Source organism: Megalops cyprinoides, chromosome 10, assembly GCF_013368585.1.
Source record: "Megalops cyprinoides isolate fMegCyp1 chromosome 10, fMegCyp1.pri, whole genome shotgun sequence".
NCBI classification, from domain to species: domain Eukaryota; kingdom Metazoa; phylum Chordata; class Actinopteri; order Elopiformes; family Megalopidae; genus Megalops; species Megalops cyprinoides.
Window position 1 is genome coordinate 20,938,496 of NC_050592.1, and position 144,179 is coordinate 21,082,674.

The 144,179-nt window shown below is 41.2% G+C and overlaps 3 protein-coding genes across 11 annotated transcripts in view; 1 reads left to right on the forward strand and 2 right to left on the reverse strand.

Annotated features, from left to right (window-relative positions):
- The window catches only part of ulk4 (unc-51 like kinase 4), a 96,505-nt gene extending 77,795 nt beyond the window's left edge, over positions 1–18,710 (reverse strand). Inside the window, exons 1-17 of the mRNA XM_036539547.1 lie at positions 18,650–18,710; positions 17,703–17,869; positions 17,242–17,341; positions 16,770–16,909; positions 15,833–16,013; positions 15,501–15,602; positions 15,270–15,353; positions 14,901–14,976; positions 14,272–14,367; positions 12,849–12,994; positions 12,260–12,329; positions 11,736–11,802; positions 10,278–10,382; positions 7,508–7,568; positions 6,621–6,826; positions 4,933–4,979; positions 4,107–4,185 (exon numbers count right to left, since the gene is read on the reverse strand). Of these exons, the coding sequence (XP_036395440.1) occupies positions 4,107–4,185; positions 4,933–4,979; positions 6,621–6,826; positions 7,508–7,568; positions 10,278–10,382; positions 11,736–11,802; positions 12,260–12,329; positions 12,849–12,994; positions 14,272–14,367; positions 14,901–14,976; positions 15,270–15,353; positions 15,501–15,602; positions 15,833–16,013; positions 16,770–16,909; positions 17,242–17,341; positions 17,703–17,840 (1,698 nt within the window). The 5' untranslated portion in view covers positions 17,841–17,869; positions 18,650–18,710. The remainder of the gene's footprint in view (positions 1–4,106; positions 4,186–4,932; positions 4,980–6,620; positions 6,827–7,507; positions 7,569–10,277; positions 10,383–11,735; positions 11,803–12,259; positions 12,330–12,848; positions 12,995–14,271; positions 14,368–14,900; positions 14,977–15,269; positions 15,354–15,500; positions 15,603–15,832; positions 16,014–16,769; positions 16,910–17,241; positions 17,342–17,702; positions 17,870–18,649) is intronic.
- Positions 18,711–38,608: 19,898 nt separating this feature from the next.
- trak1a (trafficking protein, kinesin binding 1a) lies at positions 38,609–77,602 on the forward strand. Of its 9 annotated transcripts, none has more exons than XM_036538348.1 (17): positions 45,339–45,441; positions 49,030–49,224; positions 60,375–60,451; positions 61,256–61,372; positions 61,637–61,737; positions 62,996–63,104; positions 63,768–63,846; positions 64,379–64,509; positions 65,258–65,332; positions 65,836–65,973; positions 66,271–66,347; positions 67,232–67,471; positions 67,954–68,264; positions 71,289–71,633; positions 73,792–73,894; positions 74,083–74,173; positions 75,687–75,764. In XM_036538348.1, the coding sequence occupies exons 1-16, from the start codon at positions 45,438–45,440 to the stop codon at positions 74,153–74,155; spliced, it is 2,175 nt and encodes a 724-aa protein (XP_036394241.1). In that variant the 5' UTR covers positions 45,339–45,437; the 3' UTR covers positions 74,156–74,173; positions 75,687–75,764. The 9 variants fall into 9 exon arrangements, with proteins under 9 accessions (XP_036394239.1, XP_036394241.1, XP_036394242.1 ...); XM_036538349.1 differs by having other exon boundaries at positions 74,083–74,158; positions 75,687–75,755; XM_036538346.1 differs by lacking the exons at positions 45,339–45,441; positions 74,083–74,173 and adding an exon at positions 38,609–38,794 and having other exon boundaries at positions 75,687–77,602.
- A 6,136-nt stretch (positions 77,603–83,738) lies between these two features.
- On the reverse strand, positions 83,739–91,446 carry ccka (cholecystokinin a). The gene is made up of 3 exons (XM_036539030.1): positions 91,380–91,446; positions 89,822–90,076; positions 83,739–85,859 (listed from the first exon to the last, which is right to left on the reverse strand). The coding sequence occupies exons 2-3, from the start codon at positions 90,072–90,074 to the stop codon at positions 85,729–85,731; spliced, it is 384 nt and encodes a 127-aa protein (XP_036394923.1). The 5' UTR covers positions 90,075–90,076; positions 91,380–91,446; the 3' UTR covers positions 83,739–85,728.
- Between the last annotated feature and the right edge of the window lie 52,733 nt (positions 91,447–144,179).

Genomic DNA, 144,179 nt, shown 5'->3' on the forward strand with positions numbered 1-144,179 from the left:
CCACTATTTGCGCATGGAACAGAAAATACGGGGAAACCAAGCCATGAACTCCTATTAGTTTGCATATTGTTTACCCAAAGCATGACTTTTGGTGTTCACCTTAAAATTATTACGTCTGTGTAATAAGAAAAAGCATTTTCATTCCATTGAATTCTATTAAATGCGCCACATTTATTTGCAAAATGTTTCAGCATTGTATCTCTCCTATAAACAAAAAAATCTATGGAAATTGAATATGCCCACACTGCTTTGATGCTTTTATATGTATTGTTTTTTTTTTTTTTTCATTCTGAATCCAGCTTTGAGAACCTTGAGTTCAATAATTTAACAAATATTACATACCTAAGTGATAGTCATATCTAACATAGACACAAATATCACTAAGGTAACCATGTACAGTTGATTAAAAGCAGTGAGTTAACAAAATGTACTTAGTGTGATTTATGATTTTTTTCTCTGAATATATTTTATGCACTACCTCAGCTAATTTTCATATTTCTCAAGATCCAAGGAAAATTCTGACTGAGCATCTGAAAGTGGTGGCAGTGAGAACCTGACGCCCCAGCAAGGACACTCTGGGATGCCCAGGCATTGAGACTCTAGGTGGCATAGCACTCAGCCTGTGGAAGCCATAGCACTGCAGACAGGAATGAGAGGAGCTCATTCAGCTCAGCACATTCTCTGGCTCTGTGAAGTCCGCCATTTTGTCTTATTTACCACAAAATAAGAAAAGACCTCCTTTTTCCGAATATTACCAATATATCTCAGTTGACCTGTAATGATTTGTTTATGCTTCCCCGATCATATTCGGGATCCCTACCCTCCCCAGAAACTGACTATAGCTGCTTCATATCTGTGTTTTGAAATCCACATATTAAAAAAAATTCATGCCATGAAGGACAAAAAATGCTATATTTATGTAAGAGTACTACAAGGAAAGTAGATTTCAGGTTTACCAACTCTGTTTTAGTCAACTGTAAAATTGAACATGTTTTCATTTTGACCCCAGAAACTGGGGGCTTTAAGTACAGAATCATGTGTAGAACAGTAACATTGCCAAGTTAAGTAACAATTGTGGGATTCACTTTATTATTTCTTTACTAAATAAAATATGAATGAAAATGCTGCACTGCCATGCACAATGGGCTGATCGAACAGACCAGAAAAAGCCCACATTATGGTGTTCTGTTTAGCCATCCTATGACCCTGAGAGAGACAGCTCTGAAATCAATGTACCAAATTCTAAATACTTAAACAGATATATGATCGATCTAGTGACACACCTAGTTTTACTTTAATGCTTACATTTAGCTAGTCCAACAGCTTTTTTTCTTGTACTATGGAGGTTCAGGTATTTTGTTGCATGTGCCCTATACATTCAACTTCACAAAGATTACTGTTGTTCATGTAAAACTGTAGTACACCAAATATACCTTATCCTTTGCTGGGCCCACATAGAGTGATTGTCCCATCAGTGGTTAGCAGCTGTAACGTCATTGTAACCTCTGTCGAGCTTCACTTCAACCAAGGTCAGACAAAAGAGAACACATGATTTAGGGCAGCCATTTATAACTTCTCTTCATCAGAAGGAATGGTGAAAAGGTGAGCTTGGGGAACTTGGAAGAGAATGTATCCTGAACATATTGCTTTTATTGCACACACCAAGCACAGAAAAAAGACCAACATTTACAGTAGATAAAGTCGTGCAGAAGACCACATTCACAGCCGAACCCAGGAAAGGTAATAGAGTATGTCTACATATGCCCAAGGATAATCAAGTAATAAAAATAATCAATTAATAAAATTTAAAAATTTAAAATTTAAGCATAAAATTTAAGTGTATAATTAAACTTATAACTGCAAAGTTCATCTACTTCTTTTATTCCAAGTTTTTACCAGCCACTCTAAATGTCCTATTCCAAGCTAAGGTTGCGTTATTGGTGCTATCTCAGCTTTAATGCTGCTAGGTAAGGCTATCAAGTGACAGCTATTGTGGGTTTCCCCGCTTATGCTCTGACTGTCAGACTTTTTCCTCTATTTTTATAGTTGCTTCCTCTTAATTAGTAATATTGTGAATGTATCCCTCAACAGCATATTGAAGATCCTGTTGTTGAATTCTGGTTGATATCAGCTGAATTTGAGTCCAAAAACGATCCATTACCTCTTGAGATAATTTGCTAAATTCGTTAATTTGCCGTATGTTAAGAGATGAATATTCGGTAAAGCCTAACTGACCTAGCAACAGTGTCCAACAGGAGCAAAGCTTCACAAATAATCAATTATGTGTGCACATATACACTATATGACAAAAGTATTTGGCCACACCTGTTTTTCAGGGTTTGGGCTAGGTTTGGGCTTTCTCCAGTGAAGGTCAATCTTAATGCTTCAGCATACCAAGACATTTTGGACAATGTTATGCTTCCAACAGTTTGGGGAAGGCCCTTTTCTATTCCAACATGACTGTGCCCCAGTGCACAAAGCAAGGACTATAAAGACATGGTTTGATGAGTTCGGTGTGGAAGAACTTGACTGGCCCACACAGAGCCCTGACCTCAACCCCATCGAGCACCTTTGGGATGAACTGGAAAGGAGATTGCGAGCCAGGCCTTCTCGTCCAACATCAGTGCCTGACCTCATAAATGCTCTACAGAATGAATCGGCACAAATTCCTACAAAAACACTCCAAAATCTTGTGGAAAGTCTTCCAAGAAGAGTGGAAGCTGTTATAGCTACAAAAGGGGGACCAACTCCATATTAAAGTATATGTATTTGAATGCAATGTCATTACAATGTATTGGTCAGGTGTCCGAACACTTTTGTCCATATAGTGTATGTATATGTATATGTAGCTATACGATATTAGCCATGTTAGAAACTGTTATTCCATCATGTGTTTATAACTATACTCCTTACTATGTCCATACCTAAAAATGTAGCTAGCTATGTATCTAGCAGGCATTGGGCCCATACCATTGCTGTTATGTATACAATGAATATATAAGCACTACTTGTTGACAACAAATTAGCTGGTGACAAAGTTTATCAGCAGCAGGAGAATTTTAGCGGACAAGTGAAATGTATTCTTGTCAGCAGTGGCAAAACTTTGGCAGTGATCAGATGAATATCTTAGTAAGGCTGCTATTCCACAAACTTCACAGATGCAACTGGAGGAAAGTGAGGTCTGACATTGAATCAGCCCTTTGCTTGGAAAATAGATTTGCACTTAATCTTGCAAGTGTTTGTTTTAGCTAAGCTTATATTTAACTAAATCCTCATATGACCCAGCTACTTTTCAATGCTGAAGGTGACTAACTACAGCTCCCACCTACTCTGTAGTGGTTTTATCCATCGAGAAATAAATCCACCTGCTTTTAGCAACATTCTTAAGTGTCTGATGATATGTGAGACATGTTGGGTAATGTGATAGAGGTCAAATGAGTTTCCAAAGAATGTGAAACCAATGAACTGCAGACTTGACAGTACACTGAAGACAGTGCAAGAATGCCGCCTGTTGTTCACTTGGCCAAATTCTATCTATAGCTCTGAGAAATGCAGGCCTCCACTGACATCTGGTGGGATTAGTTTGTGCAACAGAACAGTGTTACTGCATCTGCTGCAACATCTGTTTCTCTACATAGATACATTGAGTTTTTGGTAATCTTCATTCCATTCAAATGTTGATTGCACAGCCATTGGTGCATCATGATTCAAAAACACAATTGTCAAGTTCTCAAACGATGCAATGATGCACCACACCTACTACACATCTTCAGTAGTATGACAGGTATGTTGCCCATCTCAGATGTTCAGTATACTGGGTCAGAGGTTAATACCCATCAATGAAAGACTTCTTTTTACATATAAAACAAAGTAACTGCTCATTACATGGACTCTACCAATCCACAATAACCATGTGAGGACTGATGTGTGACTATTACTGTAAGAATGGTCATGCGTCACTCAGTCAGGGGAAACACGTAAGTGTTGACTGAGAATGATCACATCTTCTGGCTGTGAAGCCCTTTAAATCCATGAATAGGGACAGAAGGTGCCACATTCATTATCGATAACAGTAGGATCTCTGTGACCACATGTGTGGCACTCACCTCTGCCACTGGCGTTTCATCCTTTAGCTCCACACAGTGTGAGGCCAATAGCCCCAGAACACGCATCACCTTCGTCCTCCTGAAAGATGGACATCAGCTTCACAGTCCCACTCTTTTACTCCCTTTCTCTTTGGAAATTATCATTATTATATTTTTTGTTGGTCAGTCTGTGTCTGATATATATTCTCTCATTTGCTTTCATTTCTAGCAAAACCTTCTGCATTATTTTATTTAAATCATTTAAATATTTGCATTTTATTTATTTAGCTTGTTGTGATCTGCAAAATTCTATCTCTGTTGTGAGGGGCACCGTATCTAAAAGTGATTGATTGATACACTGATGAAATCACAGGACATAAACTGACATATTAATACTATTACCTCCTCTGTACCAAAGAGCATTTTTCACAAAATATTAGAGAGTTGATATTTGTTTGTCCATATAACTAGGTCACATATGACTTGCACTATGCAAATACTGTTAATAAAAGACAGACATCACAACCAAAAGGCACACCTCACAAAAAGGGAATTAACAGTTTGACTCCATTTTATCTAATATCCCTGGACATCTATTATAGTGTCAAGAAAAAGTGAAAGTGCAAAAATTAACTGTTGAGATATTAACAAGTTTACTTAACAGTTTCTCTTTGAATTGTCTCAAGTGCTTCCATGCATTTTCTGAGAGACAAATGGACACAGCACCTTAGAGCTGTCAACAGATACAAACAAAAACAGTAGGGCATGCTGGCTGTTCTATGCACAGCCACACTGAATGCAGAGGACAGGGAGGCTTGTTTGAAAGCCGGAATCTGAAGATACTCACACATCCCAATTAGGAGCTGTGCGGAGGTGCTGGGTCAACAACGGCAGCTATTCAAGGAGAGAGACAGAGAGGGAGAGGGAGGGGTAGAGAGGGAGAGAGGAAGTGAAGGGAGCATGTGTGTGAGACAGGGAGAGAGGGTGTGCGAAAGCGAGAGGGAGACAGGGAGAAAACAAAAAGGAGACAAATGGGGAAAGTCAGTGGAGTTTAACTTCAGCACAGGGTACATAGGTCACAAACACGTGTTTATCAGTTACATTAACCAATACGGAAAATTTAATAAGAGGAACTTGGTAAGAAATTCTTCATTAAAATCTTTGTTTCTGGTAACTTATTGTTCATTTAAATGCCCAATGCTGATCACTGAGAGCACGGAAATATAAAGTATACCACTCTCAAATCTCGGTGTGCAGGGGAAGATATTTCAGTCAATAAAAATTACATCTACTGAACATATAGTATAACACATACATCAGCTGTCAGTCTCTGATACAAATTTATTTGCAACTGTAGTTGTTCTATTAACTGTTTTTCTATTTAATGTACTTAGTTTGCCCTCTAGTGGTTACATACTGTAAATATGAACAAAAATTCAAAGTTACTCTAGTGCAGTGTTTCTCAGTCCTACTCCTGGAGGCTCACTGTCCTGCATATCTTCTATCTATCCTTGCTCCAAACACACCTGATTAGTGTGATTAACATGCTCTTGATTAAATCAGGTGTGCTCATCTAATCTAATCTAATCGCCACTGATGAGTTCAGGTAGGTAGAGCAGGGAAAGATGGAACACGTGTGGAGCAGGGGGCCCCCAGGAGCAGGATTGAGAATCAGTGCTCTAGTAGACCCAAGAAGGTCTTGTGGTAAATGGTTTAATGGATGGTCTAATTCCAAATGCAGAGTAAATGTGCTGGGAAGTTCATTCATAATTAACTTTCATGAGGATATGCGAGTCCTGCATGATGTTGGTTTGCCTGGTGAGTTCTAAGAGAGGTTAAAACAGTCACACGATTCAGTTTAACCTTTTGTCACATACAACTAATATTACCAAAAGTACAAGGCAGTGATGTGTTTTGTGCTCACAGATTTCAATCCAAAAAAGTAAAGGAATTTCCAAAATAGAATGTTACTGTCTTGAAAGGTCAGATGTCAATATTTCAAAAGCAGATATGTAAATAATTTTTTCTAGCACCACTTCATGACAAAATGTGTTATGACACAAAACAAAAAAAAAATGTATAGTTCGTTCATACATCAGAATTCCCATGCCACTTGCTCTCGTTAGCCTGGCTATCAAGAAAATATAGCAAAGGAAAGCGATTTACTGAGTCAATAAGGAGAAAGTCTGACTTAAAAGGAACTGCAACAGAAATTTCCAGAACCCACCTCACAGACTATTATTTCATTTCCTTCAGAAATATTTTCACTCTTTTGAAAAGCATAGGCTAAAACGGGGAGGGAGAATAGTACAGAGATTTTTATGGTACCTTTCAACAGGAACCAAACTGTGGGCCTCTGTGACCCACACTGCACTATGCAGAATGAGAACAGCTGCTTGGGCTGCATTAACATTACGAGGGAGCAAGACCCAGCAGATTCTTAAATTAGCCCGAAGGCTCCAGTCCTGTGAAACACAACTGACCCCCTCCCCCGAACCAAAACACCAGGCATGCTGGGAACGCAGTGATCCTCACCAGTGGGGAATTGATGAGCCGGGTGGCTGTGTCCTTGTGTGCGGCGATGGTGCACAGATAGCAGAGCAAGTTGAGCTTGGAGCGCGCCGCCCCACCCGGCCTCTCATTCGCCCTCTCGCCCAGCCGATCACCCGACTCCAGCACAGAGCACAGCTGCTGCACAAAGGCGCTCCAGTCTTTCAGACTCAGAGAGGACAGTTTATCAGCTGTGAATGGAGAGGGTGGACAGTCTGTCAGCTGTCAACTGTGTGTGTGTATGTGTGTGTGTGGTTGTCTATGGGTACGCTTTTTTTGTTGGGAGGAGCGCTCCACACCTGTCCTTTTCAGAATGGCTGATAAACTCAGGGAACTTAGAATTCTTGCCACATTCGGGATTGTAAAGTACATGATTCATTTTCATAAAGAAAAAATTGCTTGTGGAAAAAAAAGTCATTTGTAAGGCACTTTTCCCTGCACTGATGAAAAATGATAAGTGTTTTTTACAGTCTATACACAAGCAGCGGCCTGAATGTAGGACACAAATAAGGACGTGAGAAATGATGATGGATGTTGATGAAGTCGGGGCGAACACTGCCAGTCAGAAGAAGTTCAGTATCTGTGACATCAATGGTACACAGGATGTAGATGAATTTCGTTAGCTAAATAGACTATGGGAAGACCATCTGCCACAGCTGTGACAGGGCAGGGCTATTTGATGAGTTAAACCTTCACATTAGTCACATTGTGTAAATGCTCACCACATCTTTAAGGGACTGAAAGAAATTTCAGTTTTGAATGCTGAAACAATCAATAAAGTGAAAAAGTGGAGAGCACATAATCTCCAATGGGAAGGCTGGCATTTCAGAGAACAACTTCCTTGGACTGGGACTTGTGTTCTTGCATCTCACCTGAATGTGCAGGGACAGCCAATGTTTTAGCATCAAATCTTACTGGAGCAGGTTTCGTGATCTGACAATAACACAACATTTAACATAAAATCACACATACAATTACCACAAAAGAACTATTTAAAAATACTGCCACTTCTGTAATTCAACAGAACTAGGCTCACAAGAACCTCACAAAACACATAGACTGTGGAAAAAGATTTTTCTGAAATGTTCTACATGCTATTCCTACAGATTACTGACTCTAAACTTTGCAATGCTGCCGTGATCAGTGGATATAATCCCTCCCATACAACAATATATATTGCTGTACAACATAAACTGTGTTGAAATAAGAGTCTGCCCTGTAATAGACCGCTAAGTGCAGTGTACAAACCTGTCACAAGTTAACACAGGCATCTCTGTAATCATGAGTATCTTGATATCAAATTGACTGGATGACATGTCAAAAATAATTTCATAGTTTCTACTAGTGCTGGGAGAGAGGGACTTTACGGATCCCACAACAAGCGGGGGGGGGGGTTAATCATGTGCAATTGGAAGGGACCAGAGAGAGTTGAAAAATAACCTCCTACTGGTGCTTTAATCTCAATTATATCTTCAATTACCACAAGTAAATGTATGCTGACACTTTATCATATATATACTCTACTCAACAGCTGGGAAAACAATATGACAACTTAAAATGTTCTCCAAGAAGAAAAATATTGATATCTGATAATGAGCCATATTTTCAAACTACACTAACTTATAAAAAGCTTATATAGCAAACCTACAGAAGTGCAAGTGGCAATGATGCTATACTTTTTTTGTTAGTCTCAATTTGTCAGTGATCATTTAATCATTGACAGCTGGTCTACGCTTTCTTCTTTTATTATGCGAATATCTGTCCTTATGAAGGAAGACTTCTCTCAGCACCAACAGACAAATAATGTTTAGTCTTTCATACAAATTCCATCAGTTTTCCTTTGCATGGGGTTTGTATTGGGTTAGTTGTAATTTACATGAAAGGTGGGAATAGAATCTAATGTAAGGGTTTCTATATCTAAAAAAAAAAATCCTGTCAGCCTTAAGAATCACGTGAGCTCAGCTCCAGAGTTGCTCAGTGGTTAAAGCACTTGCCTTGAGTGCAAGCTGAGCCCGACAGCCCAGCATCAACCCCACTAGCCAAAGATGACTGGGAGCCGACAATAGTGGAAGAAATTGGCTTCATTCCCCCGAGATAAGGGTGAGTATGTCAGCAGGGTTTGCTTAATTCACTGCTTATCTCTCAGATATCCTGTGATTGGCCAGGTCCCTGCCCGTTATGTAAATGATGTTAGCGGAGTGGTGCATTTCCTTCAATGAGTACCCACTCCACTGTAGTACATTGCGTGACCTGCAGTGCAGGAAATATCTGTTGGCTGCTAGCCATGCTAGTGTATGGGAGGATTGTATTTGTCTTGCCTCAGTGCACCTGCGTGAAGTGCAGAGGTTGGAGCAGTGAGATGAACTTACAACGGTATGCAAAAGGCGATTCCACAATAGGATTCCATAAAAAAGGAAATGTGTGAGCTAGCTGAATGAAATGCATTTTCTTCTTCAACCAACTGAGACTAGTATGCAGTGAGTTTTTCTGGCCAACTAAGTTTGCACAAATTGTCCTGTGCGGTGCTAAGTACTCATTTATTACTTCTTCGATTTTATTGTAGGTTTCACAAACTCTGACTTTTCAACTCTCAAACCATTGGATCCGGTCAATCAGACCGAGCCTGGTTAAGGCAGTTGTATTTATTGAAATTCCATCTGCACCTCCAGAAAGTTTGTGTAAAAAAAGATGCATTCAGAACGGTAGGATACAGCTGAAGAACCCCCAAGTACCCCATCAAATTTTACAAGGCTCCGGTGGCAGCTTTATCAGTAGAGAACAACATTTCTTTGGAATTGTGTCTCTCTCTAAGATGTGCTATATACCAGAGTTTCTTAATTGGACAACTTTTGAAAACCCTTTTTATGGTCCCATCAAGCTTGTCAGCTTTTAAACAATATTTGGCCATATACTGCTGACAAGGGTCACAATGTAGGCATTGCAAGTCACTGAATGCCTTGATCATGTAGCTTGCATCAGAAACAAATCTGGTCATGTTTTTAACATTCACTTCAGATGCATTTAAACATTTTATGATGCCTGCTGCCACCATGCAGTTATTTGCCGAGTATAAATAGACTATATCTGCCAGACCAACTCTCATCATACTGATCTTCTACATCTGTAGACTCAATTTGAACTTCTCTTTAATGATGTTTTATGCAAATCAACTATATGCAGTAACTACTGCCTTCAAAGTTGACTAGAAGTTGGTATTATCACATTGTTGATCACATGCTTGTTCAGAACTGCACACGTTTGCTTTGTCAGCATTTTCAAGGTAGTATTTGCACTGATAAATGTTGTGATTATACATGCTTGTCTATTGTTGTCTTTTGTATGTGGTCTAATGACAAACTGCAGGCTCTGCAAAACACATAATATCACTTTGTTAAAGTAATTCTTGATGCAGTTTGTGCACCATGTGTCATTTTGTTGACACCTCTATTAAACTGTGTTACATTATTGCTGTGGACAGCAAGGCCTGTTGACTCATTAATCCAAGTCAGTGATTGACAGCACTTGGTAGCTCCACCCATTATGGGGTTCATGAAGCCTCACTGTCCCAGCACTACTACTGATTCCCTGATTAAAAAGAGCTCCACAAAGTGTCACAGCCACACATGGAGAGTGCTTTCTCACCTTGGGGTTGTCAATGATTGGAGTCACAATCAAGTCACTGTCAGTGTAGACCAGCTCCTTGACACAGGCAGTTACATCCCATGGGCCACCAATATAAACGTTCCCCTAGGAGATGGAGGCACTTTACCAATTCAGCATCGCCTATGAAATCTGATGATCAGTATTTACACCACTGACACACTGTATGTCAGCACTGTATGTCACCTTATGGAGATGAAGAGATGACAAACTACACAGGGCTAAATTACACATTACATAATTTACATAATATAAATAAGAACAGATGAGAAAGAATTATTTGCTTGCATCTTTTAAATATATATCTAGTGATCAATAACAAAATGTACATTTCAATACTCTCCACTGCATAAATTAAAATTTAAATTGGCTGCTCACATTCCTATTCCCTCATCATAATGCATTTAACTTTTCATTGATCAGCAGTTCTGAAAGCAGCTTTGACTTTCTAATAGACCACATTAGTGTGAGGGCAAGTGTGAATCCTGTAAGCGCCCTCTTAGGTTCTCTTAACTGTGACATTATAGTAGAAGTGATGGAAAAACATCCAGTTAGCTTATGGTGACATTTTCAGACCATCTGTCTCCAAAACAGGTAAGAATAACAGGCAACTTCAATATGCAATCTCACCTCCAAGAGGTTTAGAGAGATCACCAACTTCCCTGCATAAAACTGAATAATTCATCACATTCTGTAATGCAATGTGTTTTATACACAAGCACATGCCGTCAACTCTTTGAAGCAGGAATGTAAACGATATTGTAGAGGCACTGCTTAAGAATGTTCAAAAATGCATTCCGTTTCCAACGAGAGATATTCAGACCTGTAGTTAGGCACCCATCACTATTCTCCTCAATCTGAAGGTTTCACTTAGTTTTAACTTAACTAACTCAACACAAAAATGCAAATCAATATCAGAAACCTTGTACTTAAATTTCATTGAGAATAAAGCATGTAGAGTTTCTGAACAGTTAAATTCTCCTGGTACCACTCATAAAATTTACACCTGCCCCCCGAAAACACTGCAACGATTACCTACGCATTCATACTACAGCTATGCATTCTACAAATAATGACACAACCACTACTCACAAGCCATTTACCTGCATTCTGTGGTGGAATATAGAATGCAACACCTTATATTCTTTAATATGCTGAGCAAAAATAATTTCTTTCCAATGTATTTAGATCATGAAGATCAATTTGGGTGCAATGCTCTTCCCATGCAGCAGAGGGTGCCAGTCTCAAACACTTCATGCAATTCTAACATAAGAAAGGGATTGTGTTTCTAAGTGTTCCCTTAGCAACGCTGATCTCCAATCAGCGCTCAGCAAATCACCGCTTACAGAAGAAAGGAGCAAATCAGCACCTATAAAGAAGGCAGTGTTTTGGAATTAGGCTGAGTTCCTTGACAATCAACTAGTAATGTGTAGTGCTCACCTGGGCTCGAGGTGCCTTCGGTATTGTGTCTCTTGCAGCAGTGCTGGTTCTTGGAGTTGGACGGGAGCTGTTTTTTGAAAACAACACAAAGGAAAAGAAAGGTCACACTTCATTAATGATAAAGACTATGCCAAAGCCTTCATACTATCTCTATATAAATTTCATAAGACACACGGGAGCTCTGTAAATGCAGACCAATTGAGTCTAAATCAATGTTTCCTTGATGAAATGTATGTCCAACCCTGACCAGTTATCTTCACTACAGTGTTGTGGAGGAACTTCAAATTAGTGTGTTGCCCCTGGACAACATACCAATCAGCTAATTACTGGATAGTTACTCCATTTGTCTACTGTAAGTCAAACATTTGTCTGTGATTCTTTGATTTGTCTTTGTGGTGTGAGTAGACTATCATCAAGAAGGCCATTTCTCCAGTTAAAATATCAATATTACTTTTAAAAGTACTGAACATTACTAATGCTTAAATAAGGGGAGACAGAGACACTGGAATGGACAGCCCTCGTACCTGAGGAGAAAGATGGACTCTCTGGCTTCACTGTCAGATGCGCTCTTTGGTCTAATTTCAGCCACACTGTCTGTGTGATAGAAGCAGAAATACTTCACAAAAACAACACCAGTCACCAGCGCCATTAACACTGTCTGCTAAGCACATGGCCTCTGACACAATTCAGACCAAAACTTTCACAATGAGGGGAAAAAAAGGATGTAATAACTCCATGGCTACGCTTCAGAAAGTGGAATTAGGACAGTGTGAAACTGACAGTTTCAAACTTCACAACACAAGCGTGGACTGTGGTAAAATCACTCTTGAAACAGATTTGTGTGAACACTTGGAGCAGACCATTCATTTAAAGTGTTTGAGTATACTGGACTGTATTGGCCTTCATAAACAGGCCTTTGGAGCCCAGCATATTTTAGAAATGCTTATCCAGCAAAAGGATTGATACTTCAGGAGGAAGACTGTTAAATGGGGGCTATGTATCAGTACTGCTTCACTCACACACACACACACACACGCACACACACACACACACACGCACAAGCCTGTGACGTGTCCATCCGGCATGCCCGTTGCCCTCCTGGAAAAGCATTACCTAATCTGAAAGACTTGTTGAGAGCTTGGCTGCTGTCCCTGGCTGACCCCACCCCTTCTCTCGCCTCTGCTGGTCCCTGCGAGGTCACTGTGGCCGGGTTGCCTGGTGATGCCTGGCTGGAGGGGCAAACCCCACCCTGCTCCACACTGCTGAAACAGATATACAGTCACACAACAGAACCAACAGCCTGTGAATGCACGTAGTCATATCTTCAAGCAGAACATCACACAAATAAAGCAGCAGCAGGCATCTATTATCATGACACAGGAAAGAGAACTCTCACATCATACCTGTCAGGAGAGTAACACATAATGGCCTTATTGTTACCCTCTGACTCAGCTTACAGCAGGTCTGACTGTATACAATTCACATAAAGGAGCAGCTCTAGAGCACCAACCAAATAAGGGCTGAGGGGATGAGTGACAGCTGTGAAGCAGATGTGGGGGGAGCCAAGCTTCTAAAGTCTTTCTGTGACTCAAGATTTTCTGTCACTTGAAGCTTCATAATGTCTCTGGCTCTTACAGTAAAAGAATGGGCTATTGTACAGCATGTGGTAAAATATTTACTGATGAAGGTGGATTTGCTATGAGTGCCTGTTATCTCTCTGCTGTTTGTGGTCACAGAAATGTTCACAGCCGGGAGAAAAAGGAGGAGGCATCGAATGTATACTGGTGTTGTGTTTGCAATGTGGGTGAGACAATTGATCCAGACCATTAAACATGTAGTGATCACTGTCAGTAAGATGTTGAACACATAACTGTTTTTTTGCAGTGTTCATATCTCCTCACATTCTGCCACAAAACTGTGTCTACATTACCAACATCTTCAGCAGAAGTTGACTGTATCTATAATAATGTACACTATATATACTTGCTGTATCTAAAACTTCTCATTCAATATAAACAATACAATAATAACTGCAATGAATCTGACAACAAATAGATTTAGACAACCAAGGCAACCAAAAAAAAAATATATATATGAACAGGCAGGACACCAAGAGAATCTATCACTGCATTAAGTTTGGTGTAGAAGGAGCCAAGGGTATCTGACTCCACAACAAGCCCTGGTAAGCTGTTACATGAATTAATAACTGTGCAGGAAGACATAGTGTCTAGTGTCACTGGGAAAGCTACTTTGAATTAATTTTCACCTGTACCTACTGGATTCACTCAGAACCTTCCTCAAAACAGCTTCCACGGCTAACCTTATTGATCCACTCTGACTGAGGGACTGAATGTCTCCTTCTGTGTGTAACATTCTTTGGATGCGGAGATGACTTTTGCACATACTACAATTGGTGGAAGCGGTGGCCATTCCTGTGGGACAGCATGAGCTTTAACAGAAACCTGCTGGGATATTAGAGTGAGATGCCTACAGGAAGTGGTGACAGAGGCTGACAGGAAGGAGGCTGGGACCTTACCTGGAGCTGTCTGACGCCCCCTCATCCTCGCTGGTCTGCTCCTCGCAAAATGCTCCTCTCCAGAAGGGGTGAGTAAGTAACTGATCCCAGTTCAGCCTGTGAGAAAGGGAAGACATCAGTGTGAAGCTCCAAAGCCACTACTCTATAGTCAGAGGTGAGGAACACTTTGGCAACCTCACACACAGTGTGGCAACTATGCTGTGGTCTTTAAAAAGTGCAACCAGGTAAAAGTGGTTTCACCTACTTTTTGCAGCATTACTGTTTGAATACAATGCAGTTGCAAAAATGTTGCTGCGTGTCTATTTACTGCAGTAAAATTAGTAAGTATCAGTAGTAAAAGAGTACATTCCCATGGTTACCGATGGAGAGAAATGCAAAATTATTACATTTATTCTTTTCATTTCTACCAATATCTATGTAACATTACGAATAAGTCATGTGGTGATGCTTACCACAAGAAATACAGGGTGTTGGTGTCAGATATATCAAATATTAACCCCTGCTGGTCCTGTCCATTACTTTAACACCTATCACACGACACACATAATTAAACTAAATACTAAAACTATATTAAGACTCAGATGTTCTCTGAATAATTGAATAGTTTGCTCATATGAACATGGCCTTGCCTCTTGTCTGGGTCCTTCTGAAGCAGACTCCTCAGTAGGCTCTCAAACTCTGGAGAAGGTTTGCAACCAGCAGTGCCTTCAAAAACACAAGAAATGAGGACTGACTCACAAAAAATCACAACTTCAGCTGCCTGTCTGAGTTCAGAATAGAAAGAACAAAATCAATTCATCTGTGTTGCTCATCGAAGCAAATGTGACTGCATGACTAATGCACTTCCACAGAAAGATATGTTTTTTGAATGAAATAATTCCCTACTCTACTTTCTGTAACTCATTATCAGGGCAGTAATAATGAAGCAGAATAAATTAAATGTTTTCCTTCCATGACAACATGCTTTTTCAGTCATATCAAAGTTATCACTGTGTTACCCTTTTGCCTTGGAGAGGGCAGGTCTTCATGTAGAATGAGCTCAATCAGGTCTGATAAACTGTGTGAGTTAAATGGTGGCTTTCCTGACAAATGAAAACAACATACAGTCACAATATTACCTTTTCCTTACACAGCAGTGAGCAATGGATTATGACATTGAGTCAAATACCCTTTTACAGATCAAAGCAGTGTTTAGGTTCATAAAAGGCACATAAAAACTGAGCACAAACCTGTGAACATCTCATATAATATACAGCCCAGGGCCCAGATATCGCTGGCAACACTCGATTCCTCTCCTCGAACTACTTCTGGTGCAGAATACATTGGAGACCCTACAGGTAAGCAGTCAAATGCAGACATCAGCTGTATGCCCAGCTTTGCATCAGTACCCTGCCTCCCTCAAGTTGACTATCCTGTGTCATTACAGGATGGCACAGTGCGTACGGAGCCTTGTAACTGGCAGGCTGCAAGTTCGGGTGAGGGTGGGGCACTGCCATTGTACCGGTCAGGAAGGAAACTGAACTGAATTTCCACAGCTAATATCCATCAAAAGGGCCCTCACCTTGGATTCGGTTCTTGATATTTTTTCTGGGTGTGGTTTCTCCGCCCTCCCCTCCTCCTCCTCCTCCACCCCCTCCTTCCTCTGACAGCACATACTGGAAGAACTCCTCCAGGTTTTCTCCCTCTGCTTTGGACAGGCAGAAGTTGGAATACTTCAGAGTGCCAGGGCCATCCAGCAAGATCTATGAAAAAACACAAACACAGGATCTCTTGCGTGTTTCTCCAACCGTCCTCTTTTCCCTCTTCATTTGCGATGATATAAGCATCTCAAACCGTCTTCACATTTAAGAACCACTTTCAGAGAATTTCAGCACAGTGAAAATCTGTTAAACCAAGTTCAATTAAAAGGCAAATACAGAAGGGCACAAAGTTGCATTCCTGAAGAAGCAATACTAATTACAATGTATTTGCACATATATATTACATTATAGTATTACATATTAATATGTGACAAATAAATTAAAAAATTCTATATAATATAGATATACTTTATATATATATATAATTGTCTATAATCTAAATAAAGGACAGCAGTAAACAGAATAGGATAAACACTTAAAATGAAACCCTTGATAAAAGCTATTTTTCTCAAAGCACCAAGAAGCATCATGAACCAGAAAGAATAAATGGTGTTGGTAAGACATAGAATGGCACAAAACGTCAACATGCTCTACCCAGAAGGGAAAAACTGGTATGAGGTCAGTGGGATTCTACCACATTTACAGATTCATGGCATCTTGCAAGTGTGAACTAGTAGCATGCAATGAGAATTGGAAATCTGCTTTATTTTCCCAAATCATCGGGACGTGGGTGTGTCAAAAGTAACTGGATTTCCAACTGCCTATGATGTGTTCAATCTGCAAACACATGCAAGCCCTGTGGTGTTGAACCTGTCCCCACTGTTGACTGGCACTGCAAGCTCCTTACAGGCACTGTACCTTGGCAGGAGTGATGTCACTGCAGATGATGCCAGAACCATGGATGTGCTTCAGACCTTTGACAAGATCCATGGCAAAACCCCTCACGACATCCTCAGACAGACACTCATCCTGAGAGATGACTGCCTCTAAACTGCCCCCTGAAATAGGATTAAAAGGGAGTATAATAATGAATCAAAGAGGAAAATGGAGTCCCACACAGAGTCACAAATGAGAGGGGAGTCTGAGTTAATGAGAAGAAGGGAGGTGCAAATAACAAGCCACAGAAGAAAAGAGAGTTTCAGACACACCGTCACATGAGCAGGGAGTCAAACAGTCACAAATGAGAGGCAAGTCTCAAAAGAATCACAGACAAGAAGGAAACCTAAAATATAATTTAAAAAGAGCAGTATCTCAAACAGGCATCACAGATGGGGAGGCGGGCTTACAAAAAGGAGTCACACACCTCTAAGTACATATCTCCACAACTCACCTGTACACAGTTCCACCACCAGCCACAGATGGTTGCTGGTCTCATACCATTCATGGAAAGAAACCACGTTTTCATGTTTGATGCTGTGGGTCAGTCGCACCTGCCAAGACAACGTCACCACAACATGTATTATCTGTGTATATCTCGTGTCTCACCTACAACGAGAACCCTCTAAATGTCTGTGAGCTGTGAGCATTTAGTCTTGAATTTGGCTTTTATTCTACACAAAATGTGTTTCAGCAGCAGGTTATGCGAATCACCTCTTAAGCATGCATTGCAGCTGCCCAGCAAGTTTAAAGTCTTGATGTCACACAGTTGTTATACCCATGAGCATGGTACTTAACCAAACACGTAGTAAGCATCTAGCTATGTAAATTGCTTGCGTGCAAAAAGTTTACTATGTGAGTACTCCTGCAATCTGGTGAGCAAGTAAACGGCGGTCTTTACAGCCTGGCACTCACATGGTTGGTGATCTCAGCCCTCTTTGACTTGTCACAGCAGATGATGGCCACAAAGTGAATGCTTCCTTTCCTCCTCCCCTTATACACAACCGACTTGCTTCCTCTTCCAATCTCTTCGTAGAGAATGAAGTTTTCCATCTTTCCGCACGGTGCTCAAATGCGGCAGTCTGTTTGAATCAGAGGACTTAACGTCAAACTTTTATGCAGATAGCAATGATGTCAAAGTCAATGGATGTGAATGCTGACTTCTCAAGTCTTAACCCTGAACTCACGCAGGTAGGCAGTTATAAGGATGAGTGACGTGGTGTTTATATCTCGTCAAATAATTTATTAGTAGTGTTTACATCCAAAGTTATGTCATCATCATCCGAGTAAGATAATTTTGCTAGCGAGTTCACCTGTAATTCTGGAATTACCCCGCAATCAGGTCTGGGTCAAATAAATTTGTTCTTTTTTTGGTTTGGTTGAAATTCACTAACCTAGTTGGCTAAAATGCACTGTAACGTTAGACGGTGAGCAACTGGATTTGCTAATAGCTCGCTAATGTTTGCTAACTTGCTAACCAGCAGGAAAGTAGGTAACTTAGCTAGCAAAGTCGCTAACAGTCATGCTGCTAGCTCTAACGCCTTGATCACATTTTGCAGTAACGTGGAGCTAGCTACCAAGACAGTCTTGCCATTTAGGAAAGTTGAATGCTATGTGGAGTTTTTACTATAGTAAGCTAAATTGCCAAATTACTATTCAAACACCGTAAACTTGTTTGCTAAGTTACCTCTCAAATCTCTACGCAGCAAGCTGGCTGGCTAGAACTTACTTAATGTTGAAACAACTAATAACCCACACACGACCACAAAAAAATGGTTTAAAAGAGATATTTGACAGAAAGGACAGATTTCAGACAGAAAATAAATGCACTCAACCACTGAAATTTCGTCCGTTACCGTTACCTTCAAATTTCATTTGTTTCGAACTGCCACAGTCCGCGCAGTTTACAACCGGAAACAGCTAACGTTGCAGAGCATAGTATTGAACCGTGAAGGGGAGACACTTGAGAAAAAGTTAGATTGTATAAACGAAATAAAGATTTAAAATTCCCATAATAAATTAGATTACATTATAATATATTTTAAAACAAAATAATTATATCATAGTCATATGTTTATGTGTTAAAACTTTTTTAAAAATGGTGTCTACAGTTGTTTTAGTTTATTTCCCACCTCCAATTGCGCCTTTCCTTGGTTTCTAGGATACGACAAGGACGCGGTGATCGGGAGACTAGAGAGGCTGACTGAGCGATGATTAGGCTATGCTGTTGGACCAAGATCTCATGCGGAGTAAGCCTGGTGTTGGAAATGCCATAAAACAAAACCTCTACCTGCCTAACTATTGTACAAAGTTTGAATTCTGTTTCAGGTTGAGATCCAGGCGAATGGTTAATGTTGGCTACGATGTTGTAATTCATATTTTTGCAAAAACAAGTGCTTTAGATTTATGTCGACGTTGGCTGTATGTCAAAAAAAGTTCAGTCAAAATTCGAAATATTGTATCTCTCTTACAGTAGTCTCACACGTGGCATTGCTGTGCCAGTATGTACGAGTAAATGGGCTATCGGTGTCAGACGGGACGTATCATATAGATTCAGAATGTTCATTATTTCGATATTACCAAAATGTGGAGATGTCGAGAAACACCAATGATTTAGGCATTTTAGGCTGAGATATTAATGTGCAGATACTCACGAAAGTGAAAACGAAAGTTTAAATCCCTGTTACCCACGAGAAGGCATTGTGAATTTAGCTAGCCTATCTGATAACAATGTGTTCTTTGGGTTACAAAATTGAAAATGGATGATTATTTAATGGAAAATTTACCAGAACTAACAATACTAAAGTATTATAGACTCCAATAAAGACCAAAGTATAATCGGATACTTTGTTCTCTTTCAGCCTCTGCCACGATCAAAGAAGCTACTGCAGATTGCAGCATGTACAGTATATCACTGTTGTAGTGATACACACGGCATGTGTATCACTGATGTTGAAGGCTACCGTTGTCGTTAAGAAAGTGGTAAATACTAAACTGGCAATATGTGTTTTTGAAATTTATCATATATTATTGATACTGTAATTGTCTTGTGTACTTTTTTATAGTTCTGTGATGTCATGTTTTGCTAATCTCTTCCCAACGGAAACCAGGGACACTGTGAGTTATTGTAAGCAGTGTGAATTAAATTGAAAATGATACGCAGTGTAGCTACATTGTAACTTCTTTAACTAATTAAACCCATTATATTCGCTCCAAAGTATGTTATGACTCCGATTTTATCCAAACTCCAAACTCAGCGTTAAGCAAGTAATTATTTGTTAAAAACGGGTGCCCCATGACATCCCAGAGAAAAAGCACACACGGGTGGCAGTGTAGCATAGTGGTTAAGGAGCAGGACTCGTAACCGAAAGGTTGCTGGTTCGATCCCCACTGGGACACTGCTGCTGTACCCTTGGGCAAGGTACTTAACCCACAATTACCTCAGTAAAAATATCCAGCTGTATAAATGGATAACGTTGTAAAGAACTGTAACCTATGTAAGTCGCTTTGGATAAAAGCGTCTGCTAAATGAATAAATGTAAATTATGGTATATCTTGATATTGATTTTTAGATTGATTACTAGGTGCTGTATTTTGACTTTGAACAGTAAGTGCTGTATCCCATCATAAAGCATTTCCTCAGGAATCCTGATTTAGGTCCCCTCAATTGATTTATGAGCAAGTTTTGTTTGGCAAGTTTTCCTATTATTTTCCTGTCTAGTAGCATTTGTGGCACTGGCGAAAGTGCTTAAATACAACCTCAAACACGTTTAAAAAGCAAGTTCAAAAGTTGATTAACTGTTTGCAGTTACGATGATTATGGTTATGATTCCTTTTTTTTCTTTCGTCTTATATTATTAGTTATATTTTATATTATTTTATTATTCCTTGTAGTGGTAGCGGGTTGTGATTATGTTATTACACACCACTTGAATGGCCGCGTCCTTTCTGAAGGACAATTAAAGTGATGGCCAGACGACTTTGCAATCAGCGTACACAAAAGTTTCCCTAAACTTTTACTACATTTTAACTCTTATTGAGTGTTGCAACATCAGTGTGAAGTAAGAGCTCATTTCGATAGGCTTTCCCAACTGGACTGTCGGCATGATGCAAAATATTAGCAAACCAGCTATTGTCCTAAAGTGGAGGTTAACCACAGGCAGATCATACTTGCCACTCCTAGCTAGTAGCTAGCAAGCACACTCAAACAGCGATGGAGAGTGACGTCACGGGCAGAGCAGTCAGTGCGATCTGAGCGGAACGGAACGGGAGCGGACTATGGCGAGGAGCGTGGAGTAAGGGCAGATACCGGCTTCATCACAGAACCACTCCAACCTCTAGCATCTGAATTCAGCACTGTTTTAGAAACATGTTAAATTGTTTCAACCTCGCAAACAGAAAACGATCTGCTTCGGCGTGCACAAGGAGATAAGAGGACAGAAAACGCGGATGTTGCGAGGAACTGGCTTGCTAGCTGGGAGAAAGATTACTAAGCTAACCGCTTAGCTCATATCGTTGATAAATATATTGAGAAACATTAAGATATGTAGCGACCAACGAATCTTGATTCCGCGGTTTTGATCCAGATTATTCTGAAACTTGCAACTGGTCGTTGTGGAACGGGTTACATATTTTTGTTGAAAACACTCGCGAAAGTGTTACGATTTAGTCTAACGTTTTATGGTGCTTGGCATCGCACTGTGAAATGTTGGAATAAGTTAGGCAGGGTACTCTACAACGGAATACAAATACATCAGGCCAGTAAACGAGGAGCATCGAAAAGAATACTGTATTTTGTTTGCTACATTAAACCAGTTTCCCCTTCGATACACTGGACGTGTACGATAGCTGGATTTTGGGTATTTCATCTTGCTATCATTTCTCGCGTGGTAAGTGAACTGATATTTATGTGTATTCGTTTACTTTTTTCATACAATAACTCTGATGGGTAAGGCTTTCACAGAACAAGAGGGGGCATTTTCAGTGCTTCGTTTGACTTGCTGTGACCTAAATGATGGTGTTGTTTATTCGCATTAAAACAGCTGGATATTAGATAACTAAACATTATTTTTATTCGGCCATTGCGGATCTGTGTGGATCCAGTCAGTGAAGTCTGCATGCTCTCGCTTCAGCACGGTGACAGAACGTTATGTGACACACAAGAGGGCTGTAACATCACATCGTTCTCGGCACGAACATTTGACGCTTTAGATCTGAAAGTGGTGTAAATCCAGATAAATACATCTTATTTAAAGTCAAGTGGTTTAATTCGTAAGGCTCCGTCTAATAAGCACATTGAATAAACCGATTAAACGAGATCCGATTACATTTACCGTTTTCTTCCTGAAGCACCGTTCAGCGGTGTTTATTGTGTCATTCATACAGTCTGACATCGACGAAATTGCTAATTTATTTTTTTCTGGAGTAGCTAAACATACAAAACATCGATAGTATAATGTATGGTGCGTGCAGTTGAGACATTTCACCACCAGATGGTAGGGGAAAAATTACCTTTCTACTGTAAATTGCTTCATGGCAGTATCATTTTAGAAATATGAAGGTAAGGTTTCTGTCACTATGGTTTATGCAGAAAAAAAGTGACATTGTGTTAGTGTTTACCCAAAACAGAAGCTGTTAATACCTTTGCCCCATACAGACATGCTTGTTATCTTGGAGGGACATTCAGTTGCATATGCAATGTGACTGACCAGGCAGTCAGCTGGACCTCTGAAAAATGGTGTAGCCTAGGGCAATATTCCCACTAAACATAATGGAAGTGGGACCGTGCTCATATGCAATACATGGTTTACAAGTGCTTTTAGGTTTCTAGTGAGGTGAGTCACATGTCACCATTAGTCAGACAGCACTTGTTTTTATTGATCTGGGGGCTGGTATTTCCCAGTGTATTTCACCTGTATGTTGCCGGAGCTGTTGTCAGAAATTCTTGCAGAATTCACTGATACAGTTTGACATTGGTGAAATTTCATTTGTTTTTTTTTCAAAGTAATGAAGCAACCAAGGACATAGATAGTGGAGTTTATTGTGCAAATTGTGCTCTGTTGTGTTTTAAGCTAGGCTAAGCACCAGCCCCATGTGGATCTTTCAGTGTTTTAAGCACATGTATGCATGTGTGCACACACACTATAAATGAAAACAAACACACATGTGCATACAGAAACATGCACATCGAATCAAATATTGATGTATGTATGTGTTCATACAATCACATTTGTGCTTGTACAGGAATAAAGACACAGACTACAAATGTGAAAATCTAGTCATGTGAGCAATTTCTCAGAGTTGTTTGTCAGTGTTACCCATATTATGCATATAGCTTTATGACAGGGATATGTTAGGACTTTTTGCCAACCATGGATTATTGTGTTAATCTTAAATCATTCAGTAAACAGATTAAGTTATGTGCAGGTGAAGCTGTACAGGTTTATTTTGTGTTTCAAGGATGCATGGTGAAATCTCATCCATTTGTTTAAAGTTAGGTTGTGCAGATGTTCTCCTCTTAGTAGCACAGCACATTTGGAGCAGAGCTGAATTAGGAGAGTGACAGTGGGGTCAGTGCTGATGTTAGGAGTGGTAGTTGGATCAATGCTGATGTTGGGAGAGTGATGGTGGGGTCAGTGCTGTTCCTCCTGTGCCCTGATTCTCAGAGTCAGACTGTCCTTGTCCACCCTGTGGTAGCAACAACAGTAGGGAAGCAATGGTCAGTTTCTTCATGCATTCCTTATGCTGATATTTACAACCATCAGGACAACCAGCAAAGAACTTTTACTTTGTTGCACACACAATACAATACACTCATGCATACAGTACCACAAATATCAACTTGATTCTTCTTGCATCCAGTGCACAGGTTATAGTAGTTAATTATTTATGATGACCAATTTGACGTAGTTTATTGAATATGTAGAGTGTACATTAAATTTTTTGATATGCAAGTACCGTTGACCAATCACTTCAAGTGTCACGATTCCAGAAATGGTCACTTGTAAGCCCAACCCTAGTGGTCACTGCTGATGGGAGGGTATTGAGAAAATCAGAGTGGGTCAGTGTTGATGTTGGGAAATTGATGGTGGTGAGTCTGTGATTATTTTGGAATAGTTTGCAGGGTCAGTGGTTTTGTAAATGGAGTGAAGGGAGGTCAGTGGTTATGTTGGCGTAGTCTGGAGGAGTTAGAGACCGGAGGAGGCATTCCCCAGTGGTCACTCTTCAGGGTTCAGTACATCAGCTCAGGACAGCCATGCGTGATGTGTAATCCCGGTGTTTTAACAGACTGCATTCGAGCCCAGGAATATTTCTATCCCAGCACACACAGCATTATGTAATGCAGTCCTCTGGCAGAGCATTAAGTGGAAGCTGACATGTTGTTCCAAGCCCACCGCTTTTGTTTCAGATGCTGTGTGACTGAGTCAGCCAGCTCGGTAGGGTCTTGCTAGCAGATGGAGCGTGCTCTCTGATTCCTCTCCCAACCTTGGGGAAAAATGTCTGCTTCCCTCCGCATGTATCGTTCCTCCTACCTCACACTTCACGTGTGTGTGTGTGTGTGTGTGTGTGTGTGTGTGTGTGCGTGTGCGCGCATGCCTCTCTACCCGCCTGGTCTGGGAGCTTATCTCCATCTCACTCCCTCTCTTCCATTCCTGTGGGTTTTCGTGTGAATAAATAGCAGTGAATAAATATTGCTGTAAATAGGTGGTTTGTGATGTTGTGTCTATATGCCCAGTCCAATCCTCCTAATGCAGTTGTGATTGATTTGTTTGGCCTGCCCTGGTCCTCCGTGAGGAGTAGACATTATTAATGGACTGATTTAAGTGGCTGTTTAATGTATCTGGTCTGTCCAGATGGAACAGACTGCATAAAGGCTTTAGTTACAGGACAGTCTTAATCGTGGTCTACAAATGAAGTGAGGATAGAGTACAGCATCCAGCTTCCTTGTTGTTTCATTTAAAGATGTCATTGTGTGTAACTTGGGACAGGAGAGTTTGAAACAGAGACAGTGCACAAGTGTAGCGTATTAAACTGAGCTCAGGCTCACAAGCTGTTATTCATTTAAAAAATGCTTCTTAATCATTTCATTTTAGCATATATTAATTACAGTGCACATATTTACATTGCAGCCTTCTGTTGGAATTTTCACAAGGTGAAATCTAACATATATTTTGCTGTCATTTTTAAACTAATGATTAGGCTATATAAGCGGCAAAAACACCTGTGTGTGAGTTATTTACATTAAATGTTAGTCCATACAAACAAGAAAGTCAAATTTGCAGGTTTTTCTCTCTGTCACTGAGACAGACTTCCCCTAGAGTTCTGCATTTAGTCATGAGTTCCCTCTTCATTGACTGACTCACTTAATTCCGACCCATGCTGGCCCTCAATGCCCTCAGCATTGCCTTAATATGCAGAATGGAACCTAGAAGGTGTCTTCTCTTCATTTTCTGGATTTGTTCTCTCTCTGTGTGAGACCCATTCCTGCAGAATGATTCACCAGCATAAAAAATGATGATGTATTTAGAGTGCAAATGTTGCCTTACTTTCAGGGCTTTTTCAAGGTGTGTGTGTGTGTGTGTGTTTAACTTCTCACATACACAGTTTGAGAACTCTTGGAGCATGAATGAAAGTAACGCATAGTACATGACAGAGTGGAGCACTGAGAGTTTTCTGTCCTTGCTATTTTTTTTCTCACTGTCACTGACTCAAACACATCCCCGGCCTTGGCCATAAAAAGGAGAGACAGATTTACTCACAGAGCCACAGTGAGAATAGCTGAAAGGAAACTCTAAACTGAACGCAAGTTTATTTCAAGAGACCATTTCCTCTTCCCCTTTTTGTGATCAGCTTGTTGTTTTTCATACTTACAATGGGAATGGATTAATGTAATAATTTAGAGGAGTGAATAACAATTTAGAACTAATTACACAATAGCTGCGCTTTTAGACACAAAAGTCTTCTGCATGTTGAGTTTCCAAAATGAAGATTAGCATCTGTCGTGAGGTTGTTTGCTGTTGTTGTCACTGTTGTTGTTAAGGTAACAGACAGTGTGAGCACGTAATCATGACAGGCAAAATTCCAGTACGAAACCCTCTGCCACATTGATCCTGTGTAAGGTTAGTTGTACTATTGCCTCTTCTGATGTTGTAATATGAAGATTCCATTTGATCTAAATGCTTTCCAGTTTTCTTGAACCTTCAGAACAGAATTGAATCAAATACACAATGTTGAGGGGAGAGTGCTTTGTGGTGAAACGGCAGAGTTTAGCTGTTTTCACAGCTGAAACTGTGACCAGAGTGTAAGGAAGTGAGTGTTAATTTGTATTGTGTGAAAATCGAGGCATCAGTATCAGGCTCTGTACAAATGTGAAAACATTCATTTCCATGGAGTGTTTTATGCAAGAGGACATCAAACTCAGTGTATGCCTACCTCAGCTAGAAAGTGCTTGCCATTCCCATGCTGGGCATAGCCCGTCTACACCTTTTCACTCGGTTGCATTTTGCTTGTGTAATGCACAGTACTCAAGCGTCTATATCATTATCTTGGCAGGAAGCAAGTTCTCAGATAATTCCAATATCTGGATTCCTTATTATGTCTTGACAGATGGCAGATGGGGGAAGTGTTCATTAACTATGTTTTAGTTCGGCATACTGTAGTACTGCTGATGTGGCAGGCCTGCTGTAGTGCAGTGACGGAGTCATTGGTGAGCAGATGGGATGGCCTTCGTCTGTGTCTTTCCTCGCTTGCTATGGCTTGGAGGGCTGCTATAGGTTCTACAGCCTCGCAGACCTTTGAGAGAACCTCCACTGTGTTTCTCAAAACAAACACACTCAAGACAGCATACAGCTTGGAGAACACAGAACATAAAACAAACATCAGATTGCGTAGAGATACTGTAGATTTTCACAGTTTAGTGAATTTGTATGCTTCAGAGCACTTTTCTTGTCACATCTGTCTTCATGGCTGCGGCTGTATTGTCCGCGGGTGATGGTGTCCTGCTGAAGTGATGGAGTCTGCTGTGCAAAGAGAAATACTTGCACAGGAGGATAGAGGAAGGTTTGGAGTGATGTATGGGGGAGGTGCAGATGGAGAAAACAAAGTCAGCGCAGGTCAGTTGTCTTCTTGACTGATACCGAACTCAAAAGTTAAAACATTTAGTTTTCTGTACATACAGGAAATTCATTTGATTGTTTAGGTATTTTGATGAGTTACAAAATAAATCCGTGGTAGATATTTCAGTGGAGGGTTAAGTGTCATCATGATTTGTATCCCAGCCTTGCACAATGCTGATGTTAATCCTCTGGTTTTGAAACAGTCTGCTTTTTTCTTGTTCTGTCATGGGGTGAAGACAATGTCTGTTTTGTTTGATGTTGTTCTCTGAACATGGCCACACAAATGATACATACGGACTGTATCAGGTGACACTAACAGGCCCAACTTTGCGTCAAGCTCCTGTTTCAGAGACATCAGCAGATTAGGTCCCAGACCCCCCTTAAAAGTGTGACTCCTCCTGCCACTTAAGTCCTCCCAGCCCTGCCCTCTGACCTTTGCTGTGTGAACAAAGCTTTTGTTTCTCAGCTTCCCACTGCATCTGTCCCTTTTCCCCTGCGTTTGTGGACCAGCAGCTGCAGATACTGCTTTGTAACTGTGGCTTACAGATGACCCAGCAATGTTACTCATCCCTCTGGACCCCTAGATGTTGGGAAAGTGAGGAGTGTATGTGAAAAGTCAGTGGTAATTTGTTGAGGTGAATTTTGTTGATGCCTTTCACACTTGAAGAGGAGGGGTTGAACACATCATTGAGTGAACACCATGCAGAAGCTAGAGACATAGGGAAGGAAGACAAAGCTGTGATTCAGACCTACAGCTTGAAATTTTTTATTGTGAGATCTGTCAGACCCCTTCAGCCTGCAATACCCCCTCACCCCTTCCCCCTGCCCACAAATAGTGAGCCTTTGTATGTTGCTTAATACTGAGGAAGAGCAGTTCTTGCTTGGGGCCCACTGGGATTGGGGGAAAGGGACTGAGTTACTCTCCCTGGGCCTCTTGCTCTTCTTAAGGGTTGGGGGGTGGGGGAGGGGGTGGGGGGGCAGTGCTTTGCAGTTGGAGACATGCCATGCTGGACAATGGAAAGTGACTACAGCTCCTGAGGGAAGAAAAGGGACTTGGAAAAGTACTGGAGAAAAATAGCTGGGAAAAGTTCACATGACCCAAGGAAGAGCTGTCATGTAAACATTGAGAGATCATCTCCTCCCAGCAGTTTCTGTTCTCATGGGAGAGAGTGAGAAATGTTAGAATATAAGTGTCATTTTATGTGGATTGGACTTCTGATTAAGTATACTGACTTTGTAATGGGCTGTTGATTATATCTGTGGGCTATGGACTGGGTTGTTGCTTTAGTGTATGTATGCCCTTGGTTATTGAAAGGTGCATTGTCTGTAGGGTGAAGGGAAGGATGTTTGTCAGTGAACATCACTGAGGATTTGTGATGTTGCCACATAAGCCCTTTGTCAACACCTGCAAATCATTTTCTGTCTTACACTGAAAAGATCCAATGGCCATCTTTGTTGGGCATGAAAGCTAGCTAGTTTGCTAAGTACTTAAGTGAACACCTTACCAAAAGATACATAACAATGCGAATAAAGTAGTGTCATCTCAGCAAGTCCCAGTGGTAATTTATTCATGTATTATGTAACAGAGCTAGTCTCCCGGCTATGAAGACAGTCACAGCATGACCTCTGAGCTTGCTAGCTCTCTGAGAAGACCCAAAATTGTCTGGGTTTTCTAACTAGCTTGTTAGAAAATAAGGTTTACAATGGATTGTTCTGGCTTTTAGCTAGCTGTCTTATTCTCTTTTCAGTCAAATAGCTATATTGCTGTCTACAAAGCTAGCTATATTGACAATAGCATGGGAAGATGTATTGTATCCCTGTGATGATATATGAAGATCTGCCATTTATAGACTGATTACCCTCATTGACAGACAATGTCACTTTTGAGCTCTGAAAGCATTTTTGTGATGATAACAATGCAACACAAAGAAAGCAAGGACTAGTCGCATAATACTTTGATGCAAATTGTATATCATTTAATGTGTTGAGGGAATGGAAGTGATTGTAAGGGCTTGCCAAAGGTGTAACAAGCAGTAATTCTTGTTACACCTGATATAGCTAAAACAACCAGCTTAGCCTGACACCGGTGCTCATTCAGCTTGGATGGATACACTTCTGATCTCTGTTCTCCTCTCTTGTGCTAGAAGTTGCTCTAGATAAGGGCCTCTGCTACATGGTTGTAATGTAATGTAATTCATTTCCATTTTTCATAGGTAGAGATTGGTCTGTCTGCTATATTTGTTTTTTAAGCCAGGGTTTTTCTGTCATATGAGGCATATATGTATTGACATTATGCACAGTACTGATGATTCAGATTGTCTGGTTGACAGTTAGAGAGAATCGTAAAAGCCACAGTAAAAGGTCCTGTCCACCCCCACATTGAAACATTACAGTGCGCAAGTGTTGTTTTCATCAAACACAGCGGCCCTCTGTTTCCCAAAACACAAGCTGCAGCTCAGGGGGCTGGTTTGGCCAAAAACATGCTCTCTTCTGACACGTTGGAAAAACACTGCTCAGCTTTTATTGGAATCACAGACACTGTCACATGGCTAAGATGTCACAGAAGTGCATTGGCTGTATGGCCTGTGAAGGACAGAGGGACGGAGGGAACAGGGCATGAACGGAGCCCTACCTTCAGCTCCATTCACAGTACTGATTAACTGCTGGTTCATGAACAAAGTTGCCTTGATAAATGCTGTTTGACTTCAATGCTCTTTCAGGGGGCAAAAAGTTAAATGTCCAGTGAGTTTAATGTAGTTTAAAATCCCTTATGTTGAGTGTAGAAAGCGGTCAACAGAATTTCAGCTAGTTGATTTTATTTACTGTGCATTTTGAGACATTCTCAGCAAAGATTTGTTGCTTGAATCCAGGCGCATATATAGTGTCCCTAAGGGCTCAGGGAAGAAGGAGAGGGTGCAATGGCAGTGCTGGTTTCACAGCCTGGCTGCTTCTCTGGGGGCCGTCTAGGTCTGTAGTCTTAAGTCCCTACTGACTAGGCCCACAGGCTGCTGTGTGGCAGTGTCCATGTGTCTGCTGGGGATGGAGGATGCTGAATGATGGTGACACATATGTGGGTCTAGATGACAGACTGCCTGTGTGAGCACAGCTCTGAGGTTTACAGTCTGTGTTGTGTCTGTCAGACCTCTATGCAGTCGGCCTGTCTCCAGATCAGCGGCAGCTCTCTGTTTTTATCTGAACATAAACTTGTCACTGAGAATCACAACGCTGTTCCCGTCACTTTCAAAAAGAATAGTAACTGTAATAATTGTTGTTTTATTGTAAGTAATAAATTGCATTTATGTAGGACCTTTAATCTCTTTCAGAGTTGTCAAAGTATTTTACAATGTGAGGTGGGAGGGAGGTTGTCACAACCTCTACCAATGTACAGCACCCATATGGACAACTTTGTGCTAGCCCACTTACCACGAATTAGCTGAGCTGGAAGGAACAGAAATTATTTCCTCAGTTTAGCTGAGGAATGGTTAGAAGGCCAGATTGGGACCTTGCCCAGCGCATTACAGCCACTCCCAGTGAGAATAGCTCATGTTTTATACAGCCTACTGCTGGAGCTACTGGAACTGTGGTCATCAAAAGCAAAGATTGTGGAGACAAACTGAGAGAAAGCTTAGCTATAAATTTAGCTTCACTTATGTTTTCTTCTGTGTTGAATAACTCAGGAGGACAGCTTTTCAGGTAGCCTTTATTTCTTGCTTTGTAAATCCATGGCTGATTTTAGGGACAACCACAGACCTGCTATCACAGCCTTTCACAGGCCAGAGTTAATCTGCCCTCGTCACTGTCCACTGCATTGGGTTTGTTGATTTTGGGGGGAATCAGTTGCGGGTGAAGGTGAGTACAGATTGCAAAAAGTCACTGTCAGGAGCAACTGAAACAGCTGACCATTGAAGGAATCTGAATGTTGTTTACATTGCTTTATTCTACCTGATATGGGTTGTGTACTTTGTCTTCAAGCCAACCATTCTTAGAAGGCAGGTGGCAGCAGGCACAGTAGGTTCAACAACTGAGGCTTATCTGATGGCTTTACTGTGCATTCAGACATGGGTGCGATTGCGTCACAATTGTCTGTAATTTACCACTGTTTTACACTCTGATTGATTCATGGATTCCAAGATATCTGTGTAAAGCAAAGACGGTTACAGTCACTGCTAGGAATGCATTATCTGTACTCAATGGAAATTGAACAGCTTGCTGTTATTTATTTGAAAGACATGGAAGGTGCCAGTTGATGGTACGCTAACTGATTTCTATTATCTGCTGTGTGTTGGGAATGCCATTTCCATCCCAGTTGAATAAGTGAGAGACAGGAAAAAAATAACCATTCTGGGAAGAAAGGGAATTGCTGAAAATGTAGTTACGCATTGGGCCCGCTGCAACATACCAGCACAGCAGAGAAGCCTGGCCTTTGCTGATCCATCTCCCAGACTTAGCCTTTAGTTTACCTCAAGACTTTTATCATCAAGGAGCTTCACTCGAGCAAACTGCAACTTCAGGAGAAAAACTGCATATAACTGTTCTTAGGCTGTACTGGATCCATTCTCATATTTTATTAATATTGCGTTCTGTTTTTCATGCTCCAGTTCTCCGTCAGGGAAGCAAGCGTCTCAGACAGTGTGTGGTCCAGGGCTGCAAGCTGGTTCAGCTCTCAGTGTGTCTGAGGAGCAGGTTTCTGGTGAGTTTTATTATCTGGACTCATGGCATCATCTTAGGGTCTATAGCTTTAGGTACATCTCTGATACCCCTGTTATTCATCACTGAAATTCTTTGATAATATTAGTTGTTTTATTGTCCTGTAACACATGGTTCATTGTTACCTCAGAAAGATTCTTATCTGAAAGTACTAAAAATAGGTGGGCTAGATCTATGTGGTATACTGTGCAGTAAATTGTAAACTGGGCTTTCTTCTAAGGAAGTTAATTGCAGTGGAACACATAAGTTGAGATGTGTAAGTCTGTTTGCTAAACGGTCTCTGGCTGATAAAGACTATGCATTTCTTTTCTTTCTGTCTCAATCCACGATGCCCGTAAGGCTAGCCATGGGTGTAATGTCATTTCCTGTATATTCGGAAAGAACAAGTGACCTCTCAGTTAAGACTGGAGAAATTTAAAACATCAAATGTTATATATGAAATATGTAAAAATAATAATGACAATTGATTTCACATATTTTGGTTTGTAACAGATAACAAATATGTAATCCAGAAATTAGTGCCTTCTGGACTTATGTGTGTGTGAGGTGGTTACAATTAGAATTTTGACTTTTAGCATAATCTTCACATTTCTAGTCCTGTCAGCTTTCTGTTCTTGAAAGGAGTTAAAGAGGGCAGTCTTAAATTAGGCTGGGGGTGAGTGGACCTAAATGGTCAAATTTGGCCTGTACCTCCTGAGTGGATGTGCTTCCATTTACACATGTTGAAACAAATTATGTCTCCCACATGTGAAACTTCATTTTTAGAGCAACTAACACTGTTGTGGTTGTCACACTGTTGTGGTTGTCACCTTGCATGAACCAGTGGTAGCCACACACACGCACGCACGCACACACACACACACACACACACACACACACACACACACACACACAGAGCAGGGCAGAAAGGGAACCCACCTTTATTTTATGATTTTAATGATGATGCTGAAGCTGCTTTTGATGTGATTTCATCTGTTTTGCATGGTTAGCAAGAATGCAAATTTCTGAAAGGGTCACCTATCAGCAGCCGACTCTGACTTGGCTGTATTGCATGAGGCTGCATAGTATTACCATTGTACACACGCTTTAGTATTTTACAGTCACTCTAAGGTAACTGAAAAAGTAGTGCAGCTGTTTAGAGATCCCTCATTTATGATCTAGGATTATTACACTGACCTGTTTTGTCTGGACCCCACATTCTACCTTTAATGGATTCACTTCCAACCTTTAACAGAGTAAAGACCCTTCTGTTATTTATGGCCATATGCGCTCTTACTCATTTTGAAATATCAGTTCTGGGGTCAGTGGGTTAAAACAGTTAAAGGTGGATTAAAGTGAAGCAGACATAATCCCATTCACTATACTGTGTAACCTAAAGGATTTGGATCCTTTTCATTTGTGTTTTTCTGTCTCACACTGGTCTCAGGTCAGTGTCCCGAGGTGGCATTTTATTAGTGTGAGGCTTTGTGTTGCCGCAGATGCAAACGTGCCAGCATGTTCTCATTCAGAGTAGGTTTGCAACACAGCTCACTAAAGGACTTCTGGGAGAGAGGAAAACAGAAGTTACAGATTGCGAACTAATGACTGAATCTCAAAACTGCACTATAGATGACTTATGGATGATGTACACCATTATGTCTCATCATATCAATACAACAACTGTTCTTTGGGAAAAAAAACACAGAAAATTATTTATAGGCCCTATGACATTAAAAAAATCAAAACTGAATTTGAAATGCAGTGCTTTTAAGTCATGTTGAGAATTCAGAGTGAGGAAGGCAGGGGTTGTTCTTAAAGTAGCCTGTATTTCTTATGTTGTTGCTATATTTATTTATGTTACAAATCCTATTTAGGTTTCAAGTACTTTTGCTGTTTGGCTTCTCAGAAGGTATTTCATCTTTCATCAAGTCCTTTTCCCTCCATCTGGGAGTTGTTTCCTATATAAGCACCATGGGTCATCTCCAGGTCCATTTCGAAATCATACCGATGCTGTATGTGTATTTCTGAGTTTGTATGGCTCTATGTTTACTCCCTCCTCATTCCATGCTTATTTTAAGTGTCTGCGTGTCATGTGATGGCAGTCGTTGAGATCATTTTTCCACCGGTCGGAGAGCACATCACTACGCTGGAGTTAGCAGGCACCGGACCTGGAGCAGACCCAGCATGCACGACGTGGTGCGGGACACGGTCCTGGAACCAAGCCAGGGTTCCCAGGGGAACGTTCCTGGATTTCAGGGGGCTTGTGACCAGCCCACTCTTAAATTTCACCCCTGTTCTGTGTAGGGTCAGGTGCCTTTCACTGAGCTCAGGGTGGTGGGGGTCAGTCTCACAGGCAGGGCTGAGTTCACCAGTTAGCTCTTCAGAACTCCTCAGGCTACAAAGTTATAATCACCTTCTCCTCTTACCAGGTCTGCTGTCAGGCAGCTTTTTTTTCTTCTTTTGCATGAGGTCGTGTGGGAACCTGATTGGGCCACAGGTCTCTCCTGTTTGGACCGCACCTCACTCCTTATTTCACCATGGGTCTTTGTTTTTGGGACCACAGCCCAGTGCTGATTTCAATGACAGTTTCTTCCTTGATTTGACCATATCCCTTTTGCAACACCTGCAGTAGATAGAGGACTGACTCACAGTGCCCTTAAAGGAAGTGAGGTCAATGACATTATGCCTTTGTGTAGTGGTCTCATCCTTCTGCTTTTTGTTTTTGGCCAGCAGCAAAAAAGACATCTGTGTGCACAGTGTGTGATTTCTTTTACATTATTTATTTGCTAAGCAGATGTCCTTATTAGAGAGCTTACTTATTTACACAAGCAATTTAAATTATAAACAGAATACAATGGCAGGGCCTCTCACAGGTTTCAAACATGCTGTCCTCTTGTCACAAGACAAGTTTCATCAACATTATGCTGTGGTAACATTTGATAACGTCACTGGTCGGAGGGTAATCAGTGTGAGAGCTAATGGGTGTGGTACAATGGGCAGAAACCACTGGGCTGGAAAAAAGTTACTCACCAGGAAATGTCTCCTTCTGGCACTCAGCACTTTTGTATTGGCTAAAAAAAGCATGTTCTTACTCTCTGATTTCTGAGGCTTTATATAAAAACATGAACATGTATAATTAATTTTTCTTAAGCATTTGCAATGATCACTTTTTTGTCGTCCCCATTTTTCCACCAGTATGCAATTTCATATGTCATAAAGTTATGAGGGAATATTTTCATAGGAAACATACCCACATGAGAAAATATTTACATGCTATACTGAGGTAATTCATACAGACATGAAGGTTTTCCACAGTTAGCCTATTGAGGACCACAGTGGGCCGCTCCTACACTTATAATATGGGCTGTTCATTTGTTTGTGGGGTGGGGGTGGAGCTGGGTTTTATTATAAAAAAGTAATCGCCTGTGAGAATCTGAAAAGTGAGAGCAGAGCGATACATAAAGGCTGTGCCATTGAGCCGCCAATAAACGCTAACAAACAGCGTTCCCCCACATCACAGCTCATGCAGGCTGCCTGCTATTGTTCTGAGGGATGCTTTCTCCCCCCGTGGGCTGTTTTGATATGAGTCATTCATACCGGAACCATCCTCACGTGTGCGCGTGGCTGTAGTGGGCGCGTGCTGTCTTTTTCCCCAGGCTGCGGAAACCCGCGGGGTAGTGAGGCGTTGAGTTTGCGCATGGCTTCCCCCACGTGTGGGCTCTCAGGGAGCCATGTAGCCCACAATGCACTGCTGCGGCAGACAAGAGGAGAAACCGTGCCACAGAGAAGGGCACCAGTGTTGGCATAGCAGGCTCATACTGATGGCGTGTAATATGCTTGGAGGAAAAGACTATTTATGGCATCACTGATATTTTTTTAAATGGCTGGAAGGAGTTTATGAAAGGCTTATGTAAGAGGGAGGCAGATAGATATAGGACAGAGGAGACCAAGCATGAGGCTGAGGAAGTATGTGTGTGTGTGTATATATGTGTGTATGCTCTGTGTATCTGTTAGGGATGTAACGATACACAGAGCATACACACAAAAACTCACGGTATGATAATACCACAATAATAATTATACTCCCCATCATGATAATGTGACAAGATTGCTGCCTGCCCCGGCGATCCCTACACCAGGTTACGTATGACAAAAGCATGCCCACCCGGAACCCATACAGATTGCATTTCAGTGCCTGCAGTTCGAAAAAAATTGCCTTAACTTGAGAGTCTCTTAGAGCGATCTGGGCGAAATCGCCCGAAAGTGGCAGTACTCCACGGAACACGACTTGACACTGTTTGGACTATGATATTCAGAGGCAGGACAAACTGTCTAGAACAGTCACAGCTAGCGTAACACTGTGGTAGAATGTGATAGAAAAATTCCCTCTCTTTTGGTGGTGCATCGCCCGACTGCCCTAAGGAACAAATCGCCCCTGCTACAATTGCAAAACAAAAACAATACAATTTTCGACAAGGAGAGATAGAACACAGCTATACGAGTGAAGTAACCATGTAATATCGTGGTAGATTTCGTCAGAGTCCCACGACAGTATCGAGACATTTTTTTTTATCGCGATATTGCGAAATTCGATATATCGTTACTTGCCTAGTGTATGTGTTTGTAGTTCTTTGTGTATGTCTGGGACTGTGTTGTTGTCTGTGTCCTGAGTCCATTTTTGTGTGTGTGGCTGTGCGTATTTCACCGGCGTCTGTCTGTGTCTTACGTGTGTGTCTGTGTGTAGCAGTTGGGTCCCACTCGCTCTGGACCCCCTCAGCAGACAGGAACTGATGGATACTCTGATCGGCGTGTGCACGTGGAGCCACGCTGAGGGCTTCAGTGTCATACCACAGAGACTCATTCGGTAATACAAGTCCTCCCGCTGGGAGTGCAGCTACACCACAGCCTTGTTCAACTGTCCCGGCATCGTGCCAGGGGACAGCCACAGACACACGCGGGGCACACCAAGAGGAGGGTTCCTGCACAGCCTCTGAACAAGGTCAAAAGGTTGGCCTCACCTCCAAGGTCACTTCCAGGCCTGCGTCTATATTTAAGTGGCATTCTGGCAGGCAGAGTGACCAGCTCTCCTGTAATTAAATCCCTCACAGAGAGGAGACCAGCGGGTAATGAAACCTGATTTGATTTGTGCGCGTGCACTCTTTGATCCGTCGCGGCGGCTTTTAGCACCAAGTACCATCAGAAGCACAGTGGCAGGTGGAAATGGACAAATAATACTGACGCCCTAACTCTCTGTGCAGTCTGTGATTACTATGTCTTAATGTTATGCATGTAACATTTGGTTGTAGATTTTAAAGAGGATTAGTTGCCCAGAGGTTGTCACAGTTAGGAGTCTGATACACAAAACTGGGGAATAGATGGGAAATGGATGGGAAAGAGCATAAAATAATTTACAGTTCTTAAGTTCTCAAACCTGCCTTAATTTCAGTTGTCCTTTCATTGCCATTCAGTACTAACTTTTTCCTCTGCAGAAGTGAGAAAGTGCCAAATGTACAGTTTGAGTTCATGACTTTCAATCATTTTTATTTAGGAGCAGAGACAGTCAGGGGAAGCCAACCCTTTCCAAATATATATTCTGTGAGTAAAATTGTTCCTCATAATCTGTCACATCCATCAGTATATCCTGCTGTTTCCACAAAAAAAATCAGCTGTACAGTGACCTTAGGTTACCCTCTCTCATAGGGATCCTTTTAAGCTCTGGTGCACCTGTGTCTGTAGATTTGGCACCCTGATCATCTTTCTCTGGCAGGGTTACAGATGGAGGTCACCCACTTCCTCAATGACCATAACAGGGCTTATTAAAACGCAATGATAATTTCATCTGTCAGGTCTCCACACTCGTTCCTGTCTTTAAGTGGAGAGAGTGTGGACATCAGTGATGAGTTGAAGCTGTTTGTTGGTTCATCTGGAAATTAAAAGGTCACTGTGAAAGAGGCAGAGGCTGATGTTATGTGCTTGTCTAATATTCATGTGGTCTAATTAACGCACACATATACATGCACTTACTCACATACGCACGCAGTGGGTTGGGTTTCCAGTGTCTGCGTAATATCATTCTTATATTGGCTGCACACATTTGAACAGAGTTCAAGTTTAATGTGCTTTGCATTTCTCAGTGAGTCTAGGCAGGTGTCACATGGTATCTATGGTGATTTTCCACGCTGTGCTATATCGCAGACATACTCAGAGTAGTGCTGGGGGGGGGTCAGGATCATCCAGTGAGGCAAAGCAGGGGTTGAGGTTGGGAGGTGTGTGCAGAAAAACACGTATTGCATGCCTCACAGACATTCAAATTAATCAGTGTAAATACTGCACTGGCTATTTCTGACCTGGAAATGAAGGGGCAAGTAATACAGAAGTGTATGCTACAATATGTGCCTGCATTTAGTGGAATTGGAATTGACTATGTAAGTATTTTCAAAATGCATCATATTTTAACATGAATGACATAAAACAGCAGGTTTGGAAATTCCCATTAACTTGCATTTGAACTAGATGTGAAGTAATACATTATTGGTAACAGGGAGGAGGGTCATATTACCTCTTTTTTTGTCCGAGTTGGGTCCCCCACAGAAAGTGCGCATTGTCACGTGACATGCTGTAGACTGGGCGAATGGAAGAATAGCAGCTCTGCTGTTGGCAGTGTAACATAGTGATAAAGAGCAGGACTCATAACCGAAAGGTTGCCGGTTCAATTCCCCCCTGGGGGCATTGCTGTTGTACCCTTGGGTAAGGTACTTAAGCCAGAATTGCCTCAGTAAATATCGAGCTGTGTAAGTGGGTAAAATGTAAAAAACTGTAACCTATGTAACTCGCTCTGGATAAGAGCGTCTGCTATAAGCCAGTAATGTAATGTAATGTAGTGTCTCTGCTCAGGTCTTTACTGGTGTTCTGCTCCTCCAGGTGCATAGAGGAGGCTGGACGGTCTGCCCGCCCGCCCGACCTCGTGGCCAGTGCTGGTCCTGCCCATGGCCCGTGGTGCCCTCCTGTGAAAAGCAGCCAAGCTGGACGCCGCAGCTCCGCACCACAGCACCTCCGCCTCCGCCCCGCCCCCCGCGGAACCCTGCAGCCTACAGCCAGCATCCGCTGTTGCCCCCGGCACCAATGAGGAGCAGTACGTGAGTGAGGCGGTCAGCCTGGAGGACGTGCCCGATGACATCATCTACAGAGATGTCGGGACCATCACCGGTTCGTGACTCATTCATGTGTCTTTGAATAATGTTTACTTAACTCGTAGCAGGAGGATCATGTGTTTAAAGACTGTTCTTATATCTCTGCCATATATCGTGACATCCAGGCTTCTAGGCTCTAGACTCAGTAACAGAAGGGTTATGAGCTTTAGACCCAATGACAGGAGAGCTATGTTTTCTACATTAACAGTGAGTTTCCTGTATGCTCAGGGAGTTACCTGTGTGCTCAGTGACCTGACAATTATGACCTCTAGTCTCGAGTGACAGGAGGATTATTGGCTGTACTCGGTGACAGTGATTGTTGGTTGGGTTAAGGGGTAGACACTCGACCGCAGTACCTCTTGACTTTCTATTAACCATTGAAAATCTGCCTTGTCAGATATAGTGTCCTTCACTGTAGTGAAGGATTACAATAATATATATTTTGTACAAAGTAAATGTATGGGCAGCTTAGTGGATTAGATATATCTGAATTGGGGAGCTACACATTCTGTGTTTTAGTTCCCAGATCCATCGGACTTTGATGATACTCTCAGAGCACAGCCATGTGGAATGCACCATCATTAGAGGATTTAATATAATCGGTAATACGCTATTCTTAAAATGTGCTGGTTGTACAGGGCTAATCCTGCCCACTAATTAAATTTGTGAATGGGTACTTTAATTTGTAAATTTGAACATTAATGTTAGTAAGATGAATGCTCCAAATAAGTTAGCTGGGGAGAAGCATCAGCCAGGAGTTGTTATGATCCACCGTGCTAATGCACTCCATTAAGCAGAAGCATTGCAGAGCCACTGGACTCTCATTGGTTTTGTTTATGGCACCCTTAAAATCTTTACTGGTACTGAATATTTGACAACCTTGACATTTACGAGACCACTCATTCACAAACGCTAATTCAGAGTGAAGTGTTAACAGTAAGGCACTGTTCAGATTACAAGTCTTTAGTAACATCCCGTTGAGATGTATTTGGAAGTACCACCAAATACATCAGACTGGAGATAGCAGAACTGGTTGTGTGGTTTTGGGATGTATGAGTATGAATTTAATATGAGGGATGTGAACATGAAATTCCAAAGGTGTGATCAACATATTTTATAATGGTCTGACTGATATATTAACAGAAATGTAGGATAATACACCACTGGACTTCTGTCCACATAGCTCCTAACCCTAAAAGAGCAACTGAGTGTGCTCATATTACTGTTAATTCTGAATGCTGTATACTTGTAAACAAGTCATTAATCAATTATTAGGAGTGAGTGAATGTAAATGTATCATTCTATGTTATTAATTGTCAGCTGTTTGGAATATTGCCCACATTTGGCCGCTCTTGCGCTCACGACTGTAACCACTGCCACACTGGTCAGTAATGAAACGCAGTCCCTCTTTGTGTCACAGATCTGTCTGAGCTGAGTTCAGGAGCCATACTTACTGTTACTGATGCATGCAGTTCATTATAGTCGCTCTTATCAGATCAAATCTAAATCTCCCGCTAAATGGATAATGTATTCAAGACCAGACATTTTTAGATTGAGCTACAAAAACAGTCTGGAATGAAAGCCTTGTTATGAAGGGCCGCTTGATTGTGCTCAGGAGGTTTGAATGGGCTTTTTTTGCCTCTGTTCCTCTGCTATGGCTGGGTTCTGAGAAAAAGGCTGACTCTTTTATCACACTCCCCCCATGACAAGATTTTCCAAGGCAGTGCTGGTGACAAGTTAAAAATAAATCCAGGGTGGAAGGCAGTGAGGAGTCTGTGCATTAGCGCTGTTTAAACTGCTTTGGGAGAAAAATATTACCACGCAGTCCAAAGGCACAGGGGATATACGGGGCTGGACCATGCACCAGAACCATTATTCTGGCCCAGACCATGCACCAGTGCAGTTTTTGTGGGCCGGACCATGCACCAGTACCATTACTCTGGGACAGAGTGTGAACTAACACCATTGGTATGTTTACAGGGCAGCCAGGGTGCAGGATCTGAATGCCTCCACTTTGAGTAATAGCCTGTATTAATCTTTTTTTGGATACATGTAGACCACAATGAATTCCTTAGCCAACACCATTAAGGCACATTGTTATATAAATATATAAATAAGTGAATGTTGCTTAAGTTGAAGATAAAGACCTTTGTCGTTAGATTGAATTGAATAGACTGTCCCGACCAATAGAGAACCAGAGTGCTCTGACCTTGATCCTGTACTCTGTAAGGCTTTTGGGGAATGGAACCTACGCCCCTCTGGTTTTGACTGCTCTGTTCAGGGTTAGTGATGCAAGAGCACACAGGTGCTGTGGACAAGGTGACAGGTGCTGTGTGAGGGGCTTGTCAGGTGTGTTTTTCCTTGCTAACAGGAAGAAACCATATAGCATAATTCCTTTCAGCTGGAGAGTGGAGTGGTGAAAGCTAATAGCATTGGAAATTTATTGCGCAGTGTGATTGGTAGTAATCAAGCTCGACAGGTATGGGCCGGTTTGTGGCTCTGGGAGACTCATCAATCTTCTTTTAAAAGGCCTTAGAGACACATGATGGATTGCAAGCTGTGTATGTGAGTGTGTGTGTGTGCACGTACAGTATGTGTGCATGTGCCGGTGTGAGGGGGTGTCTGTTTATGCATCTGTATGTATGACTGTTTTGCCTGTTGAAGCCCTAAGGACTTTGTGAGTCCTTTCTCACTTGCTGCTGTAGAGGCCTGGTAATGCACTACAACTTCCTCCTAAACGATGGCTCAAGGGCATTCAAGGACTGAGGAAGGATCTGACGTGAGCCAGGGTTGCCCCCTGGTGGGGAACTACCACCTCACAGGGGAGCAGTTGTAAATTTGTTCTGCTTATAGAGAGGTTTTTCCAGCTCACTACACCACACAATAACAGCGTAGTGTGTTCCATGATTACCTCATCTCTCTCCCTGAAAAAAGGTCATGGCTGTTGGGAAAAGAATAAATATTAATCACCTCTGTGGTTAACCCCCTTATACTACTGATCACAGATTTTTATATGTCATACCCTGTGTTTTTCTCAGATCCTCTGCGGGTACAGCCTCTTTGTTACAGGTCTCACGTGTGTTGGCTTGTTAGTTGGATGTAGACCTGATCCTGTATGCTGTGTCTGAGGGTCTTTGATGGATTATACATGGTACACACAGCAATCATTGGGGACTTTTGAGCCTGCTGTCAGAAGCAACCATTTGAAGTGGTTTTCATGGTTGTAACAAAATACTGGGGAAAACTCATTTAGATTTTGAAGACCTTGTGTGGTTTCATGAGGTTCCTTTAAGCCATGGAGCACTTATATTTCTCTATGAAGGTTGTGTAAAAGGTGGCAGTACATGGATATGTGACTCCATCTAGTGTATTTGACAGAGAACTACAACAATGTTATGAAAGCGCCAGCTATGATATTATGAAATGTCTCCACAATGTAATGAGTTAAATGGTTGTGTAACCACAACCAAATTTGTGTTCACTGTTTTAGTGGGGATATTTTTCAGTTTATACAAACAAAATATTTTCCTTTCAAAACCAATTCAGACATACAGAATGCTTATGAACTAATCTGTGGTAACATTCAATCACATTCCTAAAATGGTCAAGATCAGACTGTCTGTAGTATTTGAAGTTAGTTATTACTCGCAAGATTACATGAAGTGCTACCACATCTAATGTTGAGTTCATAAAAATGCTAAGTATTTCTAACTTCTTTACTAATTGAGAAAGGCCATTACATTGTTTTACAGGCAATATTTTGATTTGCTGTATGCCAGTGAAAACTGAAACTCTGCTTGTGACTTTAGATGACCTTATGGTTTGTTTATGAGTCTGTCAGCCAATCAGAGTCAACACACTTCCATGTGTGATTTTCTTGTGCATGTTCAGGCTTTCACATTAAATATTAACCTCCTCAATGTGAAATAAACTTGTAGTTCATTCACCTCGGTGAAAGTGGCTCTGTGAACTGGACTTTGTTGTGTGTTGTAACATGTGATTGAGCTGTCACTGCTTGTCCCAGGTAAGATCTTTACCTTTCTAAAAGGACTAGTTGTGTAGTTCTTCTGTTTTTTGTACTTTTGCTTGTGGGAGGTAGCGGTGGGGGTGGGTAGTAACGCTTGCTTGTCTGTTTCTCATTTGTCTGTAGCTTAAAGGCAGGTTTTTTTGCAACCAAATGACATGCTGTGTCTCCTTCAATAAGTGTGAAATCTTTGAGCTATTGGTTGAATTAACATTCGAACATAACATTGGCATCTTCCCTCTGAAACACTATCTCTTTGCCAGTGCTTCATGTTGTTGTTGCTGTGGTGAGGTGTCAGTTCAGTTCTTCATGTTGTCATTGGCATCTGTAAAATTCCAACTTCTGTGCTTTCAGTTGAGGAGTGTTGAGCTGAGGTGTGCTTTTCCTGGGTATAGCCAGCATGCGCTCATAGCTGAGACGGATTTTCGGAGTGACCCATTCGTTGCTTGCTGATTTCCTGATCGCTCCCCACTGGTGGCCAGGTGGCTATATCCTGCTGGTCTCAGTGGCAGCTTGCTGCTCCTCTAACAGATGCTCACTGGTCGCCTGCTGTAAGCATGATGGCTGCCCAGGGCTACAGGAAGATCAAACAGAGAGAGACCCCAGACCCCATCTCCACTGGCTGTCACTGAGGGGCTGTCCACTCTTCCCAATAACAAGAAGGGCCTGCAGACACCATGTGGAGGAAATGACGACACATTCACAGATCTGTTACTGAAAGAGAAGTATTGTTATATTGCGCCTTGTTTACAGGGGAGAGTAGAGTTATGTTGCGTCATGTCCATTCAGAAAAGTCCTGTCTCCAGAGTTCCACTTTAAAATCAATTCTACAGATCTTTCTGGAAAGTTAGTTGGATGGTATATAGCTATGGCTCTCATAAACACATCTAGGGAAAGTGCTCATATAATATTTTTGTTTTTTGGCTTGCTGCCCTGGCATGTGTTTCAACATATAGATGGACCCCCCATTTATCCATTCTAAGTAATTCCTTTATGAATGGCCTCAGTTCTTCATCTAGAGAGCAACACCCCTCCCCACGCTGAACCTCCCTCAAAACTGCACGGTATAGTGGTGTATTGTTGTCATGGGAGCGATGTGCGGTCAGTGAGTCATTCGGTTGTTCACTGCCTTTAGCCGTGAAGGAGTCTCACTCACATCCTCAACTATTCACAAGGTTCTGCAAGCGCCCTGGTGTGGATCAGGATGGAAAGTTCAGGCGGGTCTTGGTTGCCGTGGCATTTGGGAGATGTTGTGTCCACAAGGCCTCAGGAAGAGCACAGAAAAAAGAGCTGAGGGGAGAGGCAGAGAGGCTGCAGGACAGGCAGTGGCCTGGATCTGAACCGTGAGGACCCACATCATCCAAATCATCTGCCCAGCCTCCCAGCATCACACCCCGCGGGCTTTCAGTGTGATGTCGCCTTTTGTGAATGGGAGTGCGTGGGCAGGTGGAAGGCGTGGCTTTTTCAGAGAGAGGCGAGAGAACCGAGTTCGTATTTCGGCAGAGCAGCTGTCTCCAGCCAGCTGATCCTGCCCTGGCTGGAATGTGCAGCGAATGGGGGTTTTGTCCCGTCCCTCCCTCCCTCACTTTGTTGACGTGCGGAATAGCATGTTTGCATATCTGAGATGAGCAGCATTTGTCAGAGCCTTATTGGCTTTACTCATTTATTCTCCATCTGACATATTTATTTAACATGTTTCAACCAGTAGGGCAAATTGAAAGTGATTTACTCCAACACGGTTGTCCAACAACAAGACAGAAGCACAGCAAGCTCGGTACAGGCATTTTTGAGGCACGATGACATCACTGCCAACTGAACTTGGAAATGGATGAGGTTCTGTCTGTACTGTAATCAACAGCCAATGTGGACCTATAACCAGGAAATGAGATCGAAACTTTTAAATTCCTAAAATACAAGGTAGTCATGCTATACTGCCATTGTGGTTCAGATATTGTGCTATTGATATAAAAATGATGACTACAGATATATGTAAGCTAGCCATGCGAAACAGGCATTGTTTTAATTCAAGCAAAAAACTGAAAAGCTGAAAAATGACATCCTTCTGTCCAAGCGCAGGCATCGGCGAAGTGAACACGGGCTGTGATTGCACAGACGTGCTGCGTCCCTGTGGAACTTGATGACCCCGCCCCCTCCCCCTCTCGTGCCCCTGGCCCCGGCTCCTCCCCTTCTCTGCTCCCAGCCTGTGTTTCACAGAACAATAAGCGGCCCAGCACCGGCAGTCTGGCAGCCCGGCAGTAATGAGTCTATGTTTAGTCAGGAAGCTGCCACCCATGTGACTGTCAGAGCTGGCATGTAACAGAAGTGCCGCGTGGTATGGCCGTGGTCTCTGTTGCGTCCCAGTCTCTCTCTCTCGCTCGCGCTCCCTCTCGCTCTCACTCTCTCTCTCGCTCGCGCTCCCTCTCGCTCTCACTCTCTCTCTCGCTTGCTCTCTCTATCACTCTCACTCTCTCTCTCGCTTGCTCTCTCTCTCTCTCGCTCGCGCTCCCTCTCGCTCTCACTCTCTCTCTCGCTCGCGCTCCCTCTCGCTCTCTCTCTCTCCGTCGTGCCCCTTCCTTGAGTTTGGTGGAAAATGTAACTGCCGGTGAGCTGTGGTAGGACCCTGGGCAGCAACACCATGAGTGAGTACTGAACACTGTGCCTTTGTGCTGGACATTACCACTTTGTGCTTGGTACTAATTTGTGGGGGTTCCTGTACACTCTGTAGCTAGACAGCAGTTTGTTCTGTCCCACATTTCCTTGCATGGTAGTCGGTACTGGAAGGCTGTTTAACTTTAAAGGTGCTGCTTTCTGTGTCATGTAACATATTTTGGAAGAGTATACAGCAGGCTTTAGTAAACTTCTCCAGTAAAGTTTGGAGCGCTTTTGGCTTTCAAAAGCATCTTTTCAGTCTGCGTCTGCTGAACTATTTGGGAATGGTGACGGTGTCCTTAACAGAAGACATAAAGTATTAAAATTAAAATGTTAAAAAACAATGTGTACTAACTGACTGCTATACTGTGTTTTAGCATTTGACATGGTAATCTACACCATAGCAGGACTGTGTGCTATGTTAAGCAGTTTATGTTTATGTGTGTGTATATGGTATGTCGACCTGTGTGTGTGTGAGTGTGTGGGTGTGTCTGTGTATATACCCATATTCTTCATTATTAAGTATGGCGGTTCCCTTTTCTTCAAGGTTGAATTTGATCTGGGGTAGCCACTGTGGGGGTGGGGGCTGTATTTTGTGTATGAATACCACTAAGGTAGAGGAGAGAGGAAGGACAGAGGGGGGGTCATGGCCAGCAATGCCCCTCACAAATGCATCTATAAATACAGTCTGCAGATAATCAGCACTTAACACTCAGCCACCATCACTCAACGTTCATGCATGCACAGCTTGCCAAGAGACAAAATGAGCAAAGTCTGACGTACTGTCATTGTTACTGTTTTTGCTCAGCATATGTCTAACATGCACATGAATAATGATAATAATAGTAAAGAAATCAAAACTATGAAATCACACAAATGGAATTATGCAGTGACCAAAAAAGTGTTAACCAAATCTTATATTTTGGATTCTTCAAGTAGCCAAAAATATTTTTGAAAATTAAAATGTTTGTTCTGGAAAGAAATTCATACATAAGCATCAACTTCACTATTCATATTTGTCTAAGAAACACATTTCAAGCATTTAAGTAGAAGTCTTTAGATCAAAATGTCTTTAAGATAATGTGAAACATGCATTCAATCATTTGTGTCCAAACTTTTGACTGGTACTGTATATACATGAATGATGATTTTCCTATTGCTTTGGCAAAATCGTATGCTTCCCGCTATGCCAGTAAGTAGACTAGAGGGACAGGTGTGTGCTGTGCTTGGTGTCATTCTGTAGATGATTTTAAAATTATTTTAATTGGCTCTCATTAAATGCTTATTAGGGCTATTTTCCTTATAATGTTTTAGATGTCAGGGAGTGCTGTGTAGGGTATTGGTCAGGGTGTTTGTAACCAGGACTTTGGGGATTTCAGTCCTAGATACTGCTGTTACACAGGCACCATTGTTCAACATTTCATATTTCTTGTCCAGTGTCCAGTTAATTAAAAGCTGCAGCTCACTGTAGTCCACAAAACAGTGAGAGACTGAGGAGAAAAAGTAATAGTTTAATTATCTTGTTTTTTTCATCCACTCAGGATATATAGAACAGTACATATAGTACAGAACATATAATAGGAATAAAGTTCATGCAAGACATGAATGAAATCACAGACGTAGGAGTAAAGTTCATACAAGACATGAATGAAATCACAGATGTTAAACATTTGTATGGGGTAGACACAAGGAAAAATGGGCTTTAAAAGACAACTAAAAATACAGGAAGAGTGTGATAGAAATGTGAGGATGATTTTGGTGAAATGGTCTCAGCTGGGATTGTAAATGTCCACACTTTCGCAGTCTCTGATGGTGTTGGGAAATCTGCTCTGGATATAGAGCTAAGCTGAGAGTACCGTCTCCGATAGTCAGTAGTACGGTGTAGTGGTAAGGAGCAGGGCTTGTAATCCGAAGGTTACTTTGTTAAATTTGCTACTGCAGTGCTGCTGTTATACCCTTGGGCAAGGTACCTAGTAAATATTTAGCTTTATAAATGGATAACGTCTAGCATATAGCATGTTGTAATGAGACACACAAGTGGAGGTTCATGAGCTTGAAGTAGGGAGGCTAAAATGTACCTTTAATCTGCAGACTGTCGTGAACCTCTATGCAGCAGTTTTTGTTTTTCCCTGAGGAAGGTGCATCTGTCACTGAGAGAGCAAAAGCACATATTGAGGGATTATGTGTTTTGCTGTGTTTTGATAGCTCTGTTCACTCTTTTTCTCCTCCAAACATTAGTGAAATCCAGCTGGAAGAGAAATCTGCTGAGGCATGTATTTCACAGGGCTGGCTTTGGCAAACACAGCTGAATGGTGAGAGAGAGGGGCTGGCATTTCAGCACAACTGTTGGTGATGTGCTTAGAAATCCTTAACACAATGAATCAGCCAGTGACCTGACTCTAAAGGCTGGAAGTCTGAAGTAATGCCAGAAGTCAAGAGCTAAAACCGTCATGTGCTGTTTTATGTATCTGTTGGAAATGAGAGCTATTTATACTGGGATAATAAAATCACAACCTGTCCTCTGTCTGTGCTAGAGACCAGTGTAGAGTTAGAGACAAGAGACCAGAGTCTGGGGTATTTCATGCACTTGGACAGGTTTTCTGAATCTGCTCTATTGTGGAACACTTATGAACAGAATTTACCTCCTCTGCCAAGCCAGCTCTGTCTAGAACAGGTGGGGAAAAATTAATATATCTGATGCAGTGGTGTGGTATGCTGCCTATACTGTGACAATGGGTGTGATATTTCAAGTTACCGCTAGGGGCCACCAGGGTGTTAGACTTTTAGCCTATTGCAGTTATCAGAATAAAATAACAAATACATTGCCTTTGTGATCTGATGGGGAAAAAGATGTGGACAAAAAGCACAACAAACCAAATACACTTTTCTTCTTTTCAGTGTATTGTCAGTCAGGTTCAGATGTTCATTTGGATAGTCTTACGACAACTGTATGGATGGAGGAGAAATAAATGAACAGTGTACTGTGTGTGTGGATTTGTGTGGATAGAGATGCAGGTGGTTGTGTAATGGAAATAAATAATTAACAAAAGGGGTTATTCTGCTATTTCTGTTGCACATTACTAGAATGCCCATAAGTGCTGTTTTTGTGAAGAGCTGAGTCATGGCTGTGATTTATGAGTGAGTCTATCCTGCTGTCCTCTGTGATCAGTTTGGAAACTGAGATTATCAGCCATTTCCTGTGATCTTATGGCTCCTCATAACTGTCATTCTTTAGCAAGTCAGTGAACTCAGTGCTCACACATTTACAGCCCACCTCACGTGTGTGAAAACAGATGTCACATCTGCTTGCAGATTAGTGTAACAGTACTGACCTCTCCCTACAAATGTTTATAATGGTACTGATCTCTCCCTGCATAGTAACAGTAATGATCTCTCTTGCCCTGTGTAACATTACTGATATCTCTCTCCATGCAGTTATGTATAAGACTACTGATTGCTCTCTCCCCGCATATAAATGTAACAATATTGATATCTCTCTCCCTTCTGATATGTACAGTTACTGATTACTCTCTCCCTGCATATGAATGTAAACGGTACTGATCTCTGTCTGTCTGCAGATGTGTGCAACAGTACTGATCTCCCAGAGGTGGAAATCATCAGTCTTTTGGAAGAGCAGCTGCCCCACTACAGGCTGAGAGCGGACACCATATACGGGTATGACCACGACGATTGGCTGCACACACCACTCATCTCGCCGGACGCCAACATCGACCTCACCACTGAGCAGATCGAGGAGACCTTGAAGTATTTCCGTAAGTCCCTTTTTCTCTCACTCTCTCTCTCTCTGGTTTTGTTTTGTGGCTGGTGTAAAGCTGTGTTCTCCATTCTCCATACACAAAGAATCATTCCTTCCCTTATATTAATGGTCAGGATCCACTCTTATCACTTTCCTTCAGATGTGAGCACACTTATAGTCTCCAAACACAGAGAATCTCTCCTGCAGATGTTAACACAGTTATAGTCTCCAAACACAGAGAATCTCTCCTGCAGATGTGAACACAAGTCATAGTCTCTAAACACATGGAGGTGGGTGTTAGCCAGTGGGTTATTTTAGGTCGCTGGGGAGGGTTGCTACAACAAACATACCCACTGGGCCAGTAGGATGCCAGACGCTCTCAGATCCCTCCCCCAGGCAGAGGAGACAGGGTCGTGACGGCTTTGAGCTGCTGCTGATGCGTTTAGCCCGGCAGGTAATCAGCGCTCTGATGTTTGCTTGGTGTTGATCTGGGTGTCAAGCTCTGTTCCTGGAGGCCTGGTGTGTGTCTATGCTGAGTTCTGTTCCAAACAATTACCATGCCTTCTTCCGTCCAGTTAGTTAATAACTTGAATGACTACATGTTTTGAAATCTTTCACTACAGTAGAGTGAAAGATTTCTTGAGCAGGAAGTTAGTAACACAACAGGAAAAAAATCATGTGATTGATGTTGATTGAGGGATGTGGACCACGTGGATGTCCTGATTACTCATAACTGACGCTTTAATCATTTTTCTGACGCATCCAGTCTGGAGCTGAGCTATATGCCGGTTTTGACCTTGGCCATGATTTTGAGCCAGTTCATAGTTCAGTACCAGCCAATGCTTCCAAGTAGCATGGGTAAGCAAAAAAATCCTGATGATTTTCAGATGTATTAAAACTGAGTGTTCATCAGTCCCACTTTTCTAATGTGTCTCGCTGATCTCAGTAACCTTCTCTCACTCTGGAAGCCTTTTAAACTTGAGGGTGAATATTTTCAACTTAAGTGAACATTTTTGTCTTGGTGCATATTAGAAAAGCACACTTTTGTTAATAGAGTGTGTGAGGTCTAGTCTCTAACTCTAACTCTACTCAGTCTCCACAACTGAGTAAATCTTTCTCTCCCTCCCTCCCTCTTGAAATTGAAAAAACTTGTCCCCTAAACCCTTTTAAACTATTTTTCTGCCAGTAGGTTATTGGAGCAGGCTGGGGTGATTATTTTTAGCTTTGGAAAGTGGTGTGTGGTGGTGACTTTCATTTCAATGCAGAGCGTTTGCAGGGTGGACACCCAGCCCTTTGGGGGTGTGTTTCAGCCCTCTACAGCCTTAGATTCCATTCATATGAAGAGAGATACATCTGCATCTTCATGCAGTGTAATCTGAAACTTTCATATGCTTAGTCACCTATGCTCTACTGTCCAGCATGAGGATTTGTCTTGTTGTAATATAGACCATGCATCTGGAACTGTCTGATCCACCTAAACCACAGATACCAGTTTTTGATCGATTCCTTGAGTGATTTTGTTGTCAGTAGAGCCATTAACACAGCTACAGGGATGATGTAGGATCATGTTCTCCTACACTGCATTGTTGTGAAGTAATGACCTTAGTGATTAAATGTTTTGTCACAAATTGGCAACATCTCATCTGTTCTCATTATAGGCTGGTTGTCAGTGCTCTGTATTCAGTTAGTTCTTAATTCCCTGCTTTAGTATTGAAACATAAACTTAGAATGGTTGCTTCGTTGCCATCTCTTATTTTCTCTTTTTTGTTCTCTCTATTAATTTCTCTCCATCTCTTTATTTCTCTCAGTCTCTTTTATCTGCCTGTCTGTAGTTCTTCCTTACATTTCATCTCCCTCCCCTCTTTCTGTCTCTTTCTCGATCTCTCTTTGAGTCTCTGTTATTGAGAGAGGGATTCATTGCAAAATGTTCAAAATTAATTCAAAGATGTTAACCAACCCCTGCTGTGTTCGTGTGATGTCATCAGACGGGGCTAGAGACATACCACTGTTGTGATGTCATGAGGCGGGCCAGGAGAGATGCCGCTGCTGTAAATGTCAGTGAAGGTCAGAGAGCTGTGCAGCTGCCAGGAGGCAGGACCTGTGTGATGTCATCAGACGGAACAGGAGGGGTGTGCAACAGTTACTAGAGAGGGTAGAAGGGATACTGTATGATATGTTGCAAGACCAAATTCACACTCTCTCTCTCTCTCTCTCTCTCTCTCTCTCTCTCTCTCTCTCTCTCTCACACACACACACACACACACACACACACACACACACACACACACAACCACTCTCACAGTCATAATCCCTGTGCTAATAAGCAAACACTCAACAGTGGCTCCGTTTTTTTTCTTCTGAAATTTTCCCTCTTGAGTTAATAGTCTGCTGTAGATTCCTAGGTTTACAGTTCAGTTGGTACTATAAGCTTGATATGAATAAAAGTAAAAAAAAACTTTGCATGAGGTTAGTTCAAACAGAAAGTCAGAGCTCCACCAAAATGTCTTATGTAACAAGTAATTTGAGCAAGTAATACTGTCAGATACTCGCTTGGTGTCAGCCAGGGAGATAAATACTGGGAGTGAGAGTTCATTTGTTGTTTCTGCTTTGATGGTTCACCTTTATTTATTCCATTTCCTGAAACTCTGAGGTAGTTTTTTTTTCTAATTCCACCAGAAATATGACAGTGGGTGTCAAAGGTTTAATGTGACATTATCTAAAAAAGAAAAGACTAATTCTTTAAAGTGGTAACTTCTCAAGTAGTTTGAAACATGATGTTGTTCATTTAGTTCTCTCTACATTGGACACCATTTTGTGGTTCAGCTCATTAATTACTGCAAACTTCTTGCCCCTTTAACTATCAACATTTTTACCATCCATTTTTACCACCTCTCATGTCTATCAGAACACTGCCATCAAATTCATCTTTTATGCTCTTGTTTACTGTATCAGACTGATCTACTGAAATAGAGCTTAAAAGAATTATTTCATGATTTGATCATTCATCTGTACCACTCCTTTCAAGACTCTTGATTTCTGTAGCTCTCCTCACACTGTTTTATTCCTTGGTATTAGATTGACACTGGCCCATTTTCAGGCCAGGTTGGCAGAGAGGGGATTAGCATTACTCAGCTACCCTTCTTGGTCCTCCAGTTGCGTTTGGAAAGGGAAAATGCATCACCACAAATAATGCCTTTAAATCCAAATGTGAATCACCTGTGGGCATCTTCTACATAAGTTAGGCTTAATCAGCCACACTGCCTCTGCTGTAATGTAATGTAACGTAATCTCTCTCTGTCAGAAATAAACAAAGGTGAGTGAAAGTTAAAGGGAGTGGCCAGCATTCAGAGCTGGAGTCAGAGCCAGTCTCCATGGCAACAGGATATAGAGAATGATGTACCGGGTCCTCGGAATGAGCTGTTGGGGGGGAGGGAGGGGTGGTGGGCTGGTGATGTAAGCCCAGTTGAGGATGTGCTTTCCTGACGTAGCCTGTAATGATTGGCGGACTCTCCCCTAACTCCCGCCCCCCGGATGGTTCAACCTTGAATCAGCAGCTCTGCATCCAGGAGTCTGAAATCTCTTACACTGCGTCCTGTTCGTCGGCGTCTTTGGCTGCTTTTCCCGGCACTCCCCCCCACCCCCTTCCTCTCCGCTGCCCCCTCGGGTTTCTGGCATGTGACATGCTTTCTGGATCTCTCCTGGGGCGGATGCGCTGCGTGCTGGCAGCCGGGTGAGGCAGGATGGTGACCGCGGCGGAGTGGGACGCGCACCTCGCCTCTGAAGGACTCTGATGATGCAGAGATTCGTGGAGGCAGATTACTACGAGCTGGACTGGTACTATGAGGAGTGCACCGACGGTACTGACCCCGGATCAGCCCTGCTGCTGCAGAATGCTGCTGCTTGCTATTACTCACAGAGAGAGACAGAGACAGAGAGGCGGAGGGAGAGAGAGGGGGAGTGAGTGCTGGTGATGCAGTGATCATATCCGTGTGTGTCTGTGGGCATGTTCGAGCGAGTGTTTGTGCGTGCTTGCGCGTGCGTGTGTGTAATTTGTCCAGTTCCTTTTGCAGTGTGTTGCATCAGTCACGAGAGAGAACGGACTAAGGTAGTAAGCCATGCCTTCCAAACCTCAGTTGTGAGTACCCCAGTATACAGTGTGGTAGTTTTTCTGCATTGAAAGCAAGCTATTGAAAGCAGTTGTGGGGATATATGAAGTAATTTTGATTGTTTGATTGACTGACAAGATCACACCGAAATTGTTCATACTAAGGGTCAATTCTCCATAAAATGGTTTAAAGACAAAACTCTTGAAGCACTTAAGTTAAGCTGACTGAAAACATGTATTTATTACTAGATTGGTTGGAGAAAGATACCATGATGGAGTGGATAGGCCAAATCATATAACAGTCAGGGGCAGCTCTATGCTGCTGGAGTTGTCCTGTTTCATGTGGATAGCCTGAGAGCTGCTGGTGCAGTGTGCTGTGGTATTCCTCTGGGTTGGTGACTGAAGCTAATATGGAGCTGGCTTTGCTCCATGTTATTGTACACTTCCAGGCAGTTAGGATGGAGACTGGATTTTATAACTCTTCCTCTGGATGCTGTCTGAGTCTTAAATGCAGTGGTGAGACTGAATGACTGGATGATTTGAAAAAAATCCTTTCAGAATCAAATGAAAAAGAGGCACGGCACAGGTGAGTTCCCACAGAGTGTGGAGAAGGATCCTGATCTGAACAAAGGTCTGTGAGGGTCTCCACTGACAGGCAGTGATGAATGGGCACTGGCTCTTGCTTTAGCGGGCAGAGGGTTTGGTTACAGGGTGTTACTCAGGTCTCAGTGTGGAGGCCATCATAACAGTTTCATAATGCTTCAGGCCCTGAGTCATCTTATCTGTCTGTTACCTCACATGCTTCACTCTGTTGCTTGCATAACCCCATACAATGGTTGAAATTTTGATTGTTTCATAATTTTGAAGTCTTTCGCAGTTTGACTTTGAACGAGATGAAATTACCATTAAATTCCATAATAAAGTGACTTTTTTGTGCTTTTAAAATTAGAACAGGAAGAGACTGTAGTTGGTTAATGAATGAAAACACAGATAAGGCTGCTCCTTTTAATATTTTCCTAATACTGTGTCAGAGTTTCTGCTCTGATGCTCCGTTCTCACGTGGCCAATACAACAGTCCCCAAACAGCCTGTGGCCTGTCTGATTGAAGAAGAAAGGACAGAACCGGGCCAAGTGTGGGCTCCAAGGTATGCAGAGAGAGGTACAGAAAAGGGAGTTAGAACACAGTTACAGGTGGTCTGGAGGCAAGAGGTGCAGAGATTAAGGCACAGGGCGAGGCGTGTGGTGGTGGAAACAGACGAGAGTACTACACAGTAAGGGTTACACAAGGAAATAAAGGGAGGCAGGTATGGAAATAGAGGTGCAGGGTTTGAGGGCTGCAGGTGTAGAAGGCTGAGTGAATGGCAGGCAGGACTCAGGACTGTCTCATTGCCATCGGGCCCTGCCCCTGATCACATGACCTGGCTGTGCTGAAGTGTATGTTGCTGTTGAGGGTGTTGGCCGGAATATTGATTTCCCCCACATAGGGTTGGGGGAGTGGCACTGGCAGACTGTTCATTCTCCCCCACTCTCTTCTCCTCTCACACAAAGGGCTTAAGGGGGGGTCATTACCAACTCTCACAAAAGCTTCTCAGATTGGGGGGGGGGGTAGCTACTGTTCCTCTTGTATGGCCCCCCTGTTCTTGCTTTCTGTTGGTCGTTACTGTGGTGACTCTGTAGGAATGCAGGTTCTTTCTTCTGCTTGCACACTAAATCAAACCGCAAAGTTCAGGACAGGACAAACACAGAACAACGAAAAAGTAAAGCCTAAGACTGCAGCTATAAACCTTCCCACCTCTGTGCCTTTAAAAGATGCCGTTATGAGGAGAATCTTTTCTCGGTTGTTTGGCTCGTGATCTGTCCTGGGTTAATTTTCCGGTTCTTTTCTTGTGTAGATGTTTTTTTTTGCCATTTTATTTCCTCCTTTACTCTCCAGGGGAGCAGAATCAAGTTTCTTAGCAACACAGCAAACACAAGATACCAGAGACAGAAAAAAACAGTTGTTTTGTGTTCAAGTTTAACACAAAGACTCTTAAATATCATCCAAAATAATGATCTGCTTACACAATCTTGAAAACCAATGTCCACATTAAATATTACATACTGCAGGTGATTCACATGTTTGTTTTTGTGGCCATACCCCACCATCTATCCATTCACAGAACGCAGGCTTCCAGGATACAAATGGATGTAAAAATCTAGTACTGTATAGTGTAAAGCAGTTTCCAGTACATAGAGTACCAGTCAAAAGTTTGGGCACCACATATATTCTTTATTTCCACTATTTTCCACATTTTAATAATAAAGTAAATAATAGTAAAGGCATCAAAACTATGAAATAACACAAATATATAACACATTATCTTAATCAGGTGTTTAACTGGTACTGTAGATAGAATGTACTGCATGTGCATTTTTACATATAGCCCAGTGTGCATTCTATGTACTACATTATGATTCATTAAAACTTCCATGCCTTTTATTTTGCAGACTTTTGTTCTTAATTTGCATAATCATACCCTATTTTGTGTTGACTGCTGTGTAATCTCTCACAATAGAAATATGACCATTTTTCCTGTTTGGAAAAGTTTTATTTGGCTTGTGCTTTGCATAAATTTGCAATGAAAGCGAATCAACTCACCTGTGCATATCTGCGGTCACGCCCTTGGAACAGGTGTATGTCTGCCTTGTATTGTTTCCATGGTGCGTCTTGTGGGAGCTACCATTGAACACCCAAAAAGGGGGGGTGAGAGCAGATAGACCTACAAGATAAACATAAACGTGTTTGTTGTGTAATTCAAGACGCTTGTTACAGCATGAGGTGTATAGTCACATCAATCCTTTGTGTTTTTGTGTCAAATTTGCGTGCAATTTGTGTAAAAATCAGCCAGCTGTAAATATTGGATTAAACTCCTCTGACGCCTCCCCCTTCCGCCCCCCCCCCCCCCCCCCCCCCCCCCCGCTACTGTGGTGTTTTGGTGGTTGAGCGCAGACAACAGCACACGGCTCAGAGACAGCGTGAGGGTGTGTCTGGCGAAGCTGGCTCTCAGGCAGGCAACAGGAGCTGAACTCCAGCTCAGACATGGCTGTGGAGCCGAGGCCGTCTGGTTGCGCGTTGAGACACTAGCCCTCGGGGAATATGTCACTGCGGCCCCTCGGATCGGCGGAGGAGAGCTTCGAGTACAGCTACTCCCCCGACCCCGCTGAGGGGCCACTTCCTCTCCTGCAGGACGATAAGGAGGAGGAGGACGATGATGATGACGGTGTTGATTATACTGAAACAGCTCTGGCACTGGAAGAAGGTACACTGTTTTTGGGTGCTTTTCTTGAGTCTTTTTTGCTAAGATGAAGTTTGTTCAAGTACTGTGGCCCCCTGCTGTGGTTCAGGATCGGGGCCAAGGTGCTGGGTGTTTTTGCTGGATTTGTGTCTTTGAGTTTGGCTACGGTGTCAATGTCTGCACAAACACAGTGTAAGCCTGAACTCTTCTTATATTATTGTTTATTCTTATATTGTTATTTCAGTGCTACCTGCACTAAATGCTTCTGTTGCTTTCTCTTACTTTGAATAGGTTCAAATCAATTTACAATACTAAAATTCACCATGGAGGAAACTTAAAATCATGCTGAATTTGAGTGTGAGAAAGGAAAGGCACTCAGCTCTCAGAGATCTAGGACTCACCCTACATAGAAACCAATGGTCCACCTGTGTATTAGGAGATTAAGTTCAGTTGGCTCCCGTTGCTTGGGACTAATTGATGTTTCTCTTAGTTTGTATGTTCATTGCATTTTTGCCGACCGCCCAGGTGAGAGGGGAGGGGCAGGAGATTGCTGCTGGTGCCACTGCCTCCTGTGTTTTGTTTTGCTGAGACCAGAACATCACCCCAGCTGGTAGAGCCTAATGAGGCAGGGAGGTCTCGGAATGCCGTCTGTGTTGAGGGTAAATAAGGAGGAACAACTTGGGTCCGATACCGCTAACAACCAACTGTTATCACTACAGGCCGTGGCATGCTCCAGCTGATCGAACTGCATATCAGTGTTTATCTCCATATACTGTACAGCCAGGGCTACTGGGGGCATTGAATCTAACTGCTACAACGCTTCATCCTTAGGCTAAATTTAAGCGCATGAAAGATATATATATATATTTTTTATTCTCACCCATTTTCATGAGCATTGTGGTCATTGAAATTTAATACTTGCTTAAATTTTGTGAAGGAGGAGCCTTCACCTGTCCCCAAAACCTGCTGAAATTTGTTAGTAATGTGGTGTTAGTCATGTGTTGTAATCTTTTAGTATTGAGAATTGTTGGTTTGTTTTAAGGATCCTTAATTTTCCCAGTGTGCTATATTTGCAGTAGGCAGATCTCATGTCTTCAGCTACCTTCCAAACAGGTTCATTTAATTGTCTGTGATTGTGATTGTAATTGTCATTGCCTTGTGTGTGAACCAGCAAATGATTGAGAAGCCACACCTGCCACATTAAAAGCGTATTAAATACAGGTGTATGACTGGAGAGCAGGTGAGCTCAGTACTCATAGCAGTTTGTGTGTGTGTGTGTGTGTGTGTGTGTGTGTGTGTGTGTGTGTGTGTGTGTGTGTGTGTGGGGGGGGGGGGGGGGTGTGTGGGGGGGGGTGTGTGTGGGGGGGGGGGTGTGGGGGGGGGGGGGGGGGTGTGTGTGGGGGGGGGGGGGGTGTGTGTGGGGGGGGGGGGGGGTGTGTGGGGGGGGGGGGGGTGTGTGGGGGTGGGGGGGTGTGTGTGTGGGGGGGGGTGTGTGGGGGTGGGGGTGGGGGTGGGGGTGGGGTGGTGGTGGCTGGTTCCTTTGTGGGTTTTTGAAATGGATAGTTTTATGTATGTTTTTAGTCCTTTTTATGTAAAGCATTGGCCAGCTTCTCCACAAATTTATTATTCAAAGTAAAGGTCTAAACACTGGTGGGTGGATTGAATGCCCAACATATTATCTGTAATAAGAATTCAGATCCGATCCATTAGGTTTTCAGATGCCCTCATTTGCCATACACTATCAACAGCACACAAAAGAAAATAAAGTTGATTATTACTCTTGATAATTTATGAAAAATTTTGTTTTAATGCAAATAAAACTGGGAAATTTTTCTCACAACCTTCAAACACCCTCTGTGTGCATTATGTGTATAGTGACCAGAATAGCACAGTGCATTGATTTTTTTTTTTTAATTTTTTTTACTCTTTTTGTTTTTACTTGGGGGGGGGTGATCTCTGAAGGGTGTACTCTTAGTGTGTTTTTAGTGAGATGGATTGTAAATGTCAGGTCAGCAGGGCCTTCCTACATATAGCGTAAGTTGTGTTATGGGTGTAGTCTGATTGTAATGACCAAGACCCTCCTCTACCTGGGCTCTCAAGGCAGTAGGATCCAGGAAAGCAATAACAAGAGAGTTCTGGGAAATGTAGTGATTGGCTGTTGAGCTCCCTCTTGTCACAGTGGGGACTGACATGCAATGGGTGTTCAGTGTTACGGTTTCTATGGTTTTACTGGCAGAGAGACCACGCTCTAGCTAATGATGGCCTACACCACTTACCTTTTTGGAAGTCTGATGTATGGACTCAGGTTTGCATCGTAACCAGTGCTGCTGATGTCTTCCTATTGTTGTTTTCACAGTGTTCACATACTGTATATTGCCTGGTAACCAATTTACATGGAAACTGTACAATGCAGTATGTTCAAGTTACAAACACACTGGAAACACTGCTGTAGGTTTGAGGGAAACCAATATATAACCTAATTAATGTGATACTGTAAATATATATATTACCTTATCCCATTTGAATCATTTTAATGTCAGACATAACTATCTAATAGTTTTGCATTTAGCATATGCATTTTGCATATTTCAACCATAGGTGAAATATGTCATGATTGCTTTAAATCTGCATTCTGAACGGTTGCAGGCGGTAAAGCAGTTAATGTCATTACCAAAATGGGTGTCATGTTCATTCAGGACAAACTGCTATCTGTCAGCTGTTCTCTCTGATATCGGAGTAGTGAACATTAGACTAATTAACTCATGGGCTAGATCCTATTTAATGTTACCAACATCAAACCGGGACATTGCGAGGGTGTTCCTGTAGATCTTTTAACTGTGAGATTAGCACAGTGCCTGAGCTGTGTTTATGCAGCAGTGTGAACAATGATCCCACACACAGTATCAGCAACTGGCATAGTCCGTAGCTGTAGAACCCCCTGCCCTACCCATGTGATTAATCATACTGGTGCTGATAAAGTTACAAGGAAATTTCATGTGTGGTTTTATGAGATTGATGATTGTGGTTAAGGGTTACAAAACATTTTTTGAATATAGTATATTGATGTCTATTTGCTGTCCAAAACACTGTACGCCTTTTCACGTTGAGTAGATTCTCAGGTTCTAAGCACCTTTTTGACTTGATTATTGGAATGAAAAAAGGCTTTGAAGACTGTTTTTAAGCATTGTGGGGAAAAAAGCAAGGGGAAAAATGTATAAAATTCTGTAGGTAAGATTTACTGTAGAAATGCTGTTGTGAAAAAAACATTCTCAGAAGGGTATCAAAAAACAAGTAAAAGGTCATCAAGGGACAGCATGGCAGTCAGTGATGTGTGACTTTCTCTACACAAATTAATGTTATTTTCACCATAATGTTCTTTTCACCTCATTTGACTGAGCAGGCCAAGTATTTGATTCATTATATCATATTTTCTTTTGATGCAGTCAGGAAATAGTCTGCCTTCACTCAGGGATCTGGAGCAGTTGGTATCTTGGCTCTGCTAATGTAGGGTGACTCAGATGGGCAGGCTTTGGGTGTGTCACCTTGGTAACAAGTGCCATAAGTCCATCTGATAAGACACACACAATGCTGATGTCAGCAGGTCCGTAGCTTGTAGGTGGCACAGTGATAATGTTGGAATTCCAAACATTTCTCCTCTGATCTGTTCCAGTACGGGGCAAGGATGGCTTCTCTGCCTCACTGTCACCTGTGTTACACATGAAAAATAAGTCTTGAAAATGGAAATGAAAATAAGTCTTCCCTTTCAACTTTCTTGTCTCTCTGCAGTTCTATGTGCTGAACGAGTGGGCCAGATGACTAAGACTTACAATGACATAGATGCTGTAACACGACTGCTGGAAGAGGTAAGATTGTGTTGCATTGTGTGGTGGTTAATATTAACTGATCTGTCCCTGATTTATTCAACAGTAAACCCAGGATACAGTGCAGTCCAGAGTAGTGGCATGAGGAAGCACACCAAAAGTTTGCCTCTTAGAAAAGACTCAATCTCACCAATGGAAAGAACCCGGCAGCAGCCCAATAAAAGGGAAGCTGTAACGTTGCCATGGCACTGTGTGTCACTCCCTGTTCCAGCAGCTAAGCACAGTGTGTTTCCACACTCAGCACCTTACCTCAGTTCATTTTAGTATTTATTTTAGCCTCCCACTACATATGCATAGCAAATGAGAGCTGTAAGGTAAAGTACTGATAATGCGCTCAGAGGATAGCTACAGTTGTTCACAGTGCAGTCGTTGTCCTTTTCTTGGGTGACATGGGTAATATTTGCATGGTGTCCAGGCCTGTTAGGAAAACCTGTGGCTAACTGTTCTGTGAAGCTTCTCTTTTGCGACAGGAATTTGAGTATCACTCCTATTTCTGCTCTCTGCAGAGCGTGGGCGTGTATTGCAGTCACCAAACCATGATACCATGTTAATTTATTCTAATTGCACCGTGCTGTGTGGAGAAAATGTACCTGTGTGGTTATTTTCATGAAAATGTAATTTTACACTTCAGTCAGCGTGTTATACTGTAGGACAATAACAAGACATCCTCCTGGTGGGTCAGTCAACCTTAGCCACATGCTATGTGGGGGGAAAAAAAAAATCATTAGTGTCTGGTCGCTGACCCTCCCCTTGCCTGCCCCTCCTTTTCTGTGTCTTCCCTTGCAGAAAGAGCGCGACTTGGAGCTGGCTGCCCGTATTGGCCAATCACTCTTGAAGAAAAACAAAACTCTCAGCGAGCGAAATGAATTTCTGGAGGAGCAGGTGGAGCACATTCGAGAAGAGGTGAGAGGTGACAAGCTCTGAATGATTGTGGTGAGGATGAGGAGGCTATGCATGACTGGGAGCCTGAGCTTGTGACTGTGTGATGTCAGCAGGAAGTGGATGTGGACTCTGTTATGTCAGGGAGGAGGTGAGGGTGACTGTGTTGTGCTATTACAGTTTACGTGGACGTGACACTTACTATGTCAGCAGGGAAGTTGGTGTGGTTTTGTGTAATTAGGAGGAAGATGGGTGTGACTGTATTGGCGTTTTTTTTTCTGTCTGAAGGTCTCTCAGCTGCGGCATGAGCTGTCTATGAAAGATGAGCTGCTCCAGTTCTACACCAGTGCAGCGGAGGAGAGCGAGGGAGAGTCCGCTACTTCCACCCCGTGAGTCTAATATTTCCCAACATGTTTGTCCACCTAACCATTACCTCTCTCTGCCTAATCATTGCCTCTCCCATCCTACCCCAATCTCTCCACTCCCACCTCCCCATTCCAGCAGTATCTACTTTCCAATTGACAGAGACTGTGTCTCCTCCTGGTCATTATATGTTTGCTTGGCAGACACCTTTATCTAGGACAGCTTGGAGAGCTTACAATATATTTATTCAGTTGGATATTTGTCAAGTAATTCAGGTTAAGTGCTTGGCTGAACACTTGGGATTCAATCCCATGCAGGTCTCGTGAAAACCCCCACAGCACTTAGCTTAGCCCGGTCAAGTTCAGCTCTCGCTACAGAAACCTGTTAACGTCGCAGGGCAGACAGTCCCTGAGCTCATTACTTTGAGTGGTACGGCGAACCACAGCTGAGCAGATGGGAGTGTCTGTTCCCAGGGGGTTATTAGAGGTTATAACAGAGGGCTGAGCTTCCCAAGCTGGTGCTCCTCCTGTCCTGTCTGGGCTGACTCTCATTCAGAAAGCATCACCTTACACCCCCAGTTTTCTGTTACCTACTGTACTCTTAGAACACATTCTTCAGCCAATCTGATACTGGGGTTTTCAGTGCTTTGGTTCCTCATGTTCTAGGGTTTTATTTTTTTTGGACCTGCTGCATAGCGCAGGTCTCAGAAAGAGCTTTGTATTCCATTAGGAAGGTCTGATTTTTGCATCTTGTTCAGTGCTCCTCCCTGTGTGACTCAGTTTGTCACTGTCTGTTCACTATCACGCGGAGCCGCGTAAAAACTATTTGGAATATAAACAGGCCTGGCATACCTGTTGTTCAGGTGCTCGGATAAACGTTGGTATGGTATTGGGAAAACAAGGTGCAGCACCAGCCTTTTTTCTGCTAGATGGTAGATGATAATTTTTATTACATCCCAAGTTAAGCATTGATTAAGGATATCGCTCTGTTCTCAATTAGTTCTGCATCTGATCTAATACCCAGAATTCTGTTTGTACCTGTAGCATTGCGGGTTCACACCTTCCTTGGAAAGAAATCATCAGCACTTACGGAATAATCCTCAAAGATATGTTTTGACATGCAATTCTGGTATGGGCAGGCATTGTGTAAAAAGTCAGCATATCAAATGCACTGCAGCAGGCAAACTTTGGTGTTAGAGCTGAGCGAGGTTGTGTTGTCTACATGGTGGCAGTGCCAGGTTACTCAATCTGTTGCACCCCCCCCCCCCCCCCCCCCCCCCTCCAGCATTCGACGGAATGAATCAACATCCTCTGTGCCAAGCTACTTTCCTCTGGACTCCCTGCAGAAGAAGCTCAAAGACCTGGAGGAGGAGAACACTGTCCTGAGATCAGAGGTAATGGCCTGTCTGTTCTCTAAGCCAGACACTGCAATGGTGATTCAGACCCAATCCAAGTACAGCAGTAATAACAGTTAAATAGAGTGTACTCCTTTCAGGGTTAGAATCATGGGCAGTGCTTTTAGAAATGGTTGATGCACCCACTGGCCTATGTTTGTGGTACAGACTTTAATGACACCCTCCTAGACACTTTACGGTCACCCTGAGTCGTGGGGTGTAATTCGACACAGCGATGAGAAAGAAGTTTGGCTGGTAAGGAGAAGGAGATAAATTGATGTGTTGCCATGTTGTAGCTCATGCCTCCCAAAGGGGGGGGGATTTATCCTATAACAGCTCTGCGGATGTGCCTGTGATTAACACACTGCAAGATCCAGTGCTGCAGCCAGGCCACAGAGCCAGCTGGTGTGGGAACACCATGTCATATTCAGTGGGCAGCAATGCGTACACATACGGGACCTCTGGCCAAATCCGTAAAACCTTTTGCCTCTGTCAAATAGCAAACAAGTGTCGCTGCACAGGACTGTTCTGCAGGCAGTGTAAATGCCCAGTAAAGATAAGGTAACAATACAAATTTACATGTACCTAGGATAAAAGTGCAGCTGATAACACTAATGCTGTGAGCATGGTAACGCGATTCTGTTTTCTGTTTGTTTCCATCAGGCCTGTCACCTGGAGACGGAGACCATCTCCTATGAGGAGAAGGAGCAGCAGTTGGTGAACGACTGTGTGAAAGAGCTCCGTGAGTAGATCCACTGCGTGCAAGAGATCAGATGGGATCCACTCTGTGAGAAGGGGGGCGTGGTAGTCGTACCTCTGTTTGGCAGAGTTCTTTGAGTAGATCTACTGTAAGAGAGAGAAGTGAAGACATCTGTTTGGGAGGGTATTCAGGAAGATTTATAAAAGAATATATTATGAGAGTGGTCTACGAGTAGATGCGCTGTGCGAAGAATATGTGAGCAGATCCACTTGTGAATAGATTTACTGTAAAAGAAATAGAGTAGACTTACATTTTTTTCATATAGTGTCAATGTAAACAGTTTTCAGTGCCATGGACAATTTGACAGACCATATAATTATTTGGTTTTTTAAAATCAGGTTAAAAATACACCTCAACTGCATGTTTGGACTTCGTGTTAAAAGTGATCAACTTTTGAGAGGCTCTTAGATCAGTTCCTTCTAATATGCTGCAATATCGGAGCTGCAGAGACCACACTCTGGAGCCGGTTGCTATGGTGACCTTCTGTGCCCCTTTCCCTGTCCTGTGCGTCCAGGAGATGCCAACCTGCAGATCTCGTCCATCGCAGAGGAGTTGGCAAAGAAGACCGAAGATGCTTCCCGCCAGCAGGAGGAGATCACCCACCTCCTGTCCCAGATCGTGGACCTCCAGAAGAAGTCAAAATCAGTGAGCACCCATCAGAATTTTCTCCACCATAGATCCCATTATACCCCTTTTCCACTGCAGAGGTGGAACCAAACTGCCTCACTATACCCCTTTTTCCACTGTACAACTGGAACCAGCTTAACACTTTATACCCCTTTTCCACTCTAGAGCTAGAACCAGGGTTGGTTGCTTAGTTCAGATCATTGTTGTGATTCCATTAGGTTTTTCTTTTGTTGGTAAGATGCATAACTGTGGCTGCTGTCATTGTTTGCATTAAAAACCTGAGCATACTGCCATCTGTTACCACAGCAAAAAATAGAGATGGAAAGGAATAATATGCAATCTAGGTTCTTGGGGTGAATCTTAGTGTTGGACCACAGATAAAGCCCAGGCAGTCATCTGACTCTGGGCAGTCATCAAAATCAATTTGATGTCATGTGCTACAGCTCTGGTTGCAGGTAATGCAATCTAAAGTCAATTTGTAGTGCACTGAGGTCAGCTAGCTCATGGTAGACTGGTTCTAGCATGAGCTTGGGGAAAATGAGAATTAGTTGTCACAGACTGAAACCAGATCAGATGAAACCAGTGTTTTCCTTTGTCTCATTGTCATTACTGATTTTTTAAAGAAGTAATATTAAAGGTCCTGCTGCAGTGTAATGAAGAATGGGGAGTGTTTGTGGGAAGGTTTAATAATTAACTTGTTCACTGAGTCTGTATGGTTCTGCAGAACTGTTTCTTTACTGTTAGCTTACTGCTTTTCCTTTCTCAGTACGCGGTGGAGAATGAGGAGCTCACTCAACATTTGGGAGCTGCCAAAGATGCCCAGCGTCAGCTCACAGCTGAGGTAAGGAGTGCCCTGTTTTTTTTTTTTTTTGTTTGTTCCCCCCCCCCCCCCCCCCCAACCCCAGTCTGATATCACTAACGACAATCACCCAAGTACAATCAGAGGACTGCAAAGTACAAGTCAACAGAAATGTTTTATTGTTAATGTGCCGGTAGAAACAACAGGTATACTCAGTAGGGAGTTGACTCCTTTTTCACTCTCCCTTTCTTCTCTCTTTTCCTCCTTCCTTTCACTCTCCTGATGTCTATTCGTCTCTCACATCTCTCTTTCTCCGTTTCTGTCTCATTCCTTCCCCTTCCGCCCCTATCCGAAAGGTACAGTTTATTCAGGCTGCCCTTCTTGGCATGACAGAAGTTAGCTAGTGTCACCCAAGGCATTTTAAAAACTGGCAGCATTAGACCGATTTTCACTCCCACCCTTTGTCAAAAAAAGGCAGTATAATGATCTAATGTACGACGGTATGTATGCTATACGATGTAATCATCTCTGCGTCTCTCCTGTAGCTCAGGGAGCTGGAGGAGAAGTACGCAGAGTGTATGGAGATGCTCCACGAGGCACAGGAGGAGTTGAAGAACCTGCGCAACAAAACGTTGCCGCTGAGCACTCCCAGGCGCTTCCATTCGCTCGGCCTCTTCCCCATGGTGAGAGAGCAGGCGCAGTCAGGGTCACAGCAGTGGCACTGTACCACTTTATCATAACGCCACTGAGTGGAAAATATGGTGCATTGTTTGTGGCTCCAGTTGTTAGCTGTGTGGATCACGGTTTAACAGGTGTATAAGGCCAAGTGGATGGAGTGGTGAGGAAAGTGAGATGGGTGTGTTGTATGTAATGTTGTTTTCTCGGTTAAGGTGATGAGCTGATCCCTCTGTGTGTGTGTGTGTGTGTGTGTGTGTGTGTGTGTGTGTGTGTGTGTGTGTGTGTGTGTGTCCATCTTTTAGGATTCTTTAGCTGCAGAGATTGAGGGTACCATGAGGAAGGAGCTGCAGATGGACGATCCGGAAGTGGCAGAACAGAAGTGAGTCTGACATCACTGTCTGTCTAACAGCTACATCACTTTTACATTCACAGTAACACTGTTTCACAGTGATATCACCTTCAATCTCCACTTCTACTGTAAAGTCGAGCATTTTAATTGCATTTGCATGTGGCCATTATATCGTAAAGACAGCAGCAGATCTCGTGATCGCCTTTATTTAGTGAAGGGAGCATCTGGGAAGCTTTGATCTAACAGTCTCTGATCCCAGACTAACTGCTGCGGTCTGCATTTGATTTATGTAATTTCAGTAAGTCTGTTACCTATTAGAATTGACAACATCTGTTACAATGTTGTATCTTTAATTCATTAAGTATATTTTATGTCTATCTTTGGAAATGGACATGTTGTACTAAAGATGTAATGTAAATGTTGCTCACAGTTTTTGAAAATGGCAAATAAAAAGGTGAGTGAAGTCACTGGAACAGTCAATCTATCAGTCGAATCTTATTTCATATAATGCTCTTGCTAAAATAACTGACAGATTGCATGAAGGAATATATTCAGTAAACACTTATGGAAAGCTAATGAGGTGTCCTACAGTAACACCTTACATGCATACATCATAGAAAGATATACAAGTAGTATAAGTAATATTATTAAGTATAAGTAAAAGATATACTAAGTTGCAAAGAAACTGAGTTTCAGCAAATGGAAATAATTTACAGTATTGTCAGTATTAACAGACTTGAATACCTCAGCTGCAAGAGTGAAAGAGAGAGGCATTTGTGACCTCATCAACAGGTGTTATGCTATGTCTCTCCTTGGGGTACAGTAGTACAGTCTACAGGGGCGCAGTGGTTTTACCTTGATATACAGGGATGGGGTCTCAGTAGGGGGTGCTGTTTGTCTGGTCTGTCAAGCAGGATGCATCATAGGCGCGTGTTTGAGGCGGTGAAGAGCATCAACCAAACAGTGAGGCAGCGCTCCCTAGGTCCCTCCCCCATGAACATCCCAGGATCCAATCAGTCGTCTTCACTTAACTCCACCCGCTCCAGCTGCCTGAGCACGCCTCGCTCCAGTTTATATGGGAGTGACATCAGCAACGTTGTCATAGACAACCGCGCCAACAGCATTATCTTGGAGACTGAGTCGCCGGACGGCAGGTGAATCCTCTATCCCTGCGAAAATGGCTGGAGCTGGAGCTCTTCCAAAATCTGTCCCACTCTTGAACTGAAGACCCCAGGGCCATATCTTACTCCATAGTTCACTTTTTATATATATTAACGCTTACAGCTGTAATGTCTCTGCTGAGATTTATGCCTGCTACCTTACAGATCCAGGTTTCATTCCATTACATTATATTGCATGACATTATTGGTAATTAGCAGATGCTCTTATTCAGAGTGACTTTTTTTTTTTTTACGTTACCCATTTATACAGTTGGATATTTACTGAGGCAATGCTGGGTTAAGTACCTTGCCCAAGGGTATGACAGCAGTGCCCCAGTGGGGAATTGAACTGGCAATCGGTTACAAGTCCTGCTCCTTACCACTATGCTACACTGCCGTCCTTAACCACTATATAACTATAACCACCTTGCTGTTTGGGCTTTTCTCTTTTATTTTCCTTTCTGTTCGGGCACCAGCGTGGACAACTCAGACAAGAAGCCAGGGACGCCGGGCACGCCAGGCTCGCAGGATCTGGAGATGGCACTGAGGCGCCTGTCCCTGCGGCGTGAGAACTACCTGAGCGAGCGGCGCTTCTTCGAGGAGGACCGTGAGAGGAAGCTGCGGCAGCTGGCGGACCAGGGGGAGCTGTACAGCGGCAGCCTGACGCCCACCGAGAGTATCATGTCGCTGGGGACCCACCTCTCCGGCTTCTCGGGCCTGTCGGGCCTCTCCTTCAGCAGCCGCTCCTACCTGCCCGAGAAGCTGCAGATCGTCAAGCCGCTGGAAGGTGACCTCCACAGGCCCCGGCCACGCCCCCTCCCCCTGCTCCTCCTCCAATCCCTGTGGGCTCTCCTTAACCAGGAGCCAGGCAGCCTGTCCACACAGCACTCCTTCTACTTCAGAGACACGCAGCCGCGCTGCTGGTTCGAGATCCCTTAAAAGGAGCCCCACCCCCCTCCCTGAAACATGCCAAACATTTTCCGTGAGCAGGCTTGCCAGAATTCTTTTTTTTTTTCTTTTTTTAGTGTCTGTGTGGAAAATCAAATTTTCAGCATGCTTTTGATTTTGATCTATGTTTTTTTTCAGGATTACAGTACATAATGAGGTGCACAAGTAACAGTAATTTGCACATTAATTACAATGAAGAGCACAAAATCTTGCTATAATTATTTACAATGGTCTCTAGCTATATTTTCTCTTTTTACATCAGAAATTTTTTGGTTAGCGCAAACATTTGACATTTGAAATAACTATAATTACCAATGAAAATGTAATTCTGGCAAGCCTATCCATGGCTATTATCTATGCACATCTAGCTGGTGCTTCTTGGTCATTGTATGGCATTGGCTATAGAACGAGCATACAGCATAACAAACTGTGCCAAACTGATACGGAGTTTAAATTGCACATATTTACGTGACCATATTCAAAGCAGTCACTGTGAATTTCAAGCTAAAATTGGATTAGATATAGATAAGATATAGATATAGATATACTATTATTCTTCATTTTGAAGAGAGCCCTCAGTCCCCTTAAAGGCGTCCCACACACATCCCTACATTTCCTGTGTTCTGTGGAACATGATGTCAAACAGAACCAGAACCGCAAAAAGCAGTTTTTAGTTTTTACATAAAATGGAAAAATGAATTCTGTTACTTTCATGTTTGTGTGGAAACTGCTGTTGTGAGCACTCTGGCTTGAGGATAAACCCTGAATTTTACTGATTGAAGACAGGCTTCCTAAACCACATAATGGGTGGAGCTGCTGTGTCAGTCAGTCACTGACGTATTTGCACAAATGAAAAGACTTTTTCCTTTGCAGATGATTGTTGAACCTCAGTATCATTGGCTGGAATCATTGAGCCACTGGTAAGGTTTGGTAGCTCTATCCAGTTTGGTGTTCAGGAAGCCTCGCTCTCCAGTACAGTTCTACATGAAAGACTACAGTGCCTTCTTTTCTAGTGTGGTTTTATACACCGAGTTCCTACACTGCGCTTACTTGATTTAGATTTAAGATGCAATATCAGAGACTGAGGGGAATGGTCTTCCAGTTGTAAATAGCAAAAAAGGGTTGCTTTAGTTACTATAGTAACAAAGCTTTTGCCCCATGATTGTTTTTAAAGGAATGACAGTCCTGAATATGCTTTTTGAGTGTTTCTTTACCTAATAGGCATCAGGCTGCTTTTTAACGGTCTGTTTTAAAATGAAAAAATGCCTTGTACAGGCAAGATAGCCAGATCCTGCTATATACTGCCATCTGCTGACGGAATGCAGAATGGCACCGCATGCATCTCTCCAAATGCGTTCTGTCAGTCCCCGTGTCCTCAGTGTCAGAGCTGAAATGAAACATTAAAGCAGTTGTTAAAGCACTGATTTTTTTTAACACAATGTTATTTCAAGTCTAAAAGGTGCATGTGTAAAATTAATTTTCCATCTTTTTCGTGTTCAGATATGTGTTTACGATGAAACAATGATTTTGACTTTTTAGACTGGTTTGGGGTGATAAGCATGTCACTTCCTCTCTATCTGTTCTCCGAAGGTTAGGTACAGCACATCCTCTATTTACATCCTTCTTCTTTTTTTTTTTTTTTTTATAAAAAACCCTTTTCTTACTTATGCCCTCTGTCTTTTCTTTTTTCTCTGAATGTTTCAGGTTTCTCTTACCACTGTGTTGATAGATTTTTTTGCTCTTATGCTTTCTTTCAGCTACTTGTGTTTTATATAATTATATATTCTGCAATAAAATCTACTAATTTCTTAACCACCTCCTTTATGTTTCTTTCTCTTTCCAGTTGAGTCTGTGGTGTACCTAACCTTTTAAATGCTCTGAATAGATTCCAGAAAGTCCTTTATTATTTATCAGAATCTGAATGTTGTGCACTGACAATTGCATTGAACCCTTTTCAGACTTGAAATAAAATACATTTAACATGCTCTTAATGTCAGCTGAATGGATCTAAGAAATAGACTTTCCACACACCAGTTGAAAATGCATTGTGATGTGTGTGTGTGTTGTAGCATCCTCTTAAAAAAATCTTTAAAAAAATCCTTTAAGAGATCAAAGACTCAAGAATTTGGAGCTGAGAGAATGAAATGCAGCAATCTCCTCCTGACACCATGGTTTCAGCATGTGTTTAAGGGCAGGTCATTGCTGTTAAAGGCCGTGTGCCCAGAGCTAATATGTTTATGGCTACTTGACTCACAAGCTCTAAATATAGCTGACTTTGATGATGTCTGTACAGTACTGACCCCAGTGTCTCGGGTTTACGGTGTGGATTCCCTCAGTCCGGCAGAGTAGTCTTACTCCCAAATCCTTCACACCACTGTCAGTCAAGCCCAGCTCTCTCAGCACAGAGCTCAGATGAGAGGCCATCCCTTCACAGTATCTTCTAGTCAGGTTACAGTCACTCAGCCTGTAGAGTAAATTGATCTTTTCTGTGGAAAACCATACATATGATCACATACAGTGTCACCAGAGCTCTTTAAATTATAAAGGAGCAGGGTATGGTTCTATGACAGCCTGATCAGCTGTGGAGTGCTCTCATACATCCATGAACACTAAACCTGTTTTATGTGTTAGGAGATGAAACTCAAGTTCATTCTATTCCGAGTGATAAGGTTTCTGTGTCCTGAAGCTTTGTGTTATCTAGTGAATCATGTTGTATGTAGTGAACTGTGTGGCGTGTCTATGTCTATGGTAATCTATGGTATTTGTGTGTGTGTGTTTGTGTGCTGGTGAGATATGGAGCAGGTGGGCAAAGAGGCTGGTCTAATTTGTTGGTGTGTTGTCCTTCTGTCTGTTTCATTAAAAGGCTCGGCCACCCTGCACCACTGGCAGCAGCTGGCCCAGCCCAACCTGGGGGGCATCCTGGACTCACGGCCGGGCGTGGTCACCAAAGGCTTCAGGCCTCTGGAGCTGGACCTGGAGGAGGTCTACCAGTTCACAGACTTTGAGGAGGACGAGTCAGGTGACCTTTCGTTCCCGAGCCTTTCTACCTCAGCCTCCGCCCCCGCCCCCGCGCGGTGCCGCAGCCGCGCCTCTTCCTCCTCCTCTTCCTCCAGCTGTGTGAACAACAACAGCAGCAGCCACCCGCCGGAAGCTTCCAGGAGCTCCCAGGAGCCGCAGGACACGCAGGCCGGTGGCGAGGAGCTGTCCGGTGAGGGAGCCCACTAAATAACCGTCCGACAGAAAGACAGACAGACAGACGCGGGACGCCTTGCAGGATGCTGAATTCCGCGGCATTCATTGGCTGTCCCACCCCCATCACCACCCCCTGCACGCCCTCGCCCACTCACCTGCACGCCCACCTCACCCCAGATGTGTGCTGCCTGCCCTTTGAGTATATCACCGTTATTTTTTTAATTTCAGTAATCACTTTCGGCTTCAGTTTCTCATTTGTGGGTACCATAGGTGTGCTGAGAAAGGTCTGCGAAGTCTCTCTTTGTAAATTACATTTTGTCTTCTTTGGAACAGTGACTCTGAAAACAGACAGAGTGTGTGTCACTGTCTTGGTCGTCTGGTTTACTCTCAGTGCTCTGTTAACATCTTACATGCTGGAGACATAGAGTGTGCCTCTATAAAAACAGGAACAAATACAGAAGTTACCTGATGGTATATTCATTTGGCAGAGACATTATCAGAATCTGAATCTGAAGTTGTTGCCTCCTTGGGAATACGTAAGCAGGCAATGAAACTCTGAAAGTTCCAGAAGCCATCTCCAGCTAGTTTGCAATTTATTCAATATGGCAGCTAACATATTGTACTGAATTCAGAGTACAACTGATATGAGGGATTAGTACATCAACTTAGAGTGCAACAGACTGAGAGACATATGGTTTTGTAAATAGTAGAGCGTTTTGTCATATACAAATTGCATGTGTTGTGAAAAATAGTACTATTGAATATTTATGCTACTATTAGTCTTGGTCAGTTGAAGGAGTAATGGGCTAGAAACTGACTCTATATGCACGTTCTGTGCAGGGTGCTTTCTGAGACCGATGGGTCTTTCTCAGCACACACTGGTTCTCTTCTCATCTTTTCTCACAGTAATTTTTCTCCTTCACATCTAATTTGGCTTCCCAATCCAATCAATCCCTTAGCCCTCATGTGATTCACGCCCAATTTACCTGTCTAAACCAATCGTGTTTCTGCATCCTGGCTTCATCCTAGGTAACTCAGCTGGGGTAGGGTTATGCATTATCACAAAATTCCTAATCTTACAGGCATGGCAAGTTATATCTGGGCATAGTCATACAGATGTGGTGTTGTGCTTTCCTTATTATTTTCTCTCTCACACACACACAGACACACACAAAACATCATCAGTTGCACACACCAGTACTCTGACAGGGTGACTCCATCCACCGCAGGTCATAGGGAGCCGCATGCCTCTGTATCAAATGTCACTTCTATTAAGAACGGCCTCTTAGAGATTCTGAGAAGAAACCGCACACACCACCTCACTGTTTTAAAGGAGTAGTGTCTCACAACACACACACACACACACACACACACACACAGTGCACAGTGACAGATTATGATCTGCAACTTGTTCCTAAATGTCTAACACAGACATTTGTGTATTTTCAGTGACAATCTGTAAGGAAAAATCTTTTAGTTCTTTAAGCATGCCTGAAAGGATTTGGTAATCTTGTGCTCTCATGTCTGGATTTTAATCTGTCTTCCCTACCTTTTGCAAAACTGCCTTTGTGCTGAACATTTCTGTTTAAAACTGCATCAGTGAAGCCAGAATAGGCAGCTTTAACAACTGGTGTAGACTGCCTCTGAGTGAGGGTACACATTCTGTATTTTGGGCTTTTCATAGCGCAACCAACACTTTTATAATAGAGGTCTTAATAGACATTACTTTTTGCATCTTGTCTTTCTGCATCAATCACTTACTGCATTCTCCCATGCATGTTTTTGATATAGAGCACAAGGATGTAATTGGATTTGTCTGCTCTTTGAGTTACAACATTTGAGCTATGTTGAAGCTGTTTCATTGGCGACCCATCAGTTTGGAGTCATGTAACCCTTGGTAACCTGATATTGCCGTCTATGTACGGCCCTCAAAAGCAAACAAAAAACAACAAACTTTGCCAATCACAGGCACAGTGAGTAATATAATGCTCTGTTTGATGCCCTGTCTGCCCCATGTCTCCACCGACACATGACACACCACTGATTCAGAGGATCTAAGCCTGATGCAGCTTTAAACCCTTTCTCTCTCTGTGTGTTGGAGTGAGTTTGACTGTGTGACCTCTGTCCTCTTAAAACTGACCCCCTGTCCTCTACCCCCCACTCCCTCTCCACAGTGCATTATCCCGGTAAATGTATGTCTCACACCAGCTCTACCTACACCTTTACCACCTGCCGCATCCTCCACCCGTCGGACGAGCTGACCCGAGTCACGCCCAGGTGAGTGCTCCACGACACGCCCCAGCCAGGGCCAACGGCCATCTTTTCATTTCATTTTGAATACAGAAGAAAAAAGAAATTTGTAGAGAACATTTTTTTCACGTATTTGCCAAATCCGGTGTAAAATCTGCTAAGATCTTTCAGTGGTTACTAAGCAGACCATCTGAATGTTACGGAACTCTTTCCAGGCCGTGTGATGCTGAAGAGGAAGCGGCACTCTGTCACGTTGTTCTGAGGGCTGACTTAGAGCAAACACACTGACAGGTGTTGTGCCAGGGGGTGAGCCAGTGTCACATGACTCTGGTCATGTGACTTCATTGCAGGGGAGTGTGGAAATGTTGAGGGAGTAGCAGCCTGTCCCCTCTTCCCCCAGCTAATGGCGTGCTGCATTGGAGCACTCTAATACCCCCAACTCAGACAAACCTACCCAAGCATTTAACCTCCTCAAAGGCTTTGGCCAGACCCCATGAGCTGGGGTGATGAATGATGTCATTTTCTGTGATATCATCATGAAGAATATGGCTGCCAGTGGCTTGCTAACAACTAAGCATGTCTGCATTGTGTATAGAGCAAAATAATACACCGAATACTGTATTTTATGTGCAAGTAACAAACAGATTTGTTGTGACGGGTCCAACTGTCGGGATGCCTTAGAATGACACTTGCATTTTTATTTTCAATTGGGCATTATATACCAAAATATGTTTCTCAGACCATTTGAAGGCCTGTGCCACGTCCAGGGATGAGAGTTTAAAATGATGTTAGTGTTGACAGCATGGGTTCATGTTGTTGGTAGGATGTTTAGATATATTGTGGAATCTGATTCACATTCACAATGAGACATGAAATGGAGTGAAATAACCTGGCTTTTACTGTACGTAATGCTGTGTGAAAAGCCTTTTCTGTGGAGAGCACCTATAGTCTACTAACCAGTTAATAAGCATGTTTTTCACTATGGGCTGCAGTACTGCAGTGAGAAGGAGTTTTCACAGATAATCCTAAAGCAAGAAGGGGAAGTTCTTTTATGTGGCACTGTTTAACATAGAGTGTCTATAGGCAAATTTATTTTACAATTGCAGCTATCATTTGAATGTGATTCCTTACCTCTAGCTGTGAAGCATGCAGTTCTAGCCGGATACAAATAAATCCTACAGTTGTTTAGACTGTGCAATTTCACTATCACAAAGGGAGGCATATTTGGGAATAGGTCTTCACGTAAGGTCATGATTTATTGAGTGGATGTTTAATCCACCACATGGTTAAAGCAATTCCCAGTTTTATGAAACACCTTCAAATGTCCATGTCGGGTTCTCGATGCTGTTATGTTAGTATAAATAGTTTTTAACACGTCTGATTACTCTTTTTATGTAGTAATTATACATGCCAGACTTGGGAAATACATAAGTACCGTTGTTGGGCTATTCAGTGAAAGTGAAAGATTTTCTTACCCTGAGGGAAGTGCTAAACATTCAGGGTCTACCAATAACGAAACAATGGACTTACAGATAGTAGAATGCAACCAAATCTCACCATGCACAGTAGGGTATCAAATCCTTGTGATTTTTCTAGTTATACTTCACTGTCATTAAAAAACATCAGTATCAGTCCTGCTCAGTTTATACTGCAGTAGCAGCAGAACAAAGCCACAGAAATTGAAAAAAAAAATGTATGACAACGTGTAGCGTCTGAGTAAATGCATGCAGTGTGAGCGGGTCTGTCTGCAGGAGTAGCGTCTGAGTGCACACTTTCAGGATAAAGTCCTCAGCTCTCTTTCTGTTCCTCTTCCTTGCAGCCTCATCGCCGGCCCCATGGCTGCCTGCGTAATGACCAGCAGCCTCAAATCCACCCAGGGGTCCACCCCCTGCACCCCGCGCCGCCTCAGCCTGGCCGAGTCCTTCACCAACCTGCGCGACTCCACCAAGACCATGAGCACCTCCCTGGGGCTGGTGCGCCTCCTGCAGGAGAGGGGGATCTCCGCGGCCGTCTATAACCCGCAGAGCTGGGACCGGGCCGACACCCCAGACGCCCCCTCCACCCCCCGCGGCCCTGACACTTTGCCCTCCACCCCGCCCAACTCGCCCACTAGCCAATCCCAGACTGCGTCTTCAGCAGCCGCCGCCCCCTTCCAGTTCCACAGCTCCGGCCCACCCTACGACAACTTCCTGGCCTCCCGGCCCGCCAGCTCCATCCTGCGGGAGGTGCAGGAGGAGGCGCGGAGCCACGCGGACTGCGAGATTCAGACTGACGTCAGCGTCCACAACCTGCGGCTGGTGGACAAGGTAAAGCGCTTCGGTGTGGCGCGGACAGTGGCGGTCAGCCCCGGGGCTGTGAGCCACGCCTCCATGCTGGGGCCCCTCAGCGGACTGCGCCGGCCCCAGCCTCTGTTCGGACCCCCCGTGGTAACCAGCGCCATCGGGGGGCTGCCCGCTCTGAACGCCAGCATCCGCCGGAACCGCAGCTACCCGGCTATGGTGGGGGCCAGTATGGCGATGAAGGGCCCTGGGCCCCAGAGCTCTGACACGGTCCTGGAACCCAAGCTGCCCAAACAGAGCAGCCTCAAATGAGGAGTCTGCCCCGCCCTTCTGTGTCACCTCTTAACCCTCCATGCACATCCACTGCTTCAGTGACAGATCAGCTCTGTGCCTCTAAGACACTCTTCTTGTACGAAGCCCCCTCTCTCTCCTACACACACGGAAAATTCTGTGCAGCACCATAACATGTTCTAAGGTATTTTTGCCCTTGCTGTAAGTTGTTAGACTTGGAGGTGCATTTGAGGTGAATATGCAGCACATTGTAGCTACACATCTCTCTGGAACCTTTCTGAGAGTGAGCTCAGATGTACGCCCTGTGTAAAGCACTTTTATTCCCAGGCCCAGCCATGTGGAGAAACAGACGTCGTTTGGTCCCGGTTCTGCAGTGTAGCTCCTCCCTTCTCCTGCCCCCTGTGTGGCCACTCCCGCATCACTGTGCACTGATCCTGAGAGCCAATGAGAATCAAAACAAGTGTGCCAATCAGTGCACCTTGCCGAAAACTCACATTGTGAACTCGTAAGAGTGACGGTTTGAGTGGCATACATTTTGTCCAACCTGAATATGGGTTCTGGTGAAAAAGGGGTGTGGATTACATAGCCACTCCCTGTGATTCTGTCCCAGTGTCACTCACCCAAAGTTAAATCCAAATATCGAGCGGGATTGGCCACACTGGAGATTGGCGCGGAGCCAGGATGTTTGCAGTGAGTGAATGTTGTTTGAACGTGAAAACTGAGTCTATCTTTTTGTGACAGACCAACCTAATTTATGTGTGTGTGTGTATATATTAAGTTTCAAGACTTACTAATGAAGATATCAAAGACTTGAATCATGTTAACAGTTGATAATCAAAACAAGGATATTTCCAGCAGAGGATATTAGGCTTACGTTCTTGACTTGAAGCCATCAGATAGTCTGTGCAAATACTGAAATGCCAGTTGCCAAAAGTGTTTGATGACTGAATTGTTAGCTTTAATAACACTGAAAATGGTGAGTGTAACAGCAGGACTGAAGTGATGTCACAGTGCCTGGTAATTTAGTTTATTTCATTCTGATTTGACTGACTTATGTGCTGTACCTCAGTCCCAGAATGCAATGCGCACCTTGCATTGCTTTTGTTAGTTGTGTTATGAGATCACCAACAAATTCTTTTAACCTAGGTCTAAATAAATTCAACATGTGTTACATCATACATTTATATTTTGAAGAAAACAATTGTAAGGATAGTGATCTGTGAAAGTATATGTTCAAATACTTTCGCTAACAGTAGTTAAAAATGCTATTTATTCTTTACTTCAGCGTTTTAGTAAAAACACAAAAAAGATTTGTGAGCTGATATTGTGTGTGCACTTATCGTCTGTAACTTGAATCCTTTGAATGTATTTGATAACAGCAGATATGTCCATAACTGTACATTGAATTAAATGATGGGTTTTACTGCATCGCACCACAAAGGGAAGTATGCTACTTTACATTATAAATGAGAAGTATGCAATCAAATGTGTCATGTTAACTTTTTTAAATAAGCTTAAAATATGAAAAAGAATTTAAAAAAATTAAGAAAAAACAAAAAGAAAAATGTCAAAAACACTGTTAAGTGTTGGGTTGTACTTTCAGGAAGTTCACATGCTGTTCCCAGGAAAAAAAATCAATAAAACAATTGATATGACTTCCATCTATGTCTCTGATGTCATCCTGTCCTTGTTTATGGACAATACACAAATTGCACTTTTCTTTGGAAAATCCTGTCCTGTATCAGTCTTCTCTTTCAAAGAAGCTGCTTTCTCACAGTAATAAAGCTTTTGACCAGCAAGCAGAAAGGTTGGATGCACAGAGACTGACAAATAGAATGGTCAGGGGTAACAGGCCTCTGAGTAACTGTCAGCTCCCCACAAGACTGGGTCCTGTCCCTGAGAACCAGCTGGGGAAAAGGACTCCGATTAACTACTATACGGTGATGGATGACATCACCTACAGTGTATCGCACTGCAGACCTTCACATTTTACCCACAGAGGCCTAGCACACATCTCCCAAGACATTTTTGTAGTGTGGTGTGTCAACATTCTTTAAGTGCAGTCACCGTGACATTGCTTCCCTCTTGGAGGGGATATATAAGGATACCTCATTACAGCTGAAACAGCTGCAAAGGGGAGACATGTCTCTCTCATATGCAGAATTGGCAACAGGAATATCTGGAACCACTGAAACCCTTGTTTTGGGGGAGACTGAAACATGCAGCTATGCTCAAGCAATAAACGCCAAAATAACTGACCTTAAGTCTGAAGCCCCTTGTCCTCATTTGTAATTTATCCGCATTTGCATTGAGTACTTTTGACCACTAGAGGGTGTAGGTTGTTCAAAAAAGGAAAATGACTTGACATGGAACATTTCCTGAATCACATTTTGTTTTAGCTAATTTAGCTGTATTGCTGGTTTTCGTTGAGGGCATAAAGATCCTGGAATGAGACTGCAGCCCTTTTAAGGCTGAAATGTTTTGCTCTGCAATTAAGTGTTATTGATTGCAGAGATGAGCGACTCCAGTCCAGGAGAGCTCTGGGGTTATATCAACCTCAGAGCCCCACTCAAGTGATGTCACTGTATGCATAAGAAATCAAGTCCTTGATGTTGCTTGGTCTGAAGGAAAAAAAAAAACATTGTATTCACAGTTTGTTAATCCATGCATTTTGCTCTTTCATGTAATAAAATCAAAAAAAGTAAATGGATTTGCTTAATACATTTCTTGTCATGTGAACATAAGGCTGTCCAGACTGCTTTTTATAGTTGTATTTACTTTGTTTGGATCAACGGAGTAAAACAATCCTTGGATTGTATTGTCTGGACAGTGTTAATTTACTTTCTGGTCTTATTACATTTTTGTGCTTACACTATGTTTAACGTAACACAGTTTTATTCCATACAGTTTGGATTTTTACATTGGCATGGATGCCATGTACATGTAAGCAGGAAAATGTTTAGTAGAACTATTCAATTACAACATATTTCTTTGTCTATGTTCAGCATTGCAAAACGGCTTTAGATATAGTGATAAATAATCTTCTACAGAGAACTAATGATGCTGTTTTACCAGGGGAAAGACAGGAGATGTGTATGTGTATATCTGATTTGCAGTAAACATCATGGATATTGGATATGCCATCAAACCTGCCTCCTGGACATTTGAGTCTCTGGCACTTTTATTAAAAAACTGTGACATTCCTCCAAGGTGCTACTAAACGTCATTACCCCCGTACCAAATTTGTGACGCCAATCTTTTGTATTCCCCTGCCCCTACTTTGGAATGTTCTGTCTGGAATACTTTCCCTGCTCTGCCCTCACAATGCCCCTGAACTGAATTGGGCAGAAATATGGAGTATTAGATGACTCTAGAGCTGTGTGTTTAAATCTCAGTCAGGGAGGTGCTGCTCCACCCCTGAGCCAACTACATATTTGTGCTTAACAAATCAGGTAGTGTGTATGTCTATGTATATATGAAATAGCCGATTCTAGTAAAAAAAAAAAAAGGCAATAATGACCCACAAATTTTAAGCATTTTAATCATGAGTCTTGAGATCAAAATGTTGTTGAATCTGTGTTTCCCATTAATAGGCGTGTCCAAACTTTTTACTGTATATATGTATGTGTATGTGTGTGTGTGTGTGTGTGTGTGTATAAAATTTAACTGGCGCTATTACCATTATAATGCTTCCCAACGGCTCGTTTATGGTGAGGAAACAGGCCTAAAACCCTGGACTTTTTTCAAACATCACAGGAAGGTCATTGAATAAGGACATACAATATTTCGCACTACAAAAAAGAAAGAAAAACTCCAAGGCTGACCTAATGGGAGCCCAACTTCAAACAGTCTTGAAATGAGATGCCTTTGAGTCTATGCGCTATCTGATGATTATGCTGAAAGAAGAATATTCTAAATGACATCATCATTGCTAAAGTACTTATTGTATTTATTGTAATTCAAGGTGAGATTTGTTTGCATGTGGTATAGGGCAAAGGTATTCAGATTGGTGTCTGTGGATTGCAAGGCATTAATTCAGATATTAATTGGTATAAAACACATGGAACTTTGAACTGCTGTGTACAGTACCTTTGTACTTGTACTTGCATTAGTGTATAAAACAATTCAAAGAGAAACTGCATGGTTCTCTTATTTGTAATATTTCATCTGTACATGATTACTAAGTGATATACTTTAGTGGAAATTGGTGATTTGAATATCAGACGTTTTATTTCAGAGCATAAATCCATAATCTAGATGAAAGGCCATTAAAAAAAACAATAACCAAGTCAATAAAATCACAAATTTCAAAGATTATCTGAGTTTCTTTTTCAGGACTTCTTAATATTATATAAATACTGTCCAATTGAAGGCGTCTTCATAATCCCTGTGTTAAACATGGTGCTTACTGTTCAGTCTGTCCTGCAGAATGTCACACTGACACTGACAATGTCACCCTGACAAGCGCTCACAACACATTAGCAAGAGATTTGCTATTTCTTTTTATCTCAGTCTGACAACTTTGCCGGTACAGCCTGAAAGCACACAACAGTGACTCCTGCTGCTCATTAAGTGTGGGTGGTGTCATTGTCAGCGTGATACTGATACGAGAGCAAAACTAAAACACTGCCTTGTTTTTTGTCAGCTTGTACGCTGCACATACTCAGCAAGCCATTTTGATACATTTCAGATATCTTTACCGGAGTTTTGTTGAAATAGTTTATTGAGGCAAGTCACTGGAAAAGACCTCTATTACTACTACTGCTACTACTACTATTACTAATAATAATAATAATCAAAAGTGTTTTATTATCATTGTTATCATTACTGTTAATAATAAGGTCTTAATCATCTCTTGATACAGACTGCTTGAATAGATACTGTAGCTAGCATGCAAGCTGGAGTCCAGCTTTGTTTGAATTTACTTTGAAATTAAATTCTTGCCTTATACATGCACTGTGTGGAAGGATTCTTAATCTTCTTTTTGCATTGTCAGTTTGCAACAAACTCAGTCTTCATTGGCTCCACCCTGCATTAGACTCCAAGTGTATCAAAGCTTAGAACAGGCATGACTTTCTGCTTATGTTATTCTGTCACTATAAAATTAGTGAAATGTGTGTTTCAATGTATCAGCAATGGCATTGACAATTCCTTATTGACGGTGCTGGATAAAAAATTCACCAGTTCCTTCAAAAATCAATATGAGTCCCCCAGATTTTGAAAAGTCAACATTGTGACATTTTAACCTCCGCCCCTGTGTTCTGCAATTTTCATCACTTTTATAACAGTTTATAACCTCATAAATGTAATATACACATGATTTTGGTATTAATTGAGAGAATACGTGTAGGATTATGATGAAATGGCCAGAATCAATTTGGTGTTTCAGTCAAGATATAGTAGATTATGAAGCAGAAAAAAGAAAAGCTTTCATTCATAGTGCACATCTCAGTATGTGTGCTATGAATGTTTTTTGCTTTGACTTCAAGATGTCAGTGAACGGAAGAAAGAAGTTGCACTGACAGAACAAAATGCCTAAATGCTGTTTGGGTTATTATAAATGCTGGTGACTTTGACTCCAAATTGCTCCAGTTGCGGTGTTGAGTATATGGAACCCATGCATGCTCTAATTAGAGTGACAGGCTTTTATGCAATGTGACAGGGAGCTCATTTAGTCTTACCTTTTATGCAGAAATATGTGGGTCAGAGGAGAGACAGAACTTGATAACAACGGGCGATGAAATGGGGAGGCGATGTTTCGGTTGGCACTTGCTGTAGTTGTATATTGTGAACATCACTCAACAGAACACTGAGTTCAAATAACGCCCTCACTGAAACCTATGAGGGAAGGGGATTGGTCAATACAGAGGCATAATTTACCCTTGAGTCACAAAATACTTTGAGAAGTGTTGTTGTGCCATTCAGGGACAGAATACAAGGAATTGTCGTTTAACTGGTGTGTTTTATGAGTCATATATGTGTGAGCTGCCAATATTTGTGCAAAATTTGATGAAATTGTTGAGCTTTAAACTAGCAGTAAAAACAGACAAGATTTAACAACCTTGAACTATATGGTTGTCTTAGCTTTACATTGTTTTGTCAGCTGCCAAACCAAGACGTGAAACACTAATACAAGCCCTAATATGCCATACCACGGCTGATTATGAGCAAAGCAGAAATGACATAATGTGATGTTGACCTTGCTGTTGCTCACAAAAGCATCCTGTGTGCTTCAGGAGGCTTGAATTGTTTTTCCCCTCTCAGGAGAACACGCTCTGCTTCCTTGACTAACGCATTAAAATGGGTAATGATATTTATTTATATATTCATTGTGCTGAGAATGGAGAGCATTTATTTTTATTGCTTGAAATAGCTACTTTTAAAGTGCAGTGAATGTATGCAATATGTATCTTTTTAATAACATTTTTGGGATAAATCATTTTTACACATTTTTGCAGAAAAAAGTTTGCTAAATAAATACATTGTTTTCGATATAAAAGTCCTCGGGTGTCATTCAATTCCATTCTGATTGTGCTTACACCTTAGCATCCCCTTCCTTCCAGCAGCTTCCATCGCTGTCACCTGCTCATCATACTCCCAGTGGAGAACCCCGTCACTTAATTATGCACAAGCTCTGCTTTTCTCATCCATCTCCTCTGCTTCTTCCAACGTGACCCTATTACTGCATGCACAGAGCATCCACTTCAAGTTCTGTCATATTTACTGGCCCATTGGTGATACTAAACACCAAGGATACACCACCATGCTGCCTCATCTATTTCCTTTGTAGTTTGAGTGCATGGACTTATTGGCACAAAATTCTAAATATAAATAAATTCAAGCTTCTATCACTTATCTGCAAAGAGCACATGGAAAACTGCAGAAAAAATATTTCAGCTCCTGTCTTTGTGTGATAATTAACAGTTATGCATATAGAATGTGTCAATATTGTTTGCACACACACGTTGCATTCCTTTTTACCTGGCATAAAGTACTGAGGTTTTATGTGTTAACATTATCCATAGACGGAAAAACACCATGGGCAGGTCAGGAAGTGTAGACAGAGAATAAGCAATCTGGCTGACAGCAATGCACACTGTAACATTGATCTGACATGATCTGTTTATTGTTTAGGAATCTTCCTTTGAAAACTTTTAAATTAAGATAACAAATATAACACCGTTTTCACACATAATTTCTTCATTGAAAAGGCTAAAATAGCACATAGCAAATGGTTCTTTCACTCCAAAAAGTCACTCCTTTCCATGAGTGCATTAGAAAGAGCTCAGCTGTTTGGCCTCCCTCTGAAATTACTGCAAACTCCACACAATCACTCTGTGTTTATGTAAGTTGCATAAGCAGGCACTTCTCACAGTAATGACCTGCGCCAGTTTGTGGGGATCTCTAAATCTATATAAATTACAGGCTTGTGTTCTGTGTGCGTTTATGGTGCACATCTGTTGTATCTGATTGATACACTGTGTGATGTACGTGGATTTTCTACTTCAGAAATATGCAATTTATATGGCATGAGTTAATTTAGACCGAACACGAAAGCTGTAGAGATTCACAAAAAATAAAGTCAGTGAAATGTTGCTAATAATAATAATAATAATAATAGGTTTAAATAATAATTAGCCACAGTGTTCCGCAGAAAATATGTTACATACTTTCTTGTGTATATTTAATAAATGTCTGACTTCAACATTGAACTTTTAATGCGTCTGTTCTTTGCTGGGTCTTTTTGCGTTGGGTAATGGTCTTCCATGAATGAGTCACATGCTCTCTTAGAGATCGACCCTTTTTCATCGCAACGAGCCCATAATCCACACACAATGGATCCAAACAGACACTCAGAATAACCACGCTGAATGCTGGAGTTTAAGTGCACTCTCACTGCCGCACTTAAATATTTCATTGTTGGAACCATAAATACAAGCCTATCGATCGTGATAACATTGTAAAGGACGAATAAAGACGTACTTTCATAACTGTTTGGCTGAAGCTTGTTAACCTTGTGCATGGTTCGTTGGACAGCTCTCGAACTGTACATAAAAATAATTTAACAATCAGATGTGGTAACAATTCGTGGCCAAATTGAATTGTGTTTCTGAGCCTGTCTTGGATCTCAGGCTGCTCTCTACCAGTTTATTGTTGCTGTATCGCTTTGGTTTCGCAGGAAAGTGGTCCTTCTAGCTAAGTATTTCATTGCTTATATTCAGGCTCGGTGACTTGAGGGCAGATCACTACGGTTCACATAACAGCCCCTGCCGTGGCTCTTTCATGTTTGGTTTTTATTGAGATGCATTTTATTATCCGAGAGCCCACTTGGTGCTTTTCCAGACGGCGTAGGAGGGCGGGGTTACACCTGGCGAGAGAATTGATGCCAGTGTATTACCGTCACCCGCGGGACTGTGGTCTGGTCTGCTAGATGTTCACCAAATTACATTTCCTCCAAACCCAATCGTTTTAAACTATTTTACACAGCTAATGACGCAACATTTCTGAAAATGAACTATTTAGAGTAAAACGAATACATTTCATTCTCACTGAACCCTGCAGGCGTAAAAGTGGAGTACCGGTAACCGAGTTTTAAAATTTCCTGTAGGTCATGTTTACATAACAAGGTTTGGAGAAATATCGCGTCTGCTGGCCAATGCGAAACTTCGCTACAGAGTAATGTGTAAACGCCAGTGATACCAATACACCCATGCTTTCAGCTCAAACTTCCTTCAGTGTACCAATACAGCAGCGAACTGAACGATTCTGTGTTTGGCATTATGTGATGGAGCCAGGGACGAAAAATGCGATCAGCTGGTAAAATCATGGAGACACGCTTCACAATAATCTATGGTGTATGTTGAGGAAATTTTTCGCTAACACTGGGAGAAGAAAATGTGCTTCACATAACTGCATGGAGCTTTATGGCAGAGAGCCCACAGGATGCGATTTCAAGAGATGATGTCGACCGGCTTGATTTATTCGTATACACCTGTTAGCTCCTCGGGGAGACTACACGCCTGGACTTTTTTGAAAACGAATACATGTATGTATGATTAAATAATTTAAAATATATATTACCAACAAAATGAAGAGAAACCAGAACAAGAACGTTTTTTTTCTCTTTTTCTGCAAAATTGGCCATAGGTGTATATTGCGTCATATTAGGTTTACAAACAATTTTACATCAAATACATAATAAATACATATTTTTCGACACACCGATTTCAAAGACGACGAGCTGAAATGAATCTCTATCTCTCTGTACAGACTTTTTGGGAGTAGATCTGTTTATGAGGAGTATTCGTATTCCTCGGCGCTGCGTCGGCCGAAATCCATCCAGCCGAGGTAATCTCTGTCTTTTATTCTGTGGTTGGCACTCAGTCCGCTCGCTCTGCTGTTCATGTTTCTGCGGAAGGTTCCTACAGGAGCAGACAGAAAGAGATATAAAAGTTTAGTCCCTTTTGATCCTTTGGTGAACTTGTGCGTTATGCATGTGTACTATGGTCAAATCGCTTTTTCCGTATCAAATCTCTGCCTGTCACAGTTCATACGAGCTACCTGTCACTCTTCTGAAGGTTTCTTACTGTTTTTCGTACATTATTATGAATGTTACAATAGCGTTTGTACTTTTCATATAAGCACACTTCCCATGCTGTAGCTACTTTTGCTGCTGCATGAATTAGTGACAGCTTCCACAGTTTGAGTTATCAAGCTAACAAATCTAAAGAGGAGACAAGGTTAAGTGTGGATAAACTGTGTGAGTGAGGCAGGAGGAGTGTGGGAGGTGTTCTGCTGGGACTTTGGATGCCTCTCAAATGTGGTTTGTGCTGAGCAGAGATACAATGAGCAAATGTGCGGATCAGAGTGACATACTCCAAATCAGCAGGGGTTAGATGTCTATTAAGCAGGCATTTTAGCACCTGATGGATGTAGTGTGCATGCAGCCACGCACACACCTCCCACACTGACATTGGCAGGCAGAAGCCAGTATAACAGCCTGCAGTGTGAACTTGGTCGCTTACAAATATAATGTATTCAGAGGGTAATTAGCTTGACACTGCCAAAGGAGAAAAGGCAATTTTGCTTTGGAAGCCAATTTAACCCCTACCACCCTGCGCCCCACCCAGGCCTGACTCTGCCAGCCATAGCCTTCCTCCTTTTCCCACTTGCCTTCCTCTCTTTATCTCTGTCTCCTTCTCTCCACCTTCCTCTCTTTCGTTCTCTCTGTCTCCTTATTTTTCTTCTCTCTCTCTCCCTTCTCTTTTTCAGCCTGTAGTTGGCAGGTACTGCTTCACTGTAGTGGCTCTCTCACACTCTCAGTGAATAATTCACACGCTGTCCAAGAGCCAAACACTCCTCCAACACAGTTTTCTTCTGACACTTAACTCCAGTGCCATGCCTCTGTTTATTTCTCTCCATCTCTCTCAGACTGTGACTGTCTGACTGAGCCGCAGCCCTTGTCTGTCGCATATCATTTAGATGGGAAGGGCAGGACTTTCAGTACCCGCTTAGAGTAGAAGATGTCACATAACTTTATAGCATTGCTTGAGATTACAGGGAAACTGAAGCTCACTTCAGCGGCTTATCCGAAAGATGGAACACCCTATAACCCAGTGTGTCAGGGTCTCAATCGACCCCTATTTTCAGAGAAAAAAATATTTAACCAAGACTGGTAGCCAACTGAATGCCTGGTAAGCATCTGTAACTAGCAAGGAAAATTATTAGGATATCAACAGATATTCCCAGCTATCTAGCTATTTATGATGTAGTTAGTTATCCAGTTATAATTATTTGGTTAGTTATATCTGTCTAGTTAGCCACCTAGCTTTTTAGCGGACTGAATGAACAAACTTGTCCATCGTGGCACCTTTACCATAAGTAGATATCATTGTGCAAAACATAAAATTTGGTTAAGGAATTAGTAAATTAGTGTAATTCATACATACACTTTATATAGTGCCAGAAAATGTAACAGCTCATAAGCTCTTGTTCACATCCACATTAGTATGTTTGTTGATATTCTTTTTTTTCTTATGCATCTTGGGATTTTTAAGACAGTGACAACATATTAACCACATATTAGCATCTGCTGTATCTCCCTTGTGAAGACAGTGCAGATTTTCTTGAAGGGTGCAAAAACCCCTCACTCCTCACTTGGACTTGTCTCCAGTGACATTGGCACATGGCTCAATATTGCAGGTGGGTAGCTACCAACAATAGTAACTATAAGGATGTTGGGCTGGGGCCAGAGAAAGCCACAAGACTGTACATTCTCTTTTGTTGGTCAAGAATAAAGGCTCCCTGCTACTGGCCCACCATACACTAAACAAAGCCTTCTCTGATTAGCAATAGCCATGACATAAAGAATGGAAGAGAAGTGGTCCAGCTGCAGGTCTGACTGTTGCTCAGAACTGGACACTGAAGAGTTTGGTCACTTGTTTCTGGAAATTTAGCTCAAAACCATTTCTGACATACTCTGTGTTTATCACCATGTTGAAAGATGACTCCACTGTTTCACTTCATATCAATACATTTTCTAAGGGGTTTTCTTAGAAAAAAAGTGCTGTTGGCGTCTCTTGGGTGGAGTAATTATCCTTGGTTGTCTTGTAATTCTCATCTTTAACCTGAAGCAGGACTCATCTCATGAAGCTGAGCTGTTCACATTAGACAGTAATTTGTACAGTAATTTCATCCGATGCATCCTTGCTAATGTATCAGTTTCTTGTCTTGCGGTTTAAAAGGGAACATTCAGTCTTCTCAAGGCCTGAGGTCTGATAATTGTCCACTCATGCTTGATGAAAAATCCTTTGGGTTGTATGTAGGCTTAAAGCATGGAAATGGAATTACTGTCCTATATGACATAATGCCACTGTCTTTCCCTTTACATTTCAGATTGAACTGGTGAGAAGGCACTGAGGTGGACAGTGCCATTCCATGTTTTGGTGCCAAACAAAAGAACATCAAATCAAGTAAACTGAGCTGGTTTCATAAGCATGACAAATGTTGAAATGTGTCATAAGAAGTATTAAATATTTATCAGGACAACATGTCCACATTAGGTAGTTTTCTGCCCGAATGCATAGTTAATGCATTTTGCTTTCAGCAGAAAAGCTAGAAATATAAATGCAATTGAGTACCACTATCGTAAAGTTTTTTTTCCACAAACACGTCAAATGAGTGAAATTCAAAGCTTTCTTTAACATCATGCTAGTGCAGTCCATTAGAACAACAATAACAGATTCAGTCTGATACGAAGCATTTGCCTTGGACTCCCTTCTGTCGGTGCATATGACCTTGAGTGGAAGGAAGCTGATGTTAATGATGTGATATGGTGTCATTATGAGAATAATGGTTTCCATAGCAAGTATATGAAAGGGCCATTGTGCATTTCCATTTTTAACAAGGAGCTGTTTGTTAGCAAACAGATTGTTTTAGTTCTTCATACACTTACATTTTTGAGACGAAAATCATTTTCCAGAAAAATTGGGGGTTCTTACTTTAACACTGCTGTATGAAGATTAATGACAGTGTTTTGAGTTAGATTTTCAGATTTCAGCGTCACCACCGTATTTTGTTTTGCTTTCTAAAACATAGCTGCTGTGGGAATGCTGAATTGATCACATTGATCTCTAAGTCTCAGAGTTTGCAGAGCTCCATAATTTGAAGTCAATTCACAAAGACACACACACACACACACACACATACACACACACACACAAACACAATATTTGATGTTAATTTCAGTTAGTTTCAATCATTGCCAAATCCTGATAACATGTGAGAAGAATGAAAATATATATATCTGTTCAAAGTATTTACTCAAAGTTAAGGACAGAGCACCGTGGCATATTGAATGCCCAGTCAAAACTCTGTCCGGGGACAGTTCTGTGTTTTTCCATCACAGGGCTATGTTTGCCAAGTCATACAAGTAAAACTTACCTAACAGGTAATCAATCTAAAGTCAATATCATAACCACCAAGCCTTTATTGTCAGTGCAGTTACACTCTGCAAATCATTAAGTGATGCTACATATTCTGTGAGAACTGGGCCATCTTCCACAAAAAGCCCAATTAGTGGTCAGGAAGAGGAAACTCTCAGATGTTTTGAGTTTTCCATTATGACAGCAGAAACTGATACAAAACCTGTTTTTTCTATGTTAAAGGCTCCATTAGTAGAAAGCTAGCAATGGATTTAGAAGATCCTGATGAGGGGAGAGAGAGAGAAAGGCTTGATGTATATGTGCTTCTTCTTGCAGTGGGATGGTGGTGACTATGGCTGCTCCAGTAAGCCCAATTAATTATTGTCTCTGTGTGAGATCAGACAGCCTTCCGCAGCTGTCCACGCTGGTGTCTAATGCACGAAATGCAAGCGGCTGCTCACCTTTCCTGGATAACAATCTGGTTAGCAGTTCACTCAGGCTGGTCCGGGGATCGGTGGCCTCCTCTGGCTTGGTGAGGGGTTTCAGCTGGCTGCTGAGGGGCGTGGACCGGGCGTGGCGTGCGTGCTCAGACAGGGCGGTGTCCAGCTGCAGCTGGGCGGCCCTGTTCTCCTCCTGTGTGCTCGAGGAGGGGTCTCCAAGACAGCTGGTGGAAAGAGCAGCCAGCAACACGCACACACAGATCCCGCCGTTCATAGCTGTGGGAAACAGGAGGATACAAGTTCTAGACCCATCCCTGAAACTTCGTCACAATGCAGTGCTGGTAAAGCGTGTAACGTTGCACTAATGTTATGAAACTGTTATGGTAGCTGGAGTGGTCATTTAAAAGTAACTATCCGTTTTCTTATGTCAAGCTGACATATACCGAAAAATAATCATAAATAAGCACATTTGCTTTTTAGTTTTTTGTGTTTAAATCTACATTTAAATGAAAACTTCAAAGGGAATCCAAATCAGGAACATTCGGGAAAATTTCACATGTACATTAATATAACGGACCGAACGGGAAAATAAATAGTCCGTTACTCATTACAAAATGTATAGACTTTTAAAATGGACATTAAAATCAGAACCACTGAAAAATAACAGTGAGCAGCATACCAAGTGTGTAGTAAAATGCATGTACAATAGGTCCAACAAATAGTTTCTTGCTTCTTTCTGACAAAAGCCGAGATATTTCTTTTTAATATTGGTAACCCAGTTTTTCCCGACTCCGAGTGCTGTAACAACGATGTGCCTCGCTTGCGAGAGCGCGATCCCGCTGGAAATGTGCACATTTCGAAGTAGGCTAGAGCGTGGGTGATTAGTTTCAGCACACGCTGAGGAGATCGATATTGCCTTTGTCTGTTATAGACGAAATTCTGCGCAGCAGCGAAAAAGAGTATATACCGTAATCCAAACGTATCGACAAAGCTTTCTGTCTTTGAACATACGAGTCTGTCGCTTTATAAATTGTTGAAGAAAGGAATAACACTGTTATGCACGAGTAAGCCTGAAAACCTCAAAATGAACATAACAATAAAAATACTATAACTTTATTTATATTAACTGTATTTCACAGTATGCACGCTTCAACGTTAAAGTTGAAGGTCCTGAAACAAGGTAAATTCTGTACCATGTCCACAACGCAAGGTCATTGAATAATGCCACTAGCCTGATTGATGATAATACCTGTCCACCAGCGAGTTGGTCAGCCTGTATTCCACATGAAAAAAGAGATTCCTTGTGCAAAGTGTGTTTTCAAATACAGAATACTGAAGACTGCTGCTCTCCTGATTCTGGATACATGGATACCTCTCGTAGTTGTATTAAAGAAAATGACATTGAAACCAAATTAAAGACTTCATAAAAATAACAGAAAAAAGATCATGTCTTATGGAATGCAACAGCATATGTCACTGAAACTGATTTTGAAGAGTCAGCTACACAATACGAATACACACACACACACACACACACACACAGAGAACCAGAGAACAGTGGCAAGTCTGTAGAGCTTACCTGCAAGATTGACCTTGATTTCCACTGCTAGAGAGGAGCGCAGGAGAAGAGAGGACCAGGTGAACAGTGCGCTGAGATAACTTCTCTGCACTGTGTTGAGCTGGCCCTTAAATAGCGCAGGAATTGCGTGTCCTGTCGTCTGTTTGCAGTGCACTGACGCAAACAGGGAAACGTACAAACCCCCCACCCCCCCACTCCTCCTCCTCCTACCGGATGCACAGAGTTAGTGCTACTCTGAGGAGCAGGGGGCAAAGAGCCCCCCATCGGCCATAAGCTCCTCCTTACCCTCCACCTCCTACAACACCGGCAGGACCCATTGAGAAAATTCTCTTTCTCAGTCTTTCTCTCTCTCCCCGACCCTATCTCTGTGCTGCCATCTGATGAAAATGAATGAACTGTCTGTGGACAGGACACAACATTAGCATGTTTTGTCGAGGTATAATCTTAAGTAAAGAAGCTTTTAAGTTTCAAACTGGATGGGTGTTATTGTAAGTGAAATCACTTCAATTATCATAGGAATTGTGTTTTACCAAAGGTTCAAATGAAGGACAGACTAACCGTATCTCAAAAAGGTTGGCTTGCCTGTTGCTGTAGTAATACGTTGTGTTTTTTTAGTAATATATCATGTTAAGATTTGTGTCTGTACTTCATTCTACGCACAAGTACTCTCTCTCTCTCTCTCTCTCTCTCTCTCTCTCTCTCTCTCTCCCACACATACACACACACACATATGCACAAGTTTAGCTAAGGACTAGCTATTCAGATTCACTCAAAACAGCAGTGACTTGAGGAATTCATGTACAAGTATGAGTTGTAAATAAGTATTTTGTTTTACTAATATACTTGTACTTATATGCAAATACAGTCAAAGATCATGGCATGTTAATGAGGAGACATGGATTTTAAATTAAACCTTTATTTTGTGTTCTGCATGCTTCTATACCTGGTAGTATGCACTTACATACTTGGTAATATGCACTTGCTTACTTGGTGGAATGTAGTTTGGTTCACAGCCATGAAAATTCATTTCTAGAAGTGTTACGTGAAAGCCTGAATTAGCATATGCTTTTGTATTGTTCTTCTGTGTTCCCTGGTGGACAGCAATGTAATGAACAGAAGCCAAGTGTAACCTACCCAGCAGAAAGACAGGTAGTATCATGGGATAGTAGGATTCATGAGTCGTAGTCTGGAAAGCATATTTCAGTTTGGGATGGTATGTCATAATGGTTCACTTTCAGCGCATTGGTTACACATGATAGGATGACCTTTAAGCCTTATCCTGCCGTTTCCCAGAGGCGACAGTGTGGCTGACAGGATATTAACCAATCAGACATGTGGCATTAAATACAGAGTGCAGAAGACCAAGACAGATGCATTGTGTCCTCCAGATCTCCATGGGGCAGTATCAGGGGAAAGGGGGCTCAACTATGAGGGTGTGATGCAGCTAGAGTTGTATCAGTGTGGCACTGAAAGATACAAATGCAGAAGGATACATATAACAGCAAACACAATCAATAGCATACTTTACAACCTATAGGTGTTGGTTCATTTCACCATTAATTATTTAATGAGAAATCCTCTGACTTCTCATTTTAAGGAACATTTTTGTTCCTAACAGCTCCAAGATAGAGGCTCATAGTCCCTCTTTCTCCCTCTCTCTCTCTCTCAGGCCAAGTTTACCACTGTTCTGACTTGTGACAATATTAAAAAATTATTGATCAAAACTTTGTCCATAACAAGCGATCTTGTAGGTTCTGATTGCACCAGAAGAAAATGATCAGAATGTTAATTGTTTGCCCCCATCAGTGACTGGTGGCTCTTCTCTCTGATAAGCCCTGTTTCATGGATCCATATTTATTCTTGACTTCCATTATATTATGCTACAGTAACTCCAAAGCCAGTGGGATGTTTTTACGGTCATCTTCCTGTAAGACATGCGTAGCTGTTTCTCATATAATCAGAGAATGAAGAAAATGACACAGCTGTGGAGGAGAGGGCTGAAAATGTATAGTGAATTACCACTGAATGGTCATACAGTGAAAGTGTTTGAATCGACTGGGCTATGAGGCCATCCCAGCACGGCCAATGTGAGGAATGTTTAGCTTGCTGGAGTGGAGTCGATGGGCCAATAGGGGGAGCTCACTTCCTAATCAAATAAAGTACCCAGTTCCCCTGCACTGAGGGGCAGATTTTTTCAAATGCATGGCATGGCAAATACTCACAAAATTACAGCTGAGCGCAGTAAAACATCTGGGAATATTAGTTAAACAGGTATTTCATCTTTGAGTAGAGTAACTATAAAAGAGGCCAAAACTCTGGCTCGTTGTTGGTTGACGTAGAAACAATATTTACATATGTCCTTTGGTTATACTGCTGCCTTTATTTTTTTTTCTATTCATTTGTCAAATTGTTTGGAGGAGTTTTCTTCTGACAACTTTCCTCAAGTTGGAAATAATTTTGAAATGCATTGACCATGTTTCTCAAAGTCACTGTAGTAAGGAGAAAAATTTCACACTTTCAGAGACTACAGCCAGAATCACAATACCTTATTTTAGGTTATTAACCTTGGTCTCGGCTCCTAGTGATCATTCTAATTTTCAGTGCTCTCTTTACGCCATAGGACTGAATTATCTCAGAAATATGCCAATGACATTCAAATAATTTTCACACATTACTTGGATATGCAATGCCTGTTCAATATGCAGTGTGTCATATCAATTAGGACATCTGTCTTTTAAACAGAAAGTTGCAGGTCTGAAACCAGAAAGACCTCTTGTGGTCAGAATCAGCTGCAGAACATTTCGTCTTTCGTCTACACTGCTTCTCCAGTACGATGAGTTGTTGGGTCCCTAATGGCAGATTTTTGGATCCTCTGCAGCAGGTCGTTGGGATCCATGCAACAGGCTGCTGGGTCTAGTATGGCCCTGTGACTGAAAGCATGGCTATTCATTGTTTTAACTGTGACCACAACTCCACAGAAGTGTCACACATGCCCTGTGTGATTTAAATTTACAGTAAAAATTAAATCACAGTTACAGCGGCCTGACCTCATTAAATCTAATGAATCAAAACTTGATATTCAAAAGCCATAAACATACTTGCTAGTGAATTACATGCATTTTTAAAAGGCAAATGCTTCAAGGCAATGCATCTCCCTCTGTCCCTCTGAAGGGAAACATTGCAGTGATTGAAGCAAAGCTTGGCCCATGTGACACTCTTGAGATTAGTGAGTTCTCTTTGAAGTGACGGATTACTTTGAAAGGACACCTGTCCCTTCATTTTCCAATGAAAAGAACAACAATTATCCAGGTATGTTCCAATCACCTAATGGCAAGCAAACAAAAGTGTATCTGAAAATGGAAAACATGCCAATTACTGAGTTTTTTTGATAATAACAAGTTTAATAACTATCTCAGCCAAAAGTCCCATTACCTTCATCTTTGTCAGTGGAAGCTCTTAGCTACCACATGATGCGGCTACAGTACCAAGTTCAACATTACATTACTGGCATTAAGCAGACCCTCTTGTCCAGAGCAGTTTTCATAGGTTACAACTGTATCTGTCTATTCAGCTGGAAATTTATTGAGGCTTTGTGGATTAAGCACCTTTCCCAAAGGTGCAACAGCAGTGCCCCAGCAGGGGACTGAACCAGCAACCTTTCAGTTACAACGTTTCCTCCTTACCACTACACTATACTGGTGCCCTCAAGTAACACACAGCAAAAAATATGCTATTAACTTATCTTACCATGCTGTGGAGTGAAGAATCAAGGCAGAAAAACTACTGAAGTTTCCTATTATGAAACAGATCACCAAAGTGACCGGCAATCTCTTTGCATCTTTTCACATGAAAAGAGTCCTTTCCTAATTGTGGAAGCTGCTACCTAGCTCTGGCACTCATCTCTCTTCTACCCTGCTTGTTGTTTCTTTTTGAAGTCAGATGACTCCTTTGGTTTTTTGTGTGATAAAGGCTTTAGCTGATGTTCCTGGTATTTCCTGAAGTGCTGAGAGTAACAATACAATTGTTACCTCTCTCTTCTCTGTAGTGGTATGATGAAAGCTGATGAGAATTTAGATGGTTTTCTGTGGATCTGCTTTGTTTCACATTGCAGTCAATCATCTTAATGAAGATAATGGAAATCAAAAGTAACACTTGTTATAAATTATACACATACAGACTGTTCACTGGACACAAAAACTGAATGTGGAACTGCTCCTAGATCCGAGGTTCTCTGCCCAGATTCTGGTTTCTAGTGTATAGAGTCAATTTCATTGATGAATTGGTATCAAAAATGAGTTTGCTCTGCGCTGTGGTTTGCTCCAGAGTAAAACAACACATCAAAATCAGAGCAGATGCTGATCATGCACAGCTAGCTGTAGCACATGCTATGACTACCTTTTTTCAAATCATTTTGACAGCATTATGTTATACTTTGTTGAGGTAGATCAATTCCATTACTCAGCTAGTCATACTGCATTAATGCTTGTTGCAGTTATTACTGTTGTTAAAAATGTTGACATAATGTGTTGCATGTCAAACATTATACATTTTAAAAGAATATTACATATGCATGTTTTGCTAGCCTGTTTCACAGCACAATTGGGAATACTACAATTAATGCAATTTCATCTGATTTCATGCATGCCCCATTTGATTAATTATATTCAGTAAATGTTTTCATAAATGATAATTCATATAACATGCACAGAAAAAGGGTCACGCTATAATAAACCAAGACAGCCTTGAACTTCACAACAATCAGAGTGGGATATGGATATTCATTCCCTCATTCAGTGGTAGTGATGGTCAGAAACAAACTGAGATAGCATATTGCAAATATCCCTCAGCTGTGATACCACTGTCTAACACACACTACGACAGAACTGCAGATTTCAGATGTCATTCTGTTATTCACGACTGCACTTTTACAAGGGAACACGTGTCTCACACTTGTGTTAAATTATGTGGTTTTGGCAAACTTTCTAGAATCCTGTCCTTGTCAAAAGAGCATCTGAGTCTTTCTCGAATTTGACAGCAGAAGTGAAGTATTCTTGGTAAGATTTATACTTGATTCTTTCCACTCGATAATTGCGAGTCACTGACTTTTATTCCAAGGGATGTATTCCACAAGTTCATTTCCACTTCCTCTAGAGGCTGATGATCTGCCATGTTTGTCACACAAGGTCTTAAATCTCAGTGTTAACTACCATTGCGACACATTTAAAAGTACAGTCTAAAAAACATGTTTTTGTGCTGAATTTAGGAAAACAGAATTCAGGCAGCTAGGTTTAGATCAGAAATGCGGCTTATTCTTGTGAATGTATTTGTACCATATGCTTCTATGCAGGCATGAGATGATGCATTCGGCTCAGGTCACGATGTTTCCCGAAATGGAATTCTTCATATTAACTTGTCATGGAACGATATTCCCTCACTGGTAAGAAAATGAAAATATAACATGATTGAACAAGATTTTTTTTTCCTTCCTTTCTGCAGATAATCAAACCTATAGCTGTGCCAAGGCTGTGCAAGGAGTTTGAGTATTAGTATCAAATCTCTTTCATAATACAGATCCATAATTAGCTGAGCTGCTTAGCTATGTCAAGTGAGAAGAGACCACAGTTAGCAAGTTGTATTCATTACCGGGAACTGCCAATAAAAGTAGTACCTAGGTTGTTATGATAGGCCCACTTACAGTGATTAACATTATGTAAATGGTGTTGCTGGGTTTGCTAGCAAGGCAGTGAACAAGCAAGCCAACAAGCTGGCTTTTGAGAAATCTTTGTTTATTTCAGAAATTATTAATGCTACACTGTAGAGTTTAGTTGCTGGTGTACTACAAGAACTTAACTTACCTCTTGCTCTTAGTGATGTGGAATGGATCAGTTACAGTAATTATGTTTGTTAATGTGCAATGAGATTAAAATGATGTACAAAAATTCAATTTACCAATGGTATATCTGAATATTGTCATTAATCAAAAGTAATCATCAAGTACTTTTAGTCATAGCACTGCTGACTAATGGACACAATGACTAAAGCAAGTAAAAATTCCACTGACGTGACATTTTCAGGGCCATGAAATATATGACATTTTTTCATATATTCTGCTCACGCAAAATTCAAAATTACAATATTTCATCTCATGTCTGCTGGCATGATCTATTTTCTCCTTTTTTTGAGATCAACATGCATCACTCACATGTACTTAAAGCAGGTTACATCATTCTACCAGTGGAGAGGCTAAATCATTTAACATGCAGCGTGGCCTTTAATTTCAAAATAGATTAGTGCATGGATATGAAGTGGATGAAGGGTTTCACGGTTTGAAGTGGTTTATTGTGTTCATGTTAAACAAATAGCTATGTTTACTGTACATTTACATACTTAATATGTTACATTTTGTTGGATGTACATTTAAGATGTAGGTGTGTCGGTTTAACTAACACTAATTATAGTTATGTTCACTTAATGTGTGTGATTGTGAAATTGCATTACTGAAATCAGAATCAGACACATGGTTATTGTTTTTAATTACTTTTGATTATGTTCTTTATATGAAATATGTTTTAGAAAAAAACCTGAAGAGAGCTAGTGCTTTGTGGACAAATCTTCTAGCTTGAAACAATTCAGACTTGAATTCAGAAAAAGTTCCCTTGCATGCCCGTCTCGTATGCCACTGCCTCTTCATACATACAAAATATTGATCCAAAAAAGCAAACAAACCTGAACATGGCTATAGAGAGATTATCTGATGTAATGTCAAGTGCAGCTCTTCCATTCCTAAAATCTAATTAAGGCTGTTAAGTCTGTCCCTGTTGGCTTCGAATTTCCTTTCTGTTTACAACATTTGTAAACACATCCCATTTCAAGCAACAGTACATGTGACCATGCATTATAAATTAGCATAGGCAGATTAGAAATTATAGAGAAAGATTTCTGTTGTGTTTGTTCAGCCGCTTAAAGACTATGAAGTAGTGTTTGGAGGACTTTTCAAACACCTTTACTTGCCTCTTGTATATGGTGCCCAGATTACAAAGTGCAATTTATGTTTTCTGAGGTTGTCAAGGTGGTGTCACACCACATGGATTTTCTCATGGGAATGTAACAACCAGGTCACAATGTCTGAATTGGTGTCCTGTAGCATCCAGATCATTATTGACTCATGCTTCCAGATACCAAAATTTCACTTTCCCTCATGCAGGGGTGCTTTTGGTTTGGAGCATATCTGTTGCGTGTGCATGTTCAGTCCATCACTTCCCTTCTGTATGGAGATGTTGATAAAAATTATAATCAGCCATATTTTAGAGATTTCTTTTGACTGAGTATTTAAACTACACATATTTTCTGTATGTGATTTGATTCACAAATCTGTACACTTTTTGTAGTTACACTTCCCTGCTGAGATAACTACTGTACCTTAAAGTTATACTTTTAAGAGTTTTTCAGCTTTCTTTTAACTTTTTGAAAATGGTGTTTTAGCCGTTGTGCAAAAAGGCATTTATTATGAAATGGGGGAATCCAAAACCAATTAGCCCTCCACAAGCTAAATTTTACCTCAGTACAGAGTTGCTGATTGCAGGTAGTAAAGTGAATGGTCCCTACTGAGTGAGTAGACTCTACTGGGAGGGGTGGAAACTGAAAAGGCAATTGAGTCATTGCTTAATCCAGGATGAACAGATGCTAATTATTTTGACAATTCAAGATAATGTGAAATGTCATTAATTTTGAGTGCATTAGCACTCATTTGTAACAGGGATTAAATATGCCATAGTGATGAAACATAACAGAAATAATGATAATAATAACAATAAATATCCAGCTGTATATATGAATAATATGTACAATGCCAGCTATGTGTCTGTGTGCATCACTGACGGAATGATTTTTCTGTGTGCTTCCCCATATTCTTGTGCACTACTGGGTACTCTGGTTTCCTCCCACAGTCCAAAGACCCGTTAAGTTAACGGACCTGACTGACCTGTTCTGTGTGTCAGTCCTCTATGGATGAGTGGTATCATGTAAATAACACATACAGGAGCGTGATGTGTCCTGTTTTTAGAGGTGAGAATGGGAATTCACCTGGTGGTGTTTTGTTTCAACCAGGCAGCAGGTGGTGGAGCCAGGAGAGTTGATGTGCTGGGGAGGTGAGGTGTCAAAGGAAGATGAGGTATCAGGAGGGATGAGTTGCAGAATGAGGTGAGGTACCAGGGGAGTGAGGTGCCAGCTGAGGTGAGGTACCACAGGAGGCAGTAGCCAAGGTGAGGTACCAGGGGAAGCAGCACACAAAAAAACCAGCAATGAATTAAAAATGAACTCCAGAGTACTGAGATTCCCGCTGAGGGGCAGGGACAGGACACAGCAAAGAAAAGAGGACAGCCCTCAGGCTGAAATGTGCCTCTTTCACAGGAACTTTCACCCTGATCCTTTATTCAAAAACCCCCTCATTTTTATCTAAAAGATTAAACATTGGGGTGGTGGTGGCGGTGTACAAGGACATTGGCAGTACACTTTGGTGCTTAATGACTTTAGTGACAGTCTCACTGATATGGTCATTTTGCCACATCAGCAATTTTATTTAAAATTATGCACAGACTTTCAGCACTCCCTCTGTTTTTATCTGCTTTTGGAAATCACTGATGTGAGATGTCTGAGGCACAGCTCAGGAATCATTTTTGTCAAAATTCTCAATGCTGAAAACAACACTTTCAGCAAACAAACTTTTTAGACCAGAATCACCCATTTTTAGAACTTTTTATTGCTGAAAGTTAATCTAGAAACGTATGACACAGCATATTATCCTAATGTCAGCAAGATGGGATTGATTGTTATGTATGGAAGGGGACAGACTCATCACTAGCACATACTTATTGAATATAGATCAGAGGTTGAAGCTGCAGGCTTATCCTGAGTTCTCCGTTATAATATATGTTTTGCCACAAATAACATGGACGTTTGAATTTATGCATATAAAAAGGTTGTCTTTCTCACTTTCATTACAGTTCTGCAATGTGCCTGCGTGCTTGCTGCCTACCAGGTATATTGCTTCTGCTCTTATGGCCCTTAGAAATCAAACAGCCCATACAGCAATCACAAAACCAAACTATGTTAGCAAAAACATCTATTAAATATTTAACAAAGGAAGCAGTATTCATTACTGACATCACTGCTACCATATTTTGAGTTAACTGTTCTTTAATTCTTTCCTTTAATTATGTATGTGCTCATGAATTATTCCAAGTCATTCTCTGTTGTCTTCTGAATGCTTCCTTAGACAGAATAAATTAGTTCCCAGGTCCTTGCACTAGGTAAAGTTAAGGAATAATACTTGTTGAGTATGCCATTAGCATATAATAGGTGGATGTTGACTTAAATACTGAATGGGGATGGGGCTGGGGTTGGGAGGGGAGGGTTAAAAATACCATTGTTGTGGGAGTTAATGTTCAAGTGGCAAAAATAAAATATCCAGTCCAGCAGTATTTTGTTGACACTGTGACAAATGCAAAAAAAATACTTACAGGGTGTAGGAGACAAATAAGACAAACCACAAATAGTCTCGAAAAAAGCCTGACAAAGATATATACAAGGCAACCACTGGACAACATAAATCCTTTAAACATGAAGAACTGGGGGGTCCAACTATGTCATGATTCTATGTATTGCCTCTCATTGCTTCCCAAACACTATTGGTAATGCCATTTTTTAGGCCTAGATTTTGATAAAATGATGCAATATAACCAATAACTTCCAGGTTCACAGTCTTCTTTAGTACCCACATCAGATATATGCTCTTAGATGACAGCATCACTCCGACACATCCAACACAACATGGATTGAACAAACATCACAGATCAAGTAACAGACAGGTGCTTATGTATGGTGTGCAATACAGACAATTTTGTCATGACCAATATTAATATAAAATGACAGATCATTGTCATTTCCTATGTTTTCTATGTTTGTCAGTCTAGATCTTCCTTGGAAGGACATAATACACTGTAAATTATCATTTTGTAAGCCTGGCTCTGCCTCACAGTGGGAAAATATCAGAGTGGGGCCTGGCTGTGTTTTACCACAGGTACAGTGGTGGTCATGGCCCTCCATTCATCACAATTCTCCTCTTGCCTTGCCAGTTTTGACCTAGCTAAAATTGTTAACATTTTGAAGTAGGATGAACAATGGTTGGTAGAGATGTTTATACGAGCAAAACAGAAAAAGGATTGTTTATCATAAATGAATTTAACATCTTAGAATATGGCAGCGAGGCAACACCTTGTCACAAACCGTTTGTGAATTTGTGTGTTTATGTAGTCAGTAATATTAAAGTCTAACCCCTCCTTTACAAATTTTAGTCTCTGAGCACTAGCTAATAAATGGCTCAACAAAACATGCTTTACCTTTCTGACATAATGTAAAACAAAGATAGTGAAAGAATAAGAGGCGAAACCCTGGCTAAAAATTAAACAAGGGCTAGAGCTGACAATCTTCACTTCCCCTGAGGACAACAGACACCAAAATATGGAGGATTTGCATTTCCAGGTTTGGAAAATATTGACCTTTGAATTCTGTCATGAACACAATCAATTGACAGACTGGTACCTGTTAAAATGAAGTACACTTATTTGGTAAGCAGTAAGTTACTGAGAGAAGGGAGCAGAACATATCACCAAGTTCGCTCATTTAAAATGAGGTTTTTCACTTTCATTTTGATCCAGCCATCTACACAGTGTAAACAGACTTTATAGAGGCATTTTCATTTTATTTTTGTTATTTAAGAAATACTGTGACAGTTCTCCATTTTCTGCTGCAACACTGCTTGTCAGTAAACCATCCTCCTACTAGCAAAAAGCCTCGCAAAATTTTGCATAAATATGTGAATAAAGATGTGGATGTACATGGTTCATTGCTTTTCTGACAGCATGTGACCCTTGTGACCTTCAGCTCACTTCAACAGCAGTTATGATAAACAGAGAACATAAAGAAAAAGTTGAAAAAAATGTCTTATGTCAAAATAAGTTTTGTAGATGAATGATTCATCAATACCTTAATAGCCAGCTGCACACTTCTTAAAGGGCTCAAAGCTTTGTGAAATAAATGTTTGTATTGCTTGAAGTGTGTGACTCACACAAAAGCCGTCCATCTCATTTGACTCTCACCGCAAATGCTCCTGGGATTCCTTGAAGATTTGACGAAGGCATTACGAGTATAATTTGCATAGCCAATGGATTTGTAAGTAGAATGCTGGCTGTCTGGGGAGAGGAAAAGAGAGGCTGAGAGAGAGAGAGAGAGAGACAGAGAGGTTGAGAGAAGGCAAAGAGGAGGGAGACTGAGAGACTGAGTCAGAGAAGAGGGTGTGACCCTGAATGAGACAGTGTGGCTTTAAATAAATTGTATGGGCCGTACTGGGGTCAAAAGAGACGCAGAAGAGACACAGGGCACTCAAATGATCTGACTGTTGAGCATGCATGATCCCAAACTGAAAATGTAAAGAAATCCGATATTTTTAAAAAATGAAATGTCTCCTGTGCAGATTAGCACAATTCTTCCAGGTGCCATTCCCCTAGAACAGGTAAATGCACTTCCCCCCTACAGGTTAATGCTATTCCAAAACTGACATAATATTCACTGGCCAGAACATCAGAGGATGGGGACAAATGTTTTTCGTTACTTTCAGTTGTTTGGGTCTTGCCAGGTCCAGACTTCTGATTTTTACATCACAGGGGAAAACCTAGAAGCTGACTACGATAATGATAATCTAAGAGTACTGTGTCAGCTGGTGGAGGTGGTGGTGGTGGTGGTGGGGGCTTTATGTTGTATCATTATAAAAGCTCTGTTGCACAAGAATTTTTTTATTGATGTTCAGATTGTGTTTTTCAAGAGGGAACTTTTTTTTTTTTCTTTTTTCCCACATTGCTTCCAGTAAAAGCTTTCAAGTTCTGAGCAGAATCCACTGGAGGGACGCCACACAATTAACTAAATTAACTTATCTCCAAAGACGTCTGGGAAATAGATTCATCAGAGGACATAATTTGGTGGAATGCTGCACATAAATGGATTGAATAGTTAACATGGAGTTTTTGTAAGGCTTTTAAAGGTACAAAAAGCCAGGAGCGGTGCAATTAGCAAACGTACCGGATGTAAGTGGACAGGAAGCATGTTTGAAGAATAAGATGTGGCTGAGACACGTCTCTATAATCTCTATTACAGTACATGTGTTAAAATAATAATGGGTGTAAAGCACATACAGTATGAACAGAAAGAAGACACAAGATGACTGCAGCAGAACATGGCTTTGCCTGTGTGTCCCTGCCCAAGAGCCCACTTACAAACACAAATCCCCAAATGTAGTGGTTCACAAAGCTTTCAACGGGATTAGTTATGGTGTATGGTCGTATTTATAAAAGGCAATGCTTATGTTTGCGGTTATGCTCTTGATAAGTGTGCCTGTCCTGTTCCTCAGCTGATGCACTCCTGTTGCCCTGTACAGAATCTTCTTGCAGATTTTCAATGCAAGAATTCCCTCTTCCTTCTGAGGGCACATTCTCTTACCCACAGTCCCTGGCTATCAGTTGTAGAGTTGGCTGTAGTCACATCTTTTCAGTGGATTGCTGTTAGCCGCCCAGATGTGTGGATCATAGAAAAAGGCATTTACTGTGCAATGTATCATTACAGACTGTAAGTCTGTAAGAGAAACAAAGGTCCTGCCAAGTCTAGAGGGGCATTTCCACTCACACGGGTGCAACTGAAACATGGCCACCATTATAAGCCTGTTTCCACTCAGGGCACGCTGTAGGTAAAGAGAGGTTAAAAGCAGGTCAGTCCAGGCACTGTTGGCTACTTCTTGCTTGACCTGACCAGGCTGGTGACCCTGCATTTAGCAGAATGTGTTAACAGAAAGAACTAAGGAGAAAGGAGTCTGGCACAATGGCAAATTAGTAGTGCAGTCTCCTACAGTTAGAAACTATTAATAGTATTCACTGGGCATATCCAGCCAAATGGAGACTTTGTTTGCTGTAGGGGAGGAAGAGGGGGAACTATGGTTTTCATTCATTCACAATAGGAGCCTTTTCTCCATCACTACTTGTTAACTAATTACATCTGGATGGAAATGACAATTATCTAACATTACAGACAAAATGACGCATGAGGATATTCAGATCTGTTGGATTGTCTCTTTCCACCCAGGTAGCTACAAGTAAGTGACCATAGGCCAGTTTTGTTTAGCTAGCAGTGTTAGCATGCGTGCAGTTGGTCTAGTTCCAAGTTGTTTACTAGCATGACAGAACAGTGGGGCTGTTTTATTTGTGTGTAGTTTGTTTCATTTAATTCTACAATTTAATGTAAAGGAGAAGGTGTACACTTTAAGATGCTCCTGTGCCACAGGGGCCATGGAGCCATAGTTCAATGTGATGAGCAGACACAAAGCATATTATCTCTGAGCAGTTGTTATCAAGCCCTTGGTATTAACGCTACAGTCAACACTGGTATGTTTATACTGTAAACACACAAACATTGTGCCTCAGCTGTACAGGCAGCACCAGCTGGCCTCCAGGTACTTTAATTAATGACCATCTGACATTTGACAACAGTAGGGAAAGGGCGGAGCCCCCTGTCACTAGCAGCCATTAAATGAAAACCTAAATGCCATCTTTGGCATTGTAATATTTCCCTTTGTCTAACCTATTATCCCCACCCCATCCCCCACCAGAGCAGATATGAGCTCACCTCTACTGCACCTGCTTGAGTGTTTGACTTGGAGAATGCTATCCTTCTCCAATGGCTTTAAGGGAGCTCATTGCTTATCACTCAACTCGTAGAAATTTCCGCAGCTCTGAGTTAAAATAACTTGACTTTGCCATTGTCTATATGAAGACTGAAAACAATCTGGAGAGACATGCGTCCAAGCCTGTCTTACCAGGCAAATACAAGAGCAGGCCACATTTTAGGCCCAGAGCAAATAGTCTGCAGAGAGTACTTCCCCCAGTTCTCCAAAATGACCTCCAGCTGTGTTTATATTGCGTGCCATTTGAAATCAGGACAATCCTGCTGGCCTTTATATGAAACCACACTCTCAATATCAGGATGTTTGCAGAAAGATGGACTTCTTATGAGAGAAAAAGAATTTCTGGACATACTGAAAAATTATGTGGGCAGTTATATTGCGGCACACTTCCAGAATTCCTGGTCAATATCGTAGAATCATTTTAATATTGTGAAGAATTCAAGACACGTTTCTTCACCTAAACTGTGTTTAAGAACAATATTTCATCTCCCAACTCCCAATGTGTTTATTTGAGGTTTACATAAATTTTTATATTAACATTATGACTGTGTTTCTTTTTAAAAATCCCAAAAATGCATATTATATGTCATGCAGGGACATTGAAGGTCATGCAGGAGAGACTAACAGAGCTGGCAAAGACCAGACCAGCACAGGATGACGTTACAGGGTTTTTATGTGTTCGTTATTGCTTCATGAACAGCAAATAAATCTGACTGACTGAAATTAATCTTATCATTGCTTTCATCAGAAGAAACATCAACATATGGTAAGTGTAATAAACAAACATAAAACATGTAATAAATGTCAGTGTTGTGTTCACTAAATTGAGAAGCTTGTTTCTGCTGTTGTATAAAAAAGTTGATGTCTTGTCTAACCACCTAACTTGTTGGGAAGGTTGGAAAAGTCTGTTTGGAAAGTCATAAATGTTACCTCTTTTCTGAATTTGATGACTGCACCCCAAAGAACACAAAAGTAAGATATTATGTTTACCGTGTAGTTTTTGAATATTACTTGGGGTATTGGTGTTAGACCATTAAACATCAGTTTTCATAACATTCAGAGACATCCATCAATAATATAATAAGGGTTATAAGCAACCAAAAAACATACATAAACACTTATGATACCTTTATACACACTTACAAATGACTACAAATATCTCTTTTACCTTTTCATATCATAAGAATAGAGATGTTTGGGTTCAGGGTAAGAGTATTAGTATGAGATAATGACTCAAATAGGTAGTGTACCTCTGTAATTGCACTGTAATTTAAATCTCACTGCCATGCAAATCCAAATCATTGCATAATTTGTCAAATCATATAAATTGTTGGGGTTATGGTTAGGCAAGGGTCATACAATAACATATGTTAATAGAAGAACTAAAACATGAGCTCTGCGGCAGTGACTACATGTACTTACATAGTCGTTCATTATTTGCTACAGTGTAATTACATAAATACTGCTACTTTTTAAAATAACTGCACACAGAGAGCACGACTCTTTTGTAATGCGGGAGGCAGCTTCATCATTCTGGACCTCTGAGATACCAATCACGTCAGTTTCTCTCTTCAGCTGCAGCTTATCGAACCCTCAACATCTCTCCTCTTTCATCACAGCGGCCCCACGAGTTTCTCACTTTCCCACAATTCAGACTTATTCCCTCTATCCCTTTGACTCCATGCATAAACTTTATAGAATGAAAATGTTTCATGTTCTTCAAAGCACAGGGATAACAAAGCCTTTTCCCTGAGGGGTGCCATGAAAAGAAAGACATTTTTATGAGAGTAGCAAACAGCTCAACAAAGCTGTTTTATACCACTGCAGTGAAATGAAAGTTCTGCACTAAAAGAATGCCTTTTTGTAAAACACATAAAGTAATAAATAATATATAATATTTTGTAAATTTAAATTCTTTTTATGTGGTCCCTAAATGTATGTCATAGTACTGTAAGAGCACAACCCCGATGCCCTTTTCTCCTATATTCCCACCTTATTCACGAGAAAGCCAGGTGTTTGATTTCATGATAAGCTGTTTTATGGCCTCTCCTCCCCTGAAGTGATTAGCATGGATCATGTGCATGTTTCAGTGTGCTGCTCAACCTGATGAAATGAAATCAATATTGTTTGCAGAATAAAATGAGGGAAGCGACAATGAAGAGCAAATCAGCAAAGTGATTTAGCGAAAAAGAAGAACAGCCAAAAAAAAACTTAAAATGGAGAATTTTCACTCCCTGGAAAGATGTGGAACCTCTCTTATCATTCCTTTGGTGTCAGTGAAAATAATAAGGAAGACTTCATTTAGCATGTCAGAAGTGTAAAGCCATGTTCCTCAGCAGCATGTTTATGTGCTGACAATATTTGTCCATAATCTTTTTCATCAAAATCTGTTGAACAGTGAAAAGCCCGGGTTTTACACATCCATTGCCACAGCATTAAAGCACTGTAGGGGAAAGGTGCACATATAGTCTCACTATCAACTGTCCTGTCAGTTATAGTGCACCCATGATAGGCCTAGCCTCATTAAATGAAATTGGACATTTTCAAAGGATTCATCTTTTTTTAAAAAAATTATATTGTTATCTTGGTTGCATTTCACAACTTATGTTTTTATATCCATTTACACAGCCGGGTATTTACTGAAGCAGTTTGAGTTGTTTACTCAAGTATACAACAGTAACTGAGCACTTTGGTCCTAAATGTGCAACCCTGTATGGGCAAAGTCAAGGTATAGTATCAAATTACGACACCACACATCCGCCACTAAAAATTAAAAAAAAAAAAAACTCCCATCCAGCTGTCCTTCTGTAACTGGCATGTTGAGATTAATCCCTTTTTATGTAAAGGGTAGGTCTCCACAATAACAGTTACTGACAGACCTTGTCTTTTCTGCTATGTCCCTTCAGTCTTTTTAACCAGCATATTAGCAGTTGGGGTGGGTTAATGATTAAGTGGATTTGTCAGCCAAACTATATTACAGTACATCAATCAATAGTTTTGACCAATTAGATTATTCGTATTATCTATCGCAGTACAATTTCTCAAAAAACCTCTTCACCTGGGGCTTCCCCCTAATAGTCCCCAGATGTGCCACCATAAAAAGAATTTAAGATGGTAATAGGAGAAAAGCGTAAGAATGGATTTCTTTGATGCTAGTGTATAAGTAATTCCTTCCAGCTCCAAACAAATTCCACTATTGATTGGCAGCTAACCAGTCATGTTCCAGGCTGAGACTGAGACAGTAGGGAGTGGGTTAGAATATGTTTATGGCAGTTGGAAAGAGCTGATCTGTAGTCAGTCTATGAGATGTTCAGTTTACTCCCTTGCTCATATTTACTGAATAATCCATACAGGAAAGCATCGCCAAACCACACACCGTAGAGGTTAGTCTGTTGTGAATTTGCATTGAAACTGTGCAATCTGACATCTGCATTAGTAAAGACTCATTTGGCCACAAAAATGACCTGCTTTGTAAAACATGGAAATTGTGCCACCGTGTATATTACACTGTCATTCAACAGCAGCACATTGCCCTCCTTCTGCAATGAACATGCAGCATGCACAGCAGACTTCAGAGTATTATGGAAGATTTAGCAATTGAATATATGTTTCTAGATGTCTATGGCCCCACCAGAGTGCCATCTTAGAAATTTCATAGGAAAAGTAATACATACTTTACCTGAGAATAGATATTGAGGACTTTGCATTATTAAAGCACTATAAACACTCTTTGGTGTTGTCGGATATTCCATCCCCTATCCTTCACCACTCTGCCTGAGGACAATTTCAGGAAGACAGCTGGCTCAAATGGTTAAAAAGCAATATAAAAATGATCTCCTCAATAACATCTTCTCTGGGCCAAAGTGACACATATATTACCTGCCAGAGGGCATTTTAGCTTTTTCCCTCTGCTGTAAAACAAGCGTCGCTTGACTGAGGAGTTTCACCTCCCAGTGATAGTGGAGGCTGGGGGATGTACACAGAAACAGAAGTGGTTAAAGAGCTGGAGTTTAACCCAAAAGTTAACCTGAATTCTTCAGTCATTATCCAGCCGTGTGAATAGATGAAATGCAGAATATAAGCTACTGAAGCCATCTGACCTGGATAAAGGCATGTGATAGATCATACATCATTCCATAGTATTATTATCAAAGTTTTCATTTTGTTGACAGAGTGAATTAACAGGCTAATATGTTGTAATAAATACACATCACAGGAGCAGCAATAGCCATAGTACAGAACAGCCAAAATTACAGAAATTAAAAAAACATAAAAAGGAACAATGGAAAAATACAATATACCAAACAGTTGTCCTTAAGAGCAATGATTGTACTAAAGAGAATGCAGAGTCTAAAAAATTTTAAAAACAGCAGTTTCTCAAAAAACGTAATAGTTCTTAATGTCTTTGACTTTCAGATACAATGGTTTTTTCCCTCATTCTCGCCTTGTCCATCAGGTGCCAGGGTTTGACGATAGGTCTGGCACTCTCTGAGATTCATCCGAGTAAGGATCTGCTTCACCGTTCCAGATTTACCACCTAGTGTATTATATAAGCTCTGCGCTGCCATGCCCTGGGGGTATGCTGAAGCATAGTCTTGGGTTCGACAGCCTCGTGGAGCTTCCTCTAGAGCAAAACACAAAGCTATTTAACACCACAGATCAACAAGGGTGCGTTTATGTATATAGAATGATCGCAATTGCTACAATATTGTTATTATGAGGCATTTCTGTACAAATGTAGCAGAAGTATATAACAGGAAGGAACCGCACAGAACTTTTTATTTTGCTCACCCATGAAGGAAAATGCATTTACCTGAAGTCATTCCCTGCCAGTAACAAGTGAATATTATTAATCCATTTGGACCTCAAAAACACTTTGACAACTGACAGACAGCCCTGTGTATCCACTTTAAACAGTGACTTACATCTCATTCCTTGAACAAAACAACATAGAGCAACAGAATATCCAAAGTACCAATCTCAATCACCTTTAATCCAAGTGAGTTTTGTGTTACTTTAGTAATCTTTTAGTTTGACCACAAACAAAAGCACCCTTTTTTACAACCAGCAACTCTTAAAACTAATTTAGTGAGTCTTCCTCTATGCAAATTTAATAAGGGCTCTACTAAAGGGGTCAGAGGGGACGTTCTAAGTATCAAATGGAAACATTGACTCACCCCATTTATTCAATTTGTGACATGTTTTAATACTTTTTAACAATTTTGTATATTTTTTCCAAGACAGGACATGCCAGTGATCTTGTTGACAGATATGGGAAACTGCAAATGATAACAGATGGAATTGTGAAAGTATTCTGTGTACAGTCCCCTACAATGGAGGGCAATTGATCACAGCACTGTTAACAAGCCCAAAGTGACAAGGGACAAAATCCATCTTCTCTGGTTGCTGTCTGCTGGTCGATAGGATGTAGCCGAGAGGACAAAGACTCAATCACAGGGTTGGGCAACCAATAGTCACCAAGAGACACAAAGGAGACAAGGATATAAGTGCTCTGAGTTTTATCGACTGCCCTTTCTAACTGCTTTTGATCTGTGTGTAAAAGGCTATCTTTTGTATTAAAATGGGTAGAAAGTACTGTAAATTGGGAAGGGAAATGCTTCAATCTTCCAAGATGTGGTGCAGTAAAGAAAAAATAAATCAATTTCATCTTGAGCATCAATGATTGCATTGCAATTTTTAAACACAGACACATACACACATTTCTAAAACTTTCCAAAAAATCATGCTCTCATGCACTTTGCTTTAATGAAATTGCAGAAGATACATTTTGTACTCAATTCTCTGTTTAATCCATATGGATTTCCATATATGCATGACAGTTCAGAGTATAATAATCCAGAGAAATAGGAATTGTTGGAACTGATGTTTTCTTGAAAGTGTGTTTCAGCATATCGCATTCAAAAAACTGAACGTAGGTGACGTCCTTAATAATTCGCCCAACAATTAAATAAAATTAAACTTGATGGCAAGCCTCTAAATCCTAACACTACCATGACCATTTGGACAGATAAAAGATTTGATTGACTAGATAAAAGACAGAATGATACTGAATTCATTTCTTATGGGATTCAATTAAAAAAAACTTTAGCATTTAAGCAGTCTTCTCATCTGTGTCTGCTGAGTCTCAATTCTAATTTTGCAACTCATCAAATGGAAACTTGAATGCGGTGGGGTACACATGGGGGGGATAGCTGACCGTATCTGACCCCTGCTCCAGGCTGCCTTCCTGCCCACCGGACACCATCAAACAGCAAATTCCCTGACCTCCATAACACCTCCCCCAATAAGTGATTACCATCCTGCTAATTAGCAGCTGCTTTCATCTCTCGGCTCTGATCCGTCCATCTCCATCCCTATCGTAGCTTTCCCATCTTTTTCCTTTCTGATCAGTGAGTATGGGGAGGAGGGAAAAGAGTCCAATCCTGATGCGTTTTCAGATGAGGGGTTCAAGGGCCCCACCCACTCAATGACAACCTGTAGCTACCGACTTTTTTTCATCACACACTTTTTTTTCCTTTGGAGAGTAGCATACTGCTAAAACAGAGGGGCACCACACTGCATAAAGAGTTTCATTTAAACTCTACTTTGGGTGTGCCTCTCTGAAACGCACAGGTGTCTCTACATCCATAAAACTATTTCTAGTGTTTAGTGACAATTGAGCAATAAAATTTTTTGTCATGTTCAGTGAAAATGGCTCTTCACCGCTTTCCTAAATCTTAATTTAAACACATCAACTTGGATCTTTTGTTAATGTTTCACATTTCCTTAATACTGCTGTGGAGTTTTTCTACTGTAAATAAATAACCCATTAACAATACATTTATGAATACTAATACTAATATTGGGGATAGCCTAAAAAACCTCAGTAGTCACTGAGCATTACATGTAGATGATAAGATCCTGATACAGGTAGATTACTTTATTTTGAGCCATAGAAAAACAAACATTTCATAATTATTACACATAAATTATAATTATTACACATGAGTCTATCTAATGCCTATGAAATACTGTGATCAGGTAGTACTGTTGTGAATGAGGGGGGGGGGGGGGGGGGGGGGAAATAACCAGCCTCTGCTGTCAGAAATCCAAGGTGACACATCAAATGAAATGAAAAGAGAAACATCCGCGTTATGACACTTCTGTAGGTCAGGCCCCTCCCTCCGGCGATGTTTCGTTGTCTCCCGCGAAACGTCAAAGGGAATGGAGATGAGAGAACGGAGTTGACAGGGCTCTGTTGGTCTGAGATGATTCGGGGCCCCTCTCTCCTTCAAACCGCCAATTAGGGCGTGGTCGTTCAGCACGCTGATTGAAGTGGGTGCTCACGTGCCAATCAGAGGCTCTTCAGCTGAGAGCCCATCATTAGACAGGTAATCTAGAGCCTTTAGGGTATGACCCAATGCATTTATAGTCTATTTCTGTTTTGCAAAACACCTACCAATACTTTGTCCTGCCATCCATACCTTGTTTCCTGGCATTGTATACCATGATCCTCTTTTTGTAATACTTTATCAAATTTTGCCAATGCTTTTCCCAAATGACAAAATATTTCCAAAAACTGGGTTCAATGTAGCGTCGATCACTTATAACAAATTATCAATGATTTCTGGGGCGACAGGAGCTAAAAACGGAATCATGAAACCCTCTTATCTCATGCCACCAGTCACTTGAAGGGCATCCCACCTGTTTCAAATATGCATCAATATATTTTTGACAAATATATTGATTAACAAACAACACAGAATTGCACAGTTGTGAGTGTTTATGTCCATTTGAAAAGAGTTCTGTGGTTTCAGTGACAAGACCATGCTTTACTTCCCTCTCATTTATATTGCTGTGATGTTCACATATGCATGTTTGCTCTAATGGACACTTTGACTGGTCTCTCGTCTTCTGATTCTGTGGCATGTGGCGTATGTGAAAAACAGGTGTCATTAGCTCTAAATAGGAAATGGAGCACTTTGCTTCACTGTCATATACTGTACACATAAAAAGGAGACAGACACGAAATTTGGGGTATTTAATCTGAGATAGGTAGCTGTCATCATTCTCATTACATTATGAACATGCCCTAAACCCTAAGCAGCGTGTTGCAACCATTGATTAATGTCCTCAGAAGGATTACAACAAAACCATCTTTGATAAATTGAATGAAATAGATTTCTGTGTGTGTGTGTGTGAGAGAGAGAGAGAGAGAGAGAGAGAGAGAGAGAAATGTGTGAATGATGAAGCCATGATTCTTCGTGTATTTCTTTTTCTTACAGTATCAGGGGGTGCATTTTCATATTTGCAGGCATTTTGGTCTGAACTGAATACTCATCAGGCCTAAAACTTCTCAAAATCTTCTGTTGTAATAAACATTTTTATGTGCTTTTAATGTTGTACATTTGTTATGCCTTTAATGTAACAGGCTTTCAGAAGGATTAGGAATATCTGTACAGAATATGTACAAGCATTGGTTGCGGTACTGTGAGTGAAAATATCTGATTTAGAAATTCAGGGGTAATGGAGAGATGCCTGAATGTCTCTCTGTGGAATGTCACCAAGGAAACAAAGCCAGCTGGTATGAGATTTTCTATCTTGAGGGAAGAGAAAGCATGCAAATCTGAAAAAAATATTAATATGCACTATTACAGTACATGGATTTATTCCTTTACAGGTATTAGCTGTAGAGGAAACTAAACCACTTGCTAGTAAACGAGAACATTTGAATCAACTGACAAGTCATCATAATTTAAAAAGTCTTTTAATAAAGCACCAGATCTGGGTGGGCTTGTGTTTTTAATTGAGTAGCACTTTCCCCTGATACAACCTAATGGTTTTTATAAAGGCATTTTTGCTGAATCTGTGGTCCTGACCCGCAGCATTAGACATTTCGTCTGCAGGAGGTACAGAGTCATGTCGCCTGTGTGGTAAGTGGTGTGAAAACAGACTGCAGATTAATAAGGCTGAGAGAGAAAGGAAAGTTAATGTAGGTGGAAACCCACCCACTCTTGTACTGTTCCATGTTCCGTCACTCACAAGGTTAATCTCCCATTACCAAGCAAGCGTGTTCTGACCGGATGAGCAGCTATCAAATATAATCAATGGCACAAGTTGGCAGCATGTGTTGTGTTTATGGCTGTGCTTGTCCTCTAATGGTTTTATAGTTCATGATATTATTATCAGCAAAAATGTCAGGTAAACAGCATGCAGACACATAGGCAACAAGGGACCAATATTGAACCGATTAAAGCAAGGCTGTCATTAGCCTGGGTCATAAATCATACTTTTCTGAAAGGTAGAATGGTGATTATCCTGACCTGTGGAGCTGTGGAGCTAATTCCCTCCAAAATGATATCTGTCACATGTCTGTGATCTAGTGTGTAGATGTAAGCAAAGATTAATCTATTTATTGTGTGCTTATCACTATTATCATAACTGGCATTAAAATGACTCCTCCCAACAAATACAAAGGTGGTTAAACTTACAAGATTGCCTGCCAGGACAATGACGGCTGAAATGAATCTTATTGGCTAGCCTCCCTGCCAGTCATTTTTTAAGTTGTAGCTATGTTTATTCCTAAATGGATGCAAACAGGGATCATACCATTCTGGCTTAGCAAGACAAAACTGCAGACAAGAGCAATTTACAGTTTTCTTGATGCTGGTCGTCATATAGGTGCCTTAGGCCTATTGACAGTCTTGAGATAAAAAAAGACTTTAGATCATTTTTAAAACATCTCACTTATGAGCTGAATTCATATGAAGGTGTAATTATATCACCTGGATTGCTTTTGAGCTCCAAGTGGCTTGATGCAGCTCATTCTGCTAACCGCTTCACATTGTTTGGAGCTTGGATGGTGATGCTCGCCTGCAGGCTCTTGGATGGGGATAATTACTTGATTGACCATCCAGCAGGATAAGCTGCCCCCACCAATTCTGAACTGTTTTAATTGTGTCCTGAAGCCCCAACGAAACGCATGATGGGCTTTGACACTATTATTAACAATAACATTTTGAAGAAGGCTAATCTGAAAGGGCACACATGCTTTCATAAAAGACGTAAGAGGGAACAATTACGTGACAAACATTTCGCCAATGCGGGGACACGCAGGCTGCAAATTGAGCGCTCCTGGAGTTTAAGGGCTTTAAAATTAGATTGGCGATTTCGGCTGACATTTGCCGGCGCGTAACAAAAGATGGACAATTCAAGGGCCCTTCTGCACAAAGCGCCCAGCATTTTCTTTAAACATCTGCGCTTCACATTTGCTAGGCTGATGTACTAATTCAGCTTATTGTTGATCACCTTTCTTTTTTGTTCGCAGACAGACGTCAGCCATTGTAACAATAATGGTGAAATTACACACAGCAAAATCGGAGAGGTATCCTTGACACTGCTGTGACATTTCAGGAGGATGGGAGGATGACACCACGGTCAAACCTCGGAGCGAAATTGTGAGCCCTGTGCAAGCCGGTTCAAATACACAAATAGCCTGGATATATAGTGACATGCGGAATGAGATGAAAGGCCATGACAGAGAGGCAGAATGTGACACAAGGCTCTGCGTTTGTATGTGAATGTTACATTCGTCATTAACAGTCAGGTACCTTCTCAGCCAGCGCAGCCATGTGTATGATGCCATATAAATGTCAAAGTGTCAGATGCAATAAAAATCTGAGTTTCTGCTTACATCAGGAGATTCTTGAGAAGTTTTGCCATGAAAAACAAGTTATTCAAAAAAAAAAAAAACATTCAAATACAAAATTCTTTCTGGGGATAAAAACTAAAATTAGAAACCTATATTTTAGAGAAAGGACAAATGCTAAGCGTTGGTGATGCTTTTTGGAAAGATGGAATTAAAATTAAAAAGAGCAGTTGAGAAAGAGAGAAAAAGTTGAGAAAGAAACATTGTGTTGTGTGTTTTTTTTTTAACTCAAGCCCCAATGTCAGAGGAGGTTGTTAAAGGGAGCTGTCAGTGAAAGAACAGACGTGTGTCTCTGGAGCGCTTGTGTGAATGGCGTACAATCAGCACCTCTATCTATGGCCATGCCATCTGGGTTATACAATCCCATTATTCCACAGAACCAGTGTAAGCAACTGCTCACACTGGTTCTGCCTTTAATCCAACATTTTGTTCTATAAAGCTTCAGGCTCTCATTGACCACTTCCCAAGTAACTGACATATCTATATGGCTTGTTTAGATCTTATTATTGGCCTCACCACTCACCAGAACTAACTGAGTATGCGCTGTATTTTCAGGTGATATTTGATATTAATAACTCTGCTCCTATGGGCCCTATATGCTCAAGTAGAGTTTATTTATGAAGTCCTGTGCTATATTTTGATAAATAAAACATTGAGGTGTAATGATCCTGCACTGCTGTTTCAAGTTACAGCATGAGGCTGCCATAAACCCAAGCCACAATTACTTTCCATTTGCAGCAGACAAGCAATATTCCTTCCCATGGTAGCGGTACAGTCTATGCTAATGGTGCAAACAAACCAGGGGGGGGGGGGGCATAAAAATCACAACGCAGAGTTTTGAGATTACAATATTAATGTAAAAATATAAACCCACGTTTTGTCTTTATAATCATAAACAGGCCCATTTCTCCTTGCCATTATGATCAAAGTAGAGAAAAAAAATGGCCATTTTGCCCCTTTTTACACTATGCAGAAAAAAACAGAAACCAGAGGAGCGTGCGTATTTACTGTACGATACAGGAAAACACTACTGTCTCTTTCTTATGCCCTCATATTTGTTTATTTGAAAATAACTGTATTGCAATTGTAGTTGCACAGAAATTGTACAGTGATGATTTCAACGTGCCAGCCCTGCTTCTTTTTGCTGTTTGAATAATATGTCAACAGCACCATTTTTAACATTTGCCCTCCAGCTTGCTCCAGATAGTGAGACTTATTTATAATGTCATTGAGCATTTCAGCAGGAAGCAATTAAGATGATAATAATGCTGGAGCATGGCAGGGTTCCAGCGCTCTGATCAATACAGCACACAGCCGTCTTAATCTGATGTCTATTACTGGGCATAAGGAATCAGGAAAGAACTTGAAAATGTCAGTTGTAATTGCCCAGACATGCATGCTATGCTTTTTTGCCTCTGTTTCAATGCATGATGCAACTGTTCGGGGTCTTATTTCGATAATGTAAAAATACTGACTCCAGGCCATGCTCCTAGAGCCCCAGTGTCTTCATCAGGGGACCAGTAATGCATGCATGCAAGTTGTGCTTTCAGCATTTTATTGTCCTTTTGCATCAACTCTTTCCCACAAATGAGAGCTTTCGGAACGGTCGCAATCTCAGTCAACTCGGAAGCGCATTGCTGGCAGGGCCATTGCAGCAGGCATTTTCTTATTTTACTTTTAGACTGCTAAACAGCATCAGCACCATTAGTGTTATCATCATTTTTATGTGACGTATCGCCAGACCAAAAGTTTTTTTTCACAATCACCTGTGGTCTGAAGTACAAACCAGTCCATAGGTGTGATTAAAATCAACTGTGGATGAACGCCTGTCCTGAAACAGTGCCCTCTGCCCCAGATCATGGCTGATATGTTTGAACGGGTGCCTGCGTCACTATGTCATCTTGATACAGTCAGGGATGGGGGGGGGGGGGTGGTGACATCAGCATAGGAGAAGTACTGACGGCGCTTGTGTCAGTGAGATGAGTGAACATGATTTTTGATTGAGGGGCAGACAGAGGGACATTTGTTTGGGTGTTTTTGGCCCTTGTGACGCATTTTAAATCTATAAATAGCTGTTCTATGATTGGAACGAGTAGCACAATCAGATTGTTTAATTTGAGTGTGTACTTAGGGGTACATATTTGCAATCACTTTTCTCACGGTGAAGAAACGTAGTTTAGTATTCAATATTCCTGACCCCTGCTCATAATAACTTTGCCCTTGTCATCTTCAATGCTTGCCATATGAATGTGAACTCCATACAAATTATAAAAAGAGGTCAAGTCTACTTATTAAAAAAAAAGTTTGCATCAAAGATAAAGACAACAGATTGCTGTTTGAGAAGGAATGTTGAACTTTATTATTAACTAGATAAACTGTGAGCGATCTGCCTTCATATATCAGCTCTCCGGGGAAATTTATTTTAACATGCATTCATGGTCCCCCATGTCAGCAGCTGATGAGACAGTTTGTGGCTTCTTTGAATTTCAGACAAAAATTGAAATGAGAAGGATAGACTCTCTTTGTGAATGTCATTCACTTTGTTTTTCATTCTCAGGGTCGATTGCATCACACCACGTCTCCCTGTAATTGGAAACACTCCTTTCAACAACAAAGTAGTGAAAACAGGGCTGTTTGAGGGATTGATTATTAATTCTATTATTATAGGTATTATACTTACAAAATGAATCATACCCTGTAAAATCTAAATAGTTTTGGCCTTCTCAGTACAAATTACAGAGGAGGAATATTATGCCACAGTAAAATACAGAATACTAAGCACCCATAAATACATAGCAAATAGTCTAATAACAAATACTTACAAAATATTGAATCCATACAATTACATGCCTCAATGAGAAACAGTTCCAAGGACTGGGTACTAAATTTAACAATAAATACAATACAAAAAAATGCAATGCCTTTCTTCATACAGGAACAGCCACCTCTGTCTCCTTTGAATAAATGATGCAGCTTAAATATGTGCATACTGATGTGGCCCAAATCCTCAGATGTTCAGTTTTGAGACAAACAGTGCCAGTGCTTGACTGCAGACAGGTCCCAGTAGAGGCTGTGGGTAGATAGATTTTTAGGGTCAGAGCTTCTTGTGTCATCAGCTCAGGCTCTGTCTGTTTCTGCAGTCTATACAGCACACTATTCCACACTCCTGACTCTGTTGTTCTCAATAAGCCCTAGCTAAATGTGACCTCTAGAAGTTTATCCCTTTGTACATAACTATTTTACTGCGGTGCACTATAGCTGATTTCCAGAGCTAGTTGCTGAATGTGGGCAATTAAATTTGGAGAAAAATACGCACTGCAGCAGTAATGGGTTAGGGAACTAGATTTCTCACCTAAAGACTGCAGGTATTGCATTTGGTTGTCTGTCTGTCCCTCTGTCTGGTTGTACTGTGCTGGAATCAAAGTGGTACAGTAACATGTGTTTACCATTATAGGCAGATATTGAATGAAAGGAACTGGGGTCTGCAATCTGTGATTGCACTTGATGGTTATTCAGTGGACAAGGCACAGCATGAGCCAACAGGAGGAGTGAGGTAAAATCAGCTACCAGAAATACAATTTATTACTCAGAATGTCCTCCAACAGTCCTCAAGAGGAATTTGTTAAATTTTCTGGGTTAAAACCTATTTCCTCTAGTAAATGAACATACTTGCTGGACTTAACTGCTACTTGGCTGCTTGGAGCATCACTCAGATTCACCTCTCTTCTTTGGCACTGTGATTCAGACTTCCTCGACTTCTCTCAGCTACTCAAATGATGTGATGACATTCAGTATATCCAGGGATCAGTTAGCTCAGTTGCAAGTAATTTTAATTCCTGATCACACTCATTAAAATGACAAATTTAGATGCAGACTGAAAACTGTGAAAAATGGTGTGAACTGTGGACTGAAAAGTCATCTAGATGTACACCCTGTGGGCTGAAGAAGACAGTGAAGTGGGGGAAAAAAAAAACTTCTGATTGTAGTTATAAGCATAGATTCTTTTAGCTGGAGTCCCTGATGCCTTAATTAGCTATTGGAGTATAAAGTGAAACAAGTGCAAACATAGATTTCAAAGGCTTACCCCTTTGATGTAACCCCTAGTGGTGCAACTTCAGTCCTGCATCCCTGTGATGCAGAAAGACAGGCAAGCAGACATACAGACAGACAGACATGTGTACATTGATTGATGCATCACTGCAATCAGCATGAGGGTAAAGACAGGTAGGCAGATTGGGGATAAATATATTTCTAATATTGCTATATTCCTGTCATGACTAATGTTTACCTCAGAGTCAGTTATGACTCTTAAATACTGCATGGTTGCTGATGGGTCATTCATTCATTCTCTTTTCTCCTTGGGGAACATAAGGTATCCACAATACTCTTCCAGCTCTGCTTTTCCTTTGCAGCTCTTTGTGCTTCTCCCCATGACAGATTAATTTTTCAGTTAGAAAGAATGTTGATGGGTAACTACTATCTAATCTGATTTAATTTTTTCATTTTAATTTTTATATATATATAAATATCTAGTTATTCGAGATCTACTTCAGAGATATTTCATACACTTGCCTTCTGGAACCTGGCCAGCAGGTGGACATGTTCCACTCAGCAACATATGTCAGGGCCAGACATGAGTGACAGCTCCATTTTCATCCTCAGGTCACAGGTGGGGGCCTCTCTGTGGTTGGTACCCCTAACAGAAAATCAGACCCACTCTGCTCCACCTACCCATGACAAACAGTTTGAAATTGACCAGCAAGTTATCTTTCCAAGTGATTCCTCTGTGGCAGCTGTTGCTATTACTTGGATCATCTGTAAAATAAAACTAGAATCCAGTGCAACTTGCTGCTTTCTTTATTTGTTTGCAGATGGTTAATGTCTGCAAGATGTAAACAAGTCCCCTTTCCTTTTATTTCTCAAGTGGGAGTAGTTACACCAGCAAGGAAAAGCATGTGGTAAACAAAGAAATGCCATAAAGTGTCTGAATTAGTGTTTCTGAGTGCAATCACTGGAGGTTACATAAATATGTCAGCAAATGACACTGATCCTTCATCTCCCCCTAAACGAATGTTTGTCCCATCTCATACCCATGATCCCTCAGTCTAAAAAATCCTGGACACTCTACTAGTGCACGGGGACTAGCCGCAGTCCACTGCTCTCTGATGAGCGATATTCATTAACTGATAAGTGATAAACATTTATAATGTATGAAAGCACAATTGTGAGTGCATTGTATGTATGTTTCGGTTTAGAATTAAAGATGTAAATAAATGACTAGAATTTCCCTTACAGCGGTGAAAAAACACTGGAAAGATACAGTGGGCCAGATCGTTTAGTAGCTGTGCATAGAATTGTCTCCTCAAAGAACAGGAGGTAGTATTTGGTACTTAGCTAAAACTGTTTTTAACAGTGATATTAAAACATTCTTTCCATTAATAGGCAGTTTTTGAGCAGATTAATTAAGGATCTTACATAATCCACAAGATAAACTCCTGAATACTTTTATTTTTTATTAACTCCTCCATAATTTTAATGTTGTTCATAACAAAATGCAAAGAAAATGAAGACCAATGAAAGATGCACGGTTGCCAACCCTTAGAGATTTTCTGTGACACTTGCATTTTAGGACCAATAAAACAGGCTTCACAAACACCTGGAGCATCTTGGTGAGTACATGATGCATGACAACCCTTATGACCTCTCAATCATTCCATAATTAATTTAGTAAACCATAATGTATCTATACATTGTTTTGTAATGGGATAAACAGGCTCTTAAAGTATAGTGTAACTATATCAGGTTTAAAAACTGTTTTCTGGTTATGTTCAAATGCTGAGATATGGCATTCAATGAAATGAGAAGGTATAGACTGTATAAACCTCAGATCCCTTATTCTTGGGGCCTTTCTGAACTGGAGCTGCAGACACTTTACATTCCAAAAGGGACTTTTTCAAATGGAGATGGCCTCTTTAGCTGTACCCAACAGACTTCAGATAAAGTGCTTCATTCTGGCATTGAACAGCCTGGACTCCAAATGGTGTGCCTTTAATTAGTTTACACTGAGCACCACTCTCGGTGGTGAGCAGGCAAAATTGCTCTGAGAGCCTTGGCTGTGTCTGTCCCTTGTCCCTCATTGTGGGAGTTCATTGCATGCTCTTTGAGGCACCTGTTGTCAGTCTACGCAGGGTGTTTATTGGTGATGTGTGTGTGTGTGTGTGTGTGTGTGTGTGTGTGTGTGTGTGTGTGGTGGGGGGTGGGGGGGCTGGTGCAGCACTAGGCCCTGAGGCCTCCCTTTTCCTTATGGTCTGCTTTGCCTTGTCGGTGCTAGATCCCTAACATAAACCAGTCACAAACAGTATGATGTTATGTAAAGAAAATTGAGGGTATTATGGAACACTCTGCAGGGGTCTGCACAAATTACTGGTAGGTCTGCCACCGTCTTGCTTATGTGAGGGCGACGTGAGAGACATTCCCCTGTTTGTCTGGTTTGTCTTAGCAGCTCATCCAAAGCAGTTAGCAGGTGCAGTGTGTGAATCTGCTGAAAACAGGCTAATGTACAGGCTGTCATTCAATTCTACTAACAGCCTGTTTCACAGACAAAAAAATGAACCCTGATAAACTGTTTGTAATGCTGGTACACTATTACATTAAAAGATGCTTTGGTTCCTTTTTTGCCACCTTTCCATAGTATCCACAGAATTGCAGATCATTGCTCTCTCAAAAAAGGCAGCCTATTTGTACTGTACAGCAAAAGTTGCATACCTATATGTGTCAATTTGTACTGTCTGTATGAGAGCAGCAGTGCCATATCACAGAAACACAAAGGTGAATGTGGCCAGAGATAGAGTTACAATGAGGGACCATGTGCTTTGTTTTTTATGTTGAATATTAAATATCCTTGCCAATGCAGTCAAGCTGTCACACTTTGAATTTGTAGTGCCTTGTTTATTCACATCTGCCTGCCTTTTCTTCAGATTTCATGCTTTTACAGCTGATTATGACCATGACTTACATCAATGTTACACCTAGAGATGCGTGACTTAATTAGATAAGAAGGCTCTGCGTTGCCTTATAATTAGTTGTATTCTCTAGCTTATATCCATGCACACAAACTGCAGACATACACAAAGAAACACACACACACATGCACAAACACACACACACACACACACACACACACACACACACCCTGATACACAATGTGGATGAGTTTGGCTATTCATGCTCTGCTGTAGAAGGGGATTGTTATCGCTTGGTTCTGAGCTTTACAGTATCCTGGGGTGTCATATGTGCATCTGCTCCTGTTCAGAGACGCTCTAAAACTCCAATGTGCACATCCACTGCCTGGCTCCTGCTCCTCTGCCTAGCTGGCAGATCTCTCCCCTGTTAGTCACATCTGTTTTCTCTTTCCACAGATGTCTGCAGTTGTTTGTCCCAATTGACTGGCAATTTTGCCTCCTTTGCAAAACGTGAGAAAAATCATTCAGAAAGCTGGTTTAGATTTAAGGGCAGGCAAACTAATTCATTAAAGTGAACAATTAAATTAAATCTAAATTAACCAGGGCAGAGCCCCAGTTTATTTATTATTAAATAGATTTAGTGTCACTTCACAAATATCTCTGTAAATCCTTCTGGTTGATTTCTTTGCTTAGTCTTCTCTCAGGTACACTGTTAAAATGAATTCTTAAAGTAAATGACTTCAAATAAGAAGAACCTTTCACAGAACTACATATAGGCTCAGTCAACAGATTGCTACTCATAATGTGTGGGGAACAATGGAGACAAAAATCACTTCAAAACTTGATGAAAGTCATACCTCTTAAATCACTCAAAGATGGATTGTGTTTTTAAGTAGCATGTCAGTTTCTTGAGAGCTCCTTATGTACACATGGGAGCCATTCACAGACTGCTTATAGAACACTAATCATTTATAACAGGCTTCTTACAGTATACAGAATACTTACAGTTTACTAATCATTTATAACAAGCTACTCCTGTGTCATTCTATATTTGCACTTCTGTGATTACATGACTTTTGAAAGCAATTATTTTGCCTTTATCAGGCAACATGGAGTGTTACAAAATGTAGCTCACACTGTTGAGGCATGGCTTTTAAATATTTAAAGGTCAAAAATATCAGTGTTGGGGTCAGAGGTTGAAAACGCTCAGTGCTGCCCCCTTTCCATCAGTATATGAAAGGTCCATATTTTCCTTTAAAGATTTTAAATATCAGTAGCTCGACCTCTCCCTCATCCAGTGAGACCACAGCCAGCTTCCAGCATGCTGCTTACCTCATCATTATACATTGCATTATTGGCATTTAGCAGATGCTTGTATCCAGAGCAACTTCCATATGTTACTATATGTTACTATATGTTACTCATTTATGCATATTTATTTATTTAGGCAATTCTTGGTTAAGTACCTTGCCCAAGGGTACAACAGCAGTGCCCCACCAGGGAGTCGAACCAGCAACATTTCATTTACCATTATGCTACAATGCCACCCCATCAGCCCTGAAATTCTAAATGCCACCATCCTGGGTGCCATTACCCTGCCATCCCTAAAACTCACATTTGCGGTGTTGTCCTGTCACCCGTAAAACTCGATGCAACTGCACATAAGTGCCTGCTTTGAAAGAGTTCCCTCTTGAAAGCAGCAGTATATCAATACCCAGAGTGGAAATATCAGCTATTGACTGCTCCCTTAAAATATGTTGATTAACAGTTTCCCTGTCTCGTCTGCATGCACCCACATTGAAAACATCTTATGGTTCAGAGATCAGAAAAACAAAGAGTGCTGTTGAATTGATGATTTTGAGCATTTACACTGACCTCCCAATTTCTTGAAGTTATTGAAAGGATCACTTTTGTGTAGTATAGAAAATGGAGGCTCGTGCTGATGCCCTAGCATTTACATTTTGGTGCTGAGAACATATTGCTGTTTATGTTACATAAGGTGTCTGCTTGTCTGGAAATTGCCAGCTGATCAGTCAGGATCTTGATTTTATAAAGTGCTTTTATCACGGTACAACAGTGTGCTCACAAACTAAGAGTCACGCACTTAGAGATATCCACTGTCAACAGGAGCTCTGATTGCCTACCCATGAGGATGCCATGATCACGACCTCATTTTTTTTCATGTGGAACAAATTAGCATTTTAGCATTTAGCATTAGCATTTTTGCATTAGCATCTTAATGCCCATAGTTGGCATATTTGCATTAAGAAAAGAATTTCAAAAAATGTAATTAGAGTAAAAAAACCACAAATCATACACACACACACACAAACACACACACACACACACACACACACACACACACACACACAAACACACACACACACCATCCACTAGTTTTTCTTCACTGTCAATGATGCACTTGTTCCTGCTTTTATTTCACTAGTTCATTTTTCATTCGGTAAAGGAAAGAACCTTAGTGATGGGTTTTTTAATCATTATTTCTAAAGTGCTTTTAATGTGCTTTTAGCACATACACATTGTTTTAAACCATAATAGTTAATTTAATGCTGGACTCTGATCACCAGCTCACTGATTTGGTTTATGTTTGCAGAATGAAACTTGTGTCCTACTTTGGCTGTCTTTACTTATATATCTTCATGTATTGTGCATTTTGGAACAAGATTATTTATAAAAAATATAAAGTTCTGTTCTAGTCTATACTTAAAATTCTCTGATACTAGTGAACCTGTAACTGAGGCATTCCAGGCTACATTGAATGGGCTCAGGTCTTTCAGTTGCATCCCAGTTTTCAGTTTCAGTTTTGTATCCCAGGTGGGGCACTGCCTTAAGATACGTACTTTATCTGAATTGCTTAAGTAAATATCAAGCCACATAGGTGTTATCCAGTATGGATTTGGGGAGTCTGCCAAGAAAAGGCATGTACTGTCCATGTACTTTTTTTATTTGGCTTGCAAGTAACAGGACAGCTCCTGAGACACCTGTCTGACAGTTATTTTCATGTTTGGTGGTTTTGACCCTTGTTTGGTGGTTGTGTAAATACCTCTAAAATGCCTTCCCATGTCCTAGCTCTAACCAGATCCCATTAGTATCCTTATTTTCTCACAGTTAGTAAAAGCTTAGATTTTTACAGATGTACATAAACAAATCTATTTTTAATAATCCAGTTGTATAGTACTCATCAGGATGAATTGGATGGCCAGCTGTCATCAATCTTCCATAATAGAGAAAAGTAATATGACAACAGATAGACCTCCCCTTCTGAAAAATCACCTGGCACATCCAAAACACATATAACTTCACTGTGGAAGATACAGAGAAAATGCTAATAACCAAACACCCCAATGGTCCTTTCAGTTTGTCTTTGAGCTAAACTGACATTTCCTACACCAGTGGGACCTGCAGTACTTGCTTAGCTGTAAATTAAATATTAAATGAAGGATTTCTTTTCTGAGACCTGTAATACCATGTGTTTTTGAAGTGCTGCATAATCTCTTAGTCAACATACTAGAGAGAAATGACAATATGCATTACTAATCCAGGGTGATTTTTACATCTATTTATACAACTGGATACTCACTGAAGCAATTCAGATAAAGTGCATTGCTCAAGAGTAGTAATACCCACCTGGCATCCCTCTGATTATTTAATCAAGACTGAGAAAATCTGAATGAGTTTGGGAATGTGTTTTTCATGAAGTTGTCAGTCTAGTGAAAAAGATGTGGGTTACTGTGATCATCTGTGTGTCAGGAATTTGGCTGTAGATCAAACCACAGCAGTGATATCGGCTGCATTCCAGAAGGGAACTTTTCCAACCCCTCCATGGCAGCGGAGCCATCCCAAGAGAGACAGACTGAATGAAGGACAGAGAGCACATTGAGGGCAAGAAGAGCACAATGTGTGTGGGATTTACTAATGAGTCATAATGGATGAAATTCACAGTTAATAATTGTTTTTCTCTGATAGTAACACAGCGCACCTTTGGCCTTGATGCATTTGCAGTTCTTTACATGCACATGTAGAAGTGGGGAGTGAAGCACTTCAGCTAGGAGGGGATTTCACAGATTGAGTCAGTTAAGTTTTTTGTTCAATATAATGAAAGTAGTGTTCAGTGAAAACTTTATATTTGTATTGAAATTCTATACAATAATATTTGAAGCATGAAATTTTTATTCTTGATGCACTGCACAGTGCAAAAAATTTTGGCAAATATCTAAAAGTTAAAAAGCTTTTTGGTGATGTGCCTGTTAGCTAGTATGTATCTCACTTTATAGTTATATGGAACAGGGAACACACTTGATGCATTTATCCCAATTCAGCCTGGTCTGATGTTACCAAATCATCCTTAAGTTCAGTTTAGTCCATGTGGTCCGTGAGTCTCTTCAGAGATGGGTGGAACACCTAACCCTGTCATTTATTCACTTCGTACATAATATTACAAATGGTCCCTGATCGTTTACTAATCCACCGCATGAGCTCAAAGATCATTATAGAGTCAAATTTCCCATACAGCCTGCAAATGTAGTGTACTTATTTAATGTTGATGTATGTGGGTGGAAACCTTGCAAAAATACAGTTTTGGAGACAGAAATGCAAGTGCAAAACCTTACGTTAATTGTTTGACAAGGAAGATAGTGAAATTTACGAGCACAAGCTGTGTTCATTTCTCTCCTACACATACACACTCTGTTCCATTTGATCTAAGTACATTTATCTAGATATATTTTACGCTATTAATGCTAACACTCTCACTGCCCTAGACTCTCTTACTGATTCTGACTTTCTGCTATGCTAACTCTCACAGTCTCTCTCTCTGCCTCTGATTATCTCACTGTCTCTAACTCCATCTCTGCCTGACTCTGATTTTGACTATCTCGCTGTCTCTTACTCTAACTCTACTCTAACTCTCTCTCTGCCTGTAATTCTCTCACTGCCTCTAATTCGCTCTGTCTCTTTCACTGCTTTCATCTCTTTCACAGACTTTCACAGGGTTCATTCATGCAAAATTGTCAAAAGCATTGCATTTGCATATGCATGATGATTCATTATGCTGATGATTCATTCTGTTGTATATAAGGTTATCCCATATAGGTACATGTCACTCACTTATAAAGGCACTTCCAGCCTTTATAAGCCAGAGTGACAGATTAAACAAGTGCAAAGCTGAAAAAGCATAATGTTGGCATCAATCACCGTTTTACCATGCACAAATTAGCATGCTGAATATTAGTAGTTAGTAGTAGCTCCAGTAAACACAAATTTATTTATTGCAAAGCACTGGGAGGCACAGCAAAAGTTTGTCATTTGTAATGGCAAGAAATAAACTGAAGTAACCCTGCTAGTGAATGCAACCAAAGCACAGGAATGAAAACCAGCCAGACCTCTACATCAACAGTAACAGGAGTTGCAGGACACTGTGATATGAATGAATTCAGAGCTTTATACCCTTCACTGCCCAGTGCTGCTGTTGGGTGAGAGTGGAATCCAGAGCCTGCTTCATTACAGTGCTCAGCTGCGCTTCCTCATATCGCCCTAATCCACCCCAATGTGTCAGTCTGCTTCATGTAAACACTCGCATGGCTTAACTGGCTTTTTGAAGATTTGGGAGACCGATACGTTTTACCATTTGCAGAGACATCTTGGCGCACACTCCCACGTTGTGTGAATTAAATTTTAATTTGTACTGGAACCAGAACAAACTGTCTGGGTTTTTTTTTTTTTTTTTGGTTCTGTCATATTTAAACATGACACAATCTTATGGAGTTAACTCAGCATGTAAACATGAATATCTGTCACAATTACACATTAATTATATTTCAGTCATGTAAGTTGTATTTATTTGGGCTCAGTACCAGATTTCAGTGTTACATAACATTCATTCCTAACTGCTTGTAGCCTAGGGCTTAAAAGTTTCTTATTCACTGTTATTTTACTACATATGTTGCAGTCAGTGAATAATACAGTTTGATTTTAAAAATGCCTTGCCTGCATTTGGGGAGTGAAATATTTATATAAATACACTGGAAAACATGAATCTGCCATTAATTGTCCCAAAGAGATTCAGTGCGATGTAGACTTCGAAAACATCAACCAATGTGGCTCTGTATGGTCATTAAGCATAAAACAGATTACAGACTGTCCAAGGACATAACTAATAAGAAAAAAAATAAAGGATATGACCAATTAAAGTTTGCTGGTCCATCTCTAATCAGCTGGGAGACATGAAATTCCTGCCCTTTGGATTACACTTGAAAGTTGTAGGTTTAACTCAACAGGAGTCTGGGGGTAACCCTGGCGTGACTGAAATATGAAAATCCATTCAGTCAAACAAGCCTGGTCCCAGAAGGGAAAATAATTTTTTTTAATGGCAATGTGGAGGCAGGCCACTTGAAAAGAACAGAACAGTTAACTTAAAGTAGTCCTGCTTCAATTACTTCACCTGCCATGTGATGGATCAGCGTGCCTGTGGGCCCAAGGACTTCTTCTTCTTCTTCTGACAGGAGTGCCTGCTTTTTCAGATTTCAGTGCTATCTGTCATCTGATAAAATCCTAGGAAAGCTGAAATATTTGTTTTGCTCGTTTCTGACAGAACAAGCATTGAGAAATTATTTTTTTCATATTCAACGTAATCCATTTGTGTGTCACTATCAGGACAACTGGGATGATCAATTCTCTTTAATCTTAGGTGTCCATGGCAATGGCAGCAAAGATATATCACATATCAAAAAGTTCTGTGCAGCAAATGACTGCATGGCATCATTGAAACACACCCTCTAAATTGCTGTTTCAGATATAGTGATGTACCAGTTATGTCCTACTACCCAACTACCCATACACTTTTTCATGGAGGTAAAGCTTCCTCAGAGAAACTCTGGAGAAACTTCAGAGAAGACTTTCTGAAATGTTGTTACAACATAAAAGAAGTCTATAATACACCCATAATATTACACCTCATTCATAAAGGTACCTGATAATTTCTTTGAAAACATTTCAAGAGCACTTACACTATCACTTCACTGGGGTGATTGAGATTTTCCATATTATTCATTATACAGTTGAATACTTGCTAAAGGAGGGTAGCCACCATGCTCCATACTTCTGTGACCCACCTGGGAGTTGTCCCTTAACCAGGGCACCACTCCATTCTGTAACTCAGCCTAATAAAGGCATAAAAGCTTCACATGAGAAGCATCAGTTGGAGCTGGTTTATTGTTCGTGGTGAGAAGCAGGCCAGTGATGCGTGAGAGAACAGTGATAATCACATCTATAAAGAGTGTCCACTACCACACATGGGCTTACTGTACAACAGCGGCAAAGCTCCAAGACTCTGAATACTGAGGCTGGCGCTACTGGTGCTGTTTGCAATTGTCTCATTTGAAACCATTAGGAATTCTAAAAGCCTTGCCATTCAGTTAGATTGGCCTTCTGCAAACAAATTGCAAAACAGTCTCTTTGTGTTATCTATTGCCCCCTCATAACACAGTTTGGAATATAGTGTGCTTGTAGTTCGAGACCTTAATAAGATTGCTTTGCTTTTTTTTTGTTTCTTGTAAAATCTGCATGTACAAATGGTTCATGTGGGAATCCAATTATCACTGCATGAAGGAACAGGAACATGTGCTAATGCACTAATATTCTGAAAACGGCATATTTCCTCTACTGCATAATCTTCCAATGTGATCAATTTTGTACAGATTTGACAAAATGCCTTCAATGTTTTCATGACTTAAGTTTTCAGCAGAAACAACTTTCTAAACATGCATCCAATCTATGGACAGCGACCCAGAAGTACTCTCCCCTTACAAGTTAGATGAGAGATTATCCATCAGACTATTTCAGTCCTATCAATGAAACATTCCAAAGAAGTTTCATCAAATCTCAGCAGATATTATTTTTAATGATTGTGTGTCTGACAGTCTGTAAGGGCTGATAGGCTTCTCAAACTCCAGTAAACACTCCCCACTTTCTCTTCCTCATAGACTCTCATAACGATTTGACTTCAGATGTGATTTGGCCGACTCGTGTTCATAACTGTCGCCCGTGCTTGGGTGCTGCAGACATTTGGGAGCTTTACCGGGGGAGCAGCAGGAGAGCGGAACTTTTCGAATGACAAAAAAGAAATCAGCCTTAGACTTTCCGTCGTGACGCTACAGCTCTGCATCTGAGAGTTTGTTCCCTCCCCTGAGAGCAGTTACTCGGCACTCCGTTCCACTGTGCATTTCAGAGCCGAGCCTGCCCTCCTTCTGACATCCCCCTGCTATCCCGCGTCTGCGTCGGCCAGACAACGCACCTTTGCTGCGGCGTACGTTTGACATTTCCTGAGCGGCACATTTTAATTCGTCCGCCTGCATGGGTAGGTGATCCTGCTATAATTAGACCAGGCGCGTCGTGATTCTTACCGGCCCCGACATTTCCAGCTCTTCTCAGGGCTCTGGGAGCCCAGGGACTCTTCCTGTCCCATTTAAAGCAAATTTTCAGATGGAAACGCAGGGAGTAGCCCAATTTTGCATTCAAAAAACACGTAAATTGGGGAATTTTAAGTTACTTCATTTTAAAATAATGCAGCCCATCTCATATTCTATCTGGGACTGTTGGGAACCCCACAACCTAAGAACTGAAATGCAAAGTGTTTTCAGAGGAAAGGACAGGAAGCGTAATTAACGTGTACTGTATGTGCAGCTTTGCAGAGCAGCCCCAAACTAATTGGTTGCCTTAAGTAAGATTATTATTGCTTCTTTAAATAAATGTGTCCTCAACACACAGTAAATCTCAGCTGATTTAACTTAATGGACAGAGAAGCTGAATGCTAAGTACTAATAAGCCTTACAGAGAATAACTAGTACTCTCTGCTTACAGCAGGGAGATTAGGGAACCGGAAAAGTCAGTATTAAAGACACCTTCATTTTCTGTTGCATTCACAGTGAAAGTTTTCATCTGTGGGTGGCATGACCTAGAAAAGTCACAAACTGAAATAAACTGGATTAGGCAACAGCATAACAGAATGCTTGGCATCAGATCATTGATCACAATTTTTCACATGTTGGGTGTTTGTCCTGAAACTCCCTGCCCCAGCCAGTAAAATCATTTAAGAAATCAGTATAATAATAATAATGGAGCTGTGGTTATTCTAAATACACTGCAAACATTTACTCATAAAGCATTTTGTTTTCTGTACAGATTCTTGAACCGTTCATTCAGCTTATCTAATCAAATTTTCTCATTTTCCAAGCTTATCTTCCCAGCCCTGTGCCTACCCACGCCAGCCAAGTTTCTTTATACTGTATCTGTTCCAGAATTGAACAAACTAGGCAATAAACAGCAAACATAATATGCATCTGTGAGACATGATCTGAATGGATTTTGTAATGCACTAGCTAATTTTCTGCAAACAGAGTTTTCTGCTTTTTTAATTGATTGATAGAGCACTGGGTAATAAGCACAGAGAATCTGCATTCAGAGAACATTCAGAAAGGATGGAAAGGAGGCTGGAAAGTGATTCCTCACAAGACTCAAAGAAAACACATTCCAGCTGTTGCGTCTGAGACACTTGATTACTCATCAGTTAATTACAACTGAAAGTATCTGCTCTCATTAAAAATGCAGGGGCGATTACGGGTCTGCCTGACTGCTCAGTCAATAGTAAACAGGCAGTAAACCAGAGAGTATTGTGATGTTTAATGTGGTGGAGGTACTGCATTAAAAAACACAGGGGAGTCATTAACACATTTGCCAAGTCAGACTTTCTCCTGTTTTTCACATCCCCTTTTTACCTCTCTCATAAGAAGAATCTTTCCATAATTATTTTGCAGCTATGCTTGCAGATTATACAGATACGTATATATGTAGTAGATACAAGAAAATAACGCACTGAAATGTATTTAGATATGAATATACAGAGTGTATCATTTTCTTCTGAAATATTTATTTTTTCCAAGAAAACCATGTGGGAAGGAGCAAGAGAGGTGCGAATTATTCATGACTTGGTTTTTCTGCTGTGTGTGGTCCTGACAGCACTTTGAGAGCCATGCTCTGCATTTTATTACTGCTAGCTCTGAGCTCCGATATTTCTCTTGCTTAAAATAAGAAAAACAAATAATGTGTCAGAGAAAATGGGTACCATGTAGGAAAGTATTGTCCTTATATCAAGAGAATACTTGAATAAAGGAAACAAAAAAACGTATTATTTTACGCCAAGGCATCAATGTAATCAATCATTTTTGCGTCTTTGAAATTAATTATGGTAACAGATTTTTTTGGAACCACAAATACAATTGATAGGCTAACTATGAAAGCATTGGTTGATTTAATTAATATTTTTAGTAGCAGTGCACATCAGGATGATTGTATCTGGAAAGGGCATAAAATGTAAACCAACCCTTGATTCGATCATGTTTCTGGAGAGATTGATTGTTCAGAAAGAAATCTGAAAAGAGTAATTGAACTGCCTGGCAGCGCCTTTCCTGAATAATGCATGAAAAACACAATACTGACATCTGATATAGCTGCTCTGTCAAATGGCAAGATTAAAACAAACATTATTTAGCGCTGAAGTCAGCCTGATTCCCCCATGGGCTGCATAAAGAGACATTTTTATTTACTTTGGTTTTTGGTTTTGGTTTTTATTTACTTCTGATTTGGTTACACAATGAGGGTGAGACGCCACCTGAAAAATCCCATTATGATGCCTTCCCACAACACCCCTATCCCTGCTACATGCTGGGTTTATTTCAGCAGTACCTACATATATCTATAAGCCCAAGTGTCATGGTTCATTAATTTTCAGTGGCATTTGTGCTAAAATACTATGAAAAAGTAACTAGTGGTGATTAATATCATTATGTTTTATGTATAGCATGTAGATGAGAAAAATAATATAAAATATCAAGAGGTGATGCTCTGAGGGCCACACTGGGGCAGAAATTTGTCACTCAGAGACTGGCAGTTCAATATATTTTCTACATTTCTCTCTGTGCTGTTCAGGTTTTGGTGCTTATAACACACAGTATAGAGGATAGCTTCCATTGAACAGAAGTACAGTGCACTTCCATCTTAAAACTTAAAACTTAAAATCATGCTTAAGCATTAGCCAGTACTTATGCAAAATCCATAATCTGCAGTCACAGAAATAAAAGAAAAATATGTAAGAGACAAATCAAATCATTTAATCAAATCATTTAAAATCATTATCGTTGTTTATATTCCTGCTGTCTTTGGCAGCATCTTTCTTTTTTCACCCAGTCACCTTTAGCTAGGTTAATGGTATCAATCCTATGTTTAGTTTATAACCTCTCCAACAACAAACATTTCAAAAGTTATTTTCATTACCTTATCTTTATTTACCTTAACAGTGGGTGAAAACCAATCCACACTCTGAGCTAACATGTTACAAAGTAATAATAAAATGAATTAATTAATTAATTAATATTTCAATCTAACTTCACCATCACAGGCCCCCTGTGGAGGACAGATTTTTTTCATTGGTGAAATATTCAAGATAACCATTTTAAGTGCATTTTTCCTTCGACAAATACTACACAGTGCTTTTGCTGTTTTTACTTTTGCTATTTTAGCATTATCATGTAGTCCAATCTGTTTGAACTTGTGAGGTGCGAAGCATAATCTATTAAGAATTTTGAATTGTGGGACTTTGATATGCATAAATGAAAATCGTCTTTCATTTTCTCACGTTTCGCAAGCATGCTTCAAAATGATCCAGTTCCTATTTGGACAATGTTATTCACTTGTCTGTGGAGTCATTCAGCATATTGTAAAATAGCTTGTTTTTTGCTGTGTCTCTTTTGTGAGGTTCTAACCATGGGAGTTTATTTTTTATATGAAGTATTTTATTTGTATTTTTCTCTACTTTTTATTTTAGTGGTAAAATGTAAGAATTCTGGTTTTCTAAGATTGTTTGGAGAAGGTTTTAAAAGTTTTAGAAGTTATTGTCCTTCAGTGGGTATTCACTAATCCTCTCCCATTTTTTCCAGTTCAGTGTTTTGGTTTATTCCAGATCTCTTGTGTGACAAAATTTGTCTTACTAGCTTTTATTGTTGAGAAGGTTTTTCTAAATTTGAGTGTTTGTTTGTTGTTCAGGGCGTAACTTACAGAAGTTGAACTTTGTTAGGTGAATACTGAATGAATGTTTATTGCTGAACCAATTTCAATTCAGTTCAGCCTTTAGTTTAGCGTACTAATCACTTATCTGTAAATTTGCTAAATAGCCTTGATGGAAACTGGGTAAATGTAGGCCTCTTTTGTTATGGGAGCTGGAAAGGCAGTTTCTGGATGCTGAAATACACTGATTAATTAAAGGCATCCATCTCTGAAAACACTTACTTGGCTCAATGTCTAAAAAACAGCTCTCTTGCCAGATATGACTGAAACTTCTAAATGAACTTCTAAAACTGTGAGCTGAGCTACAATCTATGTGCAGTTGTTAAGGATCAGAGATGTTCATTCTTGGTCTAGGTGGCTCAAAGTTGCCAGTTATCCAGTTCTTCACTCTGCACAATAAATTTAGAGTCAACACTTTATGTATGGGATGTATTTTTATTGTGGAATCTTAATCTCATTATGTTTACACGTGTTTTTCGCATACCAAAGCATGAATGATATGGAATTGTGGATAATTTTTACCTGGCTGAATTTTAGGCTTAATGCTTCTGAAACTGTTGCATGCAATAGAGGGATTCTTCATGCGCTGTGTGAAAATAATGAAAATAAATAGTTGAGAGCCATCTTTTAATAGATAATCCAGGAAAGGGGTTGTATGATGAAGCAGCATTGCTGTCAGTCTCTGCTTCCACTCATTCATAGAGAAGCACTGCAGTGTTCTAATGCTTACATATTTTGGCCTATTTGAACATTATGCTTGGATTGCTTTCAGTCCCCACCCTGGCCTCCACCTGCTCTTTGATTTTCATTGACTTTGGAGTGTCAGTGCCTTCTCCTTAGCTCACTGCCAGCCAGTCATACAGGGTTCCCATGCTCTCCTGGCCTGGGAGGCTTGCTCAAGCAGGAGGTCGCTTGGTGCACGATGCCTGGAGAGAGCACGGGTCCCTCTCACACAGGTGTAGGCTCAGCGCTCAGAAGGGGCGTAATTATCTTGTATGCGAAAGAGCGTTCGCTTTGTCTCTCTCCCCGCTCTCATTATCACTGTCCAGACTTTTAAGGCACGCTGCAGAGATTCATAAATGTAAATCCATTCCGAGAGGAATAGCATTGCCATGTCAACGGCACTCTCCCACACGCTTTAAGGGGTCTGTTTACGTGGGGGGGGGGGATTACCGGTGCATGTCACCGGAACGGGATTAAGCAGGGAGGTGAGAGTGCACGGGAGAGGATATAGCTGCCGGCAGAGAAGGAAGTTCAATTTTAATCAAAGTTTCATTTTTAAAGTCCCTCCCACCATTCCTTGGTTACAAAGATGGTGTCTTTCACCTGGTGATAAACCAAACTGTAACATTTAAACTGACACACAGTCGAAGTGTACGACAGGCCACGCATGAACTGGTTACTGTGAAGCACCACCCCACATAACCTTTTCACTGTAATGACTACATTATGTGCATTTCTGTGTGCTAGTGACAGAGATAACAACAGAGACAGGAGATGGATACCAGCTATCCAGCCCAACTCGCACCACCAGCAATGGGGCAAACTGTAATTGATATTGACATATTTATTAAAAAATCAGTGATCTCAGACTAGTTGATATGCTGAGCTACCCATCTGTTAACATCACTAACGTGCCTCAACCTACAAACTGTGATTATGGACATGCATTTTTTTTTTTGCAAATGTATTTTGAGATGACAGCCTGATTAAAAATGAATGGGAAAACCTTTAGCTGTCCATTCCATAATTTATTGCTAGGCAGACCTCTATTTGCAGGTTACTTTTTTCAATTCATCCTTTTATACAGATGGAAAATTTCTGAAGAAATTTCAGTGAAATACATTGCTCAGTAACCTATCTAACCACCAAACCTGCAAACCCCTATGGTATAATCCCAGCCCTGTTGAGACTCATTTCATGATTTTTTTCACATATTTGTCAATATGTCAGTATGTACAACACAGTATTGGTACTGTGGAAATGGAGCTCTGAATACATCGTAACACAAGCCACACTGTTTGTGTGCTCTACAGTCCAGGATCATTGGTTTGGCTGTGAGATCAGAGCCGGAGCATTAGGATTTGACATCCTCATTCTCTGGTTGCATGGAGCTCATCTGCTGCCATCTCCAGTGGGGTCTGGCCACATGTTGAATATTAATGTATTAATGAGCCAGAGGGCTGGGGACAGCGCTAATCCCACACAGAGGGTGACCTGTCAACTCCTACACCGTAATCAACACTCCTGTAACCTCAGCACAACCCTGCAATTCCTGCTGTGTGTGTGTGTGTGTGTGTGTGTGTGTGTGTGTGTGTGTGTGTGTGTGTGTGTGTGTGTGTGTGTGTGTGTGTGTGCGTGCGTGTGTGTGTGTGTGTGTATGTGCGTGCGTGTGCGTGTGTGTGTGTGTGGGTGAATGTGAGTGAATGTGAGTGACATATTAATGATGATAAGGATTTTGGACATTTGCACAAGCTGTTTTATCCAGCTGCAAAGATCATTCTTTCTCATGTACCGTTCCAATGACCAATCTTGAGCTCTCTTATCTTGAAAATCAACGATTAGTAATATATTAGTAAACCAGTAATACATTTTATATGCATCAGACAATCAGTTTTTTCCTGACCACACATGACCAGGAGCTAAATGACAAGATACTTATAACATGGATATGTCCTTTTCTGTCTCAGTTGAATTATAAGAAACCAGGAATGGTCTTTTTTGGTTTTTACAATTTTTGGCAACAAATGCCGAAATGGCTGGAAAACGTTTCAGTATTTTCTCCATCTCTAAGAAATTGGCATCTGCATTTCTGTCAGGTTTATTATTGTGTTAAATGCGTGTTTAATTAGTTTTGGTAAGCACTGAATGTTTTCCTCTTCGGGGTGGAATGAGATCCATGCGGAACATTTATGCTAATATAACCTCTCCCACAGATATAGCACATTATCCAAGATATGTGAGCAGAATGATCCTGCTTTCATGGGCAAATCATGGCAATTATTCATACTCAGATCCTCATGGGAGCTTGAATAAATATCAAAGTAAGGACTAGAGTTAGGAATTCAATAATTTAGCATGGTAACCTGAGGCCATGAGAACCATGGTAGTATTCCAGCTCTCAGAGATGGGAGGTGCATCTTTTACATGGTTCTACAATATTATAATTCTAAATGTAAATTTCCCGAAGAGGAAAACTGTGAAGGATGAAATTTCATTCATTTTACAAGTAAGCTGACTGTAAAAATATTTGTTCATCAGTGAGATGTTATTTGATTTTTATATTATTGGTAATAATTTCATTTCATACTCCAAATTTTTGTGTGTGTGTATGTGTGTGTGTCAGAAAGAGAGAGGGGATTGAAGGAATCCAGCCATTGGTTACAGCGTTACAGCTATCCAATTAACCTAGTTCAAATACAAATGTTTAACAGCATGAAGCTGTTTTCATTTTTTCTGTGGGGCTCTGTCAAAGTTTCATGTCCTGGTATTTACTTTTCCTCAGATCTGCTGTTTTTATAGGTTTAATATGTTGATATATCAACCAACCCCATCACGCTATCATGTTCAACATGTTGTTGTTGTTGTTGTCCTATGACTTCCTGAGCTGGAATGTTCAATGGGATTTCACATTATAATCAACCTTCTCCTTGGTTGTTATCAACAAGTATAGCAGTACTGTACTATTTGGCATACAGCATCCTTCCTGTCATTTTGCATTCTGCAGAGACTCCTTGTACCATCTGGACACAGTGATCACCATCACATTGCATTATAGTATTTATTGCCTCCCTTGTCCAAGAAGTTTCTGAAATACTATCCATCTATACAGCTAGATTTATTGAGGCAGTTCCGGAAGTGCTTTGATCAAGGACACTACAGTGGCCCAGCTGGTTAAAAGCCCATTTCCACCACGCCATGCTGGCGTAACACATTCCATGAAGTTTTTATTTGCGATTTTGCACTGTGATGGATGGAAGCGTTTCTCAGAGCTCTTAGAGGGGGTGTCTGTCCCCTCACTCTGTGTGTACATGTCCCACACTGTCCCTAAGTGCCATGCCCAGTGTTCCACAAAGACACGCAAACAGGACATCCCCCACCCCCACCCTCCATCCTCAGAGGCAGAGGAGTGAGGAGGAGCCACGAATCAAAGAGGCCAGACACTCCTTTGATGGGTTTTCAAGCTATTTCAGTTGTCCCTGCGGGGTGCGCTGTGCAGCTGTCTCCCGAACCGTTAGCTGGGCCACGGAGCAAAAGTTTAATGAAACAGGAGCTGGAGTGGGAGGCCCCCACAGATGTTTGCTCCAGAGACACCTTCCTACGTCAGAATGCCTCCAGCAGCCTCTCTCTTATCATTTCGGTATCCCTGGGCTCTCAGAGAAGAAGACATCATCATGTGTGCGTGTGTATGTGTCGCAGTGTGCAAGCATATTTCTTTGTCTGAGTGTGTGTGTGTGTGTGTGTGTGTGTGTGTGTGTGTGGTGGGGGGGTGTAGGGACTACTCTCATAAATCAGACCAAATCTTCTTCAGTCACCTAGGTCACCTTCAGTCTGAATTCAAGCCCTGCCCAGACCGTATAGCTGTCAATATCCTCCACAGAAAGTCTGAAAATTCTCATCTTTCCATAATCCATCATCCTCCATCTGTCTATAACTAACACACTGACAGGAATACAGTGCTCAGGTGTGTAAAAGCACATCACCCTTTGGCATTAGACCACTGAATGAGGGGGACCCTCATCATAAAGATCTGTTGTTTTCCAAAGGAAATAGGCTGTGTCCAATCCAGCATGACTCATAGTGTAGGGTCAGTGCTTGTCCCAATTTCTGTGATGTGAAGTAGCTCAATGTATAAGTACACCCCCTGGTGAGTATGCTGGTGTGTTACCCAAAATCCATCCCTTTTAATGGTGATTGCCAAGCAGAGGGGCAGAGGGCGCTAGCCTCTATGATCTAGCAGGAAAATGGGCCCATAGCCTTCCTGGGCCAGGAAAGCAGAGACAGAGACGCTGCACCTTTCAGAGTTCTGAAATGAGTGTGCTCTAGTGTAGGTGTTTCAGCAAGCACTGTTGTACTTGTACACAGCCTTCTAGCAGAGGCCATTAAAGCAGGCTGGCTTCAACTGCATCCTTAAGGGGACCACAGGGACACCGTAATGACATGCACAGATCAGAGGTGCCTCCTCCTTAAAGCAACACAGCCATCACCGCACTGTCACAGCGCACCCTCGGAGGGGCACAGAGGGATCTGATTGGGTGAGGCAGAACGAGCCACGTCTCCTGTTCAGCGGAGTTTGACTGATTTCCTGCGTCTCTAAGCAGACGGGTATTTATTGCAGTGCTTCATCCTGAAGGCCACTGTGCCGATCCTCTCATTTGTTTCTCTCTGGTTCGATTGCCCTCTGAGCTCAATAAAAAACCTCTTCTTCCCTGTGTAATGTCTTCCTGCCCCATTGCAAATGACAGTCATTCCACCTAATTGCTTAGATTCTAAATTACGACTGTATGCCGCAAGCTCCCAGATATACTTTTATTAAAGTGCTTAGCACAATGACAAATGGTTTCTGGTTATGTGCAGTGTGCTCGTTGTGCTCTCTGCTCATTTATGTGCAGTCCTTATTCTGGAGGGGTTGCCCAGACCTGCAGTGCTACACAAACACTGACACTGTTGCTATCATTAGGAGGCCACACAGGAAAGGAACGATGGACAGTCCTACAGGAGCCCCATAACTTGTCATAACATCACTACCATGTTTTATCATTTAGTGGGATGTTTGACCATTTCACTGGCCTTGTGATCAGCTCATGGGGTTTCTCTGTCTGGTAGAAGCTATAGGCTGTTATTACAACCTTGAGCAATGGAAGCAAATCTGAATTGGTTCATTAGGCATCCAGCTATATAAATGTCTGATATTTACACCAGAACTAAACAAGCACAGTTCAACAGCTATGATTCCTTTCCTGGCCTTTTCACACCATAGTGGAAACAAGCATTGTTACTATAGGAGCTGTTCCTTCAGTCAGTGAGAGAACCATTAAGTGAGGGACGTCAAGTTTTATATGACTCCTTCTTCCAGTCACACCCATGCCTTCTGATGAAATCAACATTGTAACAGACTGTGGTTCCATTAACAGGAGGGTTGATACAGGCATTCAAATAAAGCATGTGTTTAATTGGTCAGGTCACTGAAACAGAAGGGTAGTGGCTACATAGCTTATACTAATGCAGAAGACCAATGGCAATCTCTTCTTTCATTCCTCCCTTCACTTAATGTACTAATGCTCTGGATAAGAGCGTCTGCTAAATGCATGTAATGTAATGTAACTTACAACATGGGGGCACTGTGCCTTTATACAGCCCTGCTTGTTAATACCTGCACAGGCAGAAGCAGTTCAGTACAGCTGGTGCTGTCCATGGTCCTACAGATCTCCTGGTCTCCTGAGACACCTGCATTGCTGATGGCAGAGCAGTTGTAATGCCTTTGACTACAAAGGCATTACAGAGCTGGCCTCTCTATACCTACGCCACACCTCCTGGCATCACAGACCCCCGCATCAATGTTTCACCACAGAGATGGAGCAAAACCCCATTATTTGCACTGTGCAGTGTCTGTTTGCTGTTTGTCTTTGAATCCCAGCTGGAATGCAAAGGAACAGGCACAAACTGTACTGGAGACCCTCGGGTAATCTCAACGGAACTTAGCTGACAAACTGCTGCAGGCGATCGATGGAAAGTAAGACTCTCAAAAGTAATAATGTCACCGCCCAGTCAATGATCAAACTGAGCTCTTCCCGAGTTCTGTGGATTGAGCTTTTGTGATCTTGGATACCATCTCTGACTTGTTGAAAATGAGAGATATGATCTCACTCACACACTCACACACACACACACACACACACACACACACACACACACTTACAGTTACACAGTTACAGGAGTATCTTATTTTCTCTGATAGCCCCAGGTAAGTGTACTGGTTATAATTATAGGAGCCTCAGAATGGCCAGACATCTCCAAGAGCGATCAATCAGGACTCTTCCTCCGTGTATCAACACCTCCGCCTCTGTTTCACGGTAATTGCCCTCTCTCTGGGACTGGTACACTATTAGATAAAGAGTTGAAGTCTTGAGAAGTACTGTGCTATAATCTCTTCCATCTTGCTTCAGGGCCCTTCAGCTGTAGGCAATGAAACAATGCAGGAATCAGCCAGACTGGGATCATTCGATTTAATGACTGTGCAGCTTAACTTTGAGTAATGCATTTCATCAAGGATTGCAAACAGTGCCCATTCATGTTCAAGTTCATGATTCAAGTGTAAATTACGCTCAAGATGGACACAGACATCTTCTAAAAATGTATTTATTTATGATCCCAATCTGAGTGAGCAGGTAGATTCAAAACATTACATGGCATAGAACTCAGAGCACTTCACTCTAGCCAAACTCAGCAGGCAAAATGAAGACAATCCTAATCATCCTATTTCCACCACGGCTTCACTGAATTTTCAGCTTTTACTACTGAAGCTGTGTTTATGTGTGGAGATCTCAACTTAAATTTAAGGTCAGTGTACTAGATTGGCTAAATGGGCCTCTGAGTGTAAGCAGTGTGGTCCAAGTGAAGATCAAACTTGTGACCCTCAAAGCTATGCAGCACATCTAATAAGAGACAGCCACTGCCCAAAGGACCAGACAAGCTTAAAATGAGGCCTGCTTGCACGAACTTCCATTTCTGTGGTGAGTATGTGTCTCTGTGTGAGTTCATTTACACCTCGGGATGGGGGAGGTTCTCGTCCCATAAGTAATCTACAACCCATTTCAATCCACTGGTCAAAGTCGTATTAATTGGACAGGGGTTATATCTAGCTATATGTAACTGAGTGTAAGCTCTAAGCCAAGTAATTTGCCAGAACAGGCTTTTTAATTTGAAAACCCAAGACAGGCTGTCCAGAGATATTCACCTATTCACATGTATATGTACAGCATCATATTATGCATGTAGCTTCCATTACAGCTCTATCTTTGGGTCTATATTTAATGATTATGAATGCCATAAAATATGTCATATGTCCTAAAGAAAAGAGATATAGGAGGCTGTTGGAATCTGATGTTACAGCCAACTACACGCACTGCATCTTTATTTTTCTCTATACACTCAGGGGTGTAGGTGATTTCCGCAGCGGGTGGTTGAGGCATTCAGTGGGGAATGCAATATAATTAACCATATCTCTCTGTGTTTTAGTGAAAACATAAAAAGAATGATAGTTTGTGGGTTGCATGAAACACCTGCACCTTTGATTTTCCATCTGAGTGCTTTTGCTGGCATCTGCCAGAGTGATTTGCCTTCCGGTTTTGCATACTGGAAAAAAGGATACTGAGGTTAGGTGCTTATTTTAGAATGTAATTTAATGCCACGGCGTCAGAAGATAGCCTGTTTTAAATAGGTCAGTGATCCATATTGGGATATCATAATATAAAATTAATTTTACCACTGAAGCATTCCTGTTACTCTGAGAAAATAAATAAATAAATAAATAAAAAAACACATATTAACAGTGGGACTTTTAATGATGAATAGCGATGATAATCCTGTGTTGGCCATATTATTGAGATCCACGCTCCATGCCTCCTACTCCACTCGCTGCAAAGCCCTCTGAGATCATGGGATTTTAAACAACAACACCAAAACATTACTACGCACATCTCGCCTAATTATTTTCAGGTTAGTCCCACGTTATCACGGAAATAATGCATTGACGTGATAGTACAATAACGTACTCTAACACATAATAATGCAAGTATGCAAACATATGCAAAGATGAATGTAACCTATCAAGTATTTTAAGCACAGGTATTGCGCTTACGTTGCACCTGGTTTAATCAATTTTCCATCCATGCGCACGAAAATCCCTCAGCCACGACACAGAAATACAAAGATGCGCTTCCGTTGAAAGACAGGTCTGATTTGCGCCTCTCTGACACAGACGGATATCACAGCGAAGAGGGAGTTGGTAGGGTATTTGGTGAAGATGAGAAATGTCCGATGTGTTGCTTAACTCTAGACTGTTGCTGTGTGAATGTGTGAATTCCCTGTTCATTTTTATAGAATTCTATATCTCGCACATAGACGGACTGCAGCTCTGTCTCGTGTCTCTTACAAATGTTCACACGTTTTTAACCTACTATGGGGGTACAAAACTCCACTTGCTGGAAGAA

Coding starts and splice junctions, on each gene's coding strand:
- trak1a (XM_036538342.1), top strand. Junction 64,510..65,257: donor TCCAGAAGAAGTCAAAATCA/GTGAGCACCCAT, acceptor TTCCTTTCTCAG/TACGCGGTGGAGAATGAGGA. Junction 73,895..75,686: donor CTGACCCGAGTCACGCCCAG/GTGAGTGCTCCA, acceptor TCTTCCTTGCAG/CCTCATCGCCGGCCCCATGG.
- ccka (XM_036539030.1), bottom strand. CDS start 90,074: ATGAACGGCGGGATCTGTGTGTGCGTGTTGCTGGCTGCTCTTTCCACC. Junction 85,860..89,821: donor CAGATTGTTATCCAGGAAAG/GTGAGCAGCCGC, acceptor CTGCTCCTGTAG/GAACCTTCCGCAGAAACATG.